Source organism: Pelmatolapia mariae, linkage group LG17, assembly GCF_036321145.2.
Source record: "Pelmatolapia mariae isolate MD_Pm_ZW linkage group LG17, Pm_UMD_F_2, whole genome shotgun sequence".
NCBI classification, from domain to species: Eukaryota; Metazoa; Chordata; class Actinopteri; order Cichliformes; family Cichlidae; genus Pelmatolapia; species Pelmatolapia mariae.
Window position 1 is genome coordinate 24,472,473 of NC_086242.1, and position 103,255 is coordinate 24,575,727.

The 103,255-nt window shown below is 39.6% G+C and overlaps 5 protein-coding genes, 1 long non-coding RNA gene and 1 pseudogene across 13 annotated transcripts; 5 read left to right on the top strand and 2 right to left on the bottom strand.

Annotated features, from left to right (window-relative positions):
* Positions 1 to 1,885: 1,885 nt before the first annotated feature.
* cherp (calcium homeostasis endoplasmic reticulum protein) lies at positions 1,886 to 22,455 on the bottom strand. 3 transcript variants are annotated; one of them, XM_063501256.1, is made up of 20 exons: positions 22,301 to 22,455; positions 21,569 to 21,742; positions 19,344 to 19,382; positions 16,848 to 17,017; positions 16,210 to 16,347; positions 15,911 to 16,062; positions 13,847 to 13,958; positions 13,561 to 13,650; positions 12,363 to 12,567; positions 11,173 to 11,336; positions 6,951 to 7,205; positions 6,584 to 6,779; positions 6,241 to 6,482; positions 5,792 to 5,925; positions 4,577 to 4,663; positions 4,056 to 4,208; positions 3,380 to 3,493; positions 3,193 to 3,287; positions 2,885 to 3,070; positions 1,886 to 2,788 (listed from the first exon to the last, which is right to left on the bottom strand). In XM_063501256.1, exons 1-20 carry the CDS (start codon positions 22,323 to 22,325, stop codon positions 2,751 to 2,753), a joined length of 2,769 nt encoding a protein of 922 aa, XP_063357326.1. In that variant the 5' UTR covers positions 22,326 to 22,455; the 3' UTR covers positions 1,886 to 2,750. The 3 variants fall into 3 exon arrangements, with proteins under 3 accessions (XP_063357326.1, XP_063357328.1, XP_063357329.1); XM_063501258.1 differs by lacking the exon at positions 19,344 to 19,382; XM_063501259.1 differs by lacking the exons at positions 19,344 to 19,382; positions 21,569 to 21,742.
* A 1,741-nt stretch (positions 22,456 to 24,196) lies between these two features.
* On the top strand, positions 24,197 to 31,081 carry dohh (deoxyhypusine hydroxylase/monooxygenase). 6 transcript variants are annotated; one of them, XM_063500970.1, is made up of 6 exons: positions 24,197 to 24,254; positions 24,820 to 24,929; positions 25,487 to 25,654; positions 26,701 to 26,777; positions 29,303 to 29,558; positions 29,816 to 31,081. In XM_063500970.1, exons 2-6 carry the CDS (start codon positions 24,824 to 24,826, stop codon positions 30,124 to 30,126), a joined length of 918 nt encoding a protein of 305 aa, XP_063357040.1. In that variant the 5' UTR covers positions 24,197 to 24,254; positions 24,820 to 24,823; the 3' UTR covers positions 30,127 to 31,081. The 6 variants fall into 6 exon arrangements, with proteins under 6 accessions (XP_063357040.1, XP_063357039.1, XP_063357037.1 ...); XM_063500969.1 differs by having other exon boundaries at positions 24,823 to 24,929; XM_063500967.1 differs by having other exon boundaries at positions 24,199 to 24,285.
* A 1,138-nt stretch (positions 31,082 to 32,219) lies between these two features.
* rsph4a (radial spoke head component 4A) lies at positions 32,220 to 42,314 on the top strand. Its single transcript, XM_063500526.1, has 7 exons — positions 32,220 to 32,305; positions 34,229 to 34,451; positions 37,258 to 37,527; positions 38,014 to 38,463; positions 38,609 to 38,753; positions 41,868 to 41,985; positions 42,083 to 42,314. The coding sequence occupies exons 1-7, from the start codon at positions 32,220 to 32,222 to the stop codon at positions 42,312 to 42,314; spliced, it is 1,524 nt and encodes a 507-aa protein (XP_063356596.1).
* Positions 34,659 to 36,529, bottom strand: LOC134646845 (regulator of G-protein signaling 7-like; annotated as a pseudogene).
* A 3,717-nt stretch (positions 42,315 to 46,031) lies between the features above and the next one.
* On the top strand, positions 46,032 to 64,496 carry lonp1 (lon peptidase 1, mitochondrial). Its single transcript, XM_063460155.1, has 21 exons — positions 46,032 to 46,585; positions 47,201 to 47,289; positions 49,998 to 50,117; positions 50,258 to 50,426; positions 52,732 to 52,845; positions 52,964 to 53,025; positions 53,361 to 53,490; positions 53,848 to 53,931; positions 54,023 to 54,091; positions 55,000 to 55,151; positions 56,191 to 56,329; positions 56,435 to 56,613; positions 57,334 to 57,421; positions 58,707 to 58,829; positions 58,908 to 59,024; positions 59,610 to 59,750; positions 60,030 to 60,195; positions 60,277 to 60,363; positions 60,591 to 60,718; positions 62,140 to 62,304; positions 62,918 to 64,496. Exons 1-21 carry the CDS (start codon positions 46,055 to 46,057, stop codon positions 63,071 to 63,073), a joined length of 3,009 nt encoding a protein of 1,002 aa, XP_063316225.1. The 5' UTR covers positions 46,032 to 46,054; the 3' UTR covers positions 63,074 to 64,496.
* Positions 64,497 to 65,224: 728 nt separating this feature from the next.
* LOC134646980 (leucine-rich repeat-containing protein 24-like) lies at positions 65,225 to 81,256 on the top strand. The gene is made up of 8 exons (XM_063501058.1): positions 65,225 to 65,714; positions 70,666 to 70,853; positions 71,555 to 71,641; positions 72,598 to 72,789; positions 72,882 to 73,050; positions 73,245 to 73,507; positions 73,863 to 74,435; positions 79,853 to 81,256. Exons 2-8 carry the CDS (start codon positions 70,683 to 70,685, stop codon positions 80,252 to 80,254), a joined length of 1,857 nt encoding a protein of 618 aa, XP_063357128.1. The 5' UTR covers positions 65,225 to 65,714; positions 70,666 to 70,682; the 3' UTR covers positions 80,255 to 81,256.
* Positions 81,257 to 93,898: 12,642 nt separating this feature from the next.
* LOC134646625 (uncharacterized) lies at positions 93,899 to 94,812 on the top strand. The gene is made up of 3 exons (XR_010096772.1): positions 93,899 to 94,016; positions 94,158 to 94,233; positions 94,790 to 94,812. It is a non-coding gene; the product is annotated as an uncharacterized LOC134646625 (long non-coding RNA).
* The last annotated feature ends 8,443 nt before the right edge of the window (positions 94,813 to 103,255 follow it).

The window sequence follows — 103,255 nt, forward strand, 5'->3', positions numbered from 1 at the left end:
GATGAACTGACTGTGTTAAAGATTCAACTGTTTTAAAATGTTTCTCAGGCGTACCTTTGAATGCTGCAATCTTGAGTGTTGCAAGTAAACTGCATGAAAGTTTGGGATTCTTACTCCTATTTAAGGATTCACAGATCATCATGATGATGTCATAACATAACATAACATAACAGTAACATTCTTTTTTTTTTAAATTTGGTGTTATTGTCTATGGGGCTTTGGAACGTGATGTCACGGCAGGGGGCGTGGCCGCCGGGGCGCCATTTTAGCAGGCCAAACAAAGGGCTTAAGGAGCGAAAGCATCAGCAATGGTTCTCCTTGCTGTGTTGTGGGTTGTAATGTTAGATCGCACGATCGGGAAGGGAATAAGCTTGTAAAAATTGGCTCACTTTTTATTCTTTCCCCACCTGGAAGCAACGTGAGGGAGCTTATGTATTGGATGTTACCAAAAGAAGGCATCTAACCTGGATAGCAGCTGTGAGACGAGCAGATATCCGGTTCTCTACCATCCACAGATATCTGTTGGTGTGCTACAGACATTTTCATTCTGGTAAGTTCCAAATAAGTTCATATTAGGGCTGTTCGACATAACGATATATATGGGATCACAATATAAAAACATCTATCGTTTCATTTTACACTATGGTTTGTTTCGTGGTGTCGCAAAATAAACTGTTTACGGCAATATTTTTTCATCGTTTTGATGGTCACTGTAGTGGCTATATTATTTTCCTAAAGTTCTCTCTTTCTCTTATATTTAATATAACCACACTACGGATGGACAAGCGACTGTTTTTATGCGTTGTAGTTAGCAACAACGACGGTAAAACTATTTTCCACATAAACCTTTCACAATAAAGCTCAAGATCCTGTTGAGACTTTTCAAAATAAACTGAATTACGTGAAAGAGTAGGCAGATTTTTGTATGGACGAGAAGCTAAAAGAAGCTCTGGACTCCAAGTACACGACGCCCAGCTGGAAACACTTCACACAAGTCGAGCTGCCCGAGATTCACAGAATTTACAGAAAATGTTAGGAAATGTAAATTTTTGTGATTTATATCGTTATCAGACGATAGATGTCTTATATCAGGATATGAGATTTTGGTCATATCTCAAAGCCCTAGTTCATATTTCTCTTTATAGCCTATTACAATATAAAGTCCCAATAAACTTAATTTCATTTAATGAACACTTCTGCTCATTCATATACAAATACTGCTGGGTAAACCTCTTGTTTTCAAGCCACACAAAATCTCTAATCCTTTGCCAGGCTGTCGCTGCAGACTGAGCCTTATATATTCCTCTTCAGGTTAAACAAAATCCAAAATCTCAGATTATTACAATACTTTTTCTGCTCAAAAAGACCTTTTAAGAGAACATTATGCTGTCTCTGTAAAGCTGATCTTTGCCTTTCTGAGTTTAAAATGTCAACACTTGGACTTTATATCATATGAGACAATCGTGTATCAAATATTTTTCTTAGGCAAGTTTGAGTGTAAATACAAAACCATCTGAGTAGCAGCCATGAAAGAATACAGTATATACTGAATATAGTGTTCATCAAAGAGCTATGAATTTAAAAGGGTCCAGAAATATTGCATTTGGCAATATGATGGAAAAGGCACAATTATGGGTTTCAGTGAGAATGCTGTGCTAGGTCAAAATAATAAAGACTGACTTTTACAACTAGTAATGCAGAATCTTAGGATCATATAATTTGAAGATTTCATTACCTATCAGTTACACTTTTGATTGAATTAAAAATTGCCAGGAAAAAAAGATTACACACTGCATGTTAGTGACCATTTGGAGATGGCCAAGCCAGCAGGACAGTGTGATTATTGATCGTGCAAACAGAAAGAAAAGGCCCATTGTGAGCTGTCAGAATTGTTTATTTAGATCATGTCTCTACAGTGTGCTTGTGGATAAAAATACAGGGGAATTGTTGAGCTTCATTTTAACACTACAACTAAAAGACATCTAAAGAGAAGTCATTACCTGAAAAATAAAATGTCACAATAATAAGCTGCTTAAAAAGAAGATTCACAAGAGCAACCATACCTTTATTCTACTTTTGCCTAAAACGCTCAGTTCTCACATATGACATTTCTGTTTTACAAATAGTGATCTGGCCACATCTTATTTTCAGAACCCACTCTTCTGAGACTTTTGACACCTTCCACAGTAAGCAGTTTTCTTTAAGACAAATTCCTCCACAAAAAGAGCCGGAATAATTTATGAAAAAAGCACTGCTTTTGTTATTTATTAAAGAATTATTTTGACAATCCACCGCAAGTGAAAGAAAAGCACTGCTTTAATACACATTATTCACTTATATTATGCCCTAGCTCCTAAATGTTGAGTGTGACTGAGACCTCTGTTTTCAGTCTGTAGAATTACGAACACCTACATGAAACACTGGAAGTCAAATATAATAAAATTAAACAGATAGTTATTCGAGGGTCCAAGCTGAACAAAAATGTTTTAGCTGACTCCTGTGATGTTGCTATTGTTAGCGTCAATTGTCACATCTACACACTGTACATGTTCTGCTTGGACAAACTTGACTTAGAGGCAGCAAAAGCTCTTTGCACTCTTAGACACGCTTAAAAATGCATAGTGTTCTCCTTTAGTTTGGACTTTTGGGACTAGTGACAAATCCTGGGTGGAAAACCAACTAAAATAAAAAGTTAGATCTGTGGTGGCGGTGGTGAGGAGGAGAGGGTTGTTTCACACAATTTGACTGCATCAGTCAGTTGAAGGGGCGTCCTGGGGTTCCCGATTGACTGACCAAGAAAGAAAAACAAACAAACGGAGGAGTTAGATAAGGGACAACCCAATTTATTTTTGTGAGTAATTCCTGAATAAAAGATTTTATGTACCTTCTTCTCTTGCCTTCATGCGAGCTACAAAGTTGTAACTTTTATTCCTGCGATAGTTCTCGTAAGGGTCATCCAGTGAGACCCCCACACCTTTGTACTGGTCCCATTTATCCCTGATATCGCCTCCTTTAATGGGGTCCTGGATGCCCTGTTCTTTAGCCCCCAAGCCCCCTGAGCCACTCCAACCTACAGCAGACAGGAAGTCATTTTAGGTCGCTTCACAAAATATTCAAAAATATCATTCTTCAAACATCTTTACTGGATTTAAAAAATGAAATAAAATGTAAATCATAATAATGAGAGCGTACCCATCTTCATCAGTAGCTGATGACCTTTGTTTTCCTCCCCTAACCTGGTGTCTGCAGGTAATTTTGAAGAAGTTGTGCCCAGCACTGCTGTGGAACTACAGAAAGCACGAGAGAAATTCATCATTACACTACAGGATAAAGTTTTTTTTAGCAAAGCATATGATGAAAGAGTAGTGAAGAAACTCACGGAGGGGAGGAGCTCCGAGATTTTGGGCCACGCCGTCGCTTGGTGGGTGAATGTGAGCGGGATCGAGACCTGGAGCGAGAGTGACTACGAGATGACCTGGATCTACTCCTGGACCTAAAGAGTTTGGTTGAACACAAATTAGGTGACATGAATCACACTTCAGTCATATTCAGCATTCAAAGCCCAAAACACATTCATTATATCCAACAGCATCGTTTTTAAATAAGAGACTTCAATTACCAAAAAACCCCCCAAAAAACAAATCTATTCAGTCAGATATGCATTGAATTAATGATACACAAAGACTTCCATGTACACGCATTATGCAGAGTCATTATGGCTTCACTGCGTAAACCTAATAGAAATATAATATCAAGAAGCCATTGTCACAAGATCTGCTGTATTTACAGGTCTTTAGTCCAACTCATCAAGTTCCTGGTGTTAAATTTGGCCGTGATTATGTGAAAATATTCCACTTTCATTCCACGGTAATGTTTGATTGTAAATGATCAAGTGGATTATTAAACAAAATGACCATGGGAGCTGGGGTAAGCAAACACAATGGAAAATCAAGAACTGGTGGAACTAGAGTGCATTTCATAGCTTGTGAATGAGACTTCGCAGGATCTAACAAATCACGACTGAAGGTACCATGCTTTGATGTGTGGATACAGACCTGGATCGTGAGTAGGAGCGAGAGCGGCTTTGGGAGCGGGAACGTGATGAACGGGAGCGTGACCTGGAGGACTTTGAGGAGTGAGAGCTGGAGCGAGACGAAGACCTCCCTCGGCTGCGAGAGCGACTCCTGGAGCGGCTGCCTCCACGACCACTAGAACCAGTCATCATTGGAGAAATGATAAAACTATCAGAACATACAAAGTTCTGGGTTTAACTGTTTAATACTTTGAAAAGCATGACATCCTCCTTTTAAAAAGACAATTCACTTTATTAAGCACATTTAAAAACAACAATCATTGACCAAAGTGCTGTAAAACTAAAAGAAGAACCAATAAACATTATTTTATTCCTTTTTTCTGTATTATAAAGATGTGACATGAATAATGACACCTGGTGACATGATTAGTAAACAACAGTCAAGTTTAAAAAAATCTGTTTAAATATGATGTATTTTGATATTTGTAGCACAGGAGAGAGATGGAAAAAGAAAGAATACTCTATTATGAAGGAAAAGCTCACCTGTTACGTTTCTCCTGATCCTTTTTCCTTCTGGCCCTCATCTTAGCCCTGAAGAATTCATACAGGCCATTCTGCTCCCAGCCTTCACTGAATGAGAAACCAACCACAAATACATGTAATTACTATTCACTGCGATTTTTAAACAAATTAGTAGTACTTCACCCAGTTTCTACAGCAACTGCTGCAGATAAACAGCTACAAAAGACTAAGTGGGACCCGAGGGTGTGCTCCAACTATAGGGGATCACACTTCTCAGACTTTTAAGTCTATCCCAGGTTGCTGGAAAGGAGAGTTTGTCTGCTAGTCAAATCTCTCATACAGGAGGAACAATGCGGTCTTTGTCCTGGTTGCGGAACACTTGACCAGCTATAATTGATATAATTCACAAACAAACACCTTAACCTCCACATATGTGAACATCACATTTTGGGTTGTCTAAACCACAATACTAAATTTGCCCAATCAGCCCAGAGAAATTAAAAATGCGTGCCATGGAAGAGTTCGGGTCTTAGGAAGTTAAAGCAGATAACCTGTAAGCTGGAGAGGAAATGTCTCACTAATTTAGTTTCTATAAGGCTAGTAAATCTTACTTACAATTACTGACTGAACAAAATACGAACAATACATTTCTTTTTAGCACCATAGCCTGGCTGTCAAAGAGACCTCTGCTGAGACAAACATTCGCTTACACCAACTGTAATGACTTTATGATCTTCTTCACAAATGTTTAACCACTGGAGAAAAAATTAGTCATAGCCATCTTACAGACATATCATTATATACAGCTACTTTCAAAACTAGTGACAGTCCCTACAAGACTTTTCATAGAAAAGTAATTGTAATTGGTTATTATCAGGTAGTTCTTTACTAAGCATTTCTTCTTCACTCACCACTTTTTACTTTTACTTTTTATGCTTTTATACAGCACTCTGCAATTTTCACGAGTTGTCCTTAACTTTTCCCTTTCCACTGACACTAAGTGCTTGTCAAGAGAAAATGCCAACATTCAGACGGGGTCATGTGATTGTTGGAGTTTTCTCTTTATTATTTTATGGTCTTTACCCAGCATTATATAGTGCCTTGAGGTGACTCCTGTTATGATTTGGTGCTATATAAATAAGAGTTAAACTGAATCACCTATTCATTGATTTATATTTTTAAATTCTATTATGAAATTAAGTTTAACTGTGTTGCACAAAAAGTGTGTGTTCGTACCTATTCCTAGGCCGATCATGAGATGGAGGGCTGTAGAAAGCTTCCACAGCAGCTAGCAGGCGATCACTGGGTGGCATGGGTGGAGGTAACCGAATGTCCTTAGGGTCCAGAGGTTTATAGTCACAGTCCTCAAGCTGTACAGTTGACAGTAAAAGGAAGACCATAAGGCATGCACTCTTAATTGGGGCTAAATGTGTCTATTCTGGATACCACTTCAGTACAAAATCCATGCTAAAAATTCTAAAAAGCCACCACAGTACCTCTTTTTGTGTGGTGTATGAAAACAAAAAATACACTTAAGTCACACGTGTGTGACTGGGAGAAAATAGTAAAACAGCACTATATAAGAAGTGCATTACTTGAACCATAATGGTAGCAGTTTTTACTGTTTTTTTACATTTGTATTTATTTTCATTCCCCTGTCCTACAATGAGAAGCAGAAGATTTACTTTAACAAGCGGAGCCATGAGACCAGCTGGCAGGTCAAAGTAGGGCACATTTGGCACCAGACTGGGATCATCTTGCACTGGATGCTGGCGATGACGCATGTGAGGTGAATGGCCATTAAAACCATGTGGCGGTGGGCCAAATTCCGGGTGCTGGCCTCCACCCCAGGGAGGATGATCGGCTCCCATACCTGGTGGAGGAAGCCTCTGATTGGGATGGTGGTGGGGAGGAGGACCCGGAATATCTGTCAAACATATTTGGAGATTTTTTTAAATACACCTGAAAATTAAAAGGCGCAGAAACATGCATCTCCTCTGATCTATGACTCTGGGTCTCTCCGCTAACCTCCAGGATATTCTCCTTGAGCATAGTCAAATCGATGTGGTGTATAGGGTGGTCTGTCATAGTGATGTCTGGGAGAAAAGTCTTCCTGCATAAAGCGAGGGGGAAAACGTCCAAAGCCGTGTGGGGGCGGAGGGGGCTGGTTGAAAGGAGGTGGCTGCTGGTGAGGAGGGAAAGGTCCTCTGAAATGGGGCGGTCTCTGTAAAAATGCAAGTGAAACACCACAATTATTCATGTAAGTAAGAAGCTCTAGCATCTTTTTTGCAACAAAAGAAAGTCAAATTCAGAAAAGGATGCAGTGTAAATGTAAGTTGTAAATGCAAAGTAAATAGCAGAGGAAGTAAAACCACAGAAATGTTCTCCCACATGCCTGCATGCGTGGAGGAAATGGTGGCTCCCTCTGACCCCAGGGAGGCTGGTCCGGCTGATTTCCCCATGGTGGTTGCTGGTCGTACGAGTTCCAAGATGGAGGAGCGTGCTCAGATCCACCTGGACCACTCCAAGGACCTCCTTCTCTACCAGGACCTCCACTCCAGTTTCCTGGGTCCCGCTGATCATTCCACATCCCCTCATGGCTGTTCCAAGGAGGGCAAGGTGGTGGTGGCTGGTTTGGGTCAAAAGGAGGCTGAGGAAGAGCCAAGACAGAAAGGATGTGACCACGACCTGAGCTTGCCAGTAAATTGCAAAGTGAGGAACTGTGATGATTAAGAGACATGTCACTAGATGGGCAAGGCCAGGGCGACAATTTAGTGTGGCTACACTAGTAATCCTTCAGCATTAATGATAGGAATTACTAGTTAAAAAGCCCACAATGACACGTCCATTCTGTCAGAAGAATTTTTTCCCCTGTAGCTGTCATCCAGAGTGACCTAGGATTGGTCAGCTCAAGTGAGGCCAGTGTGACCGACTTCTATTTTGTACCCTTACCTTAGCTCAATGCTGCAGTTCAAAAAGTCAGAAGAGACTTTTTCTTTGACCATTTTCCTGAAGTATTAAACATTTATTATAAATGTTAACCTGGCCAGCAAATATGATCAAATTAGCTGTATGGAATCATGTAAAGTCAGGCACGTGCAGGGGGGGGGGGGGGGGGGGGGGGGGGGGGGGGGCTGGAGGGGCTTGAGCACCCGCCCCTTTCCTGATGGGTGCCCAAAGTGCCCTCTTGTTGAGGCAACTTTAAAAAAAAATTATTATTTTTTTTATGTGTGTGGGTGTGCGGAGTCCTGTCTGTGCCCCTCAACAATAATATATACTATTAATCACAGTTTTGCTAAATAAAAGGATCTAGCTTGCATTAGTCACATGATCACATTTAACCAATGATCGCCCTTGACGGCAGAACGCGCTGGTTACGAGCCAGGAACGAGCTCACAAAGAGCACGCGCATTTTTTGCGGTCTCGAGCTGTAGGAGAAACACAAATTAACTCAGAGACACAGACTTACTATATTTCTCCCATACAGACTGATGCGACAAAACCAGTAAGTAGGTGTACAGCGTACACTGTAGTGTATAGCACCCAGGAGTATTAGCTTATTACGTACACGTTGGTAAGTTGTCTTGTGGCAACTGACGAACTGAAACAAACGAGCGTGCTGTGTGTGTAACAGTGCGACAAACATTACCTGTCCTTTTATTAACTGCACAAGTAGTGCTGGTCTTAGCTGCTGGCTAACTGGGTAAGGGTGTCATGGGTCTGTAGCTCTGTCACCGTTTTAGGGAACATATTTAGTTTTAAAGTAAGTTACAGGGCTTTTCCTGCCTTTCTGGAGGGATTATATTTCACTAAAAACGATCTAATATGCATGTCCACATAATTATGCATTATAATAATTATAATATTTTAAAAAAAACACACGCTGTATTTTAAAGAGCATACATTAAGAAGCAGATTATATTAGATTTATATTTTAAACAAGACAAAATTTGGATTTTACAGCAGTAAAATTATTGTATCTCTACAGTTTAAAAATGTGATAAGCTTTCCCCCTGCACAGAGTGGATAGTGAAACAAATGGAATCATCATATATACATTATTTCATATTTATTACTTCCCCCTCCTCATTGCTTTATTATTGTAACTCTAGTAATAAATAATAATGTAAGGATTCTGGATCAGCACCGTGATGCCCATAGTATATACAGTATTCTGAAGGAGGTCTAAAATGTCACTGTGTGTGCGTGCCTGTGTTTGTTTTATGTATATGGATTTTTTTAAATTATTACTCATGATATAACATTGTCCAGACATGCCTGGTAAGGACATGAGGAGGAAACAGTAGGAGCTGTGTGAGGCTACTAAAGGCAGTGCTATAACATTTTCTGTCATCATTTTATTATAGATTAAGTGCAAGAGTTGTTAGGTGTGGATAATTAAATTATAGTTTATTGCAATAGCAAGTTGTGTCTTGTTCTCAGATAGACAGCAAGTGGAGAGTGATAGATGAAATGAGGGGATGGAAGGAAGAAGAGAAGCAAAGAGTGATTTCACAGGCAGAGCCTAATTTATTTCTCACAGTTTTTTGTTGCCTATTGGTTCCAAGCGCTGTCACCAATCTTTGCATTTTGTTATTATCTCATGACACGTGTTTAATCAGCTACCATCTCTCCTATGGACTTTTTAATGTCTACAGTCTCAGATCAACACAGCCCTGCCCTCCAGCACTATCAGCAGCAGGAGCAGCAGAAACCCCTCAACAGCAACATTGTATCCATCAGGTAAAACATAGGCTACGTTTGCTTTGCCTTGTCGCCACCTTACAACAGTGATATAGTATGATGCGGTCCCATATTAGATTCTTGATGAATGTGTGTTGTTGTTATTCAGCCTGGTTCAATGTGCCCGTTTTTAACTTTGAGCACCCGCCCCTGTAAACGTCTCTGCACGGCCCTGAGTAAACTAAAACGTGTGAAATAACTGAAAACAGGTTTTATATTTTAGATTCTTCAAAATAGCCACTAGGTACCAGGTAACAGTCTTGATGTATGCGCAAGGAAATCAGGAAAGTAAATCCCAAAAGCTTTATTCTGCTCTCACACCTCCAGACTCACAAACAGCTTCTTGCCCTGGACCATTCGGACTATCACCCCGCAACCCACCCCTGCTCACCCACGTCACCAGCCTGAACCATGGTCTGAGTAACCCCCATCACTCCAGCCACTCACACACAAACAGACCAAGTCTTCTCTTTGCCCTACTTCCCAGCATTTTGCAAGTGTTTTGCTATCTAATGTGTGCCTTTCTCTAATATTTTAACATACTTCTCTTGCTTTGTTTCTATTTTATTCCGACACAGTTGTTGTGGAGCACCCACAATTTTGTCATTCATGTACAATGACAATAAAAGGCCTATTCTATTCTAAAATAGATATAATATAATATAAAGTGCCTTCAGGGGACTGTTGCTGTGATTTGGTGCTATATAAATTATATAACATATAAAACTGAATGTACGTTAACATTCCTAGCTTATAGTACTGGTGCTACAAAGGTTGCTAGTTTTGTAGCACAGTTCAAAAGTTGCAGCACAAGCATGCAATGTGGTGTTTTTCAACATCAACTCTTTAAAATATCTTGTTTCCCACAATGTAAAGAATGTCTGATTTACTCTTTTTTGCTGTTTCTGAGCAGTGCTGACAAAATAAAAGTTGTGCCTTAGCATCGTAAATCAGCCACGTAAACTCCTTTTCCAACTCGCTGTTGTACTTATAAACTTTTCCTTTGTTGTCAGATGCACCTCCAGTTGGTGCACGTTGTGTTTGTTTTATTCTGATGGGCTGGCTTTCTTTTAAAGGTTTAAAATATCGCTTTGTTTTTTTCAGCGTGAAAACACCTCTTTCAAATTCCATTAGATTCTCTGAGCTGCCAGCACATACTATCTATCAGTGGACTGGTGGCAAACACAAAGGAAGTGTGGGAACTGTTGTAGAATTTAAGGCTAATTACATTGATACGATAACGATACAATAACAATATGTTATAACAACAGACTACAACTCTGTCACATTGTGACGTACTATGGCTTCACAAAATAACAAAGTGGCTTGCAAAGCTGTCACATGCGTACTACGTATACATAATAATTAAGCGCACAGACAGTTTTTTTCATTGCACTGTACACCCCTGGAAGACTTTTTTATGTTTCAGTTGAGAGTTGTTAGCTCTTACCTGGCTCTTTCTTGCACGCTCTTAATGTTCACTTAGAGTAAAATCACCCTCTGTCCTAACTGCCTCTTCAGCTACAGGGCAATGTAGGTTTTAATTGTTTTCCTATTAATAATAAACACCTTTATTTAGGAACTGCATTTTGTGTTTACTTGTGCTATCTTTGTCTAATATTCAAATGTATTTGATGATTTGAAACATTTAAGTGTGATAAACAAATAAAAAAATAGGAAATCAGGAAGGGCTGTACACACCACTGTAGTTGAGAATATCCAGCAAATATGCACTCTCCTTCTGTATCTTTCAATATTTTCCCTCACACACGCACGCACGCGCGCATACACACACACACACACACACACAAGAAACACATGCACACACACAAGAAACACGCACACACAAGAAACACGCACTAAAAGGTCTTTACCGGCTGGTTGGGGTTCCAGGGGCTCATATGCTGAGGGTCATACCAGGCAGGCTTTGTGGGGGGTATATCTGAGGGACCACTAGGGTTGCTGGGGTCTGGTGGCCTGGATGAAGATCCATCAAACTCTCCCGGAGGAGGACCTGACATGGGAAGCTTTACATCTCCTGAACACAAAAAAAGAGACATCATAAAACAAACATACATGGACTTGGTCAGGTTTAACTACATTGCTGTCTGTATTACTGCTGAAGTCCTAAATTATCACCTTTAAAGTGTTTGTGCTAAAACGTCATGCACAGCAACACGGGCATGGAGAACAGCACTGACTGGCAGGGGCTCTAAACAGATGACATCAATTCAACATATAAGACTTTAAGAATGCATAAGCATCTACCTAAAATCTATTTAATCTATCATCTGTGATTATATTGTATGGGTCATCTCCCTTAAATAAACAGGCAGCCTTAAAGTGTGAAATATTCATCTACAAAAACAAGAAATGTGTCTATTGTTTCATTGGCTGATAGTGCCCCACAGGCCTCAACTGAAACAGACTAACATGCAGCGGTGCAAGGCAGCGCAGGCAGCGCAGGCAGGGAAATGTTGCTTTTAGAGACATAAAATGAGTCGCAAAGTCTATCTCAGGGGTAGGCAACTCCAGGCCTCAAGGGCCGGTATCCTGCAGGTTTTAGATATCCGCCTGGGTCAACACACCTGAATCAAATGATTAGTTCACGCCATGTTTAGAAAGAGAAATGCTGAGCAGGAATCAGACCCCTGCATCTCTCCCCTGTTGGATCCTTTGTTTGGTGAATTCCTCAGCATAACACCATCAGTGCCTTGTACTGAATTGTAAGTACTTGTAAGAATAAACTGCTCACAAGACAACTCCAGCAGTATAACCTCTTTTATTTAATGCACTAAATTTCCACAATAGGATCAAATACTGAAAATCAGTTTATAACTTTTATGTATTTATGTGTTTTTTCTGTAGTGTTGGTTGATAATCTGTCTCTTTCCATTAAAATTAAACTACCATAAAAATTACAGCCTGTTAATTTCTTTGCAAGTGACCAAACTCGCAAATTCAGCAAGGGATCAAATAATTATATCCCCAACTGTATAGGCAGTTGACACAATCTCATGCACGAGGCTGTGCTTCTGCTTTGGTTGAGTGTTTTTCCACTCACCAGCTTGCGTAGTCATAGGGGGGGGCTTTTCCGGTTCAGCTGGGGCAGCTAGCTGTCCTACAGGGGCAGACTGCGGTTGTGACTGGTGTTGCTGCTTCAGACTAGCAACAAACTCATCATGCTGAGTCTTCAATGCCTGGATCTGCTGCTGGAAGGCCAACTGGACTGGCTGCACCACTGCAGCATATTCTGTTATCAGGGACGCCTGAAAGAAACAACAGAATACCAGATAAAGTCTATGATGGGAAAAATAGAAAAAAAGTCATGAGTGGGGCCGGGTAATATGAGGAAAAACATATATACATATATCCACATACGCACACACGGACACACACAAATCTAGATCGATATATAGATAGATGCATATATATTGTTTTGATTATGTTACGCCTGTTATCCGTGGTGATGCACACCTGACTACTTTCTGACAGATTCCAACGATTGCTGCTGGTCCATAGAGCCATAGTTGTTGGGAAGAAGGTCACGTTTATTAGCTGCTGGGATATATTTTCTCTTGCTGATATGTAGAACTCTGACAGCACTTTTTCTTTATGGCTGGTTTAACGTTTTCTTTGGCGTGTGGGGAGGTGTTGACATGCAGAGTTGAAAACATTCTTCATTTTGCAGTGGATGACTTTTCAGGTTGTGGAATAAATTTTTGGTACTGCTACCTTTTGCGGCAATAGCTTTACGGCATCTTTTGCAAATTACGGGATTTTGTTTGACATCCTTATGAAATCCAAACCACTGCCAGATTATTGATCCAGGGCTGTTTCTCTTTGGAACTAGCTCGTCTGACTTTTCTTCAATTATAGTCTCATTCCCTCGCTCATCTGAACCTCCCGCTATCACCATATTTGCTCCCATCTGGTAGTATAAAAACATGCATGCTCAGCGCAGTGTCCCAGGTAGAAAATTTTCCAGTTGGGAGGGGGGAATGCATTCACAGCATGTGGGATAAAAACGCCTGACATTGCCTCCTGTCACAGGGGCCTGGAGCCTAACCCAGCTCCAATAAGGCGAGGGGAGGGCTACAACTGGACAGATCAACAGTCTGTGGCAGAGACCTTCTTACTGTGAAGCAACAGTGGTAACCACTGCAACACCATAGTGCCCAATACTTACATAATAAAAATCCTGAAAGTGAAATATTTGGGTCCAGCTCTAAAATCTGATTGTTAAGACATGTTCCACTCACCTGGTACTGGCCAAGGCCCAGTGCTGGATTTTGGAGCTGTTGAATGGTCTCCTCATCAAAGTACCCATTTTTCTCCCAAAGCTGCAACAACTGTGAAGGGAGAAGAAATGTCAGAAACAGAAACCTTTTTCCCGTTCAATAAATGGAGAGGAGAAAAAACTTCCTTTTAATCACCAGATATAAGCTACTAATAAACTGATATAAATGAATATTCATAGCTGAAGCTGCTATAGCAAAGAAAAACCAGTTAGTGTGTTAGACTTGGAAAATATGTGCCTGTATTTACCCTGGTGATCTTCTGCTGTTTTTCTTCCTCCACAGCTAGAAAGCTTGTGCAGTAGATTGGAACAACAACTTTCTGCAGTGCTGCCAACAAATCCTTCTGCTGCTTCCGCTGGCTGTGTAAAACATTACAAGAATCACAAACAAAACATTGAGGCACATAATCCATTACAATACTACAATAAATGAGCAATGCCTGGCTCCTGCATGCTGACCCACAGCATGGGCCAAGGCTGTGTGCTGAGCCCTCTCCTGCACACCTCCCTTCTCCAATTCAACAGTTATTGGCCTCATCAGCAGAGGGGACAAGACTGCGTACAGGGAGCTGGGTAAAACAAAATGGCATGACCTGTCATGAACCACTAACAACAACATGGCCGTTAAAACCGTTAAAACCAACAAGGACTCCACATCCTTAAGATGCTAGAAGGAACCATCTGGATAAGAAACTGTTGGTGGCTTTTTAATTGCAGCACCACAGAGAGTGTCCTGACCTACAACAAAGCCTGGTATCCTTATGGCTTGGTGGCAGAAAAACCTGCAGAGGGTCATTAGACAGCACAAAAGATCATTGGCACAAAATTTCTGCCGAATTTTCTCACCTGTTCAACAGAAAGCCCAGGACAGCCAGGCTGAGAAACAGCTTTTATCCTGCCATCAGAACACTGAATGCTAAGCTCAGTTAATGGGCTGAGTGAGCTTCACTCATCAACCCTATCTGCAATATTCCTGTGTAATATAAAACAGTCAAACATGGTACTAGCAAGGTACACCTTACAGAGACCAACAACTGCACATTTTCAATACTAGATAAAATCAATTCATACACAGTGTGCCACTTGACAAAGTTTCTGCTTCTTCAACGTGTGTGGTATTGCTACATTTTTCTACCTCTAGTGCTACTGTAGTAACTTTGCATGGACAGGTGAAAGAAGGTATAGTTATTGCTACATAACTAAGAGTCAAACTATTAAAATTCTCTCAGTTTGGTCCCTCAGTTATTCTTTAAAAAAAAGGATGAAAAACAAAAAAATTATGAAAAAAACCTTCTTAACTGGAACATGAAAAAAAAAACTCCACTATTCTGACATATTACCTGTTTCAAGCTGTTCCCATTCACTTTAAACTATGGAGGACCAGAAGAGCCACGCAAAACTGTGGCTTATTGAAGCGTGTCAGGCAGGTTTCAGAGCTAATCACATAGAAACAGCTTTAGTGAAGGTTACAAATTATCATCTTATGGCCTCTGACAGTGGACTCCTCTCTGTGCTTGTCCTGCTGGACCTCAGTGCAGCGTTCAATACTGTTGACCATAACATTGTGTGGCTATTCGAGCATACTGTAGGTTCATGTAAATGGAGAGTCCTCTTCACATATGAAGGTTAATTATGGAGTTCAGTGCTAATGATGCCAGGATCAATTGAGTTTACATTATACATGCTTCCCTTAGGCAGTATCAACAGAAGGCATAGCATACATTTTCACTGCTATGCAGATGACACCCAACTTTATCTATCCATGAAGCCAGATAACACACACCAATTAGGAATGTCTTAAAGACATAAAGACCTGGATGGCCTCTAATTTTCTGCATCTAAATTCAGATAAAACTGACGTTATTGTACTCAGCCCTAGAGTTATGGTCTCTAACCAGATTCTTACTCTGGATCGCATTACCTTGGCCTCCAGTAACACTGTGAGGAATCTTGGAGTCATTTTTGACCAGGATATGTCCTTCAGTGCAAATTTTAAACAAACATGTAGGACTGCTTTCTTCCATTTGTGCAATATCTCTAAACTAGAACAAACTCTGCCTGATGCTGAAAAACTACTTCATGTATTTATTATTTCTAGGCTGGACTACTATAAGAATGGAAATTTTTCCATGGGGAGAAAAAAGAAAAGAAAAAGAAAAAAGAAAAAAAAAACAGGAAAGAGAAAGACGGTGAGCAAAATTGATTTTACCCACTTCCAGATTACTTATAATGCTACTCCATTATTCGTTTTCTCACGGATAAAGTACACAAGTAAACTACATGGGTTCATGAGTGTATTTAGGTTTGGGTACCAGTGATGAAGAACGTCATTTGTTAAGTAGATAAGATGTAGGCGCAGCTCAAAATGAGCTGTATCAGCAGTGATGCGGTTGCGTAGATGTGATGTCATCAGTTCACAGTGCTGTGGGGTCTTGGCATTATTGAACATCCAGTTCTTACCAGCCTGAGGAAGAAAAACAAAAGTGAAATGTAAATAGCTCTAATTATACTAACTCTTTACATGAAGGAATTGTACAAAGAGAAAGCCAATAGGAGGAATGATTTCCTGTGTGGCCCAGATTCATAGAAAGTCCTATCGTTATGTCCTTACCGAGATGGCATCTTTGGTGCAGGTGTCTATAATGGGTTGAAGCAGGTTGTCAAATTCTGTTATGTCCAACTGCGTTTCCAGCAGCAGCTTTTGGGTCTGCTGCTCCATAGCTAAAGTAATGGCTGCAGTGACCTGTTCCTACATTGAGAAAGCATTAGAAAAATATACTGGTCAACACTGGTCTTGTGATGTCCCCTCAGCCATTTGTATCACATCCACCCAAACCCAGACCTCCCTCTCCCTGGCCACCTCCCCCAGCTTCTCCGAGGGAACACCAAGGCGTTCCCAGACCAGCCGAGAGATATAATCTCTCCAGCGTGTTTATTTCTTGTATCACATGCTCTTCATTATTATTTTGTTTAATGCATGGAGTGATAACTACTTAATTTCTTTCCAAGCATTCAAGAGTGGATCCCACTTTTGTTAGCAGAGAGAGTTACTCTTCTGTAAAGAAGTTATATGTGCAAAACAGAAATTGTCTTGCCCTCACAAAAAAATTCTCCAGTCAGCTCCGGACAACTGAAACATTCAGCAAAGACAGACTTCAAAACAAAAACGTTCATCAACAACCAGTACACGGGAATAAATGTTCCTGGAGGGAAGGATATGCTTCTTTCATTACATTTTTTCCACTTTACCTGTCTGAGCGTGTGCAGATGCTGCTCCTGCTGCTGCAGATTCCACTGGCTCTGTTGAATGAGCTCATCTATAGCGGGCGCAGAGGGTGGAGGTATTGGAGGTGGAGCAATCATCGGCATCGGTGGAGGGGGGATATCAACCACATCTTTTGCACCAGGGTTGTATATTTCTGCACAAACAAACAAACAAGCAAAAAACAGGACTGAATGTTCAGTCCTTAAGACGAAGTGTTTCTTTTGTATAGCTGCTGCTGATGACAACATGATGGCCATGAACATAATTAATAAATCATGAAGAGAAAAAAAATACTGCTAATCTGCCAATATGGTTTTCTGAGGAAGAAATAAAACATGGCCTACATATAGCAAGCAGATGAAATGTTCCAAGTAGAGGAGTGAACACAATTTAAGACATGCAATCAGTATCAACACATCCCCTCCTGGTACTGCTGATTGCTGCAGGAACAACTGGTGCGCTGAGGTAACCTGTTGGCATCTCCACAAACTGAGGCTGGGCTGCTCGATTAAATGAAAACACATTTCTGTTGTACCAAGACTTGAGAATACAAACTTAATTCCTAGAATGTATGGACAATGTGAATTTTAAGACAGAATGCAATATTTGCAAATCTCTTAAACCCTTGCTTTATTGACAACAGAACACAGATGCCTAAACTGACAACATCTACAGTTTTAAAAGGTAAATGGACAGTACTTATTCAACATTTTTTTTACTCTGAGCTTTTTACTACAAGTCCCATTCACCTAATGTCAAACATATTCACAGAGGTGCTTTTTTTCTTTCCCTAACCTTGTCTAACATTCACACATAACTAGGGTTTCAATAGCTTGTCCAAGAATACGTAAACATGCAGAATGGGGAAGCCGAGGAGTGAACCACCAAGCTTCTGATTGGTAGACAACCCGCTATACCTGTTGAGCCACATCACCATAAGAAAAATATATGCTAATTTTAAATTAGATGACAACTACAACAGAGGTAAAAATTGGCAGAGTTTCACCAATGTTCAAAAAACTGTCTAAAAACTGAGGAACAATTTCATATTTGTTTCTGAAGACTTAAGTACATAATATTGTTTAAAAAATTCCAGAGAATCTGAAGAAATCGCTGTGCACAAGGGACAAGGGTGGAAATCAGTATTGGATGCCCACGACCTTCAAATACTGCAATAAAACCAGGAATGGTTCTGTGACGGAAATCTGTGCATGGGCTCAGGAACACTTCCAGAAATCACTGTGTGAGGACACAGCTCACAGTCCCCTCAACAAACGCAGGTTAAAGCTCTATCATGAAAAGTAGCCACATATGAACATGATCTAGAAACACTGCTGTCTTCTCAGGACCAAAGCTCACTTAAAATGGGCCGAGGCAAAATAGAAAACCGCTCAGAGGTCAGATGAATCAAAGTTTGAAATTGTTTATGAAACCATGAATGCTGCATCTTTCAGACTAAAGAGGAGAGGGAACATCTGGCTTGTCATCAGCAGTCAGTTCAAAAGCCTGAATCCTTGATGGCAGAGGATGCATTAGTGTCAAATTATTTGACAGCATGTATATTTGGAAAGGTAGTATCAATACTGCAAGGTATATGCAATATTTAGAACATATGCTCACATCCGTCTTAACCAGTCTCCTCATTTCCCAGATGTTTACACACTGTTATTAAAAAAGAGGGGATGCTACAGAGGGATGACTGCAGCCCTGTCCCAACTTTTTTGAAACATGGAATTTAAACTCATGTTATAGCTTTCCTAAAATGATACTTTTAGGATACGCTTTGCAATGTTTACCAAAGCCAAACTGAACTATTCTTCAAAGTTACAAGTACAGACAGAGGACTTCAAAGGACTACGTTCAGTTTGTGATGCAGAATAAATGGTAGAAATGTTTTGTGGATTGTATTAAGCCAATTTTTCCACTGCTGGAATTTCAACTAATAGAGAACACATTAAAAATGTTAACAGTCTTATTGTTGGCCATTTATCACCAAAGATATTAATGCAGTAAAATTCATTTTATAGAAAAAAGTGAAACAAAGCCAAGTAAATGTTATCACTTAATAATATCAAATGTTCAGAACATAATCATAAACTTTACAGTAATTACAGGAGGATTACATTTATATTACTGGATAAATAAAACTGTATTCATCCCATATTTGGGAATTATTTTATTACAGCATGACTGATGATAATAATCATACATAATAATAAGAAGAAGAACAACAACAACAACAACTTCGTTTTAGCTTAACATTTCAAGATGGAGGATTAAGCATTTTAATCAAGATCATTAAGGTATGGCCAAGAGAAATTCACTGAAAAAGCAAAAAATGTGAACATGCAAAATGAAAACAAACCAAAGTATTTTAAAGCACAAATGTTGTGTCATCTGGCAAAAAAGTGCATAACAAAATGTGACTTTCCAAATAGAATTTTTAAATGTATCTGAAAATTCTGATTTTAAATAAATACCTTTAGATTTATACTCCTCCCCATCGTGGGTAGAGGGATCTAAGTGGAGAAAGGCAAACTTTAATGCATTTCAGTGGTATCACACAACTGACATAAGAACACCATGCAAAACTGCACAACACTCTGCTTTTAGTATCAGGCTGCTGATTAGGTGACTATGCTTCAGTAATCAAAGCCAACTGTAGGACAGTAAATAATGTAATTTACTCTCATATTAAGTTCACTTCTTTGTAAAGATCAGCATCTATGCCAAGAAAATATTTCCGTTTTGCTCAAAGAACTGCTGTCCTCACAATAAGGACGTGACTGGATTGCTCCTCACGGAAGAATATGAGAAGGTTCTCTAAAGCAGCATTGCTGAAGCTGCATGTGGGAAGTTTCATATATTTTTACAGCTTTTTAAAGATTTAATTTGTGCATAGTTAGTACAATTACTATTTTGAATTCTTTTGAAAAGTAATATTTCAGTGATATTTCTTACTAGATTTTAAAATATAAATAAAAGTATGTAGCCGGCTGGAAGCCGTTCAGTCCCTGCTCTGAGGAAGAAGCTCCTCACTTCAACAAGCCGACACCAAACTAACCCCTTTGTCCCTGCTCTTTTTCTTCAGGTCGCAGCAGTTCTGGGCGCTGCTTCCAGTTTACAAACAGTCTGCCTTGTGCACCCCTTGATTCTTGGGGACGGACTGGCTGAGGTTTAATAAACTGGTAGGACAATGTTGGGAGGGTGTGCTCATGACAGAGAGAGTCATGTAGTATACATCAACTATACTCTGACCATCTCTCCTTGCTAATGGTACTGACCCACAAACCCCTCATTTGCAGAACTAAACCAACCAACAGAATGATTAAGACCTTGTCTACTTCAAGATTGCTTTGAATAAACAGACTGGAGCACCTTTATGGACTCTGATGTAGTAGTGTACAGATAATTTGTTCTATCCTACATCAACTTCTGCACTGACCTGGTAATCACATTGAAACTAATCAAAGTGTTCTGAAACCAGAAACCCTGGGTAAATAAAGAGGCCAGAGAGCTGCTTAAAATCAGGGATGTTGCTTACAAAGCCCAGGACACGGCATCTTATAGCCTAGCAAAAGCAAATCTCAAACACCGCACTGAGACTTCAAAGAACAATTACAGATTCAGGACAGTTTCAACAAAAACAACTCAGATAATATGTGGCAAGCCATACAACATTTGACAGACTATTAAAAGAAAAACCCTCAAAGTAAGCAGTAATCCTTCCCTGACTGAAGCATCGTTTTTGCCCATTTCAGCAGGTACAATGATGCAAGCGAAATCTACCTCCATCCCCTACCAGCCCAGCCTGAACTGTCATTGGAAAGAAATGACATTAGGAGTGTTATTGCAGAGAATTAAACCCAGAAAGGATACAGAACCTGATGGTGTTCAGAGGCACTAGACTCAGACAGTTCAAACTGGGAGGTAAAATGCACGTATTACTTCCCATTTGCAATTCAAAATTACTCGCCAACTGGCAAGGACCCTTTATGGCCATGTGGCGAGTGGGGGACATAGATTGTGAAGTGGGGTGGACAAATGATTCTTTGGACCTCACCAATGTGTCTTTGGTTATTGAAGAGATTCTAAATTTAAAGATTTGTATTTTCAAATTTAGCTGCAACAGCTCCTTCCACAGATTTGCCAGGTTGCTATTAAGCCAGACCAAAGCGTCATTTGGACACCTTTTATCCTGTATTTAGATTCCAAATCCACTGTCTTTAGTGCATTTAGTGACTGATATCCTTGTTCTGCTTTTGGGGAGATTTTCTGTGAGCTAGAGAACTGACTCTGCAGCTCACGAAGGCTGCGAGCAGAACAAGGACTACTGTTGCCAGGTGATGATATAAAGGCAGTCTCAAAGACTTTAATCAAAAGGAAAATCCATGCCAAAAACAGATTCACATTACCAATACAATGTTGGACTGTTCAATTAACAGTTTCACCCCAAAACAGAAAAGTAAATAATTCTGCCAACATATCTGGTGCATGTACTGGGTTGGGTTATTTATTTATTTTATTTTTTTTCCGCTTTTATCTGTAAAAACTGTTTTTTATTACATTTTTTTTAGTTTGAATATTTCTATTATAGTAAGAAATCCAAAGTACTGAACATCAAATGAACTTAATATTCCAATACTAGATTGACCTCTATGTGAAAATTCTGTTTTTATCGTGACGTGTCAGTTTAACTACATACGTTGCTGTTGCTCCATAGCAAGTTTGTACTTGTAGTAGCTGAAGTATTCGCCCCCAAAAAGGAAGGAGAACTTAGGGTTGTCCTTCTGTTTTTCCATCGTCATCTTCTCAAACTCTGGGCCATTTCGGGCAACAAACTGGGCCAGCTTATCAATCACATTTCGAAGCTCCTGATCTGTACAAAAAAAAACCCCCAGACGTAAATACAGTGAAAAATGTTGTTGTAAAAACCACAAAACAGAGACACTGAAACAGACAGAAATAATAGTGTCTGAAGTGCTTTACAAAAAACCAAATAAAACTTTAAAATAACGATTTTCTTCTGAAACAGAACTATCTAGGAAAGACGTTGCGTAATCATTAATTATTTCCATATTTCTACATAGTATTATTAAATCAGTTGGCTGTAATTTTACTCTTAATCGTGCTGCTGTAGCACAAAAATATCTATAAGGGATCTTCTTTCTATGGGGTTCTTTTTCTTAAAAGCCAGCAGCCGTGAAAAGTTAGAACAACTAACGTTTACTCTCCATTACTGGATTATTTCTACACCATTTTTCACGTTAGTTGGTGCAATGCTTACACACAGAGCCTGGTTAAACATTCATCCACTTGTGATCGGTGACCTTAATCAATATGCTAAATCCAATGGTTCTGTTAGCTATGTAGCAGATAGCATGGGTGCTCGCTTACGTTGAATCGAAATTTAAAATAGCTGTGGTGTACGGCTCACCTTCGGGAGGACTGGGGATATCCATGTTTAACTTCTGTTCCAGCGAACCACTTAGCCAGAATATGTATGTAAAAACTCGGCGAAATTCTTTACTTTTTCAGAAAAAGGTATATCAAATTCCCCCAAAATCACTTGCATTGCCGCTGCTACGCACAGGAAACGCGATACAGAAACAGCGCCACAAAAGATGGCTATGGAATTGTCTCCAGCGCCCCCTGCGACTGGGAGGAGTGTTCGCGCCTTACTCGTTTGGGTGGATTGATGGTTGCAGTTGCGAGTAAACGTCCAAAAATGAAAATATTTTTATTTAACTATAAGTAAGATACTAAAGAAATACAACATTTTAAAATATCTTTAGTCCTGATATTTTTTATATAGGCTTACAAATCCTATCCTAGAAAACATGGTTGAAACCCTGTAGTTTCTCTTCCTGGTCAATATAAGAGGCAAAACCTTTGGACAGTTAGACCAAACAAGACACTTATCCAGCTGGATCCAACACCCAGTCCAATGGGAATGCTGTGCTATCCAGTTGGTCATTTCAAATGACCCACTTGGCAGTGCAGAGCTATCTTTTTGTTTGTTTGTTGTATGATCAGCAAAAGATGGGGTTCAAAAACATCAGTCAACAGTTTTTCCTAACCATCTAAGGTCCAATGCTCAAATGGCAGAAATTAAAAAAGGGAAAAGAAAAACAGAACAGCAGAAAAAATTAACAAATAAAAGGGGTCTATAAAAGCAATGCTCGATGGGTCAAAGGAGCAAGGATCTACATATACATATTTTGAGCTTGGCAACACAGTGTTTAGCACTATTGTGTCACAGCAAAAAGGTCCTGGATTCACATCCACAATCTGGCCTTTCTGTGTGGAGCTTGCATATTATCCTCTGGTTCTCCAGCTTCCCCCCACAGTCCAAAGACATGCAGTTAGACAGATTACATTAATTGATGATTTTAAGAAGAATTAAAATGGTATTTACCCAGAATAATAATTAGATTAACAGTATCAGAAATTTTGTTGTTCAACCCACTCATAAAAGAAACAATAAGTAAGCATGGAAATGTTGACTATTTTCACATAGAGTCAACTGTAAATGCCTGACCAAAATAAACTCACATGAGGACAATTTAAAATAGAGATGATCACCAGTTTCACATTCAGAAGTACAAAAAATTACATGAGTCAACCTCAATTTCAAATCGCTTAATAGGAAATCTAGGAGTGGTATTTAAATGTTCCTTTCAACAACAGATCATTTTGTTATTATGATATACTTTATACTTTATTAAAGTATTTAAATCAAGATTGCAGATTGCTAAAATCTGACATATCATAACATTTACAATCAGACCAGATGCGTTTGAGAAAAATTTATTTTGTTCCTTTAGAGATCATAAGTTCTTTTACAAAAAAATGAAAACAACAACAACAAAGGCATATTATCAGCAAACTGACTAATTATAAATTTACTCTATTTTATTTAAATTCCTTGACTATCAGGTGAAATTTTCAAGGAAAATAGCCCCCCAATAACCCCCTCTAGAACATTGAGGTGAATAAGTACTCGTTTTTACTTGAAGGACATAACCTCACAGTAGTAATAACCGTACAACTGTCTGTAAATTGTGCTGCACTTGTATAGCATGAGCTTCTTTTGTATTTTATCTGTCCGACTAAAGAAAAAGTTACACACCTAACATTATTAGATTTTTTTTTCTATTGCCGCCTCCATCCCAAATATTGTAAAGGTGTGTGGTTTATGTTCTTAAATAGCCCTGTTGTTTTTTTTTTGTTTTTTTGAGCGACATTTCAGTCTACACTCCATACCAGTTGGTGGCGGCAAAACACAATTTCGTAGTTTTCCAACCACCTGCAAAAATAACAAAAAAGAAGAAGGACACAACCACTTCCTGCGACTGTCCGTGGATTGTGCTGTCTGGACCGTGACGGAGGTGTGTGAGACACTGTACATACTGAAGCTCGGTATGTTTAGACAACGTTTACACTGGGCACCGTTGTGTGGTGGCGTTAGTGAATACCGTGTGATGTAGTTGTGAAAGAGTTCAGCCAATGAAAGGCGATGGTTTATTTGTGGAAACCGGTGTGCTCAGCGCGTGCTCCCGACGCAGGCGCAAGACACCGGGATGTAGTGAAGTGACAGCGGTGTTCACCAGGAAGGAGAGAGGCGTGAAAAAGATCAATAATACATCATGTAAAGTACAGAGTTAGCTGCGGGCCGTCGACAGAAACGACATCTAAATACTGTATCCTCCATAGCTGGTTTTAATATTGGCCTGGACTCGAGGTATTTAGTCGAAATCCTCATATGTCTCGGTTATAGTCTGTATAACAGTTTTGTTTATACCTAGCAGTCTTAGATTTTTAGCATAAATAAGATAAATTAAGACTTGAATATACATAATTTTCTCAACTAAACTATTAGTGAGACAAAAAAAGCTTTCACGTTGCTCTAAGTTTACAGGTCCAAGAGTCATAAGTGTGTTCCTCTCTTTCCAGCAGCATGGCTACTGTCGAGAAGATTGCATCAATGGGACAGGATCTGTTGGACCCGAGACAGGACCTGACCAAGCGGTTCAGAGCTTTATTTACCCTGAGGAACCTGGGAGGTAAAACACCAGGACCACAGAGTTTTTTATTTTCAAAAACTGGATAAATGACAAAAGCACTCAGCTAAGTAACAAAATAGCAGCAATCCATGTGCCCAGTACTCAAGATTTGCAGTAGTATTTAGGACTCCAACATTGGTTTGTAGGGGTGGGAATCACCCCACACATTCAGTTTCTTCTTTTTTCTTTTTTTTTTCAAATGTAGTTGTGGTTGTTTCTGTCCTTTCAGTATATTTTAGTAGCCCCTATGTTTTCCAACAAAACTCACAGGAAAAAAGTAATCTATAAATCCCTAAACTTTGCAATAACGTCTTGCTATCACACTTGCAGCCTCCAGTCTTTTCCTCTTCGTCTGGTTGGCTTAATCACAGAAAGCAGCACTGTACTGTTTGAAAGACAAGACATTCAGTTGTTTCTCTTTCTCTGAGAGATCTGTTTTTAATGTAAACTGAAATCACAGCACAGCTGTTGCATATTGTTGCAATATATTTGCTGTGACTGAATGCCTGTAGTGATTTTTGGGTGAACTAATTCAAGCTGTTATCTGTGTGTGTCAGGTGCTGAAGCTATAGAATGGATCAGCAAAGCCTTCGCTGATGAATCAGCCCTGCTGAAGCATGAGTTGGCTTACTGCCTGGGACAGATGCAGGACAAACGGGCCATTCCTACTTTGACTGCTGTTCTCAAAGATAAACAGCAGGAGCCAATGGTTAGGCATGAAGCAGGTAAGCTTGCTTGATGAGGTTGAGGAGTCGGTGTACTACCAAACACAAGTATTTTGACAGAGTATGTTTTATGTAAGATGCACAGATGGTGCGTGTCCAAGTGTTCATTTGTTGCTGCACTAAATACAGAAGTTCCCAATTAATCTGCTTTTTGTATTTTTACAACACGCATGCAATAGAGGCACATGCACTGTGTAAAATACCTAGAGTAGCAGAAAAGTAGAAAATGAGCTACTCTCTTGTGTCATCAATTTTTTTTCTTAACAGTAATTTAGGTAAGGTGGTATAATTAAATAATATAATTTAGTTGCTCCTTCACAAATCTTATCTTTGCTAAGTACTTTGTGACAAAAAGCAGTATAATCAGCTGCTTGTCAATTGAGTCTGAAGCTTTGCCATTTTGGGCTGGTTACAAAGTCTTTGTTTTTTTTGTTTTTTTTTGCGCTGCAGCCTTGTGGAGATGGAGTAATGACATGTAGACCAGTTTCATGTACTGCAGGTTCTGGTTTGAGGGATGCAATCCTCTCCCTAGCTCGCTCTGGTCTCTAGAGCACCACAAGGACCATTGATGCAGACAGTGGAGCTGGAATTCCATCCACTGGAGTACACAATCACGGCATCTGAATGATATCAAGGACTGCCAAAACAATAAATACTAAAATGAGTAGCCAAATATACTGCCCCCACATTAAAATGCTTTAGTGGTCTTTGTAAGGAGCACTAGGTGCCTTGCGTAAAGGCTACACTTTGCCAGAATTGTCCCTAAAGAAGGTCACGTTGAACTGAAAGAAACTGAGAATGTGCATTTGGCATGAGGGACTGTTAGTGAGCTAATATTTAACCACTCTCTTTCTGCTAAACATACGTTTGTGTAGAAAAGTATAAGTTTACATACATGTGTATGCAAACTCACAATACTTTCCTGGCGCAAGCACGATGGATGCTTTTCAGAAAATATTTTGAGACTTGCAGGATGCAAAAACAAATGAAAGCTGGAAACAGCGGTGCAGTTTTGAAGTCTGACTGCTATCTCTGTGTACTTGTAGGGGAAGCTCTGGGGGCAATTGGTGATTCTGTGGTTTTGGACCTACTGAAAGAGTACAGTCAGGATCCTGTCATTGAGGTAAGAGCATATCACAAAACTTGCCTACAACTTTCAACTTGATTTTCATTTTACCTGCTACAGAACAGACCTACAATTTAGGCTTGGACTAATTTAACAGGATATTAATTAATTTTGAAGGTAACTGAAAAACATGATTGACTGCTGTATTTGAATTGACTGGTTGTTATCATGCCTTTATTGTCACATCACTTCCTAACTGCCATCTTTCAGGCTGCTCTTGATGTTTCCTGCTGCCTTTTAAAGTTTTTCCTAAAAACTTTTACTAAGTTTATTAAATCTTGGGTGGTACAGAAACTATACCCTCTACTTTGACATCTTCAACTCTATAGTGTCACCACTGCATTCCAACCCATCCCTGAAGCGTGGTTTCCTTGCTAGCCTTTTTAAAATATTATTATTATTTATTTTTTTAGCCTGTTTACTAACTGCTTGCTGCTCTCAGACTATGCATGTGTGTGGACATTGTCTGCTGGTATACTCAGTGTTACAAGATGATATCCAAGACTCCGTCTTGTAAGTTGGGGATCAGCGCTTGTCTTGGTTGGGCACTGCTGCTGCCACTGCCACCTCTCTTTCTGCTGCTGTTACTGCTCCCACTGCTGCATCTGATTGATGACATGCTACTGTGCCCCCTAACTGCTCACCATCTGCCACCACCTTGAGTGTTCTTTTAATTCTGGTGCTTGTTGTTGGCCACTCTATGGTCTGACACATAGCGGTGCCCACATGAAGGACATTAAGACCACAAAGTCTCTGCAGTAGTTGTCTGTCTTGGCACTAATGACTTAATATATTGTCAGAGAACCTCAAGAAAGGCTTTATACACCTCGTGGGCAGCCACTGGAAAGCAATGTGTCACCTCTGACTTGCTGTCGTACCCCCTCTTATTTAGTAATGTAAAGTTCAGCTGTTCAGAGTTCAATGGTACATCTGGTTTAAGAGCTAATGCATTAATAAAGACATTCCCTTTGTGTACTACAACCTGTCATTCCTCAACTGCTCTGAACTTTTTCAAGCGAAATTGCCTTCACCGAAACCACTGTGATTCACATAATCTGTCCACAGGCACTGAACTAACCCTTCACTCTTGTGGTCTTTACAGCATAAATCCTGTTCACTCCCACTCTATTACAGAGACAGCTGTTTTCGTACCATTGCTACTAGGCAAAATTTACAACAATACCAGTGTGATACCCATGTCTGTTTTCCCATTTTCAAGGTCAACCATCCCCACTTTACCAATTCCTCGGATTGTAAGGCACAGATGGAAACAATCCCATTGATCGTCTTTGCACATGCAAGCTTACTAAAATTATTGCTCTCTGCTTCAATTATTGCCAGTTTTTCCAGTAGAACTTTATTTAATTAATCATATATACTTAACAATATTGTCACCTGTATCAATCATTTCCTGTATCAGTGAAACTTTCCTTAAAATGTGGGACTGTGGAACTTTGTCCACCCAATACTTAAATTCCCAGAGGTGCTCAAGCCGTGTTGGGGTTATAGCAGTAGTTCACAAGGGTAACTAAAACTGTGTTCCGTTTACTCCTGGTTTATTTCACTCCTTCAAATTGCTAACATTCAACATTCAGTGTTGAATGTTGAATGTTACTGGGTTTTACTCTTGGTGTATCTATAAACTCCCTGCAGCTGTCTGATCAATTCAATTCAAAATCCCAACAATCATATCACCCCCTATGAGAAAGCGCTTTGGCGACAGTGGGAAGGAAACACTTTCTTGTGGTGGCCGCAGCACAATGTGCCACGTTTTGTCACAACGAAAATCAGCGTGAGACATGGTGAGCATAATGGCCACATTAAGGCACAACCCCCACTAGGGTTTAAATACCTGGGACTCTCCACCATTTGATTTGGTGAGTTCTAAGTGAGTGGTAACAAAATCTTGCTAATTTTCAGAGGGTATACATACCATGTTGCGGTCATAAAAACTGAATGTGAGGAGAGCAGCAGTTTGAAATTGGCTGGTTAAAATACAGTCCTAATGGTCCCCATATACTCATCATCTCATGTTGTTTTATTGTTTGTCAGAAACATTAAATATGTAAGTCAGAGGAACTTTAAGAGACGCTAAGCAGAGACAAAATAAATATGACTTCAACTTTTGGAAGAATTTAAGTCTGATATGTCATTTAGCATGCTTCATACAGCATACAACTGTGCTTTATTTAACACAGTCACACACTTGACAGTTAACTCACACCTATGATCTCATAGGGGGCAATTTTTTTTCCTGCCAAGGGAAGACCCTGGACTGAACCACTGGCTTTCCCAGTATATAATCTCATTTGCCTTAGTATTCCAGTGTTTTAACTTCATAATTGGACATATTTTTGTTTATGAACAAATGTCATTTATTATTCTTTGAGGTTTACATTTGGTGATAATTTCAGTTACTCTTGATACTTGGAACCACAACTAAAATTGCAGCTTGCACTCTCAATTATTAACACTCAGTTGATACAGAAAATGACATAAAAGCTGACATTCAATCTATACAGGTTGCAGAGACATGTCAATTGGCTGTTCGACGGCTGGAATGGCTTCAGAGTGGAGGAGAGAAAACGTTGCAGGACGGACACACAGATAAAAACCCCTACTGCTCTGTAGACCCAGCCCCTCCAGCAGCAAGGAAGAGCGTGCCAGAGCTGCGGTCCGCACTGTTGGATGAAAGCCTGCCACTCTTTGACCGCTACCGTGCCATGTTTGCCCTGCGTAACCTTGGCACTGAGGAGGCTGTGTTGGCACTAGGAGATGGTAAGGTCCAACTTCATGGTAAACAGTTATGTGAACATTTATTTCACTCAGCAGTCATCGTTAATCTCATAATACTACATGAAAGCCATGGTTCTAGAACACTCTCAAGGAACTTGAAGATGTCGTTACTGAGCACCTAATAAAATATATGCATATATGAAAGTCAGTAACTGTAAATCCTTGTGAAGTATAAAAATAAGTATCTAGCACTACACAGGTGGAAAGTAATATGTGCATCCTATTCTGTTTGCCTCCAGGCCTGCAATGCTCCAGTGCTCTGTTTCGTCATGAGATTGGCTATGTTCTGGGGCAGATGCAGCATCCAGCAGCAGTCCCAGCCCTCCGTGCAGCTTTGGAGCGTTCCACCGAGAACCCCATGGTCCGGCACGAGGCAGCAGAGGCTCTAGGCTCAATTGGCAAAGACGAGTGTCTGGCCGTGCTGCAGCGTTACCGTGAAGACCAAGAGCGTGTTGTCAAGGAGAGCTGTGAGGTTGCACTTGACATGTTGGAGTATGAAAACAGTGGACAGTTCCAGTATGCAGATGGATTGGTCAGGTTACAGGGTTAATTATTTAGGTCCGTACTGAGGTCACCTTGTGTTTAAGGGTAATTAAACACAATTTGTTGTTAACAGTAATATTTTCTATACTTCAATATAGCTAAGTGGAAAACCAAATATATTAAAAAAAAAATAAAGGGTGGAACATGGATAATATAGGGTCATCCACCCTAATAGCCTGTGCCTTTGACCAGCCGCTGCTCTTGCCCCATCATTCAGCTGCTTCTTCAAATCATCCCCAAGTACAAATATGGAGGAGAAGCAGGCCAGCCAACAGCAACCTTGGGAGACGTGCACAGAAGCAATGGAGTGAGTAACGAAGGACTGCTCTAACAACCAGTCAGCCTGTGTTGTATGGCACCAGAAGCAGACTGGTGATCAGGAGATAAATGAGTGTGGTTTGTTGGGTCCTAAATTTTAAAGCCAAAGTAATCAACTCTATCCAGCTTCCATATTGAGTTTTTTTTATGTCCAACTTAAAATCAACCCACTCAAAGAGATCAACTGGAAAAGAGCAGAGTTAGTTTATTGAATGGAGTCATATAAACGATAAAATGGACTGTCACAACCAACAGAACAGCAGGACAACACAAAGCAGGCTATAGAGCCTTCCGCATATTCACGTGCAAAAGACAAAACAACACAGAAGAGAAGGAAAAACAAGAAAATGGGACAGAAAAGAGTGGCAAAGAGAGAGCGAACCCTCCTGGACCCTCTATTTTATTAAGTAAGGACTCTCTGCTCAATCTGAATTCATCCTGCATTGTGGCTCTACAGTTTGATGCAAAGTCCTCATTCTAAACTTTCTGCTACAAGCATTCGTGGTGTGAGGTAGACCTTGATTTGTCGTGCTTCTCTTGGTACTTTGCTCCTAAATTACCATGGAGCACAGCTTGCAGTTTAAATGTAATTTTTTTGTTATTTACAGTCAACTGTATAAAATTAAAATGATCTTACATACTAATGTCTCTCCTGAGTTTCACTAAGTCTTTCTTCCCTCAAGTCCTACAACTCAAATTCTCATAACTGCTTGTGGTTTTGCACATCAGATAATTAAAGCTTTATTTGTAAGCATCAGTAAGTAAGCAATAAAGTACAGACTTACCAGTATTACCAAATCTGGATTACTATTTACAGGGATTCAGGGGTTACCAAGTTCATGCCAAATAAAGAATCCTTATCACACCTGTCAGCGTAGTCCAGAGTAGGTCCATAAAGACATGGGTGATTGAGTTTGGTGTGTAAGAACTTCACCTGCACAGAGTCCCGACTTCAACCCAATAGAACATCCCTGGGATGAATAAGAGCAGAGACTGCAAGCCAGGCATTTCTCACAAAGCCCTTTGGCGCTGCAGGTGAACACTATCCAGGTACAAAAGGACAAATGTGAGTTGTTGGCAATGTGTACCACTGTTGCTGAATTTTGGAAAGTGGTTTATGTGTAAGTGTAGATTTGTGTTGATGTTTAAAAAATGGAAATTCCCTGCATCCTTAAAACTACAGAATCCAAATTGTAGAGATTTAAAGTGGATTATATAGACTAGGTATCTTAGAACCACATAGACCACATACCTGCAGTAAAACAGCCATTGTAGGCTTTAAAAAATAAAAATACAACTCAAAATATTTTATACATAAAATAGATAATATAATGTATCTATAAAATGTTTATATAATGTTTTATATTCAGTCGGACACATTTGTTTTTGATTGTTATTTAAATATTATAAAATGTACGTGTTGATCTTTCAGTGTTTTTTTTAATTATTTTTTAATAATTCTTAATAATTAAACAATAAGAAGAAGAAGTATGATGTCTTGTTTTCATTATGACGGTATAGTTTTGATTTTCCAAACACATCCTGGTATCGGATAGCAAAGGAAAGCAGTGGTGTCGCACATCACTAACCGCCAGGGTGCATCCGCGAGCCTAGCAACTAGAGCCCTCTGTTAGCGAGCGCCACCGTTACAGTAACCATAGCAACCCTTGGAGTCTGTATACGGCGGTACATTGAGAAAGCGGTAAGACAAAATTTTGGAAGTCTTTTCCACGCTTGTATAACCCGTTACTCTGTCCACACCTCAGACGTAGTTGACGAACGATGGACGGAAAAGAGGAGAGAGTGCAGTCAGCTGCCGCGTTCAAGTCTTATATGTTGAAAAACAGCACGAAAAGCAACCTGAACCTGTAAGTTACCTTTTTATAGTACTAGTTAGTATCTGATGCTCTCATGATCTACTTTTCTGTTTGCTAATTTATTTCAATCATGTAAACAATGTGCACAAGTTCATTTAGAAAAAAAAAAATGCTATACATAATAAAGCCAATACATTTCAACATTGCTTCACCGGTTCTGATTCAGTTACATATGGAAAGCAGTGGGAAGAAGTGCACACCTATTTAATCCCACCCATTCGCAATACGTTATCGGTCAATATTTAATCAGCTTCCTTGCTGATGTAATTTAAGTTATAATAATGAACATATTTATAATATAATATGATATATACACCACATCGTATCATTATGTTTTGTGATTCCATAACTTTGCCTCCACACTACAAGACCAGTACCTCCAGTTTTGAAAAGTTAGTTGTACAATGCAATAAGCATGAATAAACTTTCCTAAACAGAGACATTCACTGAATTTCAACATTTTCCCTTTCTTTATAACTCCTTTGCTTAATTCGATGTTATTTGATCTGTGATTCAAATGTAACTAATAACATATCAGCAAAAATGTTCGAAACATGTTAAAGCTGTATTGGCACCAGGGCATTATCAGGCTATGGATAAGATTTTGTAATGATATCCATAGCTGTATAACCCCTAGATCTAGTTCATTCTGATTTCACTGAGTTTCGTTCCCTTCCGTGTCCTGTTTGACTTGGTCTCTGTGGATCCTTCCCAGCAATCCCCTATGTGTAGTATGTTATGTCTGGTTGCGAATGTCAAGTTTTTGTCTCTGTCTTGTCTCCATTTCTCTCTCCCGCTTTCCCTGTCATTCTCTCTCTTGCTCTCTCTCTGTCTTCACTTTCTTCGTGTTTGTCTTCCTAGTCTTGTCTCTGTGTCGCCTCCCTGCATTCCCTTTATTTAGTCAGTCTTGTCTCTGTTTGTTTCCCCTGTCTTCCTGTGTCTAGCCTCTGTCTGTTTCTTGTTTTATTTTGATAGTCTCCAGTGTTATGTGTATCATGTTCAGTGTCGCTTTCCTTGTCTCTACAGCAAAGAACATTACTAATGAATACGGGTTATACAGAACCTTAAGCACACTTTTATCAGTTAATATAGATCTTAATCATCAATTTGTAATGCCATTATACAGTAACGTTCTGCATTCTTCAGTTTCTCCTCCTCTTTCATAAAGGATGGTCCAGTATGCTATGCAGAGGACGCAAGCATTAAAGCACTGAAGCTTCTTTCCTTAGTATTTGAAGAATACTATTATGTCCTCCATCCAGATACTTCCATATCACGTCTGTTAGGAACCTTCCTAAGCAAAATTGGCTATTTGAACGCACATTGGGTTTCTGTATGTGTGTGTGTTAGTTCATGTATTATTTCTTTATTTCCTGTCTCGTTAATTCCGAGTTATTTGCAGCTATCTTTCCTGATGTTTACCACCTCCCTAATCACTTACTGTGTGTATATATTGTCTCAGTTTTCCGTCATCTGATGATCTCTGATGATCCCTCGGGATAAAACCCCCATAGATGGTGGTCTGATTAGTAGATGTACGCTCACGGCATCCTGAGCCACAGCCATTGGAACTGGTGTCTGTGACTTATTCAGTGACACAAGAGCTTCTTTTTCACTCTAATTAAATTCTGGCTAAATTTTTGCATGTTAACTAGTGTTGTGCTGCCCATATGAGTTGCCAGGGGAAATGCACCTTTAGAGGTGAGAACTTCAAAACTGTTGCAAGACCAAATTTTGCAACATTTAAAGATGCAGTTTAGATGAAATAATACAGCAATACAACAGAATAATCTCATGACAAACAAAAAAATGTCTTGTGGAACCATATGGTATCTGTGTATTAATATGTGTGCTAATATGTACAACTAAGATTTCTAGGTTGATATGTACTAAACTGTGTAACTGATGTTCTAGTTATGACCACCTCACTCGCTTGCTGATGAAGTTGATGGATGAGCAGCCACATAATGCAGTGGATGTGATAGAGGATATGAGCAGTGATGTAAAACGGGGTTTGTTAGAAGAGATGCAGAGCACTCTGCAAGATCATCCAGAGACTACAGCTGATGTGGAGCTGGCTGAGCAACAGCGCCTGCTCTTTACTCGGCCAAAAGATGTGGATCATGAGGAGGAACTGGTATTGACCACACACACCTACACTGTTTGTTCTACAACTTTTATATACAGCAATCTGTCCCTTTGTTAAATGCTAAGGTGATGGATATGAGATTAGGTTGTGGATCAGTTCAATTCAGTTTTATTTATATAGTGTCAAATCACAACAACATTTGCCTCAAGGCGTTTTATATTGTAAGGTAGATCCTACAGCAATACAGAGAAAAAAGAGAAAACCCCAACAATCATATGACCTCCTATGAGTAAGTGCCTTGGCGACAGTGAGAAGAAAAATCTCAGTTTTAACAGGAAGAAACCTTGAGCAGAAACAGGCTCAGGAAGGGATGGCCATCTGTCATGACTGGTTTTGGATGAGGTGAGGAAGACGGAATCAAAGACATGCTGTGGAAGAGAGCCAGAGATTATTAATAACTAATAATTGAATGCAGAGTGCTGTATAAACACATATTGAGTGAAAAAGGTGACCGAAGAAGACTAACACTAAGGGAGGATTCTGATCACCTGATCCAGCCCTAACTATATACTTTATCAAAATGGAGAGTAGAGAAGAGTAGAAGAGTAGAGAAGAAGTCAGGCAAATATATGTGGCTGTGTCTGCCTGAAGTGGAGTGTTTAGAAGAGTAAAGTCTAACCTTTATCCACTCACCCATTTAAAGCAATACAACTGTTTGTAAACCTATCAACTTACCTTTAGATGACAAGATGTTCACCTCTGGGTGTTCACAACATGTGTTTAGGGTAAAATAATCACTGATTTGTAGATTAAGAATATATCCAAATGATCAAGTCAACACTGATTTCTATTAGCTTTCTATAATACGTATGGCCTTCATGTTTGGTGCTGTTTACGTGGGTTGTGAAAGCAGATATTCCAGTGTGTGGTTGTACTAAATTTCAGTATTAGTGGCTACTATTGCACCTACTAACACATACTACTGTACCAACTATAGTACTACCGTATGTTACACAGATATAACTGCAGGGAGACAGACAAAAGCAGCAAGTGTGCTGAATTACATTATATGTGAGTGCACACTACACTGTGATAGCATTGGTGTCAGGTCTGGTGACTTATTGCATGCTGTTGGTCTGCTTGAACTTATCTGAGTTGAATTTCACACATGGTACACATGGTAGTAGTCCAGTCCAGTGGTGTAAGCTTGTTTGACACCCTTATCCACCTCCTACAGCTACACAAGCCCAGGGTCCTTCTCCATCTGCTTGCCATGGGTAAGCAGCTCTTCTGGGTATGGTTCCACCTGTTCTTAATCCAGACTTTGTCAGAACGACTGCATGAGGCCCATCAGTCATATGCCCATCAATGAATTGCCCACACTGCGGTTGAAGGAAGGTGTGTTTGCCCTGCTCCGTTTCAGGTTTTTTCCTCACCATCAGAAGTTCTTGGTACAGGTTGGACTGTAGAAAACATGAATAACTGTCACTTTTCATCAGCTTTTAGATGTAGTCCTATCCTATGCTTCTTCATAGCTGTGATGTCCAGGATCATTCAGGTTTTGACTGGTGCATTTGTAGCTGTGGGAGTCCAGGTTGATAGAGCTGGGCACTCCATCTGCCCAGATGTCCTGTGGCTTCTGTGCAACTTCCTGTTGAGGCCTCTTCTTTAACCCCTGCACAACCAGCCAGCACCTGAGCTTTTCTGGGCTAAACTCTGATTCTAGAAACTTGTCCTGCTGGATCTTTTAAGGCCTCCTCCAGGGAGAAGCCCCACTTCACCCTTTTCTTACTGGGCTCCTTACTAGCCTCCAAATCCCAGAAAGTAGAGTCATCGCTGGTCCAGGGGTTGGATGGTTCTGGTGATGTCAAATGGGTGATACTCCAAGTAGTGGTCAGTGTATGACAGAAGACAGAGGAAAGAAGAGAACGAGCTATTAGTTTGTCATATTTTTAGAGACAACAGTGACATGCTGACCATTAGAGATTGTTAATGAAAATATTAATAGTGAGCTACATCGTTTTCTGCAGTAAATCCTCAGGTTGTATGAAGGTGAGAAAAAAATACATGGCCTTTTCTCTCTATCGCAGCAATATCCTTCCAACCCTGCAGTACATAAAGCTCATTATATGTAGTTATAACTTTTTAAATAACATTTTGCAATACACGAGAATGTGAACTATATACGTAAAAATAAAAAAAAACCATACATATAAAAAAAATGTAGATACTTCATTCACTTGTTTTTGACGCTTCAATGAGCTCTTTAGAATGACGTTCTTTTGCAAATGTTTGTAAAGGCAGCCTGCTTCATTAGATGATTGATTTTATACACCTCTGTCAATGAGATTGAAGAGTGTGGATTTTAACTTGCACGCTGTTTTTGTGTATACATTTCCAGCTCTTATGGTGAAAATGAGGATTTATTGCCATTAAACCTAAAAATTCATCAGTAAAGTGTCATCCTTCATTTGGGGAAAGGAGTTGCTACAAGTTGTGTTAAACTAAAGTGCCAATCTTAGTGCTAATCAAGGTGTTTAAAACTGTAGAGTGAACATCATCAGACTCCTTTCTAGTGTTTCTATGCAGGATATTGACTTTGTGGACAGTAATGAGTCATAATAATAGCTTTTTTGTATGTGTATGGGCTTTGTGGAGCACTGAGTTTCTGCCTGTAGTATTTTACTTAACACATTTGTAAGATATTTTGTTCTCCAGCTGACTTTAATCCAATGAGTCTTATATTATATCTTTAATAACTCTTTTAATTTCTTGGCAACTTTATGTTTGTATACTTGTTCAGTATATAAAACTGAATTTGTATTGTGTAACACAGCTTATTGGTCTTTTTTAGGTGGAAACACCTCTTCCTAATGTGAGTGAGTTGAGCTTCTACCTGGAGCAGGCTGGAGTGGGTTTGGGCAGAGATGAGATGCAGAGAATTTTTCTTGCTCTCAAGCAGCTTGTTGAGTCACAGCCGCTGTTGCACTGCCGACTATGGGGCAAGATTTTGGGAACAGAGAACAGCTATATTGTTGCTGAAGTTGTTGTTGAAGGGGACGACCATAGCGTCGATGAACCAGCTGAAGACGAGGAGCGAGAGGTTGATACTCAGGAGAATGAGGTGAGGAAGTAAAAAGCATGGTATTGAAAATGAATTAGACATGCTTGTAATAAAGAGTAGTAAAAGAAACACATTCCTACTTTTTAGACTGATGTTACACTCCTCTGCCTTGGCATGTCATTGCAACGTAAACTTCATTTACTTTTGATACCAGGTACTTCTCTACTTTGTTTTCTACAACAAAGTACCTCCTCAATATTGGGGAGCTCTATCATGATAACAGTACTAGACAACAGTGAATCATATTAACACAGTACTCTGTGTTATTATGATATACAATATATACTATATACTGTAATATCACAAACAATACAATGATAAAAAATGGTACAAACAAAGAAAAATGTTGTAAACAGTTGTAAAAATGAAGTTATGGAGCTGAGGAAAAGGGTAGGATCTACTCCCCCACCTGATTATTTCACAAAGTATTGAAGTAAAATTAATTGGTGAATTATTAATTTAGTCCAAATGTGCTTTTGCTTTCAGATAGATCAACTTCCTCAGTCGACCTATAAACCCCCATCAGTTGTGCCAAAGGAAGCCACAGGAACAGGTGCTAATAAGTTTGTTTACTATGTGTGCAATGAGCCTGGTCTTCCTTGGGTAAAGTTACCTTCAGTCAGTCCTGCACAGATCACTGCTGCTCGACAGATCCGGAAATTTTTCACTGGGAAGCTGGACACCCCAATTGTGAGCTACCCACCTTTTCCTGGGAATGAAGCTAACTATTTACGAGCACAGATTGCCCGAATCTCTGCTGGCACACAAGTAAGCCCTCAGGGCTTCTACCAGGTTCTAGAGGAAGAAGGTGATGAGGAAGATGAAGTATCCCAGAGCAACTATGAACCAAATCCAGACTTTGAGGGTATTCCAGCTGCTGAAATGGCTGAGTCTTTGTCTAACTGGGTGCATCATGTTCAACACATCTTGCTGCAGGTACGAGTCTGATCAGACAAGGTTCATGGGCATTCTTTCAGCTTATGAGTGTGTCTGGATTTGTCCATCCATCTTCTTCAGGGTCGCAGTGAGGCTGGAGCCTCTATTGCCTTTATATAATGTGTAAAAAAAAAATTGATTTTAGGGTCGCTGTACATGGGTGAACTTGGCAGTAAAACCAGGAGATGAATCTAATGAGGAGGGAGAAGCTGATGAGAAGGAAGAAGAGCCTGATGAGCCAGAGCCAGAGGTTGGACCCCCTATGTTTACACCCATCTCCCAAGATGCAGGTCAGTCTTTGACTTTGGACATTTTTCAGCCAAACCAGTAGTTTAGTAAATTTCATTCAGCATACATATATATATATATATATATATATATATATATATATATATATATATATATATATATATATATATACATACGTATACGTATATATGTATATATATACATACGTATACGTATATATGTATATATATACATACGTATACGTATATATGTATATATATACATACGTATACGTATGTATATATATACACGTATATATGTATATATACACACGTATATATGTATATATATATATACACATGTATATATGTATATATATATATATATATATATACACATATATATGTATATATATATATATATACACACATATATATGTATATATATATATATATACACACATATATATGTATATATATATATATATACACACATATATATATATATATATATATATATATATATATACACATATATATGTATATATATATATATATATATATATATATATACACATATATATATATATACACATATACATATATATATACACATATATATATATATACACATATACATATATATATACACATATACATATACACATATACATATATATATATACACATATACATATACACATATACATATATATATATACACATATACATATACATATATATATATACATATACATATATATATATACATATATATATATACATATACATATATATATATACATATATATATATATATATATATATATGTATGTATGCTGAATGTAACCCATATATATATATATATATATATATATATATATATGTATATGTACATATATGTATCGTTGCACCCCTAATATCTATATATATATATATATATATATATAGATATTAGGGGTGCAACGATACACAAAATTCACGGTTCGGTTCGGTTCGGTTCGATACTTTGGTGTCACGGTTCGATATTTTTTCGATACAAAAGAATGTTCATGCTTTTTTAATTTGTCATTTATTAAAATTATAAATATATATTTTAACTCAAAAGTACAGTTTTTAAATTTAATGTTGCTGAAACGACAAAGTAATAAAAAAATAAATATCTCATGGAAAAATCCCTCATCTTTGGAAAAGAGAGTTTATTACAGAGAAATGGCTCTTTCCAAAATAAAAGCTATACTATACCCTTCTTCTGGGGTATACTCTAAGCAGCATATTAAACATATCAGGTCCCCATAAGGAGAATCATGTGCTAACGGCTGTCTAAATGACACGGGTAAAGTTTGTAGCATGCGTGCTTGTTGTTTTTGTCTGCTTCCACTTGTCTTTGCACTAGGATGATGTCGGAGTAAATGTGCAGTCATATTCGTTGTGTTCCCACTAGTGCTGTCAGCGTTAATCTGAAATGACATTAACGCCACAACAAGGCAAATCTCCGTTAACGAGCTACCGCAGATCGCCCCGTGCGTGGGGCTGGACGGCGTCAACACGTTAACGAGCAAACTGCGCTAACGCACTAGTTCCCACCCATGTAATTGAGCATTGCGTGGCACATCCGACATTGCTGTTTTACTTTTGTCCATGATGCGCTTACCTTCAGGGTCATACTTCACGTGAAGACCAAAATAGTTCCAAAGGCCAGGTCTGAATGAGGGTGGGGGAGGTTCAATTTGCCATGCTGCAATGAGCTAAGCTTCTGTCTTGCTAGCTTGCGCTGCGCTCAGTGGATCTGCGCTCGACAGTGCAGCCTAGGCGGAGTAGTCGAACGCAGATCCACAGCATCGTCAGAAGAAAAGTTGATAAAATAAATTAAAAATTTTGTATTGTTCGATACACATGCGTACCGAACCGAAAGCACTGTATCGAACGGTTCAATATCGATACGAGTATCGTTGCACCCCTAATAGATATATATATATACAGTGTTGGGAAGGTTACTTTTAAAATGTATTCCATTACAGAATACCGAATACATGCCCCAAAATGTATTCTGTAACGTATTCCGTTACGTTACTCAATGAGAGTAACGTATTCTGAATACTTTGGATTACTTAATATATTATCATGTTGTTTACAACTACGTGAATGTACTATTGCTGTGATTTATTACTGTTACTGAAGGTCCGCGGCTCCGAACCGTAGTAAAGGGACCTCTGGCTAATACGTCGGGTTCGTGTCGGGCTCGTAGCTGAAAACTAGCTTTACTTTGTTGCTGGGTCAACTTTGCTAGAGACAGAGAGAGGCGTTGAAAGGCTGCTCCAACGGAACTTATTTTTTCCGGAGGAAAACACGAACACAGTGTACAGTTGAGTCTTAATATCTTACTTACAAATGGGCTCGTCAGGCACTCTTCTTGGCTGCAGTGGTTATTATTATATTTACATGCTTCCAGCTCCCGTTTTTGCTCCGTGACAGCTCGGACCTTTCCTTTCTCTCCCTCCCTCGCTCACAGACACATAACGTCCATTTAAGTAGTCCATTCTCGCTGCAGCACGGACTACATTGCCCATGAGGCTACATTCTTTAGGGCCATGTCTGTAGCATTCTGCCTTTTAGCTTAGCACAACAACAACAACAAAAAAGCGCTCTCTCACCCAGGAAACACGCAGAGAGAGAGAGCGTCACCCTGTAACCATGGCAACCGTAACGCTGCCGCCTGGAACAACAGAACGTAGCTGTCAAACAAAACCCAAACAGTCCTGACCCGCGACAATATGAAACAGGAAAGTACCGCCGTGTAATCCATTTATTTCAACAAAGTAACTGTATTCTGAATACCACCTTTTTAAACAGTAACTGTAACGGAATACAGTTACTCATATTTTGTATTCTAAATACGTAACGGCGGTACATGTATTCCGTTACTCCCCAACACTGTATATATATATATATATATATATATATATATATATATATATATATATATATATATATATATATAAATACATATATGTGTGTATATATATATATATATATATATATATATATGTATGTGTGTATATATATATATATATATATATATATATATACATATATATACGTATGTATATATATATATATATGTATATATATATATATATACATATATATATATTTATTGAGTCTGTTTTTTCTCAGAAATGTTCAACACTCCTCCATGGAGCCTTAGTTTGTCCTCCACACTGACATCTCAGCATGCAGTAGCAGTGCTGCGTTCTAACCTCTGGCCAGGCGCATATGCATATGCCTGTGGAAAGTAAGTGAGAAAATCAGAGTGCCTTTGTTTGTACATATGATATCATATTGTCCTGAAGGTGCAATTACAAAGTACCATGTGCTGTCTCTTAATACAGGAAGTTTGACAACATATATATTGGGTGGGGTTTAAAGTATACTGGAGGAGGGTATACCCCACCTGTCCTCCCACTGCCACAGAAAGAATATCCTAGTGTACCCGAAATCACAGAGGCCTTGGACCCATCATTGGAGGAGGAACAGGCCCTGAAAGAAGCTTTAGAGGAGCAACAGGCTGTCCGAGAGGAAATGGAGGCGACAGATGAAGAGGAGGAAGAAGAGGATGACTGAGTAAAAAGTTGACATTAAATTAAAAAGAAAAAAGATATGCAAGCCAGTGTCAAATAAATTAGTTTACTCATGGACCTTTAATGTAGTTTAGGAGAATGTATTTTAATATTTAGAGGGCAGATGTGAAATGAGATGTTGTGGAAAAGTTCACTGACTCTTTAATAAATTTAATAAATGGTATTATTTTTGATTTGATTTCTTATTGAATATTTCAAAATGAATTATTGATCCATTAATAAATACTTGAAATCAAAAATAGATTTCACAAAAAAAAAAACTCTCAATGAAAGCCACGTTTAAAAAACCATTTTTGAATTCTAAATTAAAAAACAGATTTTGAAAATCTTTTTAAATATACAATTTAAAAGAGCGCTATGAGTAAATGGATTCAAAAATCAAAGATTAACGGAGAGCTGAACCTCTGAGTGTGTGCCTGTCGACTCAGACCAGTGCTTGTGTCCAGTCATAAGAGGAGTAATAAATAAAAACAAGGTGCTGTTTGGTCTGCGTAGCATAATAAACTGGGTAACTTTAGCCCGTATTTACAGTACTTTATTTGAATATTTTTTGCTTATTTTTCAAAGGAAATACCCATGTGATTTCTGCTATAATTTACTTTGTTGTTTTAGATTAGATGTTGATTAAAATATATACCAACATTTTACTGTATTTTTATTATATGAAAAAGATTATGAACATACAGCACATATTTACACTATGCCCAGCTGGCTGTGCATTGTGCTTCTAGCATGCCAGAGTGTCCCTTATTTGATAGTTAAAAAGTTGGCAACCCCAGTTGAATGTAATATGCTAACATGGCTAATGCTAGCATGACTAGATGTAACCCCGCTCTTTTAAGATCATCATAGCATATGAAAATATTACAGCAGTACTACCTAGCTACCATTTTTAGTATCTTAATGTGAAATTCCCAAATAAAGTTTGAAGTAGCTCAAACTGTAAGAACCAGCACTGAGCCCTGTTACATTTATATACAGTGTTAAAGTAATGGCTGCAATCTGCAGCCTTTAAACTTGTGGTAGTTTGAGTTAAAAGACCAGAGACAGGGTGATTACAACGATAGCTGTCACTTCTGTCACTCCTTATATTACTGGCATCGAGCAAGACAAAGAGTAGAGATGACTATTAATTTAAGTACATTTGTTTTAATAACACAAGAGCACACATTCATATTCATGAAGGACCATGTTCACCTAATCTCAGCCTCTCTAAAACAGTATGTTGAATCTTATCAGTGAATGTCCAGTATATTGCAATGAATAGCATTTAATTTCATGGAGTATGCGCTGTCACCAAAACTGCTTAGAGTCAGTTCAACCTCCTGATCAGCCTCAAACATGTACCCTCAGTCCGGACTTGCCTAATTTCTCCTCTCTTCCCTCAGTATACCATGACACACTCTCCAGATCTGGAAGAGAACCCTGTGTTCCCCAGTACTTACCATAACTCTTTTGTGTGAAAATAAACTCTGAAACCTTTGTTTCTTTGTTGGTTCTGCATTTAGGTTCACTCTTGTTATCAACCTCATGGCCTTTTTTGACAATATCACAGTGAAACCTGATTTAAAACTAAAACTTTAAAGATAACCTGCTCCTGACAGTTTTAGTTTTTATTTTTTGAACTGTAGACTGTGCCATTTAAGGGCTTGAGAGTGAAGGTTAAATATAAAAACAGAATTCAAACACAGGCTTAATCTATGTACAAATTTGATATGAGGTCAGAAAGTAAAATGTAGGTGTCCTTTTTTTAAGATTCCATAGCCTATTAACACTTACAGAAAATCTAGAAATCTACCAGGATATCTGGTCTACTGTCTAAATGACTGTGCTGCAAACTGGCAAACTAACAATGAACTTGAATGTGAACAAATTACTGATCTTAATGTTTTTACATCTTCAATCCACTGAAACGCTGAAAGTACTATGGGCATTTCTCCTTGTAAACTAATAACCAATCACTGATCCCTACCCCTGCTTTGATGTGAAACTCTGCAACATGTTAATGCTATCCCAGTTTGACTGGCTGTATTTGATGCATCTGTATAGATTTGGACTTAATTATAGTACAGAGCAGTATATATCTGTACTGTATGTGAATTTTAAAAAATCCTTGTTCTTTCAGCAAGGTATAAGAAAGTCTTGTCTTGGATGATCTTGTCCATGTCAATTGGCCCAGTAGCTGATTTTGATTTCTAATGGCATTTTCTCCAAATTCTACCTGTAACACAGCTACTGGAGTTGTTTTAAGTGCAGCCTCTTAAACTGTACTTCACCAAAACCACGGAATGAAGTACAAACTGTGTGTCACATTGTCACAGGATTGCACTAATTTGGTGATTCAGAAAATGTATAAAATGTTGTAATACTTGATTCAGATCTGCTGCTGACTTTCTATTACATCTCTGGGAAGAACACACACTAAGAATGTCTTTTTAATCAATCAAATGAATTTCACATTAGTCTGCAACAGACTGAAGCTATTTCCACATCTCCTTTATTGGGCTGTGGGACAGTTGGTCAGTCTCAACTACAGACCTGGGCCATTTCAAATGGCATAGTTTTTGAGTTTTCATCATAGGGCGTGGCCAACCTATCCTCCTCAAAAGTGGTGAGAATAACCGTCAGACCATCATGGCGATTCAGTGTGAACATTGTGAGTTTACATAGAACGGCCCACCTCAATGATGTTAAATTACAAAGCTTTTGAAGTTTCGTGAAAAGGTGTGGTCATGGCTGCACGTTGAGCTTGACCATTCGCCAATCTCTCCCAAGCTTCACAGGCATGATGAGAGTCGAGCCCTGAACAGATTGATGTGCCATTTGGCTGCAATAGTTAGAGCACCTCCTAGTGGGAAGAGGAAAGACATAGTAGGTTATAATCATTATTGATCTAGATTACATTTTAACTAGTGGTTCCAACCATGTTATGCGTCAGTTGGTCATTTGGTCAAATGGTATTCTCCATCGCCACCTAGTGGGCATAGGATGTGTTCAGCAATGCTCGACCATCACTGATAGTAGTAGCAGTAGTATCAAATACAACACAAATTAATGCATTATTGTCATTAATACATCTACTAACAAAATAAAGAAATCATTTCTGTCAGTGTAAACACATTTAACTACACATAATCCCTGAGATATCTTATAAGTATTAGAAAAAGATGTTTCAAAAGTACGTCTCCAGTGTTTCTTCATGAAAAATGTGTAAAATTACAAAGTTCTACTAGCTCATTGCCCAGACTGACCTGTATTTATAAAACATAAAGTTTTTGTTCTTTTTGTTACTCTAAAAACAAAAACTCTCTCTTCTTGCTCTCTGTCTTTCTTTCAACAAACTGTGACTTGCTTTAAAAAAAAATCAAAACAAAAGACTCCCAGAAATTTCTGTACTAGATAGTGGGAAAACGGGGTTTTTTTTGTGTGTCATTTAATTTTTTAACTATTACTTAACTATTTTGGAGTAGTATGAATGCCAGCTGGTGAAGTCTTCAGTCAGTACAAAATCTGTAAAACCTAAAGTTAAAAACCTATGCCCTTCATCATTTTTTTCCCAGAAACCTTAGGGTGGACTAGATACAAGTCTGTCCTCGGTCGATTCTGGCCCCGACCTTACGTTTGACACCATTGTTCTAGAACCGTTGCGTGAGCAACACTACGTCATCAATATTGGACGGAAGACGGATCGTCACGTGCAGCCGTAGAAGGCTCCAGATAAACATGGCCACCTGTGTCAAGATGATAGGAGCTGCTAAACAACTGCACAGAAATTCGGCTTTTGTTGCTAAACTACACTGGCCTGGCGTTGTCTCCCGCTTGACCGAGACATCACCACTGAGCCGGCAACAGCCAGCGCGGTTCTACACCAGCATCGGGACCCCACAGAAAACATGCACGTCCCCCACAACAGCACTGACAGCTGGCAGCAGGCTGACCGGCAGACCTCACCGGTGGATACGTGTCGGGGCCGTTCCACACTTCCAAGACAGTGTCCTCACCCGGAGCTGTGGACCGTATACGCTTCAGTGTAGGATGTATGGAAACCGGGCAGGTGCGGGCTTCTCTGGACAGGATGGCGAGGACGGCGCAAGCTCCGGGGGAGAAGAGCCTGGGGGAGACGGCGGAGCACCTTACAACGGGGTTCAGATGACGGCTCTCACCCCCATGATGGTCCCCGAGGTGTTTCCCAATGTGCCTCTGATTGCCGTTAGCAGGAACCCGGTGTTCCCCCGCTTCATCAAGATCATCGAGGTGAGCCTGATGTAACCTTGCAAATTCTATCCGCTACTTGGTCTGGTTGAAGGGTATGAGGGTGACGCAATCACGCAACAAACTGAGAGTGATTTGACATTAAAACGGTCTTCGGTAAAACTTAGTACACCTTAGGTTATCAGAGGAAGTCCAGTCTTAAACTGAAGCCTTTTTTTTTTTAGTGGTGGCTCCTAATCTTTGGAACATTTAGTTACTGTCATGTATAGTGTATATGTTTTATAACCTGTAAACTCTGGTTAATTAAGGTTGTTAAAATTGTGCTTCAGAAGTAGAAGTGTGTCTTCGTTTCAGTTAATGCCACAATACCATTATTATCTCAGTGTCTGTTTAAAACTACACATTTTGAAGAGAACACCATGTGACTGCCACAAAGGTGTGTGAGGAGTGGGTAGAAATGCTGTTGCATAGCACATTGTTTTTGCTGTTGTTGCTGCTGTTTTTTTTTTCTTTTTTTAAATTAAGACTTAGTTTCTCTTCTTTATTTAGTCAATAAAGTAAAATGTCTCACAACCGATAAGGTCATTTTCCAGACAACCCCTGGAAACTACTGTTTATTGTATTCCAGTGTGTGTGATGTTTCTCTCTTCATGTCAGGTTAAAAACAAAGCACTGATGGAACTGCTGAGGAGGAAGGTGCGTCTGGCTCAGCCATATGCTGGAGTCTTCATGAAGAGAGAGGATGCGTAAGTTTGGAAGTCACTTCTCCAGTTGAATTACTGATCACCAGGTTGTTGCATGCCTCAAGATGAATACTGATCTCAGTGGTGTGTTTTTGCTCCATGTGGTTATACAGTCTATACTTTACAAATATAATTTATTGTTATACTCAATTAGTTGATGGATTAATCTATAGAATACTAGTTGAGTGGCGTTTTTAGTTTGACAGCAGAGGGGTCGGACTGAAGAAGTTACCAAAGCAGCTGTTTTCTTAAAGCATTTTCATAGAATTGCCATCCTTTCAGATGTCAGCACTTCTCCTTTGCCTTGGGGGAAAACTGAATGCCAATTGATTCACTACGTCATCATTGTGGTATAGACAAATAATACGCAAAGAGTGCTGTAGAGCAAAAACAGACTTCAGGCTACAGTATAATGCAGGCCAAGAAAAATAGTGCAGTGATTAATAAGTGAATCATCCAGTGCCAACTCAGACGTCCATAAGAGCCAGTGTGTACCGCATGTCGATGGATCCATTAAGCCCACAAAGACATACTGCAGTTGCTAACACTATTGCAGTCCATTTATCCAACAGTCACAGTGAGACCAAAGGCTTTGGGAAATGGCTAACCCTGGTAATTATGTTTCCCTAGCGGCAGTACCTGTACTGTATGCAGCATTGCAGGTGAAATAAAGAGGAAAAAAATTTTGCTTTAAACTTTATTCACATCAGAAGACTGGACTGGCTCAAGACTTTTGCACAGGACTGTGCATCTCAGTTATGCTGCAATAGGTGTAGGCTGCTGTAGGGCTGTTCGATATAGCGATATATATATCGGATGACGATATGAAAAGGTCTATGATTTCATATTACGCTATCGTTTGTTTCGTGGTGTTGCAAAATAAACTGTTTACGACAATATTTTTTTATTGTTTTGATGGTCACTGTAGAATTTCTTAAAGTTCTCTCTTTCTCTTATATTTAATATAATCACACTACAGACAGACAAACAACTGTTTTTGACAGTAAAGCCATCGCGTGGCTCTGCTGTTGCACCTTCTTATCTGGTGCACGTCTTTTATTTTGACAGCGAATGCGCACCTGCAGACCACTTATGTGCACCCCTGATTATAAGGGGCACTGTCGATTTTCAGAAAAATCAAAGGATTGATTTTAAGTGTGCCGTATTTTCCAAAAAACATGGTAATAACCACGGCCCACTAGCATGCTCTACCAAAAATAGTGCTTTGTTTTGTATCTGATGGACGAAAGCTAAACCAGTTCCACACCACTGAAGTTGCAGCATTTTTACAAACCAATTCTGGTTCATCCGTTTCATTCAACGATCCGCTTTCGCCCTTCTCATTCTCCGTTGCCGCCATGCTTTTTCCGCCATGTGCGTATGAAAACAAACGCACTGCTCATGCGCGTTTTACCCATATTCTATCGTGATATTTCATTTTCTTATCGTTGCCCAACATTATACCGGTATTGCCGTGAATGGTATGATATGGCCCAGCCCTACTCTGAACATAAACACAAGCCATGCGATGTCTCTGATGTTTATCTGTTTCTACTTGTGCTGATGCTAGCATGACTAAAGCTAGCCAAGCAGCATTAAATATGTGAAGCAAGGCAGAAGGATATACTCATAAAATGAACAGAATCATAAGAATATAAGACCACAAGCACTGCATATGTAACAAAGGTATGTTGACATCAAATGGTATGTTATTTGAAATCTGTATGAAACAATGACACATCTATTTTTTTTCCAGTTTTTGCAATTTATATCTTCCCAATTGTCCAAATTAGTCTGTGATTGGCCTTAGTGTCCCAGAAATCATATTTATATACAACTAAATATGACTCAGCAAATATGTTTTAAATGAATGATTCCTCACTTGATGACAAATCATCCATTTCCATATCTGCTGAGTCCTAGATTTGATGTCAGTGAGCTTATCAGAAGTTGATGTTTAAAAAGCCCCCAATAAATAAAGGGCGTTCTGATGGCTCTGGGAGACTTTCAGTTGCTGTCTGAGAGCAGCAATCTCGTGCCATGGGTTAAACTGGACACTGCCAGGGGTCTAAATCTGGGATTGGGCTGATATTGCCAAGTCCCTCCATTAGGCCCAGGGTTTTGTCTGCTGGGGTTCTTCACGTTTCCCTCTCCCTCCTTTGCTTTTGAAATAGTGAGGGATTCAGGGTTTTCCCTTTCAGAAGTGGCTTCAGTATTTTCTTGCATTTCTTCATTTCTCGGGTTTGTTCCATCACCCATGTTGTTTTGAGCTTCAAGAAGAGCCCGGGCATATGCCCGAGTAATTGGTCTTCTTGGTTCTTCAGCCACTTTTTTTGCTTTTTTGTTTTCTTTGGTTTCACCAACATTTCCTTTTGAGCTTGCGCCACAGGAGACTTTTCAGGATTTGGTCTTCCGGCTTTTTCAAGCTCATTTTTTGGTCTTTGCAAGATTGTTATTTTTGGTGTGATGACCATTTCGGTTTGTGCTTCTGCCATCGTAGATGCTTCAGCGTTTGCGTCTGCGTTTCTCTGCGTCTGCCTTATCTTTGTTTGAACAACCAGGTTGTTTTGTGTTTCTGCAGTCTAGGTGGCTGACTGACCAATTTATCCACCTGATAAAAGCATTGTTTCATTTTCCTGGACAAGTCCATTTAAGAGACCTGCTCTCTGTCTGGTGTTTTGATAGTAAACATGTCTTTCTGTCTGTTGCAGTAACGAGTCGGATGTAGTGGAGTCTATAGATGCCATCTACACCACAGGAACCTTTGTTCAGATTCACGAGATGCAGGACTTGGGAGACAAGCTGAGGATGATTGTCATGGGACACCGCAGGTTAGATGTACTGCTATTACTGATGGGTGAGAAATTTTAGGTTAAAGGGCATAGGGATTGGTTTCATTAGAACTCTGGAGACAGTGCTCTCACTTATGAGTATGTATGTTATTTCTTCTGTATATCATCTGGGCTGTAAGGATCCGGATCACAAAAGAGCTGCAGGTGGAGCCTGAAGAGGAAATAGCTTCAACTGTGTCAGAGTCAGAGTCTGAGCCAGAGTCCCACCAGAAACCTACACAAAGACGCAAAACCAAACGCAGCCGCAAGGACCATCTCAGTTCTCTGCCAGAGCAGCTTGAGGACAAGGTGAGTAACAGGAGCCTTATATCACATATGCCTTCTATGCACGCAGTCGAGAGAAGGACACAAAGATTCATTTCACCACAGCGTTCATTTTCTTTTGGACCTCCTCTTAAGTTGTTCTCGGCTTTAAAGTTAACTGTATACGGTGGTCCAAGGGGGCATGCTTTTACATAAAGTTATGTGTAAGCAAAACAGTACAAAGAAAAAGTCATTAACAGGAACGGTGGAGCCTGAGATTAAACCAACACAGGAGCATTGTTTAGGTAATGCTTCCTTGCACATGCCTAACTGCAGGAAACTTCAAGGTAACCACATATAGACTAAACCAGCATCGTTTCTAGGCACAGGGTTCACAAGCAAACTAAACCTGCTATAAAAAAGCATGGCAGGTTTGATCAGATTTCCCCCAAATGTATACAATCACAGTGTAAGGCGTTTTCATGTTGCCGTGTTGCTTGTATCGTAGGTGTCGCTTGACGATTTTCACACACCCTGTGTCGTGAGACACAATCTTTGTGTCCCGTCGGTCGGTCGTGCACATCTTGATTTCTGTAACTTGGGGTATTGAACAGCGGCCGTCGCAGCCGGGTTGAAGACACAACTGTACGGTGATGGTTTAGCTCCATTTTAATAATAATCCTAAACAGAAGCTCAGAGACATACAGACACGGAGGGAGATGTTGGAGCAGTTTGAAATCGGTGGATACACTTTAATCAAACTCTAGATCTTGTTCTAACATATGGCATAGAGACTGAACATTTTAAGAGTTTCTTGAAAACCCCTTTCTTGTCTGATCATTTCCTAATAATATTTCAATTTAAAATAATTGATCACACAGCAGTGGGGAGTAGAGTTCATTACAGTAGATGTCTTTCTGAAAGTGCTGTAACTAAGTTTAAGGATATAATCCACCCACTGTTATCATCTTGCCCTGTACCAACACAGAGCAGAGCAGAACCTGAACACTACTGCAACAGAGGTTGATTATCTTGTTAATAATTTTGACTCCTCACTACGTATGACTCTGGATACTGTAGCTCCTGTGAACAATAGAGCCTCAAATCAGACGTATTTGACACTCTGGTATAACTCTCATACACGCACCTTAAAGTAGGTAGCTCGTAAGCTGGAGCGGAAATGGCATATCACAAATTTAGAAGATCGTCATTTGGAAATAGTTTGCAGCTTTATAAGAAAGCCCTCCATAAAGCTAGAACATCTTACTATTCTTCACTGATTGAAAAAAATAAGAACAACCTTAGGTTTCTCTTCAGCACTGTAGCCAGGCTGACAAAAAGTCAGAGCGCTGTTTTAGCCAAACATCCCTTTAACATTAACTAGTAATGACTTCATGAACTTATTCACAAAAAAAAATTAACCTTTAGAGAAAAAATTACTCATAATAATCATCTCACAGACATAACATTATGTACAGTTGCTTTCCGTACCACTGGTATTTATTTAGACTCTTTTTCTCCAGTTGATCTTTCTGAGTTAACTAATTACTTCCTCCAAACCATCAACGTGTCTTTTAGACCCGATTCCTACAAAACTGCTCAAAGAAGTCCTGCCATTAATTGATGCTTCAATCTTAAATATGATCAACCTATCTCTAATAATCGGCTATGTACCACAGGCCTTCAAGCTGGCAGTAGTTAAACAATACTTAAAAAGCCATCTCTAGACCCAGCAGTCTTAGCTAATTATAGGCCAATCTCCAACCTTCCTTTTATCTCAAAGATTATTGAAAGAGTAGTTGTCGAACAGCTAACAGATCATCTGTGGAGGAATGGCTTATTTGAAGAGTTTCAGTCAGGTTTCAGAGCTCATCACAGCACAGAAACAGCTTTAGTGAAGGTTACAAATGATCTTCTTATGTCCTCTGACAGTGGACTCATCTCTGTGCTTGTCCTGCTGGACAGTTTTATCTGAGTGGCGACACCTATTGTTTAGCAGAATACTGCAGCGACTTCTTGCTTGTTAACTGGGGGAATAAATCACTGCATCTGTGTGATGGTGATGATGATGATGATGCGGCGGTGTGTGAAGAAACCACAGCGGAGGGTATATTGGCAGCTTAAGTAAATTAAAAAAATATATAAAAGTTCACTTTGTAGAAGTGTGTAAGCTTTCAACATGACCTACATTTGTTAAGGATGGTTTTAAACTATTTGGTTCAGTCAATGTCCACCATGCTGTGCATCTTGATTTTTGTTTTTTGATAATGTGTCATTACTGATGGGTATAGTAATATTTATAGTTTACAGTCCTTTCCACATTGATAGTAATTATTTTTGTTCTATTCAGATATCAGAGGCAGACCTGAGTCCAGAGCTTCAACCTTTGCCCTCCTCCAACATCCTGATGGTCGAAGTGGACAATGTTCAGCATGAACAGTTCACCGTCACCGAGGAGGTCAAGGTACAGAAAACGCATCAAAGTAGCGTGTCATGACATCATCTTCAATCAAGTGATTTTTTTTTTAAAATTAAACGGTTTGTCATTCTTTAACACGTCTGTAATGTCATGTGTTCTACAGGCGCTGACAGCAGAGATAGTAAAGACCATCAGAGACATCATTGCACTTAACCCCCTCTACAGGTCAGTTCTACCATTTCAGTTTTATCATATACAATCTGTAAACTTTCATTTTACTTTACTTTTTTACTTTATACTGCTTGTAGTTTCAAGTTTCCATTCTATAAACCTAGTAAGGGTGTTCAGCACTCAACATCTTAAAGCAATTTCCAGGCAATCTGTGCTTGGTGCACCTTTTCAGCTGATGCTGAATTAGGCTGTTTTCTAATTTGCCAATGAAAACACTTTAAAGTCAGATGTTTATATTAGTTCCAGGCTGTCGGGATGAAAACAAAATCCAACTGTAGTATTGATGAAAGGGAAGTTTTCTGAAATGTGCTTGTTTGTGTGTGAACCAGAGAGTCGGTCCTTCAGATGATGCAGGCTGGTCAGCGTGTGGTTGATAACCCCATCTATCTCAGCGACATGGGAGCAGCTCTGACGGGAGCTGAATCGCATGAACTACAAGACGTCCTGGAGGAGACTAATGTGAGCAGTCTGCCTGCTTATAGACCTTTATGACACTCAGTGTGTGAGCATTTTCCAAAGCAACCAGTGACTTGCTAACTCGTGACTCAACTCTGAGTGGAGTGTCTTTATTTCATTCGAATGCCCTCGTTTATGCGTGTGTACAGACATATTAAGAAACGCTTTTCTCATACAAAATAATAATAAATCAAGAAAGCAGTGTTTTTTGTTTGGTTTTTTTGTTACTGAGAGATTACTACAGAAATGTATTCTCATCTCCAACTCTGCTGTTCTAGTTCATGAAATCAGTGTAGCAGAGTTCTGTTCATTAAAGGTTCTGTGTGCAGTTCATTGAGTCCTGTTCCTGTGTCCAAGCAGATCCCGAAACGCCTCTACAAGGCTCTGTCTTTACTCAAGAAGGAGTACGAGCTGAGTAAGCTACAGCAGCGCTTGGGTCGTGAGGTCAGACGTCATCATAATGTTGAAGTATTAAATAACTTCTGCTTAGGTTGTTACCCTTGGCCATTCATCCGTGTCTCTTCTATGTTCTCAGGTGGAAGAGAAGATCAAACAGACCCATAGGAAGTACCTGCTGCAGGAGCAGCTCAAGATCATTAAGAAGGTACACCAGACTAATCTGTGACAGACCACCTCTGTCTTCCCTTTGCCTGACAGACCCAAAGTCATTCAGGAGAAACACTTGGGCTCTCAAAAACTCTGGGGGCTTGCAGCAGTCAACTGTCAGCATACTGTTAAGACACGTCTTACAAGCCAATAGTCTCAATCCGGCACAGCTGACACCTAAAGCCCCTTTTCCGTTGGTACCTACTCCGATCGACTCGCCACAATTCGACTTAGATCGACCGGTTTTCTATGACAAACAGTGCTATCTGACACGCATGTCGTCAGAGCGTCCCGCGAGGTAATTAGTATGCGACACGAATGCTACAACAAAGGTGGATGTTGAGGCAAGAATATACCTGCAGCTCGGTCTGTGGCATTTTGTTATTCTCTGGGATCACAGCAATGTATTTGTAGCCATTTCTTGTTTTCAGGTTTCAAAAATGGCGGATTTGATTTTCGTGAACTCATCAAATGACCAGCCATCTAGTGGCATGTAGTCGTCTGACGTCACATTTTAGCACCTGCTCGTATCGCTTGGAGCCCTGGGCGAGAAGGTACTAAAAAAGTACCTGGTACCAGGTACTACAGCATGACGTAATGGGAAAACTGTGCCAAACCGTGCCGAGTCGATGTGAGTAGGTACTAATGGAAAAGGGGCTTAAATGACTGCATACTACATCAAATCACCTGTCTGGTGTACTTTGAACCATTTTTTCCATTTATATGCTTTTGGTATTGTTCTCTTGGCAGCTGCATACACAATTTCAGATTCAAATGTATAATTTTATCTTTATCATAGGCAAAAAAAATGTGAGCTGCACTCAGAGTACAGTAGGAGCATGTGACGTGGATGCAGCAGGCGTGTGAAGATGTGGCTCATAAAATATTCTGTGTTTTTGTCATTAGGAGCTGGGTCTGGAAAAGGAGGACAAAGATGCTATTGAGGAGAAGTTTCGTGAAAGACTCAAAGATAGGACGGTCCCTCAGCATATAATGGACGTGATCAACGAAGAACTCAACAAGCTGGGTCTTCTGGACAACCATTCATCAGAGTTCAAGTTAGTCGTCTTGTTTTAGTCTTCAAAGGCCTTTGAACCACAATACCACTTTACACTAAAAACAAAACAGGAGTCAACTTGAAAACTACTAAACAGAATAGAGGGAAATGTAGTTTATGTAGTTATGCTATTGGAAAATAGAACAGAGGAAGCAGAGTTTGGCTAAGGATACTTTAACACGTGTTATCTGAACCCCTCTTTGCTCCATGGTGTGTGTGTGTGATTGCATTGGTATTTGCACTTATGCAGTATCTAATGAACCCAATCACTAAAACAGTCTCCTGGCTAACACGTTACCTGGAGACTTGGTTCATGCACCCTCACTTCCTTTTATCGCTCCATTTTCTAACAAATCGAGGCATCTTTGCTTTAGCTGCAGTTTTATAGAAACATCAGGTAGATGTGATGTGTTGTGCATTATATTTGATGTAGTTCTGCTCCCACCATATTTCGTGCACTCCAGCTGTGTGTCACACCACTCTTATACATTACTGGTGTATAAAAGACTTCACAAAGCGAACACCTGTGTATCTCCAGTCACAGCTCCCCTGGCAGCCTCCTTTCTCCTTGGTCCTCTTTCTCTTTGAGTGTAAATGAGTCAAGAAATGAGCCTACGTAAAGAGAGACAAAGGAGAGAAGATGAGGAACAAAATAGAGAAATTAGAACATTTATGAGAAAGGAAATCTCAGTTAGGGCTGCAGCTATTGTTTATTTTAGTAATTGAGTAATCTCTCGATTATTCCATCGATCAGTTGAGTAATTAGATAAGAAACAATAAATATTCAAAAGAGAAAAACCACAGGTCTTTCAGAATGAACTGTTTATTTGTTTCCATTTTAGGTATTACAATGTTTTAAAGTTTAGCTGCATACAGCATCTGTTAAAAATAACTTAATGGGCTTAATGTTGTCAAACTTTTATTCATATGCTTCTCCTAAGTACGTCTCCGTGTAGCAAAGCTCCAGCTGTTTTAACATTGGCTGTCCATCTGCTTGTTTTATTGACTGTTTGCAGTAATCAGGAATCTGTTTGTTTCAGTGTAACCCGTAACTATCTAGACTGGCTGACCAGCATGCCCTGGGGCACCAACAGTGAAGAGAACTTGTTACTGGACAGAGCGAAAGAAGTCCTGGAAGAAGACCATTATGGAATGGATGATGTTAAGAAACGCATACTGGTACGCACACACACTCTAATACTCTGTATTTCATACATCAGATATATCCACACCCAGAGAACAGTGGATCCTTTTTTATAGAAATGAACATCTGTCTTTTTACAGGAATTTATAGCAGTGAGCCAGCTTCGTGGCACCACCCAGGGGAAGATCTTGTGTTTCTACGGTCCTCCAGGTGTAGGAAAGACCTCCATCGCCCGCTCGATAGCCAGAGCTCTCAACAGAGAATACTTCAGGTTCAGCGTGGGAGGCATGACAGATGTGGCTGAGATCAAAGGGCACAGGTATGATCTGTGCTACTGTTATTCCTGAGAGACCTTATCCTGGATTACATTGTCAATATCATGTGCAGAGAAGGTGGCATCCTGCACAAGGGCAGATAATAGTAGAATTAAATGTGATGGACTATGATGGGATGCAAATCAAGATCAAAAAAGGCAACTGTGCACACATCCAAGCAACAAAAAAACTTGGAGTGCTGTGGATTGAGTCGTTTAGTTATTTTAATTGGCCAGTATTAGTGTATTCTTCACCAAAATTTGTAATCATGGTGGAATTTTTAATGTCACTACGAACTATGGAATGAAAAATGAAAGGGCGGCACTTTGCTAGTAACTTAAAGTACTGTTTACCTAAACTGCGCAAGTGTTTTAGAGCCAAACCTTTTGAATTGTATGTTCTCTGCTTTCCTGCTGACATGAGGGATGGCACTGATGAACAGGTACGAATGGTAGAGGGGAGGAGAGAAAATCTTCTCTGAGTAATAACTTAATTGGCTGCTTGACCATACAAAGAAAAAGTGAAATCTTCCCTGAATTAAATTTGGCTGGATGCCACTTTCAGGTTGTTACCTTCTGTAATTGTAGATCTCTCACAGATTAATGGAAACATCCACAGCGTGTCCTGATCTTCTCCTCTGTGTCCAAATGGCAACAATTCAACTTTCATTTTAAGGAAGACGATAAAAATCACTCACTGTAAAAACTGCATGTGTGTGTATCCAGACGGACATATGTTGGAGCAATGCCGGGAAAGATAATTCAGTGTCTGAAGAAAACCAAAACGGAAAATCCTCTGGTGCTGATAGATGAGGTGAGTGTTGTGATGATGCTCTTGTAGTTGTCTGCTGATTTCAGCATAACTTATGCCGAAGCAACATTAATATGAAAGCCATCTCTTCATTTCCGATTTTTGTGCTGATACGATGTTTTAGCTTCACTTTGATAAATGGATATTTTTGCTTGATATACTCTGGATGGCACTGAATGACATCTTTATTCGAGTTAAATACTGGATGTCACTATAAGTTTCTGTACAGTATATCATTCATGGCAGTACTAAAATCATGCAGTCTATATAAAAAAAAATGCCCAGTCAGTAAACGGAGAAACTGTCAAATTAATTTAAAGCCACTGAGTTGTTTTGCTGACAGCAGTTTGAGAGATCTCTGCAGTTGAAATCCTGTTCAGGGACCATCAGTAAGTAAAACAGCAGTGTGATAGTTTATAGGCTGGGTAAAGTAGAAGCTCAGGCTTCATACTGCTCTGGATTTCTGTCATATTTTTTACTTTGCTGAGCTGATACAGTATCACTTCCTGTTCCTGCTACAACACACGGTGGGGCATAGTATATTTTATCTGTGTAGCCCATCTAATTAGCGCAACTTTAGATAGCATCTAGTTTCATAGTGTAATTGTAAAGTGCTTTTTGTTGGGTTTTTCCTCTCTTTTTGGTATTAATCTAACCTCTTTAACTTACAATGTAAAGTGCCTTGAGGCAACAGTTGTTTTGATTTGGTGCTATAGAAATAAAACGGATTGTATTTAACCCACGCAGACATTAGGATAATGCACATAGAAGTGTCCTGGCCAGATGATGGATTCAAACCCCGACCTTCTTGCTGTGAGGCAACAGTGCGTCCCTGTTCTGGCTCAGCCAAAGGCTTTTCAAGGAGATTTTAGAGCAACCTGATAATGATAAATTCCTTAATTAATACATCCTATTAAGTAATAAAGGGATTAACTAACTAGTTTTTCAGCACTGTTCTAAAACAATATTTGTCTAATTATATCAATATTACACCAAAGACAGAAAGCAGTCCTACATATTTAGAAAATATTTAATATGCACATAGGACATATCCTGGTCAAAAATTATTCCAAATTCCTCTTGCCATTCAAATATCTGGTTATACCACATGTTTCAAATGATTATTTTCATGGATCCAAACTGTCACGCCAGGTCTGCAAGTGAACCTTGTGCACTGATTTTTGTGATCTAACCAGTTGGCATGGAGTTGTTGGTTTCCAAGTTTCATTAATATTTATATAACTGGTGATAAAATGGTGTGATGATGTTCATACCGTGTCATTACCAGGTTGATAAGATGGGTCGTGGTTACCAGGGCGATCCATCCTCTGCTCTGCTGGAGCTCCTGGACCCTGAGCAGAATGCCAACTTTCTTGATCACTACCTGGATGTTCCTGTAGATTTGTCAAAGGTAGGTACTGTGTAACGAGTGCTCCACAGCTCTTCATAATATGTGGTTTTAATCTGCACCGTGTCTCCTCCTGTAAAGGTTTTGTTTATTTGCACGGCCAATGTGATAGACACCATCCCAGAGCCACTCAGGGATAGAATGGAGATGATCAACGTTTCTGGATATGTGGCTCAGGAGAAACTGGCTATTGCTGAGGTAAAATCTGCAAATGCGGGTTACACGTTACAATGTCTGTAAAGCTCTGTTAAGGGATGAACACAATTTGTTTAACTATATTACCACAGTGGGTGTTTTCATTGTGGTGGTGTAATAACGGCGAAGGTGACAGAATATGATGTGAACTTTAATCTTCATTAAACCATTCCACAAGCTCTTGTTCCCAGTGGAGGGGCCAGTTACTTCAGTTCAGTTCGATTTAATTTTAACTATTTTAATTACCATCAGAATAGAAATGTTTAGGATGAATATGATCACTCAGAATTAATTAAAGAGCGAGCCCAGTGTAGCTTAATATTTAGGGGAAATCGCAATATTTAGGCTTTGCATCCGATGTATTGTAAAATTGAAATAATGATTTTGGCACCAGGGTCTCTGCCCTTGGCCGCCGCCCAGCATAGACAGTGCACCCGACCCCTACGGCACCTCCTGCGGGTAGTGGACACGTCCTTTAATAAGTGGAAGAGATGGATGGATGGATGGGCGGGCATTGCATATTAGCTTTTTCTTTTCTTTTGGCTCAACCTCAGAGTATTTTTTTTGTTTTTCCATTTCTGTGTGTAGCGTTACTTGGTGCCACAGCTGCGCTCACTCTGTGGTCTGACAGAGGAGAAGGCTTCAATCTCATCTGATGCTCTCAGTCTGCTCATCAAGCAGTACTGTAGGGAGTCTGGAGTCAGGAACCTGCAGAAACAAGTTGAAAAGGTAAAATATTGTAAAAGTGCACATTTCTCACTGTACAGGATCAGCTCGTACCCTCGCTACTCAGAAAACAACATTCTGCTTGTAACAGAAGCTAAAGACTTCTTTTTTGGGAGTAGTGGTATGAATATAATGTGTGTATGTAGTTGCTGGTTCTTTGTGACAAAAACATCCTTTTTCATTTTAATAGCAGTTATGCCAAAAATGAGTTTTTTTTCTGTGTCATCCAATTTTTTTTATCTATTATTTATCTCCTTATTGTTCTTCGTTTATTGCCCACAGGTTTTCCGTAAGGTGGCGTTCTGTATTGTGAATGGTGAACAAACTAGAGTGATGGTCACTCCTGAAAACCTGCAGGAGTTTGTGGGTAAACCTATTTTCACAGTTGATCGGATGTATGATGTCACTCCACCGGGAGTGGTTATGGGGCTGGCTTGGACCGCACTGGGTGAGAAAGAGAGACACACACACGCACACACAGCACCAGCAAAAGTTACCTGTACTGAGTCTGCATTTATCTCCTGTACAGGAGGATCGACGCTGTTCATCGAGACTTCACTCCGCCGGCCTCCAGGAGGAGCGGACTCTAAAGGAGAGGGCTCATTGGAGGTCACAGGTCTGTCAGGAATGTCCCATCTTGTGCCACCACATTGAAAACAGTTTGTGTAGGTGTAGGGAAAAAAACAATCTTCGCTCAGAGTTAGTCCTTTACAAACGTAATCTCAGATCTCAGAGAAACAGAGTTAGGAAGTCTTCAAACCATTTCAGAGGACTTGTGGTTTTAAAAACCTGATCCTTTACAAATACAGGTAAACTGATACTAAAGATGTGGCTCTCCTGCAGGTCAGCTGGGTGATGTTATGAAGGAAAGTGCGAAGATCGCTTCAACCTTCGCCAGAGCATTCCTTATGACTCAGGAACCAGAGAATCACTTCCTCATCAACTCCCACCTGCACCTGCACGTCCCTGAGGTAACCATTTATTTCATTTCAGTTCCATTTTATTTTAAATTTTATAAAGCGCCAAATCACAACAGTTGTCTCAAGGCGTTTTATATTGTAAGGTAAAGACCCTACAACACTGCAGAGAAAACCCCAACAATAAGGTGGTGCTGTATGACCAAGCATTTTGATGACAGTGGGAGGAAAACACCCCCTTTTAACAGGAAGAAACCTTGAGCAGAGCCAGGCTCAGGGGGGGCGGCCGTCTGCCACAACCAATTAGGTTAGACTGACTGACTAAGTGCATCATGAGAATCCTCCAGCAGCAGGATTTAGGGTCACCTGATCCAACCCTAACTATATGCTTTATCAAAAAGGAAAGTTTGAAGCCTAATCTTAAAAGTAGAGATGGTGTCTGTCTCCTGAATCCTGACTGGGAGCTGGTTACACAAGAGAGAGAACAGGTGCACAGGTGACCTCCAGACTCACAAACAACTTCTTCCCCTGGGCCATTCGGACTGTTAACAAACACTGCCCACCCCACACTCCACTCCTACCCACCCACCTCACCAATCTGATCATGGTCTGAGTAACCTTCATCACTAAGGTCACTCACACACAGACTCTATACTCGGACCAAGTCCTTTTCCACTGCTTCCAAGCACTTTGTTCTCCAATTTGTGGCCGTTTATTGTTTGTATACATTTCTCCTGCTTGTTATTTATTCCTCCTGTCTACCATTTATATTTTATTCCCACACAGTTGGCATGCAGCACCCATAATTTCGTTGTACATGTACGATGACAATAATGGGCTATTCTATTCTATTCTATTCTATTCTATTCTATTCTATTCTATTCGAGGGGGCTGAATCTGAAGGCTCTGCCTCCCATTCTACTTTTAAATACTCTAGGAACAACAAGTAAGCCTGCAGTCTGAGAGTAAAGTGCTCTAATGGGGTGATATGGTACTATGAGGTCATTAAGATAAGATGGGGCCTGATTATTTAAGACCTTTTATGTGAGGAGCAGGATTTTAGATTTTGGATTTAACAGGGAGCCAATGATGGAAGCCAATATGGGAGAAATAGCTTTTTCTAGTCCCTGTCAGTACTCTTACTGTAACACTTTAATTAATTTAATTTAATTATTTGATTTATTTATATACCACTTTTCACAGATAAAAATGTGGTTCACAATAAAACCAGAACTAAAATAAAATAATAATATAAAGCAACTAATTGATTAGTTCTAACTTCTGTTAGTGTCAGTTAAAAGCCTTGCTGCAGCAAGAAAGATAAAAGCTTATAAGGGACGTTTTGGCCTACAGCCTACAATAATAATGTAATGAATGCATGAACCAGAAATATCCTGTTGATGCTTCTTGTGATAATGGTAGAACTGAACTGTGGCTGGCAGTGCTCATTCCTGTCTATTTTCACTTGTTTCTAGGGGGCAACTCCAAAAGATGGACCAAGCGCTGGTTGCACTATTGTCACGGCACTCTTGTCCCTGGCAATCAACAAGCCCGTGCGTCAGAATGTAGCCATGACTGGTGAGGTGTCTCTGATGGGCAAAATACTACCAGTAGGCGGGATCAAAGAGAAGACGATTGCTGTATGTACAACAAATATTCTTTGCTCATTTCTTTAACATGGATATCGTTCATTAACTAACAGCTAAAGTAATTGATGCTCACAAAACAGCTTCATGAAGGATTTTGAGGTCAGTACAGCTCCCATTTCAGCAACTTTGAAGGGGTACATAAATGTTAACATGGCCAGCACACATATTAATGATAGCTGTTTAAAGAGTAGCTATTGCTCAATAGCTACATTAGCCATATACTAGCAGGTCATGTCTGTGGCTAACAATAATGAAACAGTTGCATTATTGTGGCAGCTGAGCAACAAGTCTTATCCATTCTGCCAGTCTGTAATAAAGTGTGTTCATTTAACAGAATAACACAATTATTTGTGTTGAATAAGTGTTGAAATGTAACTTACACTAGCCCAGGACAATAGTGGCCTACCTTCTATCTATCTAAATCTATTTTATCAACAATGAAATATGGAGCCAAGTCACCAGAAGCACAGCTCTGTGTGTGTGTATGTGTGTGTGTGCGTGTTTGTGTTAGCTGTCTGTCATGTCAACAAAAAATTATGATTACTTTCAGAGAAGTCATTTGGAATAACTTTCAGTTAACTTTGCTCGTTTGCTTCTCTGTCAGGCTCGTCGTGCTGGTGTGACCTGTATCATCCTTCCAGTTGAGAACAAGAAAGATTTCTCGGACCTGCCAGACTACATCACTCAGGGCTTGGAGGTCCACTTTGTGGATCACTACAGTCAAATCTACCCCATCGTCTTTCCACAGAACGAGTCTTAGCCTGTTTTCAACTATAGCACCTGACCAAGATTGATGGCACTTGACAACTCGGTACCTATTTATTACCCAACAGCAATAGCGGTGTCATTCTCGACATACATGGTGAAATCAACTTGTTACTTTTTGACTGAATGGACTCTGAGGTCCTGTTATAGAGACTTGGCACTACATCATCTGTTGCAGTATCACAGTGGAGCAGCAGCCTTGTTGGTCACTCACATATGATCCTGTTTTAGTTACCATAGAAGCCTTTACTGTGTGGGTACAGCTGTGATGGAGACAACAACACTGAACTGAAATGTGCCAAATATGGACACGGAAAGTCAAATGGTGACGGTAACACGTGACCATGTCACTGATTAGCAGAAGTCAGATTGAGGACTTTGCTGCCAGGCAGCTTGTTCATCCAGGTCTGTGGATGGACTCTTTTATAGATTTTGTGCATTTGTAGTATACCAGATGTCAGGATGATGATGTTGAAATCAACAATAAACAGACATAACTGAATGCTGTTGCCTGTTCTAGCCCACCTCTGACTGTGTGAAGGCATTTTTAATGGTTTGATTAAGTTAAATTAAACAATTGTTAAATAGACTGGAATTTATAAACCACTTTTCTACTCTTGGTGAGCAATGAAAGTGCTTGTTTCAACTTTATAATTTTAAAAAAGAAGTATGTAATTAGATAAAAATGACGACAAATGATCCAAAAGTGTTGCAAACAGTCAAGTTTGAATCAGACATGATGAGAAAGATAAACGGAGTGTAAAAAAACTTCGACTGATCACTCAGATTAATGCTATATAGATGCCACAGCATTCCAAAGAATAAAGTGTTAGGTGTTCTACTTTCAACTCTCACAGCTTTTCTGCACCAAAGCTACTTCCTTCTTTTGCATTTTTTAATAAAGTTAAAAACCCATCAAATAATGACTTAAAGTAAGTTTTTTTTTTCATTTCTGCTATATGACTGTCATAGATCTATGCAGTGTTGGAGCATAAAGAGTGGCTACGAAGATCTATTGTGATTCTATTATTGGAATTGAATTGAGCCCATACACAGTTAGCTCCGTGTCAGAGTACATCTCAAATACAACAGCTCACCACAAGATAACCCACTGAAAACTCTGTGGAAGAGATCAGGTTCAAATTAGCTTTAACATCCTGTCAGGCATCTGTTTGGTCAAATAAAAAGCTGCTGATACTACTCAAGCAACCCTGACAAGTAGAAGCTTATGTATGTTACATGTATTATCCATTATGTATTTTAAAGTGAGTGGTTATATGTCAGACACTACAGATTTGCTCAATGTAGATAATCTTGGGATAAAAGTAATTAAGAACTTGTTGCCTTTTCCTTTTTGTCTGGACAAGGAAACACGTGTTTGTCCTTAAAACTGTGCCTACAGATAAAGGCAAATAAAATCTGGGCTTTGACTAAGCCACTTTGTAAGCACCTGTCTGCTTTGGGTCATTCTTCAGTGGTTTTGGTAGTGTGTGCAGAATTAATTTCCTAAAAGGAACTTTTCTAGTTCATCTATCAAACAGATGACCTCACATCACCGTCACGCATTCTTATTTGGGAAGAGCAGTACAAAGATTAATCAGTGATGAGGATCCTCTCATAGACCTGGAGCTGAACGTAGAGTTCTAATTTTTCTTGAAATAAAGGTGACTTTTTGCCGTCTCTGTGATTACAGTAACTTGATACAAGAAGTTGCCTACCAGCAGATCTTCTGATGTCATTTGGATTTCATTAAACACAGTATCTTGGGCTGGATTTGCAGGGCTGACCAGCCCTGAAAACTCGGTTGTCATTAGATGATCGATCATCTTGCAATCGATCGCTTGCATGTATCAGAAATCATTTTAAAACCTCGCCACACTTGGTCTTTTTTGAACACACATTTTTCCAGCTGGGCTGAGATGTTCTTGAAACCCTGGTTGTCTTTGGTGCGTTTGACACGATAAATGTCGCCTTCTTACCTTGTTCACGTGACTAATAATTGTGTTTATATTAACCATTTCTGTTCCGTTCCTGACACCTGAGAATATTTTGTTGGCACTGTGACGGTGAGCGTAATGAAAAAGTCCACGGTTTCCACGGAATGCAGATTTTACGCACTACGTTAGCGTGAGATGGCAATCTGAAAGCGAACGGCCACAGATTCTTACACAGATGAGTTTGATGCACAACATTTATCACGAAGACTTTGCTGTGATTAATTTGTGCAGGAGACGCTTTTGTGCTTCTTCCGGAGCACTGCTGACTCGACGATCGTCCTGAGGAGCAGCAGCGTGGGGTAAATGGATGGGAGGGTTCACTGGGAGAGACGAATGAATGAACAGCTGGATGATGGGATTCAACAAAGACATGATCTGAACCGATTTGCACCGATTTGCACTTAGTGCTACACTATCAAGCCTCCCCTGATATTTCGCTGCTGGCTCCCGTCTTTTGTTGACATCATAAGCGTGTGTGCGACGGCCCGCGGTCCTCTGCAAACTGTCGATATTTTCCTCCCCTCTTCTACTTTCATTTATTTGAGGCAAATTATTAGAACCGTCTGCTAAGAAGGAATAAGAAGACGTCGTGCAGGTCGGACGTCCTTATCTGGGTCTCCCACGTCCTTCCCCAACGAGGTATTTATTCTTCCATACGAATCCATCATGGTGCTTCTTATCTTATATGCGTTTGTCTTCGCAGAGTCCATTTAACCACCCTTTGGCATGCACAGCGCTGCCATCAGATACTGGTTACTGTTATTGTGTAGCTTCTGTGTTAAGGTGGCCTTTAGCACAGCATATGGTGCATTTTTAGCTGCCCTTAAAGACAGCTTTTCTGGTTTCATTGCTGTCAGTCAATGGAAATATTTTATGTTTCCATATCTTATATACAGAGAAACCCAGTTCATGCTGCAGCAGCCCTGTAGTTACAGAGTAGAGGACGTTTACAGGCGAGCACCAGCAGCAGAGTGAAGTGGCCTTGATGGTAGATCCTTTTATGCAAGTCAAATCCTCTTGGCATGAGCTGTTTCTATGGTGACAGAGATTCACCAACTGATATGAATATGGAAAAGACTACATTTATTGAGATGTTAATCAGAATAAAACTACATTTACAGTCATGGTTTAAAATAAATTACACTCACTTTTAATTCTAAGGCTTTAGAAAAAATCTGGTCCTTTGCAGCTCTGAAAATGCAGTAAATATAACCTCAGATAAACTACAAAAGCATTTCATAGTGTTATATTTATTTAACAAAAAGTAAGACACAATGCAAAAGCAGTGTGTGAAGTAGACCCTTGCTGTTTTTACATAAGAATTGAGAGGGTAGGTAGCAGCCAGGTGCTGCTAATCAGATATTTTAGATCATCAGGAATTATGACCTTCACTGTCAGAGCAGATGTTTTTCCACTTTATTGTTCTTGGGTATTCAGTTGTGTTAACACAATGCCAAGCAGGAAAGACATCGGAAATGGTCTCACAGAAACAGTTGTTGTTGTTCAATAATCTGGGATGTGCCATTTCCAAACAATTTGAAGATTTTTACAATTTTTTTTTTACAATTTTTACAGCAGAAAAATTATTCACAACTATAAAATACTCTGGATTAAACCAGCTCCAGGAAAACATCAAAAACCAGCTGTAAGCCCTGAGACAAGTGGATAATTTGTGAAAGGTACAAAAAAACAAGAGAGGGCACGATCACATTTTTATGGATCCCTTTAAGTTTCTAAAATCACTTTTCACCATAGCAAAAAGGGAATACATGAAGACAAGGCAAGAACTAGAAGCCCATTTTGACAAAAGTATACAATGACAAGAATTAGTTTGAGCCAACACCTAATCCAGCACCCATAAGGAGACAGAGAAGAGTAATATGTTTCTTCGAGAGGAAAAGGTTGAGGCTCCCTAGATGTTTGAGGAGTATCGAGTTGTTTGGCCAGGAAGCACTTTTTCTCCATCAAGCATGATAGAGGTAGGCCTTTAAGTGCACTAAAATGAAACGACTTTATTAGAATCTACAAATACAACAATCAGAGTTGCTGCCATTTATCTATAAACAGGGTGAATTTGGAATGCTGGGATTGAAATCAAGAAACAAAAACTGCTTTTCTCCATAGTGACATTTTTGGGAATACACCTGGGCGTAGGACTTAGAACAGAGGTGGGGGAACTCCAGTCTTCAAGGGCCGGTGTCCTACAGGTTTTAGATATCATCCTGGGTCAACACACCTGAATCAAATGATTAGTTCATTACCAGGCCTCTGGAGAACTTCAAGACATGTTGAGGAGGTAATTTAGCCATTTGAATCAGCTGTGTTGGATCAAGGACACATCTAAAACCTACAGGACACTGACCCTTGAGGCCTTGAGGCCCTGACTTAGAAGCATGCAACAACACTTTGGGAAAGCATCTGCATCAGAATGTATAGAAAAAGTCATGGCTGAAATCCGCTAACAAGAGGAAACATCAAGATGTGCTCGGGCAGTATCCCAGGTGAAACATAGGTAGTGGATGAAATGGTTAGGTGTGGGAAAATTGGAGTACCACCTCAGAAGAGTTATGAAAGAGAGAATGTTTGGCTGTATCATCAGATCAACATACAAAACTCTCTGACGGTTTGAAGTACATCATATTAACTGATACAACTGAAATGATAAGGGGAGAGTATTCTGACAAAGAAGCAACAAAGCTGCAGTTCTGGACTCCCAGATTAAAGCAAGTGGTAACTTCAAGTACCCATTGAAATTGCCATTGCTAACTTAAGATCAGACATTGTACTGTGTTGAACTCACACTGTGCTGCCTGCTTTATTAAGTTCACAGTGCCCTGGGAAGATGTCATAAAGGAAGCCAATGGGGTGAAGAAACTACGGCATAGTGAAGTAGTGGAAGCAAGGCAGAGAGGCTACATGGCAAATATCTCTACAATGGAGATTAGATGCAGAGAATTTCTTGCATCATCTCAGTAAGACTCTTGAAAGGCATATGTATTAAAAGATAGACGCTGCAACAAACCATGAAAAAGAAATTGTTGGCAGTACATTTTTAAATCATCCTCTGATGAGCAACCGTTGAACCATGAAGAAACTTTCCTTAACTTTATTTGCCATGTATAAAAGCAAAAGAAAAAAAATCATGAATAATTCTTAAGAAATAGATTGTTTGTAATTCATGGATGTGTTTTTCTAGCTTTTATTTTTACAGTATAAATATATTCCTTATGCCAAAAAGTTGATTCATCTGGACGTAGCATTTCCAATGGGAGAAACATTTTGTCACTCATCCAAGTGACTTCTTCAGTCTCAGCTGACTGCAGGTTTCCCCAACCTTATAAACAGTACATTTGCATAATGACTGAAACCAGCCCAGTGAATGAACAGTGAGCTGTGAGGTCAGTTTCTTGATCATTGAGTGAATGGAGCTCAGTCTCTGTCTTTCTCGCTTTCTCTCATCGATATGGAGGTAATCATTCAAATAAGATATTTATATAAATATATAAGATATTTATATTTATAAGTAATAGTCTATAGTGGATAGTAGACTATCCACTGGTCCAGAGTTTAATATGCATGTTGAAGGACATATCCTGGTCAAATATGACTCAGATTGTTCACAGTACTGGATGCCAATGTAATGCCTCCTAATGTTACTGCCTAGGAGAAGTGTTTATAAATAATGTAAATACAACTGGTCTCAGCATAACACCCAGAGGAAGTTCATAATTAACCTTAGCTTGTCAAGAACACTTTCCTATTTACATGAATAAACTGGAGTTTATTAGATACAAAAGATATTCAAACCCCTGCAGCACAATACCTTTAATACCTGTCGCTTGTTCTACTCTATGTAGTAAAATATTGTGGTCAATAGTATCTAATTCTGCAGTGAAGTCTAGCAGGACAAACAAAAAGATCAGTTCATTGTCAGAGAGGTCATAGGATCATTCTGAACCTTCTCTAGTGCTGTTTCTTATTGTAATCAATTCTGAATCCTGACTGTCAGATTTTAGAAAATTCAATTTTATTTATTTTATATAGCACCAAATCACAACAACAGTTGCCTGAAGTCACTTTATATGTAACGTAAACACCCTACAATAATACAAAGAAAACAGAGAAAACCCCAACAATCATGATCGCCTATGAGAAAGCAGGAAAAACTTTTTTAACTCTTTTAACAGGAAGAAACCTGCAGAAGAACCAGGCTCAGGGAGGGACAGCCATCTGCCGTGAGGAAGACAGGAGAAGACATGCTGTGGAAGGGAGCCACAGTTAATAGTTAATAAGAATTAATGATTAAATACAGAGTTGTGTACAACTACATATTGAGTAAAAAGGTGACTGAAGAAGAAACACGCAGTGTATCATGGGAATCTCCAGCAGTCTAGTTCTTTTGCAGCATAACTAAGATAGGACCTTGTATGTGAGGAGCAGGATTTTGAATTCAATTCTGGATTTAACAGGGAGCCAATGAAGACAAGCCAGTATAGGAGAAATATGCTCTCTCTCTCTCTGTCAGTACTCTTCCTGCAGCATTTTGGATCAACTGAAGGCTGAGATATTGCACAAATGGAAGAAATCATTTGTTTGATATGCACATTGACGGATATATCCTGGTCAAAAATGACTCCAAGATTCCTCACAGTGTTGCTGGAGGCCAAGGTAATGCCATCCAGAGTAAGCATCTGATTAGATACCATATTTCTAAAACTTTCAGGGCCAAGTACAAACACCTCCCTTTTATCTGAATTTAGAAGCATTTAGAGGTCATCCAGGTCTTTATGTCTTTAAGACATTTCTGTAGTTTAATTAATTGGTGTGTGTTATCTGGCTTCATGGATAGATAAAGTTGGGTGCCATCTGTATAACAGTGAAAATGTATGCTATGCCTTCTAATGATGCTGACTAAGGGAAGTATGAACAGTACAGTTGCTGTACTGTGATGAGGTCTGAAACCTGACTGAAAATCTTAAAATAAACAATTCCTCTACAGATGATCAATTAGCTGTTCTACAACTACTCTTTCAAGAATTTTTGAGATAAAAGGAAGGTTGGTGATTGGCCTATAATTAGTTAAGACAGCTGAGTTAGCCTGTCAGCCTGGCTACAGTGCTGAAAAGAAACATCAACATGATTGTAATGCAGTGGCAGGAACTTTCTGAAGCAACATTATAAAGAACAGTGAGCCAAAATTCATCCACAATAATGTGAGAGACTTCAAGTTGCCACGAAATATGGTTCCACAAACCACTAAATCAAATGGGATGCAAATGGGATACTACATGCTGCTTTTGCATTTTGGCTTTGTTCTTGTTCAGTTTTAATAAATAGAAATTGTTTGGAGTCTGAAATGTCACTAAAACAATATGCCAATGAGACCTTTGACAAAATCCTAGGATGTATCCATTGGATTGTATGGCTCAAGTTGATTTGAAAAATTGTTTGTTGTTACAGTATTTTTTTCAGGCTAATTTGTGTAGGAGGGACTTCCTCCTCACTGACCATTTTACATATTTTTGTTCGGCCTCAAAAAAAGTCAGAAGAATGCTGATCATGACTCATTTTGTGTTCTCATCTTTCTCAGTTGTGTCTCTTGACGTGATGGCTGTGTTTTTGGTGCTTCTTCTCTCCACGCTCCTCCTGTCTCTACACTCCACTCCTCTACGAGCCTCTCCTTCCTGCCCTGTGGGCTGTCGCTGCTACAGCCTCACTGTGGAGTGTGGCTCCACAGGACTGAGGGACATCCCCAAATACATCCCTTTATCCATACAGGTAGGATCGATGCCCTAAGAAGATTCAATTTAATTCAACTGCAAGAAAGTAGTCCTATATATTTGTTTAATGTGAGCATTAAAGGTCTCCAAGATTCCGCACAGTGTTACTGGAGCACAAAGTAATACTATCCAGAGTAAGAATATGGATACACACAGTGTTTCTAAGATTGTTAGGAATAAGTACAATATCCTCCGTTTTAGCTGAATTGAGAAGCAGAAAATTAGATGTCATGCAGGCCTTTGTCTTTAAGACATTCCTGCAGTTTACCTGGTGTGTGTCACCCGGTTTCATGGATAGATAAAGCTGTGTGTCATCTGCATGTATACATTTTTATCTAGCAATGAAAATGTATACTGTGCTTCCTAATAATACTGCCTGAGGCATGTATAATGTAAATAAAATTGGTCCTAGCACAGAACCCTGTGGAACTCCGTAAACTTAGTGCAGGGAAAGGACTCCCCATGTACATGAACAAACTGCAGACTGTTAAATAGATGGAGCTCTTCAAATAAACGTGCCCAATTAGCTGCTTTACAGCTACTGTTTGAAGAAATTTTGAGATAAAATGAAGGTTTGAGCCTATTAATAGAGATAGATTGATCATATTTAGGATCAGAGCATTAATCACAATGTATCAAATGTTTTAAGACAATAGTGACTAAAACTCCTCTTTTGTCCCCGCTCATCTCTCCATCCAGACCATCTTTCTCCAGGACAATGTGATTGGTCAGATCCGTCGACAGGACCTCACCATGCTGAAGCACCTGCACTATTTGTACCTGCAGGTAATAAATGCACATTCACTCTTAAACACTTACACTAAGACTCTTTAGCCTGAGTTTTAATCTGTTGACTACATCACAGTTTATACTAAGTATGGATTTGTATACATTCTAGCAATGGTATACGCTGTGCTTACTTCACTCAGTAGTATCAAATTATAGCGAAGTATTACCCTCCAAAATGTTTTAATGCAACAGAGGAAGGATTTCACTGAACAGGTTTAAGAATACAGCATGGTGGATGTCTTGTAAGGCTGCAGCAAAAGGTTGTTATTGCTAACTAAAACTAAATTAAAGTGGGTTGAAATTTTGGTTAACTGAAATAAAAATAAAAACTAGACTTTTCAAAATACATTGCCAGTCATGGCAAAAACCCATATAAGCCAAAATTGGCTCCAAAAGCAGTTGTCTACCAAATACATGGCCTTCTATTTATACTCAAATTACATTACAGTTTTCTTTGTTTTTAAAACCCAGCAGTGCAACTGCAACCACTTCAGAGTTTGAGTTATTCTATATTAGAGGCCACTACTGTCACCATGAGCTGCTAGCCTGCAGCAGAGATAAGTAGTTGTAGACATCTAATGAACTTACCTCTTTCTGACTCCAAACCACCAGAAATGTTTAATTTTCAACTCTGTGGTCATCATCTCCAACTAAAGCTGAGAACATGTATAGTAACACTTTCCTTACTTCAGCAAACAGACATTAAGAAAATCAGTGGTGTTACCTCTTATGAATATATTGTACGTATTTTTTGAAACAGTGAAATTGTGAATTGAGTCACTCTCCTCCTTGTGCCAGAACCACTGTCAAATGTTAGACTGCTCCAAAATAAAAGGATCACAATGCCTTTGAAAATGTGTTTCAAAGGCATCATCAGAAGTAGTGGTAGTTCCAGGAGATTAACCAGAAGCAGACATTTGTCTAGTTTTCTTTTCATGTCCCTCTTCCTCTAGAACAACACCATCTCAGCCGTGGAGCCTGGCTCTTTCCAGAGCCTCGGTCAGTTATTGGAGCTAGCACTGAATGGAAACCGCATCCATTTGGTGACAGCTGACATGTTTCAGGGACTCGAACATCTACGCATTCTGTACCTGGCACGAAACGACATCACACGGCTGCTGGACTACACCTTCCGTGGCCTACCGGTACAGTCTCACTTTCCTGTTCAACACAGCAGCTTTGCTGAGCCCTATATGAAGCTTCATAGATAATGTACATCATTCTCTTGATGTCTCAGCGTCTGCAGGAGCTCCACTTACAGCATAATAGTATAGAGACGTTAGCCGACCAGGCTTTAGTTGGTTTGACTTCTCTGGCTCTGCTGGACCTGAGTAGGAATAACCTCCACACAATTGGCCCTGCAACACTGCGGCCTCTAGTGAGCCTGCAGGTCCTGCGTATCACAGGTGAGGCTCCTTTACTGATGACACTGGAACCCATGTTGTGTTTTGGGTTTTTTGTTGTTGTTTTTTTTATACAGTTTCATGCATAGTAACACTGCGTTACAGATAGCTACTCATGTAGAGCCTAGTAATATGGTAACCATCATGACTCTTTAGGGCAGAACATTAAGTGGCTTCTGTCTTGTGCTATGCTGCAGATAATCCATGGCGCTGTGACTGTGCGTTGCATTGGCTGAGGACCTGGATTGATGAAGAGGGTCAGCGTCTGCTTAGCTCTGCAGAACGTCGACTAGTTTGCACCGAGCCACCACGCCTGTCCCATCTGAGCTTGGTGGAGGTTCCTCTCAACAGCTTGGTCTGTATCCCTCCCTTGGTGCAGCTGGAGCCCAAGAGGCTTGCAGTGCATCTGGGAGAGAGCCTCAGGGTGTCGTGCCATGCCACTGGTTATCCTCGGCCACAGGTAATGATAATTAAAGTGAAATAAAGTGATAATTAAAGTTTTAATATTCTTTTAAATTATTTTGTTTCCCCCACCATTTGCCATAACTCCTGTCTATCAAATGAGTGAATTTGTTTGTACTGGTCTTCTTTGACTGTTCCAAATACACTGCATGTAATCAATGTGGTCGGCTAAAGTGGTTACTTCAATTTTCCACCTTTTTTCATTTATTTAAAACATCTTGAATGAATCATCAATTACATACTCCAGTTCAGGTTGACAATACTGTAACAGTAGTATCTGTTTTTCTTTTTGTACTGTAATGGTTTAACCTTTGTAAGACCACTGAAGAAAGAAATGGCAATACCTTTTGCAGGTGACCTGGAGGAAGGCTTCCCAGGGTAAAGTAGTCCTTTCTCCCAGAGGCCTGGTTCAGGAGTTGGATGCAGGTGGAGGTGGAATGGGAGGAGCAGAGGAGCCCTCGCAGGAAGGCAGAGTCAGTCTCCAGAAGACTAATGGCGAACTCTTTGACCCCGACACTGGCAGTGGCATGTTGTTTCTCAGTAATGTAACTGTGGCTCATGCAGGCTTCTATGAATGTGAAGCATGGAACGCAGGAGGTGTGGCTAGAGTCACCTTTCAACTTGCCATCAACTCATCAACATCTTCCTCATCTTCTTCCTCCATCTGGGCTTCATGGTCCCAGGTGTCCCTACCGTACTCACCTGCCTGGCCTCGACTGAGGAGCCACGGTCCTGCTTTGGGCTCAGATGTAAGCCGGGAACCCCTATATGCTCTGGGCAGCATGGCCTTCAGTGCTCTGGGAGCTGCCACTCAGACTGCCATTGCTGTGGGCATCTCACTGCTGACTTTGACTGCTCTGCTGCTTGTCGCCATGATCTACAGTCGACATCACCAACGGGACAAAGAGGCTGATGGGGCTGAAAAGGTGCATATATGTTCAATACTACAAATGTGATTGGCATATTTAAAAGTAGAACAAAGGCATTCATCCTCATAGTAGATAGGAATTTATGAATTAATTTTCAATTATTTGTCTGTGTCAGTTTAACACAACAAAATCAGAGGACGCACAACAAGATGACAGAAGTAAAACTGCATTGACACACACAAATGTTTTGTCAGGTGAGCATTTGACATGGACCATCTGTTTGTCGAAAGAGTTTTGTTACAACTGAAGTAAAGTGCAAAGTCCAAAATACAGACAAATGTATTGTCCATGTAAACAGTGTTCATGTTAACAAATTTTTGGCACAAATGGTACCTTATGACCACATGTGTCAAGATATGTGTTATGAGCTTATATTACAATCACTGTATCTGGTTCAAATGAACTGTTCTTGTTATAACTTTAAAATTTGTTATGTGTGATCAAACAAATCTGCAGCAGTCATATAATAATAGAGATACACACAACCTGATGATGTAGATGTGTTTTTATGTATTTAGGTTTGTTCAACCAGTCTACATGTGTTCTGTGGACTGTGGAGGAAACTTTACCACATCCCTCGGAGTATCCTCTGGGGTATGCTTTGGGACCATGGTGTGTCTGTCCTATTGCTATGGCTATTACAGTAGCTTGATTTACATTGCAAGTCCGACTTGTTCATTGTGCATGCTGGACTCCACCAGGGCTGCCCTTTGTCACCAATTACGATCCTACTTTTAAATATTCCACAAGTAACCGAGGAGTCTAAGAGTAAAGTGTAGGGCTTGACCTTATATATTCAAGACCTTGTATGGAAAAGGATTTTAACTTTGATTCTGGATTTCACATGGAGACAATGAAGAAAAGCCAATATGAGAGAAATATGCTCTCAGTACTCTCAGTGCAGCCTTTAACTGAAGGCTTTTTGGGGAGTTTTTAGGACATCCTGATAATAACGAATTACAGTAATCCAGTCTAGAAGTAATAAATGCATCAACAAGTTCAGTATCACTCAACAAAGGATGTTTCTAATTTTAAAGACATTGCACAAATGGAAGAAATCAGTCCTAAATATTTGTGTAATATCCTGGTCAAAAATGACTCCAAGATTCCTCACACAGTTACTGGAGGCCAGTGTAATCCCATTTAGATTAAAAGATGGGAAGTAATGAAGTACAAATACCTTTTTACTGTACTTAGAATTTTCAGGTATCACTATGTAAAGACTGGCTCACAGCTGAGCCAGGGACCACACCTCCTCCACACAATACTTTACTTGAGTAAAGTGCAACTACTCTATTCTGAGAACATTTTACTTTTACTCCCTTCATGTTTAAACAAATATCTGTACTTTCTACTCCTTACATTTTCAAAACAAACTCATTATTTTAGGTTCAGCTGTATCATCTATAGCTTTTATAATCCGAGTTAAAATGGGCCGGAAGGGGTGCAGGTTTCTGTAAGTTGTGGTTGTGGTACTTTAGAATCTAGCTACCTCTACACAAGAGGAGGAAGCATGAAAAGAATGATATTTTTAAGTAACAGGTAATTTGAAGTTCAATGTTTCTATCAGCTCAACAAACATCAGCAAGCACACAAACTGTTTGTGTGCAGTTTGTTGCACTGTGTCTGCTAGGAGAGAAAAGAATGCCAGATAACTTCAATCGATGTTGGATGACAGACGGGAAAGGAAAAGAAGGAGAAAGGTTAGATTTAGAGAAAAGTTGAAGTACTGAAGAAACTTCCTTACTCAAATAAAACTGAAAAAGTACAGGCTTTAAAATGTACTTCAAGTACGAAAGTAAAAAGTAGCTTTTAAGTAGAAGTATAGATATTTGCATTAAGCAGAGAAAGCCTGTGCTTCTGCCACCTCTGTCCAGGGTAAGCATACGTTAGACACCATATTTCTAAGATTTTACAATACAGTTTTACAAGTTCAATAACCTCAGTTTCATCTGAATTTAGAAGCAGGAAATTGGAGGTCATCCAGGTCTTTATGTCTTTAAGACAGTCCTGCAGTTTAGCTAATTGATGCATCTGGCTTCATGGATAAAGTTGGGTGTCATCTGCATAAAATACGAAATACGAATACAATACGAATGACAAAAATTATATATGCAGGAATAAATAACACGTTAATGTTTCAACTCACTGTAGAGTGTCTTCTCTTGTACTCATGTTTATTAAAATTATTACCAACATATGCCAGGGGTTCCACTGGGGGTCCTACAAATTTTGGCCAGCCATTGGTGGTCCCCCTGAAATAATTAGCTAAAACAGCAAGTGATTGCTTTTTAAGTAATGGTTTAATCACTGCCAGTTTAAAGGCTTCTGATATATGGCTTGGTACATAGCCCAGTAATAGAGATAGATAGATCATATTTTAAATTGAAGCATTAATGGACTTCTCAAAGGACTTCTTTGAGCACTCTTGTAAGATGTAGGGGCCTAATGGACATGTTTATGATTTGGTAATTATTGGAGTTAACTCAGAAAAATCGATTCAGAGGCTAATAGATAGAGAGGCTAAATTATCAATAGAATTGGAAGAAGCTGTACATAATGATACATCAGTCAGATGGTTATGAATATTTTTTCTCTAAATAGTCAAATTTTTATTTTTCAAGAAATGTGAAGTAACGACTGGTGGAATGCTGTCAGCCTGGCTACAAGGATGAATAGTAAGACTTTCTAGCTTTATGGAGAGCTTTATTTTAAATAGATCAACAATCTCTTTTTTTCCAGGCTAAATGAAGATCTTCTAAATTAGTGAGATGCCATTTCCAGTGTTGATCAATTATTAAATCATTTACTAACAGGGACTAAAGTTTAAGAATCCACAGTTTTACTCTTTGGTGCTATATTGTTCTTTCTTTGTGATTTTTTTTTTTTTTAATGTTTTTAAATCATTTTTGCTAAATTTTTTTGGTTTTGTTTTTGGTGGTCTGGGAGCAACTGCAGTCTCTAAGGGGATGGAGTTTTAGGGGATGACAGAAGGAGACAGGCTGCAGAGAGATGTAGACAGCAAGTCTGCTTCATGGTCCCAACTCCAATTCAGGAATCCTGGCCTAGAGAGCTGAAAACAGGCTACATTTATTACAAGAACCATTATTAATAAAGGAGGCCGAGGAGTAACTAAACATCTGGTGATTTAACAGAGTTTGCTTTGGATAAAACAGATGATATTACGAATCATCTGCACTACAAAAATCATCTGCATATTACACTATGAAAAAATATGTTTTCCAAGAGTTTTTAAATTAAATGGGCTAGCTACACAAAACACAAGAAGTGATAGTGTACCACAGAAAGAGCAAACACCAGGTGAGAGTGCCACCAACCAAGTTTAAGTATTCTGGGATCTTGTCCGTGAATGAGGCGAGAAGAAAGTGAGAGATTAACAGATGGGTTGGGGCTACAGTTGCAGTGATGCAGATGCTGGAGTGGTCCATTGTGGTAAAGACAGCTGAGCATTAAAGAAAAGCTCTCGATTTATGTCCCTACTCTCTCCTGTTATCATGAGTTCTCAGTAGTGACCGAAAGAATGAGATCATGGAGGTCAGTGGCAGAAATGAGCTTTCCCCACTGGGTGGCTATCTCACTTAGAAATTTAGTGAGGAGTTCAGTTATCTCAGACAGGCTCAGTTTACAGCTACTACTCGCATTGAAAGGAGCCAGATGAGGTGATTCGGACATGGCTCCTGGGCACCTCCTGCATGAGGTGTTTTAGGTATGTCCTACCAGAAGGCAGCCCTGGAGCAAACCCAGGACATGCTAGAGTGATTAGATCTCTTGGGTGGCCTGGGATTGTCTCAGTGTTCCCCCAGATAAGCATGAGAAGTTGGCTGGAGAGAGGGAGGTCTGGGCATCCTTGTTTAAGCTACTCCCCCAACGACCTGGCCCAGGACTAGTGGAAGAAAATAGATGGATGGAGGAGTAAGACTTGTAATTTTTTAAAGAGGTCTCGAGCAATAGTTCTCCAATCCATCTGAAAGTAGTTTAAAGTTTTTCTTTGGCCATTGGCAGATTATTTTCAGTCTAGTTCTTGTATGTGATCATTTTCAGATAACGTTATTTGTCAAAACTACTTACCACTGACCCGTGAATCACTCAAACATACAGGGAACCTAACATGTATATTTAGACCCCTTACCAGCAGCATGTGGCAAAAACACATATGTATTTTTTGTCACTCTTAAGTTGAATCTACCAAGTAATGCCACACATAACTCAGTTTGACAGGTATAAATTAGTATTTTTGTGCTAGCAACTTCTAAAGAGCTATTAGCCTAAAACTTGCATATCCCAGCGTGGTTTGCAGTCTATCCTTAAAAAACTGAAGAAACTATCTGTAAGATGAAGATGAACAATATCTAAAAGTTTATGTCTTCAAGAAAAAGAGGAAAAATCCAGCAAAGACCTGACACATGACCTAAGTAATGTATCAAGACCCTCTGTTGTAAAGCCTCATCAGAAACAATCTTAGTGGTTGTCAAGAAGCCATTTTTAAGGAAGAAAAGACTGAGGTGTGTTACACAAGACCTGAACTAAAAATCATTGGCAACAAATCTGATGGAGTGATGAAACCAAATTGTTGGTTCAAATTGATATCAATATATATAGAGAGGAGGTCAGGAGTTTGATGTGTACAGCCATTTGTAAAACACAGTGGAGGCTCTGTCAAGGTTTGGGACTGCATTTCAGCCACTAATGTTGGATATTTTGTCAAAACTGATGAAATCTTAAGCACAGAGAAGTATTGTAAAATTTTGATTGACCAAGCAATATCATCAGAAAGAGTCTGATTGGCAACAACTTTATTTTTCTGCCAGATAATGATCAGAAACACAGTGCCAGAATACCTGGACAGGAAAATACAATGCAACTCTATCAGTCACTGATAGTCTGATGAAGAGCTTTGTGTTGGGGGGAAAAAAAAAAAGGTGATTATGCGAGATATTGACTTTCAGTAATTGGTCCACCGATGCCCCAGTTTTCTTGCAAAATATATAAAAAGAGGGCTGACTCAAGACTTTTGCACGGTACTGGGAATTCAGTAAAAATCCAATAAAAGGAAAGAAAATTAGATCAATTAAATGGGGGCAGCACTGCAGCGTTTATCACTGAGGGTCTTGGATTTGCACCACCTTCCTTTGCCAGTGTGGGTTCTCTATGTGAAGACTCCTTCCACAGTCCAAATGCTTGTCTCTAAATTACCTGTTGGTCTGAATGATGGTCTGTCTCTCTGTGGTCACCTGAGCAGGGGATAGGCTGCAGTCCCTACATGTAACGCCTGTTTAATTCAATTTAATTCAATTCAATTAAAGTCACCTCTAGGCGCTTTATATTGTAAGGTAGTTTTTTTTTTTTTTGTCGTTTACATTGTCATATTAATGAAGATGAATTTGAATTCACAGGAGGAGAGCATCTTGTATGTGAATGACTACTCTGATGGCCCCACTACCTTCGCCCAACTGGAGGAGTATCGTGATGAGCGTGGCCATGAAATGTATGTCCTCAACAGGGCCAAGCCTGTGCTTCCTCCTGCTCCGCCAACAGCTGTGTCCACCACTAACCTGGGCTGTTCAGCACCATCCGATACCTCCAGCCACACCCTCTCCTCGGGGCCTGGCCAGACCATGAGCCCCACTCTGGCCCCTGACAAGCAGCAGCAGGATGGTGACATACGGACCATGAGGAGAATGGCAGGGGAGGGAGGGGAGGCAGAGCCCGTGATCACATTAGAGGCAGAAGGAATGTTTCTCAACCACACAGGCCTCTTCATAGACTCTCCCATTGCTTATGAGATCCACTGCTAAAGGAAGAAAGCAATTCTGGAAGACAGAGCAAATATGTGTGTGAACCAGTGGTTTACAGCTCAGCCTTTCTTGTTTATGGACTAACAGGAGGCCATTATTGGAATGTACCAAAAAAGGCACAGAAGTACTTTTCTGTGTGAAAGGATTTTCCTTCTGCAAAACTACACTGACAAACGTTAATGGAGTCAATTTCAGTACAAAGCAGAGCTCAAAATCTGTCTGACCTCTAAAACACAGACATACTGTGATGTTGTTTGCCAAAAAAGCGAGTAGGTGAGTGACTCGGTGGTCAGTCAGAGGCTCCTATACTCCAAGACATTAACTACAGCTTCACACAACTGCACTGTCCTGCACATGATTAACTTTCACACCTTTTAGCATTACTGGTGTGCTAACATCTGCCCTGTCAAGACCTCAGAGCTCACTGGGAGGCTGAGTACAGGAAAGAGAGAAATCATGGCCCCTTCCAGTTCATGAATATGTGGGAAATCTGTGTTATATAGCCTAACTGCTGTCAGTGTCTGGAAGTTTTAATTTAATCCCAGGGTAGAAATACAGTGCATTTTGTAGTTATATAACTGTGTAGAAAAATGTCAGTCTGAGTTTTATTCTCAATTCTCATTCTCTCTCATCATCATTTTACTCATCTGTGTTGCTTAGTGTCCTAACAGACACAAAAATGAATCTCTCCTCTCTGTAGTATGAACTGAGCTCAGTTTACCCCAACTCTTTTGGATTTATCCGTCTTTATTGATACTAGCATGTGCGGTTGGGAATGAATCTGAGTCCTTGCTGAGTTTTCCAGTCCACACGGAGGCAGAGTTCTTAGCTGAGCAAAAAACGTCAGCTATACGATCTGTATTTGACTGCTTCTGAATGAACGAGCTGTTGTGATTGAGAAATAAAGTTTTCAAAGCAGAAAGAGACAAGGCTTGAAAAAACAAGAAATGAGTACCTAGTAAAGTCTACCTGACTGAATGTTTTTGCTTTTAAATGATCACGTGTGAATTATTGTTGCCTTTATAAACTGGGAGAATCTTTTCTCTCTTTTCTCCAGTTCCTTTGATCTATTTTTATTCTAAACATGTAGTCTAGCGCTTTACAATGATTAGAACACAGCTACATATTATTTTTGTGGTATACTGATATATTGACTCACAGTTAGGGTTAAATTACATACACTCACCGTGACATGGATTTCATGGTAATTTGGGGCTTTGAATTCTTTGAGCGGTTCGTTGCGCGTGGTGGAACGATTGTACAACACACATCTTTAATGACTTTTAAAAACCGAAATCATTTACATTTTGTAGTAAGCGGTGTTGGAAGTTCTAATGTGTCTTTTACTTAACAAAGCCAAAGCCTTTTTTCGTTAGTGATCATGACGAACAACAACAACTAGCTTGTTGTTTTTTTTTTTTAAAGAACCAGTATTTAAAACAATGGGGAAGTCTGAGGAATTCAGTGAAGATTTGAGGAGAATTTATATTTACACAAGTTAGAAAGGTTTTTTAGAGCCATTTTTTAAACAACTACACATTCCAAGGTCATCATTTCAAACATTTGTACATAAGTAGAAGTTATTCAGATGTGTCACCACTGCGAGTTCTGGGAGAAGGCCCAAACTGTCACCTTCAGATCACAGGAAATTCCACAAAATCCACAAATAATCAACAGATTGGTGTCCTGTCCTGAATCACATATTGATGCTTATTAGAAGAATGGGAACATTTTTTGCAGTTTACAGGGAACAGTCCAGTCAAGGAATAAAGTTGCATCTAAGAATCATCAAGAATCATCAACCTGCTACCTGCTCCTGGATATAAGCCCAAGAAGCCTCAATCAGTCCAGCTCGGCCCCCTACAACCAAACACCTACTGCACATCAACCCACCCAATCAACGTCATCGCCACGTATGCTGATTACACCACCGTGGTTGGGCTCCTCTCTGATAAAGATAAGACCGCGTACAGAGCGGAGGTAGACGTTGTCCCGCTGGTGCTCAGAATAAACCTGAAGCCAAACATCCTTAAAACAAAAGAACTCCTATGGGCACAGACAGGTCCCCTCCCCTCTCTTTATATGGAGAACAAGTGGAATGTGTTTCCGACTTCAGGTTTCTGGGCGCTCACATCTTCGCTGAGCTCACTTTTTTCATCTGTAACTCCCGTAACACCTGAACCGTTTACTGAACTGAAAGAATTCCAAAGGTTCAAGAAAGCAGCGACTCCGCGCTTTTCAGGCATATTAGGGTGATTACAGTAACCCAAGGCGCAGTGTTGCAGCAGCCCTGCAAAGATTGGCTGAAAGAAGAGAGCGAGAGAATGATGCAGGTCTAAAGAAAGCAGACATTTTATCATGCATTTAGGTTCATTTTACTGTGTTGTTTTTTTTAAATTATTTTTGGTGTTTGTTGTGTTGTTTTCTGTTACTTGCCGAGATTTGGATGTGGCACCCTACCTAGATTTATCGCAATGACCCTAATATCACTGAAAAAGCACAGAGTTGGTTTTAGGAACCATTTTTTGATTTCGCCAGTGGTTCAAGTACTCAAACAGAGTAAACAAGAAACAAGTATCTTTTTGAAAAGACACAAAATTGTGTCAAAAAGGTTGTTTCAAAGTGCTTTATGCTGTAACTACGTTGTAATGCAGAGTCAGCCCAAGGCATTACAAATACGAAGTGCCTGCTTAGGGTCCCTGAGGACAGAAGATTTATTTTTGCGCGTGTGAGTGATAATTCATATGTTAAAGGTATCAGTGTACAAAAAAGCAGTATTATGCAAACAGAGGAATGTTTGTGTAGCGATTTGTCCTGCCCCTCCACTCTGAGCTCTGCTGGTAATGTCGGAGCAGGCTGAAGAACAAAACAATGTTAGAAGAATATATCCTCTAGGCACAAAGTACGGAAGAGGATTGGGGCTACTGGGGGAAAAAAGTGGGAACATCTTTTTTTCTTTTCCAGAATCCTGACTTTAATGTCAGAATTCTGACTTTAATGTCAGAATTCTGACTTTAATGTCAGAATTCTGACTTTAATGTCAGAATTCTGACTTTAATGTCAGAATTCTGACTTTAATGTCAGAATTCTGACTTTAATGTCAGAATCCTGACTTTAATGTCAGAATCCTGACTTTAATGTCAGAATCCTGACTTTAATGTCAGAATCCTGACTTTAATGTCAGAATTCTGACTTTAATGTCAGAATCCTGACTTTAATGTCAGAATTCTGAGAAAAAAACGAAAAAATTCTGAGATTAAAGTTGGAATTCTGAGAAAAAAGTCAGAATTCAGACTTTAATCTCAGAATTCTGACTTTTTTTTTCTCAGAATTCTGGAAAAGAAGAAAAAAAATGCCCACTTTTTTTTCCTGGTGGCCCTAATCCTCTTCTGTAGCAAAGAAAAAGAAGGGAGGGGGAAAAATAAAAACAAAAGCACAAACAAACAAACACCAAGATAAAGGTACGTTTCCTCAAGTTAGGGAAATCTCTGTATGAATCATTGACATTTTGAGCCTGTAATTGGCCGTGAAGCAGGTTAGTAGGGATGGACGCTCGATACTGACTTTTCAATTCCGTGCCGCGCTTCTGAAGGACAGATATTTCAAAACACTGCTTTGAATTGGGTTTCAAAACCCAGGTCACGTGATCATGACTCAATCCGAGATTTAGACTGGTGTCTTACCTGCTACTTCTGGGTGACAGGATTCCTATTTTAAGAACCAGGGTTGTTTGCATTTACTGAATTAATGTTTTTGGTAGTATGACTGCTATTTATTACACACACATGTATAAAAGAAAACAACACCTTATCTCTCATTATTTTTACTGTGACCTGTGAAAACCAATAGAGACTACTGACTATAGACTATTATTTAAACATTGAAATCCACAGTTTAATGAAATAAATATTTAATTATACAAATAGTAAACAAAAAACAGCAAACATTTAATAATCACAAAAGTCATGAGAAAAAAGTCGTATTACTATTTTAAGAAAAAAAGTCAAAATGTCAAAAACAACAGTTGTTTTAAGACAAACTGCCACAGCTCCCATACCCTCTACAAAATGACTTTATCAGCTGTCTTGTGACACAACTTATATCCTCTTTATTGCACAAGGGTGTAACCATCGATATCCTTTGCAGTCCACTGCCAGCCACTTCAATTTTTTAACAAATCCACTCTTCCAAGTTTGGCTGTTTATCCGTCTCAACAGATCTTTTCAGTGTGCTTATACTCATCCCCAGCCTGTGTTTATGTGCTAAAAGAAAAGTCATTTCCTTCCTTGTTACTGAAACCGCTTTTAAAGTACAATTTCACTAACTCAGAGTGTATAGCAACCATGGCAATTTGTCTTGAAACAACAACTGTAATCACCACAATTTCTCAAAATAGATTTTCAACTTTAATCTTGAAATTTCAGAATAATATATACACATATATATATATATATATATATATATTCTGCCTGTGTGGAACTCATGATGGGTTCCCGCTTTTGGCCAACACCTGTGAGACATCCTCTCACCTGCTGCTCATTATCTCATTATTCCTGATGCTACTTAGATCGACGCTACTCGTCGCTGGATCGTTGTACCACTCGCGTCAGTGTAGCCCCGGCTCTAAATAACTGTTTCACCCGTCTGTGTTTGCCTTCAGTCTAATCTGTGTTCTCTTTATGAATAGACCTCCTAGACCCATCTCTGTTCTTCCCTGGAAGTGATTGTCAGTGAGTGACTAGCAAATCGCAGTTTGTAGCTGGAGAGGAGTGAGTGTGACCTACCCTGTTCCCCTGGATTTCCTGGAGTCCAGTCTTCTTGCACTTTCTGTATATATTTGTGTTGTAAATAAACCCTTCTTAGTTCTACTTTGTCGTTTGCTGGTGAACTTTATTATTAATGATTATTGCACTTGTTGTTACACATTGCTGTTACAGTTTATTTAAAACCAAAAATGATAAAGTAGCTGACTCACCACACACACACTATTAGACACTTCAATGGAGAAAACTTATGGACACACACACACACACACACACACACACACACACACACACACACACAGGTGTACAAACAGGTGCTCAGACACAGGATTTTGGTCAGCTGCTGCCTCTAAACATTATGTATTGGTAGTACTGTGTGCTGCTCAGTAATTTACATTTATTATTTACTGTTACTTGTGCATATGTTGGTTTTTGCCATATAAATATGACGATCAACTAGACTATTACAGCAAATGGTCCATTTGGGGACGTAAATGTGTGGGGTATTTTTTGGCCTTCAGACAATTCTGATTCTTACATTGCTGGACAGGAACCAAAAAAAAAAAAAAAAAAAAAAAAAAAAAAAAAAAGGGGGGGGGGGTTTACTTCTGCTTGTGTGGGCAGTAAACTGGCTTTAAAACGGTCAATGTTAAAACATGTGACATTAAAGTACAGTCTGTTAATGAACCATAGAGTAGGCAAACAAAAGCAGACATTCAACCTGAACATCTGGCAATGGCCAAAAGCTGGCATTGTAAAGCAAAGGAACAAGTCTAACAGAGAAAGAAAGAAAAGAAAAATGCAACTTAAAAAATTTCATACATGTTTTCTGTATGATATTTAAATCACACCACTCATCTGCTGCCAAAGATTTTCTTAATGAATACTAAAAGCTGTATCTTTACAGTATGTTGCAAGTTACTGAATAATGAAAAGTGATGGTCATGAATAGTAAGATGGCTGTCACGGCAGGTGCGCCGGTGTGTTTGTTAGAGTGGACCCAAAGGGGGGGGGGGGGGGGGGGGGGGGTGTATTACTAACCTTGAACCTTTCCAGGTTACAAAATGATGGCCAAAAATCTCAGCCTCGTGATTTTGTTGAATTTGTCAGAAAGCATGACCTTCGCAGTGCCTTTTGTGTTATAGTAACATTTCCAAAATTGATTTTAAATGTAACTGTTCTTTGTTAGTGTTAATAAGTTTCCATGAACCCTGTCATTCATTCTTTATGCAGACCATAGTTATGTCTTTCCAGATAGATTTAGAAAGACTGTTTAACTTTAGCTTTCACTACTATAAACAAATCACTTTGACAAGACTAAGGAAGAATAGAAAAAAAAAGCAAGAAAAACGGGATTTGTTCTTTTAAAATATTTAGTAAACATTTATTTAACAACATTAAGCATATCTTAATGCATTCTCAATCATCCAGGAAAGTAATGTGGGAGAAATGTTTCGTCACTCATCCAAGTGACTTCTTCAGTCATTATGCAGATGTACTGTTTATAAGATTGGGGAAACCTGCAGTCAGCTGAGACTGAAGAAGTCACTTGGATGAGTGACGAAACATTTCTCCCACAAAATGCTACGTCCAGATGAACAGAATCAACTTTTTGGAGATTTACTTTCCTGGATGAGTGAGAATGCATCAAGACGTTTTAACCCACTTTGGCAAGGATGGCCTAAAGCTTGTACGTCAGTATGAGCAAACAGCACGTAAGATGGCAGACTACAGGAACCACTTGAGATTCAGCCTCAGATGCCAACAACACCAGATTACTCCTAAAAGTCTGCAAATGAGCTCTTCAGTTAAAGGCTTCCGGGCAACAAAAATCCTCCAGAAGGCACAGCATCAGTTGCTTAATGAACGGGTGAGGCAAACAAATTTTAACATCGACATGCTAAAATCTCAAGAGGAGCGGATCCAACGGAGACTGACAATGCTTTTAGATGAGAATACTCTTAACCCTAGAACACTATCGCTATAAATAGTAACACAATCACTAATGCCGGGTGATTTTTACCCAATATAATATGACCAACAAAAAGTACTTGTCATCAAAATATATCAAACACATGACAAATTAGAGTGGTCAGCTTTTACTTTCAATTGTGCCATGTCTAACAAAATGAAAAAAAGTGTCATGGGGGGATGCTAAAGTAATGCTCCAAAATTACAGAAAAATCTGGAATTCAAGGAAAAAAAAAAAATGACGCTGGAAAGCTGGTCTTTGATACACCCATTCCTGGGACATTTGAGACTTCCCGGGTGAAGGCACAATCTCCTCGACACACTAACAGCTGCAGGAGAGAGAAATCATGTAAATGTATTTGCTCGGGTGGAAATCACCCAGCGATAGTGTTCTAGGGTTAAAAAGGTGTTTGACGTTACTGAGAAGGTTCATCTAGCACAGCACAAGAACTCTAAGACCAGGCAACAAAGGAAGTTTGACTTACTTGTTGTATGTTGGAAACCACCGCAAAATACGGAGAGTGTCCTCAGTGGCCAGAAGAGACAAGGATGCGACACGGAGGATGTGGACAAGTGGGTGAAGAATTTGTCTGACAGACAGCTCACCCAAACAGAGAAAAACATCCTGGCTAAAGGGTTGAATTTTGCTGTCACACTGAGACAAATCCTGCTAGTGGAGCTGATCACAGCCACAGAAACAGCAATTCGTAACAACAATATTGCAGAAGTGGAAGCAGAGCAACTACGGACAAAGGTTTCGGCCTGTCTCAGCAATGCAAAGCCCCCAACATCCAACATCACCATGGAGGAGAGGAAGGCACTCACATCACTTAGTGATGACAACAACACTATCATCCTTCCGGCAGACAAGGGTAGGTGCACAGTTTTGATAAACCAGAAAGACTATCATGAGAAAATACTTATGAGCCCCTGAAACGAGACCCAGGAAGTGGCTACAGGAAGAGGGTGATAGACTGTCTGAAGCAGTTAAAACGAGACAAGGCTATCGACCGGACCTCATACCACAGGCTATACCCAGGGGAGTCTACACCAAGCCTGTATGGTTTACCAAAAATACATATACAGGGTGCACCTTTAAGACCGATTGTCTGCATGATCAACTCTGTCACCTATAACATCTTCAAGTTTCTGGTTTTGATGCTCAACCCGCTGGTAGGCAGCTCTGAACACCACATCCAGAACACCCTGGATTTTGTTGAGAAGGTGAGAGATGTCATTACGGAGGCAGATGAAACAATGGTCTCGTACGACGTTACGTCTCTCTTCACTTGCATCCCACTCACGGAAGCGTTGGAGGTAGTCCGTAAGAGATTACAGGATGACACCAACCTCAGCAACAGGACTACTCTCAGCACCGACCAAGTGTGTTTGCTTTTGGAACTGTGTCTTCATTCCACCTACTTCACATACAAGGGTCAGCTCTACAGGCAGAAACATGGGTGTGCCATGGGTCCCCAGTTTCACCCATCGTGGCCAATTTGTACATGGAAGAAGTGGAAAAGAGGGCTTTGCTATCCTACCCTGGAACACCACCAAGCCATTGGTTCAGATATGTGGATGACACCTGGGTGAAAATCAAATCTCAGGACGTACCACAATTCACGGATCACATTAACTCGGTGGACCGACACATCAAATTCACCAGGGAGGATATGAAAAGTGGCAGGTTAGCCTTCTCAGATTGAGATTTCCATCAGTAATGGGGGACATCTAAAAGCTGACGTGTACCGTAAACCTACACATACGGATCAGTATCTAAGGTTTGACTGTCATCATCCACTGGAGCACAAACTGGGTGTCATCAGGACGCTACAACACAGAGCGAACACCATCCCCACTGACACAGCGGCCAGGGAGGCAGAAGAACAGCACATCAAGAAGGCCCTGAGTAAATGTGGTTATCCCAGCTGGACCTTTGTCAAAGCGGGAAAGACACCTAAAGAAAGCTCCAGCCGATCCAGGAGAGAAGGACAACCGCTGCCCAAGTGAAAACCTGTAATGATCCCATTTGTGTCAGGAGTATCGGAGGAGTTGAGACGCATTTTTTCTAAACACCGGGTCTCTGTGGCTTTTAAACCCCAAAACACGCTGCACCAAAAATTGGTCCACCCCAAGGATCGGGCCCCCCGACACAAACAGAGTAACATAGTGTACGCTAAGTGCCAGGAGGATTGCCAGGATTTATACATCGGGGAAACCAAACAACCTCTGGCGAAGCGGATGGCACAACACAGAAGAGCTACCTCATCAGGCCAGGACTCTGCAGTCTATTTACACCTACAGGCCAGTGGACACTCGTTCAATGATGAGGATGTACACATCCTCGACAGGGAGGAACGCTGGTTTGAGCGCGGAGTCAAGGAGGCCATTTACGTGAAAAGGGAAAGACCGTCTCTGAATCGAGGAGGGGCCTAAGGGTACATCTTTCACCATCTTACAATGCTGTGATTGCAGCCATTCCCCAGCTCTCTGTGAATGGTACTCATGGCCATTGATCAGTGGTCTTTGATCAGTGGGTTTTGGTCAGTGGTTGTTGATCAATGGTCATGAGAATTTGCATAATTAAGATTAAGGAACTGACCTCACAGCCCATTGTTCCTTCAGTGGGCTGGTTTCAGTCATTATGCAAATGTACTGTTTATAAGATTGGGGAAACCTGCAGTCAGCTGAGACTGAAGAAGTCACTTGGATGAGTGACGAAACATTTCTCCCACAAAATGCTACGTCCAGATGAACAGAATCAACTTTTTGGAGAACATTAAACATAGTTTATGTTCTGCACTCTGAGGAGGTACAGTAATTCTGTACTTGAGTAGAAGTACAGATACTAGTGTTGAAAAATACTCCAGTAAAAGTTAAAGTACAGACTGAACTTCTTTACTCAAGTAAAAGTGAAAACGTAGCTCCTTGAAGAACATTTCTACCATCTATTTTTATGCAAAGCTAACTAAACCTTGTGCTATATTAATATGACAATAAAATAATATTAAGAGAGGAATACCAACTTTATTTTAGTCTAAATTTTGATTCTAATCAAGGTACTCAGCTTGAATCAGGTAAGCAGAACATGAGCAGAGAAAAAGAAGGATTTTTTTTTTTTTAATTGCCTACATTATAGAGGGTTACTTTGACTCTTACCTTTAAATAATAACAGTTAGCCTACCTCAGTTTGTTTTGTAGTATGTTTGACAACATGAAAAAACATTATGTCAAATATACAGACCCAATATCTCATTTAAAACATGAGGAAGTGTCCAGTTTATCACCACTGAGCAGCCCTTACCTTTGAATCTGACCTCTCTTCTTCCTTTCCTGTCCTCTTTCTTATCTTTCTCCATCTCTGAGTGGCGTTAGCTCTCTTTCTTTTCTCTTCCTGTGAAAAACAGCAGCTAGTCCTTTAGCTAGAAACAAACTGTGTGACAAACGACACAGTTTTGTTGAGCTCATAGAAAAGTTACATTTAAAATGACCTGCTGCTTAAATAAATTACTGCCTTTATGCTCGCTGGTCTTCTGTAGATCAAGCTAGATGCTGAAATACGCAACCCTAACATATGGACATCTGCAGTCCTTCCATGTTAGGCCAAAATTCTTCCTGCAGGGTACACAACGTGTTTGTACTTCGTTACCTCTGACTGCATAAAAAAAAAAAAAAAAAAAAAAAAAAAAAAAAAAGGTGAGTGAAGAAGGAAACAGTCAGAGCTTCATGAGAAGCCCCCAGCAGCCATGGCCTATTGGATTCAGGGTCACCTGATACAGTCCTAACAAGCTGCTTCATCAAAAAGAGAAAATTTAAGCCTAGTCTTAAAAGTAGAGAGTGTGCCTGTCTCCCAAATTCAAACTGGAGACTGGTTCCACAGAATAGGGGTTGAAAACTTGTCACCGCCGAGGCCGCCTCAAAAGAGAAAGGACTCAAATGCTAGGGTCAGTCACTGTAAATAGAGTACAGACGTTCAGGTATGGTTCAGGAGAAATATGGGCAAGCTGTTCGTTCAGAATTTTCCTTAGCACTGCGTACTTGCCGCGGGTGGTCTGTAGTGGCGTGGAGGGGTGAGTGGTCCGAAATTCCTGGCGTTGAGGCAGGGAGGCAGGCAGGTGAGTCGGGTGAACAGCCCGTGGGACTGTCAGATGGTCCAGCGTCCGGATTGGAGCTCTTCGGCGGAGATTTGTGTCTGGCAACTTGGTGCGTGGCTATGAGAGAAACACACAATGAGGCAAGGTAGTTTTCAAGGCGTGTGCGAAATCACAGTGGTGGCCTGCACTAACTAGGGTTAGCTGAGAATCTGGCGAAGAGAGGTTGAGTGCGCTGGCCTTATGAGTCCCCGGCTTAATTCCCCACAGGTGTGAGCAATTAGCAGAACACTGAGGCCCCTCCCAGGGGTGGAGATGCCGGCTCGGAGGGAGACACACTGGCACACACCCGGACCATGACAAAACTGAAGGCTCTGTCTCACATTTAAGTACTTTAGTAAGCCTGCGGTCTGAGAGTAAAGTGCTCTAATGGGGTGATATGGTACTATGAGGTCTTTAAGATAAGATGGGGCCCGATTATTCAAGACCTTGTACTTGACGAGAAGGATTTTAAATTCAATTCTGGATTTAACATGGAGTCAATGAAGGGAAGCCAGAAATATGGTTGGAAGGAGAAATATGCTCTCTCTTCCTGATCCCTGTCAGTACTCCCGTATGGGCTCAAAATGTGGTCATAAATATTTTGTACTTGTAAATCAGGATTTGTATGTGTAAAAAAAATTTGTGTGTGTGTAAAAAATATTTGTATGTGTAAAAAAGATTTGTGCGTGCGTAAAAAAGATTTGTATGTGTAAAAAAGATTTGTGCGTGCGTAAAAAAGATTTGTATGTGTAAAAATGATTTGTGCGTGCGTAAAAAAGATTTGTGCGTGCGTAAAAAAGATTTGTATGTGTAAAAAAGATTTGTGCGTGCGTAAAAAAGATTTGTGCGTGCGTAAAAAAGATTTGTGCGTGCGTAAAAAAGATTTGTGCGTGCGTAAAAAAGATTTGTATGTGTAAAAAAGATTTGTGCGTGCGTAAAAAAGATTTGTATGTGTAAAAATGATTTGTGTGTGCGTAAAAAAGATTTGTGTGTGGACTTAGCCAAAAAACCCCATGCAAGTTACAAGTACGAATTTTGACCCTATTTTTCTTCCTTTAAGCTGATTGGTCCATGTCATGTCAATCACAAATTAAACAATCCAATCAGAGAACAGATGGGTGTGGCTGTCGGGGGGGGGGGGGGGGGGGTGCTTTACGGACCTTCAGGTCCTGGAAGGGTAACACGGTTTGAAGATGGAGGATAGCGGTGGCGCTTCTGCGGCGCAGGTAAGCTTTAATTTATGGTTTACTGGAACAAGCTAATTGTCCAGACATATTTTTGAATATCATGTCCGGTTACTACACTGTAATTTTTCACGGTGCCAAAAGCTAGCTTAAAAAGGGCTCTCAACATTAGCCCTAGTGTTGCATGTGTTCAAATAGTCTCCTGTGTGGCACGGTCTGTCTGCTTAAACATCAGCATCGTGGAGAATTATGTGTTTGGATTTAAGTTTAATCCCGATGAGATGTCGTTTTGGTAATAATTGGAACTGAAATGCTCTGACTTGACCTTAGCACTGGTCCCAGGTCACCCCCGAGTTTGTGTTAGAGTAATACTACAGTAATTACAGTATACAACCACTTTCAGCAGCTACTGAAAGTTAGGGGACCTAGCTTAACTTTCAGTAGCTGCTAACGCGTTAACGAGCAAACCGCGCTAACGTGTTACACTGCCCTAACTTGCTAACGGAAAATCGGTTAACATCATTTTAAGGAGATTACCGCTTACAATACAAATATATGTGCGTGTATAAAGTATTTGATTTCAATTTTCTTCTACTACTGTAACTATGGCTTAACAAGCTTCCTTAGTGTTCTTTTAAACTCTCACTCATGACTATTAGGTATACTGTTAACTATTTTAATATTAGGTTAATAAGGAAATAGGGAATAGGGTTATATCGGGAAACCATATGGTATTGTTTAAATGAAGATGCAGATCTTCAATAACATGTAAATATATTTTCAACAGGAGCCAAAGACTGCAATAGGGAAGGCTATACTGAATCTTGTGGGAATTCTGTCAACTTCCCAGTCTGATATTAGGAGTGGAACTGCAACCACATCTGTTACAGCGACAGTGCCTCAGCAAACCCCAAGAGTGAGCACCCAAATAGAAATGCAAAGGTAAAAAGAAAAAGAAATTTGCCAGTAATGCTACCCCTTTCTTTTTTTTTCTTTTTGGGGGGGGGGTGTTATGGAACAGTAGTCTAAGATATTCAGTAAAGTAGAAGCCCAGATAATTATGTTTGTATTTCAGTTGTTCATATTTTTAAAATTCTTTTCCCTGTATTCTGGAGAAGACACAACATCTGTACTGACAAGGATATAATGAATACTGGATTCAAGCAACCCTTTGGTTTTGAGTTACTCTTTGGTTTTGGTTTAAAAATATAATTCATAGGCTTTAACCTGGCATGCAGAAAAGTAAAATGCTGCATCCATGATTTGTCTCTATTGTGTGTTCAGCTTTTACTCTTACTCTCTTTTATGTAAGTCTTCTTTTTATTTAAACAACCTGCTCTACAAATTACCTATGCACTTGGATCCTCCTTAAACATCATTATGACATTTCACCTTAACAGTAATGCAGTACTTTTCCAATCAGATGAGTAGTCTTGCTTTAATTTGGAAGAAATTGGCAAAGTGTTTAATGCCTCAAATGTATAATCTTATTTACAGGTCATTTCCAGCAATGTTTCAAAGAAGGCAATCCAAAGGAAAGAGGCCTTTCCCAGCTCCTAGTAATGTCATACATGCAGATCGCAACCTTCAGTTGCAATTCTGTCTTTTGCCTGATTCCACGACAAAAACCCCAAAGAATGAAATACGGCTTCTTCAAGCTGGACTTGGAAGGCGAACTCTCAGCATAGCTGACAATGCTGATCATGAAGAAGTACTTTTCTCAATTTTAGATGCCTTTATCTTGTCAAAAAAATCTAATTTTAAACTTCAAAATTAAAATTGAAAAATGTTACAATTTGACTTGACAAACTAATCATGAGGAAATGTTTGATTTCTTTTAAACCTAATTTAGATTACTGTAGCTCTGCATGAAGAGTATCCGAAGATGAAGGCCCTAACTGGTGGATGGCTCTTGTATAAAGCAGGAGGTAAGTCATTTTAACTCCCCGACTTTGTATCTGAGTTAATAGAAGACATTTACTTAGAGCCCAAAGCATCCAGATAAGTTTTAGAAGAAGCTTTTGTGTCTAATTAAAACATTTCTAACACTTCTTCCGAGAATAACTTATGGAACACTGATATGGCTTTTATTATTTAGTTTTCAAATTTGTAGGCATGGTCTTTTTTTTTTAGATTAACTCACTTTTTTTGCGCATTGTGATTGAAAAGCAATAAAGGCATAAGATGCACATCAATACACTTCCATTGTTTACAGGTATAACATCAACAGTACAGCACCACTTAATAAAAAACTTGAATATTCTGAATATAGTTATGAATGAAATATTGTTTTGGTCTAGTGATTCATTTAACAATTTAAGCATTGTTCAAAAATGAAAAGTATAGGTTGCTACAAGGTAGTTTTTAAAGACATTGCTATACAAGAGTAGTGTTCCATAATGTTATGGATTTATTTGTACTTTATGATCTCAACTTTTGCTGTATTGCGAATGCGTTTTACTTGGTTTTTGTTCCATATTCTAGGTGGTAGCGGACAGAGAAATCTCAGGGAACACAAGGCTACACAGCCAAGACGCTCAAGATGGCCACCAACAATGGAAAAAATACACTTTATATTGTCCCTCTCCAAGAAAAAATTGATACTACACCTCTTCCACATGATGCTGCAGAATTCAGCAAAATGCCGAAGTCTCAGTGCAAGACCTGTGGTGTGACTATGCCTCTTCAGCTACTTGTTTGTCACGTAGAAAACTGTGTACAAGTAAGCCAAATTCAACAGTAAAACAAACATTGCTACCACCTTTGCTAAAAACTAAAACTTTTTAAGTTGTATTCTTTTTACTACTTTCAAAATGGAAGGACAGAATATTATGCTTTACCCAAGACTACTTTGGGTGAATTTCCAGAGTCAATGTATGTGCTGAAATTAGTCGTAAGTTTTGCTCTAAATGTCTGAAGTTTCTCAGTCATCCCGGTCATTGTAGTCTAAAGAGTTTGGAAAGAAAGCATCTGGACTTCTATAAGTTTCCTTGAAGATGTGCCACCTCTTATCTGAGAAGCTTCTTCGTTTTTTTAGAGCAATTGGTGGAGAGTCCAAAACTTTATGCCCTATTGAAGTGTCCCCATGAGGGGCGTTGATCCCCTAGTTTGCTCTAAATGACAAATCGTGAGCAGCATGTACCTACCATAAATGTGTAATGTAACATAATATTCCTTTACCAGGAAGCTGCGTGTGAAAGCATGACTGACCAGGCACATCAGAATGAAGTCCAATTGGAGGTGAGTTCCCAGATATATTTAACATTGTAATATGGACAATACAAAATTCCAAGCAAATCAAATCAAATCACTTTTATTGTCACATCACATGTGCAGGTACACTGGTACAGTACATGTGAGTGAAATTCTTGTGTGCGAGCTTCACAAGCAACAGAGTTGTGCAAAATACAATAATGTAAAACAAGCAAAATATAAAAATGGCTAATCTAAAAAGTAATAAATATATGTACAATATGTAAAGGTATATACATTACTGAATGTGTATACTAAATATGTTTTTCTACGTGTGTGTGTTTGAGTGTGTATATAGTGTGTATATACATGTTTTACAAATGAAATAAAGTAAACAATAAAATAAGATATATAAAATATACAGAGGTTGGTATGTGCAAAACAGTGGTATTTATATACAGTATGGAGTGCATAATGTTGAAGTTCCAGTAGTGAGGGTGAGGTGTCTATGAAGTGTTCAGCAGTCTGATGGCCTGATGGAAAAAGCTGTCTCTCAGTCTGCTGGTACGGGACCGGATGCTGCAGAACCTCCTTCCTGATGGAAGTAGTCTGAACAGTTTATGGCTGGGGTGACTGGAGTCCTTGATGATCCTCCCCGCTTTCCTCAGGCACCGCTTCCTGTAGATGTCTTGGAGGGAGGGAAGCTCACCTCCAATTATCCGTTCAGCACACCGCACTACTCTCTGGAGAGCTTTGCGGTTGTGAGCGGTGCTGTTGCCGTACCAGGTGGTGATGCATCCAGTGAGGATGCTCTCAATGGCACAGCGATAGAAGGTCCTGAGGATGCGGGGGCTCATGCCGAATCTTTTCAGTCTCCTGAGAAAGAAGAGGCGCTGCTGCGCCTTCTTCACTGTTTTGTTTATGTGTACTGACCACGTAAGATCCTCAGCCAGATGTACACCAAGGAAGCGGAAGCTGCTCACTCTCTCCACAGCGGCGCCGTTGATGGTGATGGGGGTGTGTACCCCTCTGCACCACATAAAGCAGATCTTTATTCAACTGCTTCATTATTTGCTAATTACCTGTGGCATTCTGTGCTAGATTTGGACTATTCATCTTTGCTTGGACTAAAATAAATACACTTTTTAATTTCAATATCCTCTTCAGTCTTCTTGTCCTGTTTGTGGAAATCGTTATCCTCCAGATGACTTGGTCTTGCATGCCAGTATATGTGGTGATCAGTAAGTTCATTTTAGTTGGACAACACTAAACATGCTATGTGTAGCACATTTATAGTTGCTCTTGCTTCTGTCTTTGCATCATGTCATAGCAGGGGCTCATCCTTACCTAACCTGTTCATCTTCTATGATCATGTTGACCACATGGATGAGCTTTTATCAGTGTTCATCGTGGCATTTTGACAATATACTTTTGCTTCTTTAGAGTGCATTGTTTAGGTGACCTTGTCTTTTATTGACAGTATTTCTGCATCTATCTAGATAGATAGATAGATAGATGGATCAGTGTATATATGTTTAAACACTGATCTTTTTTTTTTTTCTTTTGCACCACTTTGGGTAAAGTGAAGTGGATGACCTGCATCACACAGCACATGAAGTCAGAGACACACTTCTCAATTTTGCTGCTGAGATGAACACTGACATCCCAGCCAACAATAAGGAAGGTACTTTTCATACCAAATGTCAGAGTATATTTAAAATTCCAAATTGACGTGCTTACCAGAAAGTGTGCTGGGCCTTAATTTTTTGGCTTACTGGGTTTACAGTACAAAATGTTATTTTTGCATACAATGTACTTTATCTTTTAGTATAACAGTGGAAAAAGGCCAGTGATCCCCAAGATGCTGCAGTTTTGTTTAAGAGGCATCTCTTAAAGGAAAAGGAGGAGAACCCCACAATCACAGCTATTATTGACATTCGACAAGATCAAACATCCCAGAGCCGAGAGATCATTGCTTTCTACAAAAGACCACAGATTGGTTGGGCAGGGCCTTTTCGTTGTTCTTTACAAGGTAATGCTTATGGTGAAGCATAGATTCAGTTAGTTTCTTTAAAGGCTGTTTAAGATTCCAACTTGGTAAATGAGAATTTTCCATTAAAGGGTGCTGTAAAGCAGTTTGTAACTTTACTTGTGTTGTTGTTTTTTTCTTTTTACCAATTTTAAAATAGGTGACACAGCTGTTGGCACTGGGGTCCAGAGACATTTTTTCAGCATGGCAATGCTAAAGTTGCAACATGGCTTTAACATCCATAGCGGTATGTTTCTATATCCTTTTCTTAATTAATGTGAGATGAGTTTTTAAAATAATCCATCGAAAAATTTACTCCAGAAATAAAAAAAAGATACCATTGAAGTATTTGCATCATGTTTGACAACTTCATTAATCAACTACTTACGTCAATAGATAAAGCTATAGCTTTTTTATTTTGCTTGTACTGTTCTTCTCCAGGTGTAGCCAACATGACCCTTCTCTTTGAGGGACAAGAGAACCATCTAGTGCCTTCTACTTCTCAGATTTTGGCAGACAGTGACTTATTTGTGGTAGCAGGCAGAATGATTGGGCATTCATTTTTGAATGATGGGCCACTGTCAGAAGATAATTATGTTTTGATCAGTTACATGAAATGTATTCTTTATATTTATCAGTGAAGCACATGTCTACGTGACTTTTCACCTAATAACTTTTGACATGAACTCTTCTGTGATAAACAACTTACAGCTTCCTCTTTTTATTCTAGAACATACAGATTTAGAAAAGGGGAACCTCAGCTCTGAGTTCTGAGAATAATGTTGTTATCTTTGTACACACACACACATACACACAGAACAATCTTGTATAAATAAAGAACGCAGACGGTGACAAAGCGCGAGTCCATGAGTGTCTCCTGTGCGAGCGCTTCTGTGACCGTCCTCGCGAGTCAAAGAAACTGCAGTGTTGTGTTTTCTGACTCAGACGTCTCAGCTGAAGAACGGCAGGGTAATTTAAAGAAATCCTCTGTCATTTAAATTGGTCCTTCGAGCCTAGCGATGGAAACAGCAGACACGTTTCTGTGACTCCAATAAGGTCTGATTGCTGCATTCTGACGTCGTGGGAAAGCCAGAACCGAAGTCTGTCGACAGCCCTCTCCAGGTAGAGGCGAAAGCCCTGGGCGTAAATTCGCATCCAGGCCGGGCCTGGTCCACGACGTTGGGATCCAGCCAGATGACCTGATAACCAGCAAAAGACGACTGAGGGTGAGAAAACACTGTTGGTTTTAAACCGCCGGAAGGGTTTAGAAGAATGCGCAAAATAGGTTTGCTGTAGCCGTAATTACTTCGTGAAATGCGTAAAATAGGTTAGAAGTAGCCGGAATTACTTCGGAAAACACGTGAAATAGGTTGAGTTCGCCGGAAGGAACTAAGTTTAGATTGGTTTTAGAAGTAGCCGTCAAATACTTCGTGACAAATAAGGTTTAAGTTCGCCACAAGGAACTGTGTTTAGAGTGGTTTTAGAAGTGGCCGTGAAATACTTCGTGACAAATTAGCGCGCAAATGTCTATCTGTGTGTATGTATATGTGTTTTGTGTTGTGTTTTGGAAGTAAGTTGATTTTACAGCACACTACGCTGCTGAACTACTTCCATTGTTTTTTGTTCTTTGTTTTTTTTTTATTGTTTTCTTTGCTGAGGCTCACGTACTGGCGACAAAAGGAAAGGTTGAGACACCGCTCCGTGCGCAGAGTAGAAGGGCGTGTCAGCCACCACCCTGAAGTCAAGCGTGCCAGTGACGGCCCAGCAAAATCTTTGAGTATGGAGAATAAACAAGCAAAATTAACACCTGATGAGAAATGTTTAGAAAAACAACAAACCAGAGTAGGACTAATCCAAAAGAAAGACAGAGGAATGCATAGTGGAACAGCAAGAGGTAGAGGTAGACCTAAACACACACCAAAAAGTGACTCTATTACTATATGCTGGAGGTGTGGAAAAGAGGGACATTTTGTACGTGACTGTAAGAAACAAAGAAGCAGTTCAGACTAGGAAGAACATAATAATCCCTGGTCATATAAAAGATTAGAGATCAAAGTTTAAAAAGGGCTGGATACAGACCCAACTGAATACATATAAATACGAGAGAAATAGGTGTAATAAATAAAAGGTTAAATTAAATTAGAGCTTATCTGTACTATATTCAAACTAATAATAGGAAGGATAACAACCTGTAAATTGGTATTACCAACTGGAACAAAATTGGGTAGACAACCATGCCCAGAATGCATAGAATGAATGAATGCAGATAATGCACACGAAAACATATTAAATAAAATAGAGAGATGCATAAGGTATATTAAGGCTGTGTCATTGTTCAGCCAAGGAAAGTGTGTGAAAAGGTGGATGTCTCCAGCTTGGGAAGGTGTGAAGCTGCAGATCACACCGGCCCCTGATGGATACATAATAAAATATAAAATAATAAACTATTGTATATTAGTAGTATAGTAGTATATTGTAATATACTATTGCTGTTATAAAAAAGGAAAAACAAAACAATAATAATATTAATAATGACATACTATTAATAAGAAGTTAATAAGAAGTCAGTTATGATGTGAGGTGGATAATTGTTAAAAGTAGTCTGATTCAAGCTTAAGGTTTGCTCAACCTCAGTACAATGATATATGAGATGAAGAAAATAAGGAAAATACCTAATCTAATCAAGTGCATAGAGACACTTGACCTGCTTGTAAACCTGTCATCCTAGATGAGACTTTGTTGAGATGGAGAGCAAACCTGTACTAACAACTAATAAGCCAAACCCTGTATACAACAGCTGAAGCTACAGGTTTGAGAAGCTGAATTAAATATGTGGACACTACTAAGCTAATGAGCAAGCTACACAGCAAGTTTTTTTTATTTGTTTTTCAGAGCAGAAGCTGAATGATATTAAAAGCTCACATACAGTCAGGTCCATAAATATTGGGACATCGACACAATTCTAACATTTTTGGCTCCATACACCACCACAATGGATTCCAAATGAAACGAACAAGACATGCTTTAACTGCAGAGTGTCAGCTTTTATTTGAGGGTATTTACATCCAAATCAGGTGAACGGTGTAGGAATTACAACAGTTTGCAAATGTGCCTCCCACTTCTTGAGGGACCAAAAGTAATGGGACAGAATAAGAACCATAAATCAAACATTCATTTTTTAATACTTGGTTGCAAATCCTTTACAGTCAATCACAGCCTGAAGTCTGGAACACATAGACATCACCAGACGCCGGGTTTCATCCCTGGTGATGCTCTGCCAGGCCTCTACTGCAACAGTCTTCAGTTCCTGCTTGTTCTTGGGGCATTTTCCCTTCAGTTTTGTCTTCAGCAAGTGAAATACATGCTCAATCGGATTCAGGTCAGGTGATTGACTTGGCCATTGCAAAACAGTCCACTTCTTTCCCTTCAAAAACTCTTTGGTTGCTTTTGCAGTATGCTTTGGGTCGTTGTCCACCTGCACTGTGAAGCGCCGTCCAATGAGTTTTGAAGCATTTGTCTGAATATGAGCAGATAATATTGCACGAAACACTTCAGAATTCATTGTGCTGCTTTTGTCAGCAGTCACATCATCAATAAATACAAGAGAACAAGTTCCACTGGCAGCCATACATGCCCACGCCATGACACTTCCACCACAATGCTTCACTGATGAGGTGGTATGCTTAGGATCATGAGCAGTTCCTTTCCTTCTCCATACTCTTCTCTTCCCATCACTCTGGTACAAGTTGATGTTGGTCTCATCTGTCCATAGGATGTTGTTCCAGAACTGTGACGGCTTTTTCAGATGTCGTTTGGCAAACTCTAATCTGGCCTGCCTGTTTTTGGGGCTCACAAAAGGTTTACATCTTGTGGTGAACCCTCTGTATTCACATTGGTGGAGTCTTCTCTTGATTGTTGACTCTGACGCACATACACCTGCCTCCTAGAGAGTGTTCTTGATCTGGCCAACTGTTGTGAAGGGTGTTTTCTTCACCAGGGAAAGGATTCTTTGGTCATCCACCACAGTTGTGTCCCGTGGTCTTCCTAGTTTTTTGGTGTTGCTGAGCTCACCAGTGCGTTCCTTCTTTTTGGGAATGTTCTAAACAGTTGTTTTGGCCACGCCTGATGTTTTTGCAATCTCTCTGATGGGTTTGTTTTGTTTTTTTCAGCCTAATGATGGCTTGCTTCACTGGTAGTGACAGCTCTTTGGATCTCATCCTGGCAGTTGACAGCAACAGGTTCAAAAAGCAAACAGCACACTTGAAATGAACTCTGGACCTTTTATTTGTTCATTGTAATTGGGGTAATGAGGGAATAACACACACCTGGCCATGGAACAGCTGTGAAGCCAATTGTCCCATTACTTTTGGTCCCTTAAGAAGTGGGAGGCACATATACAAACTGTCATAATTCCTATACTGTTCACCTGATTTGGATGTAAATACCCTCAAATAAAAGCTGACAGTCTGCAGTTAAAGCATGTCTTGTTCGTTTCATTTGGAATCCATTGTGGTTGTGTATAGAGCCAAAAATGTTAGAATTGTGTCGATGTCCCAATATTTATGGACCTGACTGTATGTGGCTGCCTGTGAGATCAGTTTTTTCCTCACACTTCTGCTTTGTTTCTGACAGCAGCTTTTTCTTTTTTCTTTTGTGTCCTGACTCATGTGTGTAAAGCGTTCATGCCATAAGCAATTTGTTTTTGTTTGTTTGTTTGTTTGTTTTGTTGGTTTGAAAAACAAATTTGTGATCATACTTGTGGATCACAGTGACACATAATTATTAGGCATATGATTTACTAATGTCTAGTTTTAAAGCTGTGAGCAATGCATCCACATAGAGATTAGAAGCCTGGTGCATGATGTATATGAAGCTGCTATAGGAAGAATGGAACCTTGTGGGAAGCGTTCACATAAAGAAGTTTTTTTAAAAAAAAGGCAAAGGGAAAAAAAACAAAAACAAATCATAACTTAGCAGTTTGAAATATGTGAGATCTTTGAAAAAATAGAAATGACCTAAATGCCTTAAGTCAAAATGTAGTCTTGCACCTAAAAAGAAATAAAACAGAAGAAGCATTCAGTAACTTGAAACTAGCATTACAGATGAATATAGTTTACTTAGTGACTTCAATTTTAATCTAAGCCAATTTGTCTTACCTCACACATGCGAGACAACTCTAAAATGTTGGAATCTTATTGTCGCAATCACAGATTAGAATTGATAAATTATGTCAGTTGAACCCGAGCACACCTTTGGCCTCACCCGAAGAAGGTCATCTACACTGCTGTGTAACAAAACTTGATGAGGAGACAAAGCCGCGAGCTGAAATTTACTGTACACCACAAGCTGGTTCCACTGACGTTTTGTAGACGACTCAGCGTCTAAAAGTAGCCATCGGCTATGCAGTAACTACAACAGACAGAGTTGCGGAAGCGAAACCGTTGACATCCTCACACACGCAGGCCAAGATATAAATATATACACTGACAGTCAGTATGTTTTTTCAGCAGCGTCACTTTGAAAAATTTGGCAGAATAGAGGAGTGATTACATCTACTGGACATCCAGTACAGCATGCAAATCTTCTGAAAACACTATTAGGAGTGATTACATTGCCAAAACAGTTAGCATTATGTAAATGTGCTGCACATCAGAAAGATGAATCAGAAATAACTAAAGGCAATAACTTTGCAGATCAAGCAGCAAAGTTAGCCTCACAACAATCTGTAG

What these genes read in the sequence shown, in the direction of transcription:
- cherp (XM_063501256.1), bottom strand. Translation starts at nt 22,325, where the DNA reads ATGGATATCCCCAGTCCTCCCGAAG. An exon ending in TGCTATGGAGCAACAGCAAC is followed by an intron (nt 19,383 to 21,568) that starts GTATGTAGTTAA and finishes TTCTCCACTTAG; the next exon opens with ATCCCTCTACCCACGATGGG. An exon ending in AACAGCAGAAGATCACCAGG is followed by an intron (nt 13,651 to 13,846) that starts GTAAATACAGGC and finishes CTCCCTTCACAG; the next exon opens with TTGTTGCAGCTTTGGGAGAA.
- rsph4a (XM_063500526.1), top strand. Translation starts at nt 32,220, where the DNA reads ATGGACGGAAAAGAGGAGAGAGTGCAGTCAGCTGCCGCGTTCAAGTCT. An exon ending in TTGATACTCAGGAGAATGAG is followed by an intron (nt 37,528 to 38,013) that starts GTGAGGAAGTAA and finishes TTTTGCTTTCAG; the next exon opens with ATAGATCAACTTCCTCAGTC. An exon ending in TATGCATATGCCTGTGGAAA is followed by an intron (nt 41,986 to 42,082) that starts GTAAGTGAGAAA and finishes CTCTTAATACAG; the next exon opens with GAAGTTTGACAACATATATA.
- LOC134646980 (XM_063501058.1), top strand. Translation starts at nt 70,683, where the DNA reads ATGGCTGTGTTTTTGGTGCTTCTTCTCTCCACGCTCCTCCTGTCTCTA. An exon ending in ACATCCCTTTATCCATACAG is followed by an intron (nt 70,854 to 71,554) that starts GTAGGATCGATG and finishes CTCTCCATCCAG; the next exon opens with ACCATCTTTCTCCAGGACAA. An exon ending in GCAGGTCCTGCGTATCACAG is followed by an intron (nt 73,051 to 73,244) that starts GTGAGGCTCCTT and finishes GCTATGCTGCAG; the next exon opens with ATAATCCATGGCGCTGTGAC.
- lonp1 (XM_063460155.1), top strand. Translation starts at nt 46,055, where the DNA reads ATGGCCACCTGTGTCAAGATGATAGGAGCTGCTAAACAACTGCACAGA. An exon ending in AACCATTCATCAGAGTTCAA is followed by an intron (nt 55,152 to 56,190) that starts GTTAGTCGTCTT and finishes TGTTTGTTTCAG; the next exon opens with TGTAACCCGTAACTATCTAG. An exon ending in TGCAGAAACAAGTTGAAAAG is followed by an intron (nt 59,751 to 60,029) that starts GTAAAATATTGT and finishes TATTGCCCACAG; the next exon opens with GTTTTCCGTAAGGTGGCGTT.
- dohh (XM_063500970.1), top strand. Translation starts at nt 24,824, where the DNA reads ATGGCTACTGTCGAGAAGATTGCATCAATGGGACAGGATCTGTTGGAC. An exon ending in AATGGTTAGGCATGAAGCAG is followed by an intron (nt 25,655 to 26,700) that starts GTAAGCTTGCTT and finishes GTGTACTTGTAG; the next exon opens with GGGAAGCTCTGGGGGCAATT. An exon ending in TGTGTTGGCACTAGGAGATG is followed by an intron (nt 29,559 to 29,815) that starts GTAAGGTCCAAC and finishes GTTTGCCTCCAG; the next exon opens with GCCTGCAATGCTCCAGTGCT.